Raw genomic sequence first — 144,179 nt, 5'->3', positions numbered from 1 at the left:
TTCATTGATTATTTCCTCTATTATTCTTTCTGCCACTTTTCCCTTCTCTTCTCCTTCTGGGACACCTACAACACTTGTTTTATTGTGCTTCATGTTGTCATTCAGTTCCCTGAGGCCCTGCTCATATTTTTCCATTCTTTTTCCTGTTTCTTTGTGTGTAGGATTTCACATGTCCTGTCCTCCAGCTCACTGATCCTTTCTTATGCTGCTCCAAGTCTGCTCTTGTATGTCTCCACTGTGTTTTCCATCTCTTTTATTGTGCCTTTCATTCCCATGAGTTCTGCCATTTGTTTTTTCAAGCTTATGAATTCTTCCTTATGATCACCCAGTGTGTTCTTTATATTCTTCATCTCTTTTGTCACATTCTCTCTCAACTTGTTGATTTGGTTTAAAAGATTTGTTTGAATATCTATAATTAGTTGTTTTAACTTCTGAATCTCAGTTGAGGTGTTAGTTTCTTCCTTTGACTAGACCATATCTTCCTGTTTCCTGATGTGGCTCATGATTTTTTTCCTGTCCAGGTATCTGATTTTCTTGATTGATTTATTCTGGATGTTGTTTTCTCTCTTTTGTTTAAGGTTTTCTTGTTGGTTGACTTTGATCTCTATCTTTTCTTTGTTTCTCTCCATGGCCAGTTGTCAGATTGGCTCTGCCCCCCAGTTTTCCCCCCAAATCAGGCACCCACTGTGGCCTGCCACAGGGATTGGGAGGTAGGCACTGGGCACCCCAGCAAGTTCACCGTGTATGGTAATACAAATCTGCTGGCTTCCAGTGGTGCTCTATTTCCCACCTGCTAGCAAGACCTGTGTGCCAGTTTGAATGTATTGTGTCCCCCAAATGCCATTATCTTTGATGTAATCTTGTGTGGGCAGACATTATCAATTTTGATTAGATTTCTTTGAGTGTTTCTTTGGGGATGCACCCCACCCAGCTGTGGGTGATGACTCTGATGAGACGTTCCCATGGAGGCATGGCCCCACCCATTCAGGGTGGGCCTTGATCAGTGGAGCCATACAAATGAGCTGACAGGCAGAGGGAACTGAGTGCAGCTGTGAGTGATATTTTGAAGAGGAGCTACAGCTAAGAGGGACACTTTGAAGAAAGCACCGGAGCTGCAGATGAGAGACAGTTTGAAGATGGCCGTTGTAAGCAGACTCTTGCTCTGGAGAAGCTGAGAGAGGACAAATATCCCAAGTGCAACTAAGAGTGACATTTTTGAGGAACTGCAGCCTAGAGAGGAACGTCCTGGGAGAAAGCCATTTTGAAACCAGAACTTTGGAGCAGACACCAGCCACGTGCCTTCCCAGCTAACAGAGGTTTTCCGGACACCATTGGCCATCCTCCTAGTGAAGGTACCCGATTGCTGATGTTGTACCTTGGACTCTTTATGGCCTTAAGACTGTAACTCTGTAACCAAATAAACCCCCTTTTATAAAAGCCAATCCATTTCTGGTGTTTTGCATTCAAGCAGCATTAGCAGACTAGAACAACCTGGGTTTGGTTTGGAGCCCTGCTTTAACAGTTGGGTCTTCCCTATTTCTCAGCTAAAACAGGGCTGGGTTCCTGTGCTCCTAAGAAAGGGTCTGGAGCATCTTTTAAAAAGTATTTTACTTCCCTTGCACTTTCTGGATTTTCCAGCAGATGGCACTGTTCGGTAACTTAATTGTCCTCAGAGGCTGCTTTGCTTCCCAGCACAGGCTCTGTCTGACCCTGCAGGGCTAAAAACAGCATGATTCCCATGCCCTCACTTTGCCAGCCAAAATCTGGCTTGATGTGAGCCTCCACCTGTGGCAAAGTACTCCCTCAGCCAACCCAACACTCCAGCCATCCCCAAGGCAAGGAAACGGCTGCCAGCTGCCGGTTCCCCCAAGGGTGAGGGAAGGGCTTTCAGACCCAGGGCTGGAAACAGTCTCTGTCTGCGTTTTCTCAGTCTCTTTGACTTCACTGATGTGGGCCTTGAAATGTCCTTCCCTGTCCCCAAGTCTTCAAACAATGAGGGTATTTTTCACTGCTGTGAGATTTTAAAATCTGTGTCCTGGTGAGAAGGGTCCTGTCTGCTGGTTCTGTGCCTTTGAGACTGAGTGAGGGGGAGGGGAGAGGACTGGCTGGTTCGGGATGGAAGATTCCTACCTGATAGTCTCTTTCTTCAATTCGGCATTTGCAGGGTCTTTCTCCAGTCTGTATCCTCCTCCAGAGTTTCAAACAATTCAGAATTGTCCTTTTTTTCGTTGAATCTCTGGAGAGAAGTTTTCAGTAGCTATCTACATCGCCATGTTCACCACCAGAGGTTTTGAGTGACACCATCTGAGATGGGTTCCTACGTATTTACGGCCAGGGATCCATGGGCCCTCTCTACCCCTCCCAGCACCCCCAGGTCAGTGCATCATGAGACTTCTGGATGTAGGAAGTTCTTAGACAGAAGGAGTCAAAGTTCCAGCCAGCTTTAATGGTACACATTTGGTTAGTCAAAGCAAAGCCCACTCAAGGTAGAATGTCTGCTTCCATGGGAATAAGAATCCAAAAAGATGCCCATGAACAAGACATGTCAAAATGTGACTGCCTTGGATGTCCCTCATCCCTGAACATGTACATGACCCACATGTATGCACACAGACAGATATCAGAAACAGATGTGGGCGTGTGTGTAGAAAGCCAGTAAAAAGGAGAGGAGCACTGGATGCAGAAGGGCAAAAAGAAAATCTCTGTTCTTTCGGGAGCTAACAGCCTAGGAGCCGGTGGGGCCGAGGGTATTTTCTGGAGGGGCCTGAGTGCTGATTGATCAGCGGTGGTCTATCTCAGAAGGCAGAGGGTGGGGTGAAAATTCCTGGGCTTGCAGTTGTGTTGTGTAAAGTCCTTGCTCTAGCTGCTAGTGATGTGACCATGAGCAAGTCATTTAACCTCAGTGAATTTGTGAAGGCAGTGTACAGATATGTGAAACAGATCATCAGGAGAAAACTTCTGGGGACAGGGAGAGGGATAGAGCAGCAGCAGGTACAGCAGGAGCTTATCAGCTCAGAGTGACACCCCTCTGAAGGAGGAGAAAACTGGGAAGAGATTCATCAAGGGGCATAGCTGGAAGGGTCATTAGAAAGCATCTAGAAGGGGATTTTTCAAACCATGGGTCATGACCCATTAGGGTAGTGAGATCAATTAATGGGCTGTGACCAGCAATAAAAAAAAAACAAACAAAAGAAATAGAATAAAGTAGAAAACAGAGTGCATCACATACAGTAAGGACAAGCTTTATTTTGTGGAATATGTTTCTATATATATATAGAGAATATATATATATTTACACACATATGTGAACCAGGTTGCAAGAAAAAATATGTTTCTTACTGTGAGTCATGGTAAAATATGTTTGAAAACTACTGATCTGGTTGAACTTTGTGGTTTGGAAATCAAGGCACTGAGAGTTGTGCCAGGACAGGAATATACCACCCACTAAAAAGAAGATGCTGGCTAAGTCACGGACAAGAACCTCCCAGCTGCCCAGGGGAAGGAGCCCCGGGTGACGAAAGAGCACTGGGTGAATGGCTAACTCACTGAAAGTGGGGAAGAAGCAGTCAAGGGATTTCTAAATGACAGAGTCAGAGGAACCCGGACTGCTATGATAGCTTCATGGAGTATTCCTGCATGCTGGGGCACATTTTGGTTTACCTGCAGCTGTTTATGCAGCTAAGGGCTCCAGATAAAGAGCCCAGCCCCAGCCCTGGCCTCATAGGGGAAACCCATGGGTAGCCAGCTATGATTTTAGAGTCAGGAAGACCTGGATTTCAAATCCTTGCTCTGCCACTTGGAGAGTCAGATATGGCATGTTAAATTCATCTCAATTTCTCCATATGTAAGTGGAAATTCCTACCTCATGGAGGTTTTTTTTTTTTTAGGATTTAGTGAAATAACTGTAGGGGAAAGTACTTGGTACTTGAATGTATTCAATAAATGCTTGCTCTTGCCTCCTCCCCTGCACCCTCTCACTCAGAGCTGCTCGGTTCACAAAGTGCTTTCATATCCATTATCTCATTGACTATCTGTCTCAGCCGGCAAAGATAGTTCTTGCACAAATAGGTCAGTAAATACGTTTAGTATTTACATTTATGCAGGCAAAGCGGCCAGTGTCCCTCACCAAGACAGTGGTGACATTCGGAGATCCCAGCAGACAGATTTAGAAGCGATGCCTTCTTCCAGAAATTTCCAGTGTCCCTGGGCTTGTGAGCAGCAGATGCCCTTGGACCGCCCTCCAAAAGGCTTTGAGTGAGGCAGAAATGGAGGCCTGGTTTGGGGCGGCTGTTGTGCCCCTTCCCTCCCCTCATCCCCTTGTCATGGCTTGTATTAAAACCCCTGACCAGGCAGATCCACTTCCTGTCTTGTCCAGTGGACTGAAGATGGATCCAGTGAGGAGGCCCATTAATGAGAAACATGATCTAAACCTGGAAGGGCTTTAAAGCTCTGGGGGAAAATATTGTTTTTTCCACATTTCAAAAAAGTGCTTCTATTATCTCCCTCAAGATAAATTCCAGCTATTTACTCACAGTTTCCTTTATGAAAAAAGCATATGCATTTCCTCGGGGCGTCTTTCTTGCTTGATAACCTCATAACCAGATTGTAGATGCATATATAGCAAGAAGCTTGTTACTGCACCTTCTCGCTCTCAGGTGTGAAGATAGATGGATGAGGATGGGCTTCATGTATTTGGGATGCAGGCAGCTCAGGTCCTTGCTTTGAGGACAGGCTGATACCCTTAAGAGTTCTCTGCCTGTTTGGACGATGCCATTCATTATACAGCAACTGGCCTTAGAGCCAGCCCTTTTACTGCCAGGACAGCCACAAGCCCTGGAGTCTCCTCCCGGAAGCCAAGGAGGCAGACTGCAGACAGAAGGTTAATATGGCTGCTCCTGGAGTCTGGTCTCGTGTTCCCACTCTGCTCTGAACAGGTTTGCATGTGTCCTATTTTCTGGTTGGGAACCATGGATATTGCAACCATATCCACTCCTCTTGCTAAATTCACTCCCACTCTTCCCTGTTGTAGTAAACTCTCCCCCAAAGGACTCCTTTCTCCCTCCAGGCAGCTCTGACCAGTTTTCTCCAATGCTCCAGGCTACTGCAATAAAATCAGATTCTAAATTTAATCAATACAATGAGAGCCCCACCAGTTCTGTAGGAATGTGCGTTCTCAAAGAACAGGCTCCTGGTTGTTGGAGATCCACCCCTGCTATTAGGAAAGCGTCACCTGGCAGGTTTGACAACCCTACAAAGCAGAGTCCTGCTCCTTATCCTTCACCTTCTCCTTGGCTTTATTGGGGTATAATTCACATACCATAAAATTCACTCGTTTTGGGTATTCAATTCAGTGATTTTTAGTATATTTAGGGTTGTGCGGTCATCACCACAATCTAATTTTGGAACATTTTCATTACCCCATAAAGAGACCCCATACTCTTAGCCATCACTCCTCAGACCCTCCCCTCCCCTTAGCTCTAGGCAACCACTAATCTACTTCACCTTTCTATAGATTTGCCTGTTGTGGACATATCATTTAAATGGGATTGCACAATACACGATCCTTTGTAACTGGCTTCTTTCACTTAGCATAATTTATTATCTTGCAGTTCTGTATGTTAGAAGTCTGGCACAGGTGTCACGGGGCTAAAATCAAGAAGTTGGCAGGCTCTAGAGGAAAATCCATTCCCTTACCTTTTCTAGCTCCTAGGGACCTCTGGAACTCCTTGGCTTGTGGCTGTCTTCCTCTCATCTTCAGAACCAGCACCACTGCATCTCTCTGACCGTTCTTCCATTGTCACATCTTTTTCTAATCACAGCCAGGAAAGGTTCTCCACTGTTAAGGACCCGTGTGATTGGATTGGGCACACTTGAAAATACAGAATAATCTCCCCTTCTCAGGGTCCTTAAACTTAATTGCACCTGCAAAGTCCCTTTTGCCATGAAGGTGACATAATCATGGCTTTCAGGGATTAGGGCATGAACATCTTTGGGGAGCATTATTTTGCCTACTGCTTGTAGATGCAACTCCCTTTTGGATATGATTTATAAATATATGTACCTATTTTTTTCCCCATCTGAGGCTTGTCTTTTCACTTTTTTGATGTCTTTTAAAAAGCAAAAGTTTTAAATTTTGGTCAAGTCCAATTCATCAATTTTTTTCTTTTATCATTTGTGCTTTTAGTGTCATATCTAAGAAATCATTGACTGACCCAAGGTCACAAAGGTTTACTTCTGTGTTTTCTTCAAAGAATTTTATAGTTTGAGCTCTTACTTTTAAGTGTATGATTGCTTTTGAGTTGATTTTTATGGGTGGTGTGAGATAAGGGTCTAGATTCATCCTTTTACATATGGATATCAAATTGTCCATATGTAAAAGCATCATTTGTTGAAGAGTCTATTCTTTCTTTATTGAATTGTTTTGGCACCTTTGGGAAAATCAATTGACTGTAAATATAGGGGTTTGTTTCTGGACCCTATGCCTGTCTTATTGACTGTACCACACTGTCTTGATTACTGTAGCTTTATAGTTAAGTTTTGAAATCGGGAAGTATAAATCTCCAACTGAGTTCTCAGTTTTCAAGATTGGGTTGGCTATTCTTAGTTCTTTGGATTTCCATGTGAATTGGATACACTGTGTCCTTGGTTCCTTTGTCTGTCACCCATAGAGAAAAATTGTGATGTGTCTATTTTTTTTTTTTTTTGTACTTTACGAACATTTGCTTATTTATTCCTCACTGTCACCTTGCTTTTAATGCTTCATTTACCCATTTAACATGTCGGGTGAAAGGATATTCAGAAAGCTTTAGTAATATGACATATTTTCATAGCTAGAAAAGGTCATAGCTAGAATTTGAACCTAGCTCTCTGACTGCCTTCCAAACTCAAATTCGTAAACATGCTCATTGTGAGGGGTACATACCACACCTAGGTAGTGCCTGGATATTTTACCTCTCAGATCAATCATCAGAGCCCCCAGCCTTTATCCCAACCCCCTCTCCTTGCAACTTGTTGAAATTTTACTCCTTATGCCCAGGTTCTCCTATCTCACAGGAGCCCCTAGTGTACTGACTTTGTAAACATCAGTCCCCAGTTCTTCTCATTTTTACTACCCAGTTTAGACCCCACATTCCTTTCAACATACATTTTTCTAAGATTAAAATCACATCTTTGACCCTTTCACGTCATCTGGTGATCAAGTCCCCAATCCAGGGGCTCCATATACCTGCCTCTCTCTTGGCTTCATTTGACACAGCACATGTCTAGGATTTTGATCCTCGTCTAAATAGAGCCACAAATGATCTATCTTGACCATCACCCAGAACATTAATGGCCCCCAGGAGCAAGGAACCTGTTCTGGTCTTCAGTGTAAACATCTAAGGGAGACACTGAGGAGCCCCAGCAGAAGTGTTCATCACCTGGCCAAGAGGAGACCCAACTGAGAGATGAAGAGGCAGCTCATGTCTAAGGGGGTAAGGCTTAAATCCCTCATACCATTGCTAATGCTTTGGGCTGGACTTGTTCATTCATCATCTGTCAGATGCTTGCTCAGTACTGGGGATGCACATTTTTATTTTGGAAGATTCCCTTGAGCTCTCAGTATATCAGTGGAGTCTAGGTAAGCAGGCAGGATCCAGACAGGGAGAGAGGGGAGTAAGGAGCACATGCAAAGGGACAGGGGTGGGAAAGTGCGGATTGAGGCACTAGTAGCTCAAGTAGGCTGTATTAATAGGTTGGTGTCCGAGCATCCCAGATCTACAGGGACAGGTTAAGGGGTTTGGAGTTAATTTGGTAAACAAAGGGGAGCCCCTGACAGTCAGTTCATCTCAACGGGCACTCACTGAACCCATGTTATATGCAAAGCACTACACTGGGCACTTTGGGGAAAGTACAAAGACGAATGTAACATTGTTCCTACTTGTCTTATAATCCAGTAGGGGAGAAAAGATGCAAATGCCTAACGTGCAAAGTGAATGTGGGATGAAGCACACTGGTGTCACAGAGTGCCTGAAGTATATAGAAGGCATTTAACTAAGGAGAAAGTCTAAATCAACTTGACTTAAAAAGTAAAGCCATGGCCTATTTTACTGAGCAGTTGTGAAGTAGGTCAGGCTTCAGGCAAGGCTTGACCCAGATGTTCATTTTATCACCAGGATTTTATTTCTTTCCCTGCCTCCTATGGAATCATTTGTATCCTAAGGATGCATCTCTCATAATGCTGAGATGACTGGCAAGCAGATATTGGAGATCTTGCCTCCTTTTTTGTATCTGGAGGAAGAGAACAAGAGCAAGAGTGGGAGCAAGGTGGGGAGGGGGAGAGAAAGAGAGACTCTTTTTGCAGCTCCCTGAGAAGAAAGAGAGTACTTTTGCCCAAAGGGGAAGTAAAACTCTTCTGGAGTCTCACCAGCAGTAATTGCCCATTTCAGAACCAATCACTTGTAGTCACAGGATGTGGACTCTGGAGCTTGGGATTGGGGATGCTCCCACTCAAAATGCATGGGTGGGGAATTTGGGTCCTCTTAAGAAAGGAGAAGGAAGGAGTCTCATCTGTTTATACATAGCCTTATTTCCATACACATATTTTTACAAATGCCAAGCTTATGGGAAACATACTCATTCCTCTCTGCAAGGGAAACAACCCCAAGAGTCATCCAGTTCTTGTGTTCAGCTGTAAGATCAGGCTCATTCTTCTCCATCAGGGCCTAGTGGAGACCTAAGTGATGCATTATCCATCTTCAACATACTCATTTTACAGTGGTGGGGAGCTATTACGATAACTTCAGTACAAATCCCCTTGTGGAAAGGGGAGAATGTGATAAAGCGGGTCACTGGTCTTCAGCCCACACCCTAAAGTAGCTGGTCAGGAGTAGCGAGGACCCCCTGCCTAGGTACAGCATTCTTTGTTTCAGCTTAATTCCTTGTCCATTATTGTCCATGGCCCCTGGTTCTGTTCTCTGGGAGGGTTTTTCTTGTCAATTGCCCTTCCTACCTGTATCTGAACTTTCCCCTTCTGGGAACGCTAGTGCTTGTTCAGCGGCCTGAGAATTGTCTTTAGAAGCTGAGCAATCATAGGCTTTAGTTTAATGGATATGATGTTGTGGCAAAACAGTTCATTTAAAAATCTGAGGCATGGATAACTTTTCTGGTTTTCTAGCCAGTTTCCACCCTCACCTTCTTCCTTACTAATGGAACCCTAGTTTTGTCCAAGGTGGCAATGTGTATAGCTAAAGCACTTGATCTCCTAGCCTCCTTTCCAGTGGGGAGTGGCCCTTGTGATGCAGTCCTGGCCAATGAGACATAAGTGGAAGTTGCTAGATGGAAATTTCTGGAAAGCTCTTTTAAGGAAGACATATTTGATTGACTTATCCTGTCAGTCTTCCCCTGGTCTGGAATGTGCACGTGACACCTAGAGATGTAGTGGCCGTTTGGTAAGCATTAAGATGAAAGAAAACGACGTGTCAAGGACGGTGGAGGAGAAACATAGAACCAAGGTAGGTCTTTGATGGTCTCCCTGGTCTTTGTCTTACCTAGGAAATGCAAAATCCATTTTGCTGAAGCTACTGTAGTCAGCCCCCTGTAGAGTCAAACAAATTCAATTCTAATGGATACCGTAACCCATGGGCCTATTTGCTTCTGGCCATGGACTATTAAACAAACTAGAGAATTATTCATGTTTGAGGCTAGAACACAGTCTGGAAACTTCCGTCTCCAAGCAACAAGCCCTGGCCGCAGTGCTCTACTTTTCTTGTAGTCCTCAGTGGGCTATACCTGGAGAGATTCGAAACCCGGGTTGGGGTGGGGATATACTGCTAAGGCTTCTTGCCTGTGGCTATGTTTTAGCCAGGGAGGTAAGAAAAATCCTTTTCTTAGGCAGACAATACTTAACAGGTGTATTTGAAAGAGACCTGGGGGGACTGGACTTCTCCTGGGTCCTAACCTGTCTTCTGCTGAGTTTCTTACTTCCTGACTCTACTTGCAGGAAATTGAGCTTGATGGAGAGAATGTGACTTTCACAATCTGCAAGGCTAATTATTAATTGCCAGACCCCTGGGAAATTTATATTGCAGGCCATAAGCTAAAAATGGCCTCTCTTAGCAAATCCATATTTTCTTTTCTACCTCTTTTAAGGTGAGCCAGTTTGAAGCCTTACTGAAGGCTTACTGAAAAGGGAGTCCTCGCTCTGTAACATCTTGAATTTTCACTACCAAATTCTGGTACACTGAAGCCTTGACAAATATGTGCTCTGAGTCTTAAGATAAAACAGGCCCTAGTTTAATCAGCTGTTTTGCTACTCTAGAACAAGAATTACCAGTAACCTGGCCCAGTATGGTGGGGCCCTTGTCTTCCTTCCCTTTGCTTCTTCAGCTCAGTCAATTGCATATTTAAGGGCTAGTATTATTTTCAACACACCACTACTGGTATCACATTCTGTGTGTGGGCTGCAAGTAATAGAAAACTCAAGTCAAACCAGCTTAATCGGTAAAGACGATTTGTTGCCTCACAAAGCAGTAAAGTACAGAGGTGACAGAAGACTTCAGGCACAGCTCAATCCAGGAGAGCAACAGTATTTCTAAAACCTTTCCATTTTTCTGCTCTATCTGCCATGTTGCTGGATGCCCATAGGGTTATAAGATAGCTGGGGTTACCTTCAGATATGGTAAGCCTTGTGCCTGGAGAGCTTTAAAAGCTACCAGTGCCTGAATCCTTCCCAGAGATCCGGATTTAAGTGGTCTGGGGTGCAGACTGAAGATTAAGAGTTTTAAAAGCTCCTCAGATATTCATAATGTGCAGCCAAAATTGAGAATCAAGATGTGCTGGTTTGGATGTATTATGTCCCCCAAAATGCCATTATCTTTGATGCAGTCTTGTGTGGGCAGGAAACGTTTTGATGTTGAGTGGGTTGGAGACTTTTGATTGGATGTTTCTGTGGAGATGTGATCACTCAACTGTGGGTGAGATCTTTCATTGGATAATTTCCATGGAGGTGTGGCCCGGCCATTCAGCATGGGCCTTGATTAGTTTACTGGAGCACTATATAAACTCAGACAGAAGGAGCAAGTTTACCACAGCCAAGAGGGACACTTTGAAGAATGCACAGGAGCTGAGAGAGGAGCTGCAGATGAAAGACAATTTGAAGATGGCTGTTGAAAGCAGACTTTTGCTCTGGTGACGCTAAGAGAGGAAAAACACCCCAAGAGCAACTAAGAGTGACATTTTTGAGGAACTGTAGCCTAGAGAGGAACGTCCTGGGAGAAAGCCATTTTGAAACCGTACTTTGGAGCAGATGCCAGCCACGTGCCTTCCCGGCTAACAGAGGTTTTCTGGACTCCATTGGCCATCCTCCAGTGAAGGTACTCAATTGTTGATGACTTACCTTGGACACTTTATGGCCTTAAGACTGTAACTTTGTAACCAAATAAACCCCCTTTGTAAAAGCTGGTTCCATTTCTGGTGTTTTGCATTCTGGCAGCATTAGCAAACTGGAACACAAGATTAATCTGAGAAGTGAAAAAAACATAAGAAGTGTAACTCTAAAGCAACTGGGACTGAATGGTAAAATCAAAACATTTTGGGATTTATCATATTTCATTGAACTTAAGACACCATTGATTGAAAAACACCATTATTTTATGTACCACTAAGAAAGAAAAAAAACGCTGTCTTTTAAACTGTAACCTTCCACTAATTGTCATCTGCATCCTGCTTTCAGGGGTACAATGTGGAAAAAATGTGTGTCTCTGAATCTATGAAATAAAGTATGTATCTAAAGAAGAATGACCCTACAAAGAAGTTACCTTGGAGGGATTAATTTTGTACAGATTCTTTTGAAATTACATTATTCAAACACCTGTGGGATGTTTTTCCTTTGCTGCGAGAATCCATTTCCTATTTATACAAGAAAATCATAGTGTGTTGGAGCTGGAAGAGGCATTAGTCCATTCATACCCACCCCTGGATCGATTTAATCATAGTTGCACCTTGTTTGAGACTAAAAAATGTTGTTAAGGGTATTTCCCAGACTTAATCTCTCATTCTTTTCCCCATTCTTGGCTCTTGGAAAGCTTTGGGTTGTTTCCAACAATCAAATCCACCCTCCCAGAATGAAGATTTGCCTCCAGTGAGGCTATTTAAAGCAATGTGCAACAGGCTCTCCTGGCAGTTCCCAGAATGGGGACTGAGTAATGGGGTAAGTAATGGAACCACATTGGAATAAGCTGCTGTTCTCATTTTGATGTTTATGTTATATTATGTTAACATCTGTCACACCATCAAGCCTTGTTCCTTAGACTGAAGATGCTAGGAATGGAGACGTACTACACACATACTGCAAATGAGACATATAGGATGCTCGCCCCCTATTTATGATTCTTCCAATATTGAAACCCTGTAGTGACTGGATAGGAAAATCTCAAATAAAGGGCAATCTAATGTACATGAGATACCTTGCAACCTCATCCCAGGGAAACCAGCAAGAAGTACTTTTTCTGTTTCAGAGAGAAAAATTAACACTCAAAGAGAGTAGGTGCTGGACCAGGAGGGTCACAGTCCATTGGCGTTGAGCCCAAGGTGGCATCAGGGCTCTTGCCTTCCTGCCCAGATTACTCCCAATGGGCCTGCCTCCCTCCTGTCTTCTTAAGACCTCGTTGCATTGATGCAGCTCAGTGTTGGAGGAGGTAGGTGCTTTGGCTGGAAATAGGCAGCAGGCCAAGGAAGGGGTTTGGTCTTCCAAGCACATGGCACCAGGGCTCACCCAGCATGCTCAGCCTGCCAGCCTTTCCATGCACACTGGGGCTTCTAGAGCTCCAATGCAGAGCACAGATCCAGGATCAAAGGTGTATGAACTCCTGCCTGGGGTCTTCAAACACTCTTTCAAATCCACATATTCTTTTCCATTTGCAATATAGGTAAGATGATGCATGTGGCCACGATGGACTATGCAGTGGAATGGGGGTGGGGGCTGAGCCCGTGATTTACACAAATCTACCACCTGAGGAGAATTGGGATGGGGGGTTGGTGGAGTGTGTGCAAACTTTCCACAGCAGTGTGGAAGAGCAAGGAGAGAGAACAGACCTCAGAGAGGGGCACCAGGGCGTGGGTTTGACAGCCTCCTCCCCACTTCTCTCTCCATCATGCACTAATGCAGGGAGATCCAGTTTGGGTCTCCCTTCTCCACCCAAGTGCCCTTCCTTCACCTCACTCCAGCAACATTATCATCTTCCTCCTCCTCTTCGTCATATATGGACATACGGTTTTATGGTTTGTCATAAGGCACAGTAATTTGAATTTCCAATAGGCTTCCAGATGACATTATCACTACCACTCCAGGAACCATGCTATGAGTGGCATTGGTTTCGGGCAGTGGTTCTCAAAGTGTGATCACAGACCTTCAGCATCAGCATTACCTGGGAACTTTTTAGAAATGCAAATTCAGGCCCTTCCCCAGACCTCAATGAATCAGAAATTCTGGAGACAGTGCTCAGCAATCTGCTGTTTTTACAAGCCCTCCAGGTGGTTCTGATACAAGGTAAGTTGGTTCTCAAACCACCGAAGTAGTGTTTTTCAGTCCTGGCTAAACTTTAGAATCATCTGGCAAGTTTTAAAAAATGCTTGTGGCTTCTCCTACCTATCAACCAACTCGGGATCTCTGGGGATGGGGCTCAGGCCCAAGGAGAGGGGTTGATTTTCAGGGATCTAGTCTGACAGTGTACAGGTTAGGAAATGGCTTGTCAAGCCCACACAGCTGAGGCAGGCCCCCTGTGGAGACTCTGGTCCCCTGCCCCTGAAGTTGCCAGTGTTTCTGGGCACCTGTAGGGCTCAGTGTCTCCTGGATGCACACATACCTGTTTGTGCACTGGATGGGCCCTTGTTCCAAACTTAACTATTCCCTTCAGAGCAGGGAACAGCACCTGTGTGCTCTGTCAGGCGGCACCTACCCTTTGTTGTCAACACAGGACCTGTTTCTTTGTATATACGCTTTTCAGTCTGGCCTATGTGTGGGAAACTCCTGAGGGAGGGGCTGTTCCTGCTGGGATGTGACTCCTCTTCTCTGAGCCCATGGATGAGGGGCTGGGAGGTGGAGGCTTTCAGGGGAGAAGCACTGGCAATTCTTTCTTGAGTTTTCTGAAGCCAGCTAGGTCTTCCTTTCAGGGCCAGGCTAGGGTATCCTTCCCATTTTCCTGATGGAGGCTCTGAGGCAGGCTGAGGCCCTCTATGCTCGGCTCTGGGGCTGGCTCTCCCCTGTCCTCAGGATGCTCCCGAGTCTGTCCCGGTCATGGCTCCATTCTTGGCCAACATCAGTGTCAGGAGCCCTTCCACAGGACAGCAGAGGTGAGGGGGCCAGAATGGGGAGAGGGGCCTTAGGGGCTCCTGTAGAGGCAACCTGTAGTGCTCCTGCATTGTTTCTGTTCATATTTCAAATGAGTTACAGTGCTGTTGATTATATTATTTTCCCCCAAGCAATAACAGATTACTTCTTAACTATTTTGGATTTAGTCTAATATTCCAATGGGTTCCCCGAGCTTTCCCAGGGAGCAGGGCTGGTGGTCCTCAGTCACGGTAAATGACAGGGAGAAGCCAAGATGCGGCTTAACGTTTGCCAAGGGTCACGGCAGCAAGTAAGTTACCCGCTGCCCGCCCGCTCAGTTCTGGGTGTGAAGTGTGTGTGTGTGTGTGTGTTTGTGTGTGTGTGTGCGTGCGCGCGGCAGGCTAGAGCACCAGGGGGCGGTTTCTTGGTCTGTCCACCTGTCCCTCACTAATGTTTGGTGTCCGTGCCATGAAAGCAGCTGGTTTCCTGGCACCCGCAGCCCGGCAGATGGGCCTTGACCTTTGTGGCAACTAGCACAGTGTTAGATAAACAAGACCCCCTGCCCCTCTCACTCTCCTGCTCCTGCTGCTAGTTAATTCTATTTTTGACAGACTTAGGCCTGTGAGGCTGGGAGAGTCGATGGTGGGGGCAGAAAAGTGGGCACCTGCTGAACAGGGGGTGGGAGGCAGATGGCGGCTAGAAGCATGGCCTCGGAGCCCAGCCAGATTTGGTCTGTCTGCAGGAACCAAGCGGCACCCTCCCTACCCCCAGCTGAGCCGTTCTGAGGCTGCAGTGGGGCCAGTGGGAGAAAGGAGCAAGACAAAGCAGATCAGTTCCACAGCCGCATCCTCGATCGGTGAGGAGTAGGAGCCATTTGTCTCCTGTGGTAGGGCCAGCTGCTTGCCGGAGGCCAGGCCCCATCCCAGGACCCCTATTAACCTGACTGATGACTCCAGGGCTGCTGATGTGGTTAGGGGCAGACAGCAGCCTGGGGGCCCAGGAGCTCAGAGGCCGCCAATGCAGCCCCCGCTCTAATCACATTTGCCTGGACACAGAAGGGGCCCAGATTACCCACCCATGAGCCCAGAGGACGTTAGTTATAGTCATTTAGAAATAGTTTTTTTTTTTTTGTATCAAGCTTTTCTTGCCTTATTCTTATGATTATTATTTAAGAAAATCAGTTTACTGCCCAGGGCACACAGAGAAAGGAGCAGCTAAAGAACAAATCATGGAAGAATGGCCCAGGCCAGCTTACTCCCCAAAGCCCCAAGTCTCACAGCTCTGCAGGTTGGGGTACCCCAGGCTTCCCTGCTGTTAAATCACTGAGCCTCCTTCTTCCATTTCCCAGGTTTGAGCTGGCCACTCTTCTTTTAATAAGCTCTTTATTTTAGAATAGTTTGAGTTTTACAGAAAAATTGCAAGGGTAGTATGGAGAGTTCCCATATACTACATACTCAGTATTATTAACCTCTTACATTACTTTGGTACATCTGTCACAGTTAAGAATCAATATTCATACATTATTATTAACTAAACTCCATCCTTGGCTGAGATTTCCTTAGCAATCTTAGTTTTTACCTAACGTCCTTTTACTGTTGCAGGACCCCATTCAGGATGCCACCTTACATTCATTCGTTCCTCTGAATGAAGAGAAATGTTCATTACATTAGGTTCCTCTCGGCTGTGACACTTTGTCAATTATGATATTTTTCTTTTCTTAGGAAATGTCATATACCATAAAGCTCACCCTTTTAAAGTGTACAATTCAGTGGTTTTTAGTATGTTCACAAAGTTGTCCAGCCACCAACACTATTTCCAGAACATTTTCATCACCCCAAGGTGAAATCCCATATCCATTAGCAGTCATTTCCCACTCTTCCCTTTCCCTGGACCCTAAAAATTACTAATTTGCTGTCTGTCTCCATGGACTTGCCTTTTCTGGATATTTCATGTAAATATGTAGCTTTTTGTGTCTGGAGACAACTACTCTTGCAAAGCTTTACTAGCTTAAATTCTCAGACTGAAGACACGATTCCAGGGAAGACAAATTCAAGGCGCATAGACAAGATTAACTGTGGAATTCCGAGCCCAAATTCAGTTGTTTTGACCCCAGACCAGAGTATTTTCTTTTATCCCTCTCTCCAGTCATTCATTCATCAACATTTTTTCAGTGTCCTCTGGGTGCTAGGTGCGGGGGATACAGAGGAGATGAAACCCTATCCGGGGCCAAACCACCGACATCTGTTTCAGACTCTTGCACTCGCCTTCAAACGGAGTGATTTTTGCCTTATTCTCCTACAGTCTGTTCTCAACCTGCCAGCCAGAGTGACCAGGTCACCTCTCAACTCTGCTCAAAATCATTCCATAGCTTTCATCTTACTCAGTAAGAGCCAAAGTCCTTAAAATGGCTACGAGGCTCCCTCTTACCCCTCAGACTTCATCTCTTACCGTTCTCTCCCTTGTTCACTCTGAGTTGGGAACACTGGTCTCCATACCTTTTCCATATCCTTCCAGGCATATCCCTACCTCAGGGCCTTGCCACTTGCTGATTTCTTTGCCCAGACCCTTCTTCCACCAAATATCTGCCTGACTCACTCCATCACCAACCGCAGATTTTTGTGCAAATGTCATCTCAGAAATGCCTTCCTGACCACCCTATTTAAAGTAGCAACTTTCCCTTTGCATTCCTTATTCTCCTTCCTTGCTTATTTTTCTCCATTGCACTTATCACCATCTGATACATGAAAACTTGTACTTCTTTATTTGTTTATTACCTCTCTCTTCCCTTTAGAATATTCCATGAGGGAAAGGTTTTTTTTTGTAGGGGAGGATGTTATGCTTACTGCTGTATTCCCAATATGTATAAAAGTGTCTGGCATGTAATATAGGTTCAATAAGTATTTTTTTATATAAATTATAAACTGTTATTCTTGACCCTTTATCTCCTCTAATCAGAAATCTCCCAGGAGTCAGCGCTGTGCTACCATGAAATGTGCAGAGATGGTATGGGGAAGAGACTTGTTCTGTGGAACCCTCAAGAGATAGAATTAATATCATTTGGGAGGGAGAAGGTTCAGGAAGACAGATTCTGGCCTCCATTCCTTCATTTATTCATTATAAAATGAGTTAATCTTTATAAAGTAAGTGCTATATAAGAGATTGATAAATAAAATTAAAAGTAATTTATTCATCTATCTAGTCAACAGGTATTTATTCAATGCCTATTAATTTACTGGTATCATGGTAGGTGCTGAAGATACAGTGGAGAACAAAAAAGATGCAATCTCCACCCTTACGACGTTTACAGTCAGTGAGGGAGACAGATGAACAAACTATTACACAAGTAACTTTTAAATGGCAATCTATATATATGCTTTGAAGGAAAAGTAGTGAGTGCTGCTATGAGAGGCTCGTAACTAGGGAAACTGACCCAGTCTGAAGGTTAGAGAAGATAAGAACTTTGTTATAGTCAGAGCTTCCATAGATTGAAATAGGATGCTTTGGAGCTGAGTTTCCTTTGACTGGAAGGGTTAATCGGAGGTGAAAGACTCTTGATAGGGATGTTGTGTAGTGCATTAAGCACTGGATGGGGTTCGGTGGGAACTTTCTGTTCCCAAAATCTGGGAATTCAGTTGAATTTCCTGGTCAAATGTGAAAGAGACAGTCTCAAGCACCCTCATGGATGTAAACTAATTTTACTAATATTTTGTGGACCCAAATACCAATCCTTCACCCCAGGTGTCTCATTTCTATAGAGTCTATAGGACCCAGGGCTACAGACTACATGTGCACTGGGATGTGGGAGAGACTTATGAGCACCAGTCCCTAATAATAATATCCCCTTTATCTCTGTGCTGCTGGTTAATGTACTGTTGTACTCACCTACCCTTATCTCATTTAAAACTAACCATGACCTCTGTGAGCTAGATCAGCTAGAAATTGTTTTCCAAATGTTACAGAAGAGGAATTGAGGCTCGGAGAGGGTAAGATACTGAATTTCATAAACCATGAACTTCATCAAGCCATAAACCATGATCTACTGATTAAAAAAACAAATCAGTATGTTTTCTTTTATGTATTGGTTAGCTATTGCTAACAAATCATCCTCCAAACTCAGGGGCTTGAAAAGATAATCATTCTTGCTCATACATCTGCAGATCAGCTGAGATGCTACTCATTTCAAGTGGGCTTGGCTGCTCAGGTGGTTCTACTTCTTACTTCAGCTCTGTGGGTAGTTGGGGTCCTCAGCTTCAGGTTGTGGCAGTTCTAGTGGCTCTGTTTCACATGGCTCACATCCTTCTCCTGGGACCATGGGCTATCCAGAGCATATTCTCTTCATAATGAAATCAGAGGTGCCAGGCTCCTTATGGCAGTGCTTACGGCTGGTCCAGTGTTACTTCTGCCTCATTATATGGACGAAGAAACTTGCAATGTCCAAGCCCAAAGCCGAGGCAAGGGAAAGTATACTCCAACCCTTTAGTGGGAAGAATTGCAAAGATACATGGAAAGGGATATGAATATAGGGAGGGCTGAAAGTTTGGTGTCAAACATGCAACACACCACATTTTATGGGCTCTTTTGTTCACCTGTTCATTCATTTATTTCTTCTCTCAGGCCCTACGATGTGCCCAGCATTCTTCAAGTTGTTGAGGATGCAGAGGCGAATAATACAGTCTTCATGAACAGGCAGTTTCAGCAGAGCATGAGATTTGCTATGAGAGGCGAGCACAGAGGCTCTTGGGAGCACATCCTGCAAGAACCAAAAAAGGAGCATTGGGGTGGGTCTCATTCCCAAAACAGGAGCTCAGAGATGGATCAGTGAAGTAAAAAAATCAAAGTTAAAACCATTCTGGGGTAGTCCTGCAGGTCCACTAGTGAAACTAGGTATAGCCGGCATTTAAGCTTTTTAGAATAGATCGGCAACATCTCCCTGTTGTTTTGTTAACCCGTTTCTCTTTCATTGTTATAGGAAAAAAAAAAAAATCTTGGAAAAGCCTGCATTTGCTTTAAAGCCAAGTGTGGCGAGGACTATGCAGGTGGCATCACTTATTGAAATACTGTTTAGCAATGGGTTTTAGAGGAAAGAAAGTGGATGGGAATCCAGGAACTGCCAGGGAATGAGGAGAAGATGTGGGGCAGTTCCTGGGATCTGTAAAATAACAGCATAATAATAAATGCTACTATTAAGCTCTTTGCACCAGGTATGATACTAAGTGCTTTAGATGGGGTAAGTACTAATGATAATCCCATTTTAGAGATGAGTGGAGAGAGATTCAGAGCAAACAGAGCAGGGTGACCTGACTCCCTGGCTGAATGGTGGGTAAAGGAAAAGGATGGCCAGCAGTAGCTTCCCAGGTCAGCACAGACAGACGGACAGACGGCTAATCTGTGTACAAAGCCCTGGATGAAACTTCGCAGTGTGAAATTCCACAAGCAGAATTATCAGAGATGTTTCTGAGTTGGTTATTTATAGCTCACAGAGCCCTCCCACTGGGATGGGTTCTGATAACTAGGGGGCACTTTCTTTTGCTACGGGCTTGATAGTATGTGTGGATTGGAGAAGGAGGGAGGTCTGGGTAGATTGGGAGGTGAAAGTTTGAAGACAGGATCTGGGAAGGAGTCACATTCCTCTGCATAATAAAGAAGTGAGAGTTTAGAAGCTAAGTCAGAGAAGCGAGTGGGAAACAGAAGCACAGGAGCCAGAGTATGTGGGTAGTCAGAAGAGAGGCAAGGAAGAGGAGGATTTGGAGTAAAAGGAGAGAGAACTAGCGACATGTTACAAGAAGATTTCAATGAGGTGTGTAAAGTAAATCCTTTCCATCTTCCCTACCAAATGTCCAGTAAATTCCACGCTGTTGATTTTTACGCTAGTGGATTTATTTGGGAGCTTGTAGAGGAGGCTGAAAGGGACAGTGAAATCTGTGTTCTATATCTGAACACATGCAAATTAACAATAACTGGGTGGAAAATGTTTTCGACTGGGTGTGGTAGTGGAGAGTCTCTAAGTTCATCCTCCTGTGTCTCAGCTCGGCCTCCCTCGTCAGCTTTTAGTCCTTTGGAGGGTAGGGTTGTGCTTCCTTGGCCTCCCGATCTTTTTCATGGACTGGCACAGTGCTGGGCACAAACCACACACTCAGGAACTACTGAAAAATGGGTTTGTTGCCTCTGGCCGAGTTCCATTCAGAAAAGAATCGTGAGTTTTCCTCTGCCTACATAGTCGTTGTTCCGAGTTTCCAGGTCACTGAGAATTTCAAATATTCTTTTCCCTTGTTCCCCATAAGTGCACCTCAACTGGTCAGATCATGCATTTGGATTTGGGGCTCAGATAAAATGGTCACCTTGCTCCTAGGATCAATACTTGAATATATGAAAAGCAGAGCTGACCTGCTCGTCCCAGGTTTCAGGCGTATTCCCAACTGACCAACAATTTGACTGACCAAGGGCTACATGGGTTGGGCAGGCAAACAAAGGAGAGAGCACCAAGTATGGAGCAGGAGGCATTTTTATGGGCCAGACTGGGAGGTGGCACACATGCTTTCCACCTACGTTCCATTGTCATATGGCTGCTCCTAAGATAAGGAAGGCTGGGAAATGACTAATAACTGGGTGCCCAAGAAGAAAGAGTTACTGCTTTGGTAACCAAGAAGGTGTCTGCCACTCCTGCCTTATAGGGTTGTAATGAGGTGAGAATGTAGTGGAAAAAACAAATGCAAGGGAAATGCTTCCATTTTATCTAGCACATAGCAGGTCTCAATAAATGTTAGTTCTAGTAGTATTGTTTACACAGGAAAGCGAATTTTGGATTCAAACAAGAACTTATAAAGGATTTTCAAATCTCCATGCATTTGCAAGATGCAGGCTGCCTTGTCAGCTTTTTCTTGGCTCCCCAGGAATTCTGATGACCAGTCCAGGAGGGGTTAAATTACCCTGGCCTCCAGTGGTACTCGACAGCTGGGTGTCTTTCCATGGACCTTCAGCACTCTCTTTTACTGTAGTAAATACATCTGGCATTCCCTATTCTGGAAATACAAGCAACTAGTCAATTGAAAAAGGCGTCTGCTGATGGTAGCATGACAAGCAATATCCATAACTGCTTGTAATCTCCTTCAGACATCCGCTTGCTCCCATCCAGTCCCACCGAGCACAAAGGGGCTGTTATTATCTCAGCAGCATTCTGTCGCCAAAAATGCAGATGAACCCTGACCTGATATTCCACTCAACATGCCCTCTGAGCAAAGGGCCTTTTTCAAGTGTTTACCCTGCTGGAATAGCAGATGAGTGGGGCACGGGGAGCAGGCTTTCTGGAGGCAGCAGCTGCAGCACAGTGGAAGACATCACAGATTTTGCACTTGGGAATTAGAAGACTCATCTTGGCAACTCACTGGCTCCATGATCTTGGAAAAGTCACTTTGCCTCCTTCGCCTCAGTTTCCTCATTGGTATAATGAGGATAAGCACAATGCCTTCTTTATCTGTGCCAAGGAGGTGTTGGGCTCCAATGATGGATATGAATTGTGTCTCCAGCCAAAGCATATTCCTGATAAAAATTGTCTAACAGGGAGAGGCAGAATCATCTTCCCAGGCAGGTGGGTCTGGGAATTAGAGGTGAAGAAAACAATCTGCACACCTCAGGCTGAGAGGATCTAGTCTGTCCCCTGTCTCTAGGTAAGAGAAGACAGGAAGGATTCTGTCTCTCAATCTCTAGCCACAATAACTTTTCCTGGACCAATTCGGGGGAAGGTGAGGATGCTCAGGGTCGTAGCCTGGTAGGGGCAAGTGTTGCCTCTTCACCCAGAACAGGATCCATGAAGGGAAAAAGGGGAAGACAGAAGAACGTTCTCTTCCCAACGTCCTTTCCCACCCAGGATCAAGAGAACTCAGATCTCATAGGACCACTCTGATAAAGATGGTTCCTTACATTTGTACACGTTTTATCATTTACAAAGCCTTTTTCCCAGGCAATGTCACATGTACTCCTCACGACAACCCTTGAAACCAGACATTATGATCTCCATGAGGCTGAGGCTCAAAGATGTGGAGCAATTTGTTCAAGTCTATATAATAAAATCCCTCTGATTCCAAGGTTGTGTTTCCTCCCGCCAACACCACCGCTGTTCTGCCCCAGTGTTCCCAGGTACACCCAGGAGAAAAGTTTTATCTTCTAGACATGGACAGATGACTGCTCTCTAATTGGCTTTGGAATAGAACATAGGAACATTTCTCTGACTTTCTGTATCCCTAGTGGTGCCTGGTACACGGTAAAGTGCTCCCTAAATGGTTATAAGATGGAGCACAAATTGGCAGGAAAACCTTAGGTGTTGACCAGAGCTCAGAAATCGGTGGACAGCGAGTGCCAAAGGAGAGGCTATGAAAGGGAGAGGCAGGAAGATAGCCAGACTGGATGAAGCTCCATCACATTCTCCTTAACATGAAGAAAAATCCAGAGTCCAGGCATGGACCCTCCTCTTCCCAGGGGCAGAGGCCCTGAATGGGTCACAGAGCAACTTGGAAGGGCTCTGAGTAGAGTGGTCTCTCTGAGGGCCACAGGGTGAGATCTAAGCTCGGCTCAAACAGACCTGGGGCAGCTGGGCCTAGAAAAGAGACTGTGCTGAATCCTTTCCTTTCTGTCAGGGATGATCAGACTCTGGCCCCAGCCAGGGCAGGACGTGAGCCCACAGGTCTTCTGTTGCAATAAGTGAGAAACAGGTTAGAAACTCCCTAAGGCGTGTATGAAGTGTAAACTGAGCAGTATTTTGGGAAAGAAAGCCCAGCCCTCTTCTCCCTGCACAGGGAAAATACAAGGTAGGCGGCAGAGCTGGAGGAACCGAAGGGCAGTGGGGCATACAAGCAGCAGCTGCAGAGCCAGCTGCCACCCTGGAGGAATCACCGAGTCCCTGCGTGAAGGCCCAGCCTGTGCAGACCCTGCGCTGAGGGTCAAGGGGCAGGGAGTCTTTGGAGGATGAAGAAAGCAGAGGCTTTCACTGAGGGCATCTGGGTGGGGAGATCTGTTTGCAGGTAGGAAAGGTGTGTGAGTGTGTGGGTGAGATGGGGAGACTTTACCCCCTGGGCCCACTGCAGCAAGAATCCTGAATTGGTTCTTGTTCTGGTTCTTTCTGATGTAAGGAAAATGTTCAGAGATAGATTGTGGTGATGAACGCATAACTATGTTATCATACTGTGGACAGTGGATTGTATATCATGGATGATTGTATGGTGTGTGAATGTATTTCAATAAAACTGAATTTAAAAAAAAAAAAAAAAAAAAAGAATCCTGAATTGGGGCTTTGAGGGTACCCCCAAGCAAGGGCTGGGTGGGGAGTGGCCTCCTTGCCATGAAAATGGAGTGGTGGCCCCATGATTCTGCCAAGGGATATTCTAAGGACAAGACTTCCAGCAGATGTCTTCCTGCTTCACCTCTTCTCTTGGACTCCCTCCCGGCAGGGTGGGGTGGGGGGACGTCACAGGCAATAACCCCTGCTCGGCCACCTCGCCTGTGGGATCCGCAGTCCGAAGCCACCCTCACTGATGAGCGTGACCCACCGCTGAAACCCCATCAGCCGCCAAGGCAGGGGAGGGCAGGCCGCAGCTGCAGACGCTGGCCTTATCGGCTGCTCCTAGTGAGGGTATAAGCAGAGGATCGGATGGTATCATTCTAATTTACACGGGATTTTGTTTCTTTCCAGGTACTTAGCATGTGGATCTAGGTGATATCAAAGGCAGAGCATTATACAATAAGTAGGCTTAACCTCCATCTCACCCCATCTCATCCTTCTGTCTCTTCATTGAGGCCACCAGGAGCTGCAGCTGGGGTTGCCATAGTGACCAATTAGGATTACGGAGACGTTCTTGCAGAGAAAAAAGGGAGTATCGATTTAGCTTTGACAGTGGGGCCTCTGGGGACCCGGGGAGCCCAGGGGTGTTCAGCATTATTATGGGACAGAGTGTGTCACCCTCAAGGCCATCCTGGGTTTGTGTCACCTTGGGGCTGGGCCTCACTTGTGGAGGAGACCATTGGCAGGCCCCTGCCTGCTCGGAGTTTAGGGTCTCCACGTCAGTGAAGAGCAGGGCCTGAGGGTGTCTGGGGAAAGGTGGGGGTGATCCCGTTCCCAGGAGTGACCCCATGAGAAGGGGAACTCCTTGGTTCGGTTAGTGGGAGGCTTAGGTGTCCAGATGGTCTACCTCCAGCTGTGAGCTTCCTGTAGACAATCAACAAGCATTTCCAGGTGCTCTCATGCACGGTCTGAGCTGGAACTAGAAGAGTACCCAACCTGGACCTTGAACTTTAGGAGCTCCGAAGGGGGCAAAATACTTGGTATCCTTAAATGCACACCCAACCCCTCTGATAATTACAACATTAGGAATTCCCAAACTAAGAGGCTGCATGGGGGCTGCAGGTACCAGGGACGCTGTCGATGCCAGCACAATGCAGCTGTGTGGCTGTGGACAAGTCACATAATGTCATTGAACCTCAGTTTACCCCTCTGTAAGCAAAGGGTCATAGTAATCTACTGAACAGGAGGCTCCTAAAGGTTGTCACGTATGCTGGCAAAGCTCCTGGCACACTGTATGTGCAGGAGGCTGAATTGCCAGAGAACAATTCAGAGGTAGACATTCCAGAGACACAGTAGAGGAATCTCAGTGGCTTCAGGACAGACCAGGGAAAAGCACTGGGGACTGGAGAGCAAATGGCCATGGAGAGAGGAGAGAGGCAAAGGAAAAGGTATTGGAGGCCACGGAGCGGGGAGTGGGGAGCAGATGGGGCGGGAAGAAAGCTTGCAGCCTGGAAGGGCATGGCAGCCCCGGATTTCACTAGGAGATGTTTTTCCTTTTCCTCATCCCAAAATTCAGAAAAGGAGAATCTTCTAACGTTCCTCAGAGGTAAAAAGGGAGTGAGTGGAGGGATTCACCAGCAGCTGCCTGATGTCCAAAGAGAAAGTCACCCTTGCGGGGCTGAACAAGGAGACCGGAGCTGGTCCCCAGGCCTAGCAGGAACCTCCTGCCTTTCAGGGTCAGTTCCAGACCACACCCAAGGGGCCCCTGCCTGCTCCCCAGCTTCACCCCCCACAGGCCGGCCCCCAGGGCTCCTAATTAGAGCAATGCTGGGAAGAAGACCCAGGACAAACAGCTTCTTCCCCCTCCCGGCCCCATCCCCTGCCTCTGCAGGATTTAATAACTGCCCTCCTTAAAGATCAGGAGACATGATTAATTCTGACTCAAGGATTATTAAAATGCTTCCACCAAGCATCTGACATTAAAAGTTTTAAATCAATTAATCTGTTATTTGGGGGAGAGCATTCTCGTTAGCACAGCTGCAAGAGGCCATTGAAGTTGCTGTTGGGATATGACAGGCTGTCCAGGAGAGGGGGCTCAGCCTCCCCTGCAAGCTGAAGGGGCACCTCCCATACTCCATGCACCTCCCCTTGGCTCCTGAGTCCAGGAATCTCTCCCGAGTCACTGTGCCTCCCATTTCTAAGTGGTTCTCTCTTGCAGCCCCATAAAATACGACATGCCCAGTTACATATGAATTTCAGATAAACAAGGAATAATTCTTTTTAGTGTTAAGTATGTCTCATGCAATATTTGGGATATACTTATACTAAAAAATTATTTGTTGTTTATCTGAAATTCAAATTTAATGGGGCAATCTGTATTTTTAATGGCTAAATCTGGCAACCCTGCTCCCCTGCCCTGCTTTAGTAGTATGACATTATCACTGAACAGGACTCTGGGGTTTTAGCCTTGGGCCTGATATCTTCATGCCAAGTGTCCTAGGGAGTGTTGCTTTCCTTTCTAGGTCAAGCGAGAAATAAGCAACCTTTAACTCTGGGGCACTTAAGCATTTGTAAGACCCTCACGTAATGGCTTGAGAAATCTCCATTTGTCTGATACATCATTAATGAAATTTAATAATATGCTGATGTTCACATGGAAAAATTTTATTTTCAACAATGATCCTAAGAGCACATGCCTGGCACTCCATTTAGCAATAGGCTGCCCTGCCTGTCCTGGGGATGTCCATAGCACTTTCACTCTTACCCCTGCTGTGGTCATCTGGCCATGAGCTCCTTGGTGGTGGTGACTTGGTCTGCCCGGCACTCAGCCCAGGGCTGGCACATGACGGACCCTCTGCATAAGTTGATAAAATGAATTCCCGAGCGAGTGCACCTTCCCTGAGTTCTCACCACACCCCTGGGTGTCCAGAGTTGTTATTTATAAATTACAAAGGACTAAGTGTATGGAAATGGTCCATGGAGGAACTCTGGATCAGAACCCTCACAAGCCTGTTGTGGAAAAGGCATTGGACCAGAGTCTCATCTCATACGCTGGATGCAAGTTTTGGTTTTTGCCACTAAGATCTTGAATCTTTAGCTAACTCCCTGCCCCTCTCTGGGCTTTGGTTTCCTCATTTGTAAATGGAAGGAATTGTGCTGGGGGGGAGGATCTTACAGCCCAGGCCGACTGACAGCTCCATCACGGACAAGCTCCACAGCCCAGCTTTGAGTGGATCAAGTTGAAGTGGAGTCTTGGGGTCTAGCCTGAGTCCTGGCACCTGGAAATGCCTTGCACAGTGATGGCCAATCTCAGAAGTCAAGGGGAAGGCCCCATTTCCTGGGCCCAACTGGCCACCTCTTGCTGGTGTGTTTGGGGCTGCAGTTGCCCCTCTGTAAATAGGGCTCTCCCTTTGGGTCTCTCGTTCCCTAAGCAAGGAAGGAAGAAAGAGGGGACCCCACTCTTCCCGACACTGCATCCCATCCTCTGGCTCCTTTGACCCCTGGCCGCACCTCAGATATTTCTTTTCAGACTCGGCAGACAGCCTAGATTTATCCCGCTTCGTATTTCTCGTGTAAAATGCATCTCCCGACACTTTGCCAGGTTAAATGATTTAACAGCGGAGGCAGAGAGGAATTAGGGGTCCAGAAGCAGGAGGCAGTGCCTGCTTTTCAGATGAGATTGGAAAGGAGATGGAGAGCGGTGGTGATGATAATCTCTTATTTTAATAATATAAAATAACTGTCCCACTGAATCAGAGTGAGCGATGAATTCTGTGGCCTGGGGTTAGAGAGAGAGCCTGGCCAGGAGAAGGGAGTGGCGTGGGGGTGGGGGGCAGGGAGGCCTCTCTCCCTCTCTGCTCTGCTCCCTCTGTCTTGTTTTTCTTTTGAAAAAGGCTCATGCCAGCACCTTCCTGAGGCTCCCTTTGAATCTGGCATCACTGAGAATGTGGGGGGCAGGGAGACTGAGGGAGAGCAGTGGAATTGGGGAATGTATACAGTGAAGGAGAAGAGAGAGGAAGAGAGAATGAATGAATGATTGAAAACAATCATTCATTCATTCTGGTTAGCAGCCGGCTCACTGCTAACCAATGTGAACAGAATCACGGAAGCCTCGGCCCCGGCTCCAGAGGGCCTGAGAGGAAGAACCTCGATAACTTCCGTCAGTCCCCCAATTGGCCAACCTTTACGAACACCTATCCTGTGCTGTGTGGACCGGGCTTTCTGAGCTAGGCTGGGCCAGACCAGGGAGGTTCCTGAAGGAGCCAGGTGGTGGGAACAGACTAGCACATGCTGGCTCAGCAGGGTTCCCTCTCTCAGCGGGCTGCTAATAGCTGAGGAGCTGCAGACCTGTCTTCTTCCCTGGGATTAACTCATTACTCCAGCCCTATGCTGATTCGTCAGGTTCAGACGTCAGAATGTAATATGCAGCTAATGAGTCAAATGCTCTCTCTATCTCTCACTTTTGGGCCTGTCTCTCTGGCTGGGGCTCACTCTTTTCCCCCTTCTCTCTCTGCAGACAATTACCTTTGTAGGTGTTCGGGGTTCTTGTGGGGCGGAGGCCAGGACAGTCTGAGCGGGTGAGGGGCCTTGCCTCCTGCCCTTAGTGAATGTGAAGCCTGCTTTCTACACTGTGCTTGTTTATTGTAGATCGAAGTGCTAGGAGGATGCAAGCCCACTTCCCTGGGGACCCTGGGGTCAAGGCTCATCAGGGAGCTTGGGGAAGTGGGAGAACTGGTCACAGTGAAAAGCTTGATTCCCTGCTCTCTGTTAGTCAATAACCAGGTATGATACCTCCTGATCGCTTGGTTCCAGGCAAGGCACTAAGGGTACAAAATTGAGCTTATTGGCTGATTCATTTTTAAAAAAAAACAAATGTTTAGTAGGAGGTGGGGTATAGTTAGGTTTGAAGTCTCTAGAGCCAGACTTCCCAGGTTTGAATCTACTGCCACTGGCTAGGCTAATTTAGACATTAGCCTCCTGTTTCTACTTACTCACATGCAAAATGGGGTATCAAAAATGCCACCTTCATGCAGTTCTTAGGAACATTATTTGGGTTGATACATGTAAAGCACTTAGCAAATGCTAAGTAAATGCAGTTATTATGGTGTCGTAAGAACTTAGCATACAGGGTCTGAATCTAAAATAGAAAGAGTCAACATTGACTGGCTGGTTATTTTATACCAGGCGATGTATATGCCTTAACTCATTTAATCCTCACAACTTTCTAAGGTGGGTCTTGGGAGGAAACTGAGCCTTGGACAGTTCTTGCCCAAGGTCACCCAGCTGGTAAATGGTGGAGCTGGAATTTGACCTCTGCTCTGTTTGAATCTGAGTCTGGGCTCTTGCCACGATTCTGTGTCTTGGGGAGACAGAATATACATAATTATAGAAATGGGCATCATTTGGTAACAAAAGTCCAAATTCAGTGCTGTGGGATCCACAGAGAAAGATGCAGCTGCTTCTGTCTAGGCAGAAAGGAAAGGTTTCCCACTGGAGGTAAGGCTCAAGCTGGAAGTTGAATAGGTATTCTCTAGGTGGATGGGGTGCATTAGGTAGGAGGAGGGACCAGCAAACTGCCAGGCACATTGGGAAACCCAAATTGCCCTGATTAGCTGCAGGGAAGGTGAGCGATGGGAAGTGCTCAAGGATGGGGCTGGGAAGGCAGGTGTCATGCAAGGCACCAGGGCTTTATCCTGAGGACAATGGGAGTCTCTAGGAGTCTGAAGTCAGTGGGATAGGTGTGCACAGATGAAAGCACTTTCTTCTACTGGGAAATGCAGACAAGGGTAGGGAAGGCTGGAAGCAGGGAGGAAGCGCAGGATCCCACTGCAATGGTCAACTTGTTGCTCTGAACAGGCAAACTTTGCTGCCCACCCAGGGAGACGGAGGGATAGGGTGAGAGGCGGAGTGGGACTTAGAGGCAGAAAGGGACATAGTGTTTGTTTCTGGTCCTTGGAAGGTGATAGCGTGATTCAGCCAGGGAAAGATGGTGTCTACTCTCAAGGCCTCCTGGAAGTTGGTGAGAACAAGGTGTGATGGAGAACAAGGGGTGCAGAAGCCAAGATTCACTGGCATAGAATAAGATTTAACTGGCAATTAGTGATCATAAAGCCAAGCATACATAGCAAAGGGTCAGGGATGGGGTGAGAAGACTATTCTAGGCCCAAGTCAAGAGGGTTTTGAATAGGAGTAAATGGAAATTGGATTAGTGCAGGGAGGGCTGGGCTGGGACAGGGCCAGAGGGCAGCATCGCAACCAAAATGTGCCAAGTTGACCAGAACTAGGCATCTCAGAATAGCAGCTGAGGCCCAGTGGGACACACCTCGGCCCCAACTCAGAGACAAGGCAGGTTTGGGACAAGGCGCTGAGGATCCCACAGGAGCTGGTAGCAGGGCCAGCTCTAACCTGCTTGGAGAGAAATCCAGGCATCTCTAAAGCAGTCAGTGAAGACAATGACAAGAGACCAGGGGCTAGGCCTCTGAGGCTGTGCCCTCCAAGTCAGTATTTGGCTAAATATTCAATATGCAATCAGAAACAAGCACTCTGCCTATACATTTCTTTTTATAGTCCTTGGTATTTTTATTTTGTTTTCCTAAAAAAGATTTTTCCCCTTCAATTCTATTGTGGATGTTTTTGCAGATCTGAGAGGAGGAGAGAGGGCCCAGTAGCTGGGTGGGGTAGCAGCCATGGCCTCACAGTCAAGAAGAGCCAATGCAGGAGATCCGGAACATGCAGAGATGAAAGCAGGAGTTATGGAGCAGGGTCAGGAAGGGATGTTGGCCACTTCCAGTGGCAGCTGTTGCTTCACAGATGAGAGGCATGAAGCTCATCATATTTGCCAAATAAATGGAGACCTCTGAAGGGTTCCCTGATATCTTTTTACAGCAGCCATAGCTGTCTAGCCAGAGCTGTTCTAAATAGCTCTTTGAATCATGCTTGACCTTGTGTCATAGTCATTCTAGTATATGGCTCCCCCTCTGCAGTGGATTGCAAGCTCCCCAAGGGCTGTGAGCTTGTTGTACCACTCTTACACTCTCCACAGCACTTAACACAGTACTTTGCCCATGGTGATAGGCTGAACACTCCAGTGAGTGAATCTGAAAGCCACTGTCATACCACAGTTGTCAACATGCTGAATTATAGCAGGGGTGCATAGGGTCCCAAGGACTCGGGTCCAATCCCCAGGAAGATGACATTTAAGGACTGTGTTGTAAGCCAGGCCATTGGAATGGGAATCTTGGAATGGGGTCCACTGCCTGGACACCTTTTCATAGACCTCATTCTGTTTTCCACATACCCACACCTATAACCACTTCCTGAGCCTGATTTAAATCTTACCTCTCCCAGGAAGACTTTTTTTGGCTTCCCTGGCCCCGTTCCTTTTCTAACATCTGTTGGGTGTGTACCATGTGCCAAGACCTCTCTGCATGTTATCTTGTTTCTTCCTTCAAATAGCTCTGTGATGTTGGCTCTGCCATTAATTCCAAAGGTGTAGTACCTTGCTCAGAGTTGCATAGCTGCTAAGTATTGGAGCCTGCATTGACCCCTGGTATTTTTAAACCCAAAGTTATCTTTCTTAATCCTATCCTACACAAAATTATTTGTTGGTCCTTTTACTTGTTCTGAAAATAATAAATAGCTTCCTCTCCCTTCTTGATGCAAGGGCCACAGATATCATGTGAAAAATTGGGGATTGAGATTTTTAATTTGGAAACAGCATGACATTTTATAAGGTTACTGAACTAGGACTCGGCTTTGCTGTCTCTTGGCTTTGCTGTTGGGTGAGTCCCTTGACCTTTCCGAGACTGTTTTTTCTCTTTGTCAAAAATAAAGGATAACTCCCATGACTTGGGCCTCAGTGAGGGTCAAAGTAAATAAAATTTAATTTATTATTCTACCACTCTGTAAACAGCAAAAGTAGGGTGGGATTATTATTGATGTAATTGTTTTTATTGTTGATTTCCAAAGATGAATTTTGTCTTAATAGAATAATAGACAGTGGACACAAAGGGTGGTGTAAAGGACACAAGATGAAAGTACACAAGCTGACATCTGGAAAATTCCATAGTCTATTGGGGTTGGTTAGATTTAGCCAACACCAGCAATCAGATCGCAATGCCCTACTGGGAAGTCATCCAGACAGGGTCAGGCTTCAAGGATTTGTGAAGCTTCGAAGATTGGACAATTGTCGGGAGAAGACCTATTGGGTTCATTAGTGTCTCGTGGGGTCCATGGTCCCAGAAGGGTTAGGAAGGTTTAGCAATCAGTGGCCATGGGATCTGCCACAAGGTAGTAGCTGGAAAGAGGTCTCTTGGACCAGTAAATGGAGGTCAGGGGTGGGGAGGTATTGGGGGTTACCAGGAGTGGAGCCCTCCAGTCTAGTCAATTTGGAGCCCACCTGGCAGAGTTCTGGAAAGTTCTGCTCCAGCCAGAGAGGGGTCTTTAAGGGAGGCAGCCTTACCTGTAGAAGCATATATGAGGTCAGAACTGTCAGAGACCAAATGGGCTGTCCCTGGGGGCAGCGAGATCCCCATCATGAGAGGTATACTCAACTTAGCATAGTTTTGTGGAAGGAATTCTAGCATTAGGTGGGAGGTTGGACTAAATGTTTCCTACATTTCCTTACACCTTCAGATTGTTTTTTCCAGTTTATGTGTTCAGCATTACTTGCTTAGCTGAGCACCTGTAATGCATCTACCTTGGACCCCAAATTTTCTCAGCCCTGTTGTGAATGCAATTGGGTATTTCTTAGCTGGCTGCATATGTGATCCATTCAACATGGAAGAGGGGGTTTGGCAGGGGTCTCCAAGGTCCTGGTTAAGGAAGAGAGAGCAGCTGTCATGTCCCTGTCGGTGCCCAGAGAAGGCTGTGTTCCACAGAACAGCGAAAGACCCGAATATTAGGTGTTTTGACAAAATGTATGTGGGAAATTTGGATGAAACAGTTAAACAATTTTTTGAATGTTTTATTTCTTTGATTGCGACTTCTCAAGAAGGGAGTATGATATGCAGCATTTCCTTAATTTTTTTTTTTTTTTGATATTTCAAAGAATTCACTAACATTGCCCAAGACAACTTTGCCAGATGCCCTCTGTCTTTCCCATCTCCAGCCCATCTCCCCTTTCAATTTTACTAACCCTTCTCTGCAGCCAGGATTCTGTAGGGAGATACCTGGATCCTCCAGAAGACCCTTCCTCAGCCCAGTAGGATTTCTGCAAGTGGTATAGGTTTAGGCATGTAATGAATTTAGATTTAATTTGCAAGTGAAAAAGCTTGCTTTCTTTTGTAGCTTACACCAAAGCTCAAACGTCTAAGCTTCCAGGGTTTAAGTCTAATTAACTGTATTTCACAGCTTATTTAAAGAAAAGAATGGAGGCATTAAAATTGTAAAATCTAATTTTTGAGTAAATCTTTCAGTGCAAAATTAATGTCGCAGTATTAGGGCCGCCTTGGCAATATATCTCTTGTCTTCAAATTTCAAAATGAGCTTTTGCAAACATGAAATTATTCATTAGACTGTCTGGTAAAGAGATAAATAAGTGTCTCTTCAAATCCTCCATCTCCTCTTCTCCATTTAGCCAAAGACGGAGTTATTTGGTTTTGAGGGGCAAGGGTGTTGATCAGATTTGTGAATTTAGACAGTTCAGGAGGACAGCAAAGGAAGCAGGACCTGTGCCTGTCAAGGGAGTTGGGGTAGTTCCCCTTTCTGTCTCCCTGGCCTGCTCCTGGGGAATTGGCTCTGGGGGTGGGGTGGCAATAAAATATCTCAGCAGCCAGGGCTGGGGCTGGGGAGCAGGGATCCCCCAAGCAGTTGTTCCAGCAGAAATATGCAGATTCTCTAGCACCTGTGGGTGGGTATTTCTTTCATTCACTCATAACCAGTGGCCATCATCTTGTCTGGCCCACTACTCAAATGCCTTTGGCTTCTGTCCCCTTCTCTTTGTCCTCATTGCCCCTTCCCTAATTTGGGTGCTCACCCACCCACCTTTCTAGACTCATCTGCCACTTCCTTCCCTTCCGGGTCCCAGATTATGTGCCTGACACGTTCACTACCCTGAGCCTTTGCATGTGCTCTTACAAAAGCCTGCCCCCGCCCCCCTCAGTCACTCCCTCTCCCCACTAGACTATGAGTTACTCTGGGACAGAGTATGGCTCCCTTTCTCCTTCTCATCCCTATTGTCCAGCACAGTACTTGGCATACAGTAGATGCTCACTAAATGTTTGTTGGTTATATCAGTGAAGGATGACGGAATATCAGAACAAGATATGCCAAAACTTCAAGTTCACATTTTCAGATTTTTCATTTCACTTGGTACCTGTTCCCTTTTACCTGCAGTACAAAGTTGGGGGGGTTGTTGTTGAGTGTTGGAGGAGCTGGGAATTGGGGCACTTCAACCTGGGGGGTCATTCTAAGAGTCTGAGATGTGGAAAGAATGTACCTGGGTGGGAATTTAGCTCTGCTTCCTATACCTCAGGTGAATGTGAACAAGCCACTTAACTTCTCTATTTCCTAACTTGCAAAATGGGGAGAATAATACCTGAATGCAGTTTTGTGAGGCTGAGAGATGTTGTAGAGATGATGTATATAAAGTGTCTAACACTGTTGCCTGGTACATCAGAGGACCTCAAAAGTTGGTAAGCACTTTTTTTGAACATCATGCAATGGAGGGATGAAGGCTTAGCAAGCTCAAATTTACATACCAGTATTTGTTTATTTGTTTATTAGGTCTTCTGCACATTTCTTCATTCATTCAACAGATGTTCATTATGTTTGTTTTCAGTATGAGACAGCATCCTAGGTGCTAGGGACATGGTGCTAAATTAGACACTAACTCTGTCCTCCACTCTTACTTACCGTAGACCCAAGCATGATTTCCCATTTCCCTTGACAATAACCTGCCCAAGCCACCAGGATCTCTTGCCTGATCTATTCCAATGACCTCCCAGCCTCCCTACCTCTGCTTTGCCTCACTACAATCATTTCCCACAGAACAGCCAGAGGAAAATTCCAAAAATGCAAACTGACCATATCACTGCCCTATGTAGACCCTCAATTGCTCCCAGTTGCTCAGGGGACAGGCTCCATAAGCTGTCACCCAGCTCACAAGGCCTGGTGTGGTCCCTGTCCACCCCTCCAGCTCCATCTCTCCTTCTGTCTGTGTTGCAGGCTGACATTCCTGCCACTTCAAAGCACTTCTCGATGCTGGCATCTGCCCGCCAAGCCTTCCCACTCCCTGGACTACTACTCACCCTTCTCTCATTGCCTTTCTACTTGTGCTGGCCTAACATGTCCTCATCCAAGTTTTAGCATACAGGCTCCCTGCCAGGGGCCTTTCCTGGCTCCACTCCAGGACAGGTGCTCCTCTCAGGAGCCCCCAACGCCCCTGACTCTGAGCTTCCCTATCATGGCGATTGCCATGTTTGATTGACAGTCTCCCCCTCCCATCCCATGGGGTTACATTCAAAAGAAGCTGAAGACTGATGTCCAAAAAGCACTGAAAAACAATTTAAAGCTTTTATGAAACCACTTGAAAAATGCCAAAGGGGTGTTTATCCATAACAAACAGCAAAACTTAAAGAAAAACCTTTTCTTCATATTTCCCTGTTTCCTTCAATATCCCACACAGCATGGCTCACCTCTACACTCTTTTTCCTTCCCCTGAACTTCCCCAAAGCCACCTGCAGCACAGCCCTCACTGGTTTTTATCTTTCACCCCTTTATTCATCTTTCCTTTTAGATTCTCTCTCACAGGTAACTCCCTCCACTTTCATCATTGCTTTAAGTTTAAAAATATTCAAACATCCATACAAATGTAGAACATTATGCACCCACCACAGATTAAGGGAGAGGTTAGCATTTTGTCACACTGGTTTCAGCTCTCTGCCCTTTCTAATCAGCCAGTCTTGTGTAGGAGTTTACAAACTCAGAGGCTAAGCAAAGATCATATATGAGACAAGGGCTGGATTATAATAGGGAATGACGGAGACTATGGCAAACTAAAGCAAACTGTAGCCCCTAGAAGAGCTGCTTCTCAAGAGCAGTGACCTTGATTGCCTTGTTCACCTCAGTATTCCCAGTACTTATAATGGGAATGACCCTTGGTTGAATGAATCAATGAGAGAAAGTGGGCCCAGTGTTACCAAATCCTCTGAGTTTACTGAAAGAAGCCAGGAATCCTGAGTTTTAACCAGGGGACACTATTTCCAAAGAATTATTTTAATTCACTGTAAGCCAGACACCCACATCGATAATTCATGACCTCTGAGCTGAGCTTGCTGGGCTACTTGAATTCTCTCTCGACCCTTTACCTGATTTCAACACTAGAGAAGAGCAGACCCAGAGGCTGCCCAAGCATTCAAGGCTCCTTCCTCTCACAAGGCAGGGGAGGGAGGGAGGAGGGCTATGATTACCCGTGAGCAAATATATTTTGTCACTCCCTCCCACAACTGAAAGCATCATGAGGGCAGGACAGTCTTCTGTTTACCTTTAAGCCCTGTTTTAGTTTCCTGGCTGCAAAAACAAATACCATACAACGGATTGGCTTAAACAACTGGAATTTAGTGGCTCATAGGTTTGAGGCTGGGAGAAACCCAAAATTGAGGTTTCAGCAAGGCAATGCTTTCTCCCCAAGGACTGTGGCATTTTGAGGCTGGCTGCTGTTGATCCTTGGTCTTTGGCTTTTCTGTCACATGGCAATGCACAAGGCAGCATCGTCTCCTTTCTCTTTCGGGTTCCATTGATTTCCAGCTTCTGGCGGCTCCTGGGTGGGAGCCGTGGCTTCTTTCTGTATGATTTTCACTCTGTTTATAAAGGACTCCAGTCATCGGGATTAAAGTCCAACCTGATTCAGTGGGGCCACACTGTAGCTGAAGTAACACCTTGAAGAGATATTATTTCCAGTGGGTCCACAGCCGCCAGAATGCAGACCAAGACCAAGAACACGTCCAAACTGGGGTGCACATTCAATCCACCACAAACCCCCAGGACTAGCACAGGGCTAGGTGTTCATCAGTGTGTGCTGAAGGAATAATGTGTTAACTGTGGAAATGAGAGTCTCAGGGAGCTTTCCAGTCCTCTCCCTCATGCCCATGATCTCTCTCTCCAGAGCACGGCTCCTCCTGCTCTTACTCTTGGGCTCTGCACTCTGCTTGGTTCAGGAGGGGCTGGGCTGCTGGAGAGAGAGCAAGCATGGAGCAGCTCAAGACACTGGGGGCATCATCGAGTCTGGTGGTGTCTTCATCTGCCAGGGCTGCTATGACAAATACCACCCAACAGGTTGGCTTACACAAAGGTATTTATTGTCTCATGGCTTTGGAGGCTACAGGCCCACCATCAAGGTATCTGCAGGTCATGCTTCCTCCTGGAGCCTGTAGCATTCTGGCAATGTCACATGGTGATCTCTCTCCCTTGTCTGCTCCTCTGATTTCTGCTGACTTCTGGCTTCTACCGACCGACTGTTCTTATAAGGACTACCAGTCATATGGACAAAAGCCCACCCTGATTCAATATAGCCTCATCTAAATAGGATCTTTCGAGATGAGTCCACTCCTTAACTAGTAACTTCTTCAAAGATGCTATTTACAAATGGGTTCGCACCCCTAGGAGGGGGCAGGGAGCAGCCAGCTCTTGAACATGCCTTTGTCAGTGACATGAGTCAGTCTCCAATAGGTGGGTTCTGCTAATACCTGGCTGTGTGACCTTGAGAGGACATTCTGACCCTACTTGTGTGTGTGTTGGGGGACAAGGTGGTGGTGGGGTGGCCTCATACTGCTCAGAGCCTTCCAGAGGGAGCAGGACAAGAGCAGAAGGAGCTGGGCGGGAGCTGAGTGAAGACCTAGCATGGGGCGCTGCTCCAGCTGCCACACGTCTGCCTCATGGGTGCCCCTACACGCAGCAGAAAACCCATCTCTGGGGACCTCCTGGCTCTTCTGGAAGGGGAAGAGGCAGTGCGCTGGCTGTTTGTTTTTTTGTGAGAAATCTTGGTCTAATGGGAACCTCTTTGAAGTAATCACTTCTCAGAGCCAATTAGTGTCTGGCCGCACTTGGTGGAATGATCCAGAGGGGAGGCGCGTGGGTTGACAGTTTTGCTGCAGCAAAGGCAGACAAGGTCAAAGGGCGAGTGGGTGGGGAGGGAGAGCGCCGGGGTGCTGGGACTGGCACAGGTATGCGCAGATTTAAGGAGGCCATTCCAGGGGCGCCGCACCCGCGTCAGGCCCACTCTCTCCAACCTCGGTCCCAGCCCTTGCCATCTCCTCAGCTCCTGTGTGAGCCCAGGGGAAGCTTTACAGAAGACAGCCTTTATGAAGAAAAGCAGGAAGTTGCACCAGAAGACCAGGCAATCGGCCCAGCTGGCCCAAGCTCCAGCTCAGCTCCTTTTTGGGTGTGATTTTGGCAAGCCTCTTCATCTTTCTCAGCCTCCATTTCCGTTCTGCTTAAATGGGACAGCCTGGCAGCCTACCTGAGGGGCCTGTTGTGAGGATAAATGGGTGCCAGAGCCCTTTGTGAAGGCAATGGGAGGGCAAACTACTTAATCTTTTCAAGCTTCCCTTTTCTCTCATTTGTAGAAAGGGTTGTATTAAGCAGAAGAGTGCATATGAAGTGCTTGACACGTGGTAAGGACTCTAGAAGTATTCACCGCCTTTAGGATTACTGTTGAATAAGGATAGAGTGAGCAGGTGTGTAGACAGTGGCACCTGATAGGCAAGTTTGAAGTTTCCACAATGAGGAGAAATACCTCCAGGTACCCCAGGAGGTTTCCAGCAGGATGGTTGTGTCTTTGGGGGGTGGTGGCTGCTGACAGCTGAGAGGGAGCAAGGCCCTTGCAGAATGGGGATTGGGTGGCCTGGGCTTGGGGCCAGCTGGGGAAGACAGCAGTCAGGGAGGAGCCCGAGAAGCTTTGTTGGAACATCTGCTTAGAGACGACAGAGTGAAGGGGCGTCCGGCCCAAAGGTGCCTCTGAGATGACTGTTTTTGAAGATAAGGCTCCAAGAGGGAAGAGACTTGACATGGGGGCAAATTCTTGGCAGATCTAGGGCCCAAACCCTGGGCTCTAAGCTCCTGGTTCAGGACTGAGAATTTCTTTCCTGGAGATCAGACCTGCTCCTGCCTCTCCAAACTCCTTGGACCCAGAGGGCCTCCAGTTGGCTGCATCTCATAGCCTCCTGTACCTTGTGATTTTCCCTTTGCCTGGAGCTCCCCCACATCCTCTGTGCCAGCACTAAAGGTGAGCTCAAACCCAGACCCTTCCCCCTCTCCCAGGCCTGCATCATGCCCCAGTAGATGTCCTCCAGGGAGCCAGGATGGCTGTGCCTCTTCTTTCTAGATGTGGGATTTGGTCCTGGGCAGACAAGTGCTCTCCGGCCTGGAGTAGCTTGGTCTAGGTTTGGAGAAACTTTTGGGCCATTAGAAACTATCAAGCTCATTGGCTCTGGCTTCCGATAAGCTGGACAAACAAAGCTGGGCCCAAGAGGAAACTCATTCTTCTTTCTTTCCTCTGCCTTTCAAACTCATCAAAGTCAAGTTCTCAAAGCTCTACTGTCTCACAAGAGCCTTCAAATGGGTCTCATTGTTTTATTTATTGCTCTTATCACAAGTGTAGGCAGCCTGGAGATTTCCAGGCCAGTGGAGGCCTCTTTCACAGAGTGTTGGCATTTCTGGGGGATCGGAGTGGTCCTTGGTGTCTTTCTTTCTTTGGGCTGCTTGAGTCAGAGAGTGGGTTGCTAATAGGGGTTGCTCAAGTGGATAGTTCCTGCAGGGGCCTCCCCAGCACAGCAAACCAGGGCACTTGTCTCCATCCATTCTCCACTGCCCTCCTCCAGGTGTCGTCTTGCCCTGGCTCATGTCCAGCTGCCTGGCTGTCCTGCCTTGGTGTGGCCCTGTCCTGCAATGCAAGGCTCAGTGGCAGCCCTGATGAGAGGCATTGTGAGCTCTGATGAAACAACCCGATACGTATGAGCCAAGTGTCTACTGTGTCTGTATGTGGGGTGTGGAGTTGGGGATGTGTGTGTGTGTGGGGGGGGGGTACAGAAATGAAGGATAGCTGGCCTGGGGATCCCTGTGGTCCATGGTCCACATGATGGACTGAAGAAAATGACATCAGAAGGTCAGCAGGCAAGGTGGAAGGGACTGAAAGAGCAAAGGTACAGAAAGGTAGGGCATGCAGGTGAGTTAGGGGATGAATGGGGAGCATCCTGGTGCTGCAGAAGCAAAGATGGACAGGAAGGGCTACTAGGAGATCAGGTTGGGCCAGATCATGTAAGGCTGATCTGTAGGTGACAGAGATCCTCTGCCAGATTTTGAAGGGCATCTCTGGGATAGCTTTGTCCCTGGTGAGTGCACTGCTTGACTCTGTGTTAGGGTCATGTTCTCAGCAGCTCCTGGAAGGTTTGCTGACAGGTAGAGAGGGTTGAGGCTCCAAATGAAATGAAATTTAGGATCTGGGCTTGGAGCAAAAGCCCCCTGGCCATGGGCTTTACTGGATAAACAAACCTGGAACCTCCCATCTTCCTGGAGAACCAGCAGGAACTGCACACTGCCAAGAGATTAATCTTCAGGGTGTATACCTGTTTCCTTTTGAAAGGGCTCAAATTGGGGTCACAGGTGCCCTTCCAGGCATTGAGGTACGGAAGCAGATAGAGCCAAGGCACTGTGAGCTTGGCTATCTCCCAACTCCTCTGAATCTGGTTATCATCTTTGCAATGTGGTCAATATTACCTTCTTGCCAACATGAGATAATGTATATATAAGTGCTTTGAATGCTATAAAGAGTTATACAGATGCGAAGTATGGTCCTTTCGTTCCTTCCTTTCATCTTCTTTTCATTTATTTGCAACCTGTCCTATAACCGAGCCAGACCAAAGACCTATCTCCTGCCATATCCTGATAGCTGTCTGTTGTGGAGGGCAGATTGGGTCACCTCAAAGTTTTAGAAATAACAGGAAGTTAGAAGCTGGAGGAGAAAAGAGGCCTGTGCATGGCCTGGTAATAATTAGTAGATTGGCTGAGTCTGAGCCCAGGAGAAGATGCTAGAAGAAGAGGAAATTTTTATTGCTGTTGTCATTGATGTCACCATAATCACCTATATCATCATCTTCATCATAATTCCCTGGACTCCAAATGCCCTTGTGCCCACCTGCCCCATTTTGAATTCTTTTATTTCTTAAGTCTTAATGGTCCACTTCAAATGCTCTGTCTTCCAAGAAGCATTTCCTGATTTTCCTAGGGGAAGTAGCAGCTCATCTCCTACAGCACTTGGCATCTTTCTCTTGGCCTTTGTTTCGCTGTGCTCTGAAATACAGTCATTTGTGGCTTCTCCTTTCCTTCCTGTTGGGCTTAAGCTCCTCGATGGAAGGTACCATGTCCTGTGGACCTCTGTGTTCCCCTGGTCAACTCTCCTTGTACATTAGAAGCCTCCATGAATACTTGAGGAATTAAGAACTCACCTATCTTCAGCGAGCATCATTCAGACCAGAGTGGTGGGCAGGATGCCGTCTAAGACAGCTCCACACCTGCTCAGTTCTGCAGAACGAGTGTCCTGCTGAATTGGGGGACAGAGGATGGGCATTTCCAGGTCTTCCCTGACAGCCATTCTGTACCCCTGCTCTGAGTTTTGGGCTGGATCTGGTTCCTTTGTGCCTGATCCATTCCACAACACTTTACATATTAGGTTTGCTGGAATAAAAGCCATGTTGTTGGGGAGTGAGGCCTGGACACTCAGGGGCAAGGGAGAGAAAGAAGGCAAGAGAGAACGGAAGGTAGATGTTGGGTGATGGAGGGGACTGAGACCCTGACAGCATGGAGGGCTCTGCTCTGCTCTGAGGGGCCTGGACTCCCACCACGTCCAGAGAGGTGAAGGAGCAATCCCTCCCTCCTCATTGTTTCTGACCGTCCTAACTCCCCAAGCTCCTTCTTTGTCCTGGTGAAATACTGGCTTGTCAGGGAGACACGATTATTACTAATTACTAGATTGCTTTGTGCCTGTTTTTCTCAGACAGGCAAGGCGGGGCCTGTCTCTGGAGGGGCCTCTGGGGTGACCTCCTCCTGGAGAGGAAGAAGCCAGCACAAGGAGAGTGAACGAGCAAATGAGGAGCTGTCATCTACTTGTCCTTTCTGGGGAACATCTGGTGGCCCTTTCAGGATGATGGGTGGGGGTTCTGGGTCTGGGGCTGTGATTCACATGCACACACAAAGACAGCATATACCTACAAATACAGGCACACATGGAATCATTCACACCCACATAAAAATACTGGTATGTGCAGACGTTAGATGCTCAGTGATTCACACCTAGAAATGCAGGTTCTCAGCGATCAGTGTACACAGTCGGCAACCCACAGATGGGCAGACAGCACAGGTTGGGCTATATTTGTCGAATATACACAGATACTCCACGCACAGGTATGTGCAAATGTCTTGAGATTTGAGGGTGATAATTAATAGAATCCCTTTTCTCAATTTCTGAACAAAGTAAAAAATAGGCACCAGAGGCAGATAGTAAGCAAAATATTCCTGCATTTTGTTTCTTTTTAAGACACACATTTTCACATTTCTGAAATTGGGGTGTGTTTTACAGTCGACACCATATTAGATTTGCTGGCATATGAGCCACATTGCTTAGTAAAGTTGATTTCAAGACCTGAGGCCCAAATGGGCTTCCCACCCTTTCCTCCTGCCTGAGATTGCCAAGAGTCACAATGCAAGAACCCAGACACCTTCAGGCTCCCTGCTCTGGGGCAGAGCCGGCCTCGCCAGCTACCCTGGGGAGGTGGGAGAACCCACCTGGGCCACACAGGTGTCCTGACCTTTTTCCAGTCTCACCAGTTAAGTAAGGAGAGAAGCAGGAAAGGGAGGAGAGGCAGATGAAAGGCAGGGGGAGGGGAGGAGATTTACCCCCATTATTTCCTGGAGGGCAGAACTTCCCGTTTTATAGGTCTGGACAAGGAACACAGGAAATGGTTTTCCCTGCAGGATGGATCCATCCAAGTACCTGTGAATGCATGAAAACATTTCCACACAGATGATGTGCAAGTATCAATTGCACCAGCAGGCTCAGGTGGGTGAGGATGCACTTGTGAACAGACATGCCTGTGTGGTGTAGACATGGCATCAGCACTCTTATAGAGACATAATAAGCAAACACAGATAGCCCCTGAATTGTATACCTGAAAGAGCTTGAACGGGAAATTTTATGTTGTAGGTATGTTATCAGAATAAATAATAACTTAAAAAACCACATAGTACTGTACAACACAGAATGAATCTTAATGCAAACTATGGACTATAGTTAATAATATAATTATAATAACGTTTCATCATCTGTGACAAAGATACCCCGCTAATGCAAAATGTTAATGATGGGGAAATCTGTGTGTGGGAGGGGGCGGGGATACATGGGAACTCTGTACTTTCTGCATGATTTTTCTCTAGAGCTACAACTGCTTTCATAAAAAAAAGTGAAAAAAAAAGCACAAAACCTATGCAGCCTCACCTACTCATATGGACACACATACGCACATTTGTCTCCAGGTGCTGATACATGTGCACACACTCAGTCCCTGGATCTCCGTCCTTCTTGTCCTGCAGGGAGCCAGGAGCTATTTGACAGCAGAAGACAGAGTGCACAGATCTACTCAGAGGCCACTTTATGGCGTTCCTTAAGCCAGAGAGCTGCTGCAGGGTGAGTGCTGCCAGGGTGACTGGCATGTAGCCTGCTTCTGGGGTGGTGTCTCCCAGCTCACACACCATTTGGGGCCTCTCAATGCAGGCCCAGCTTTCCAGACCACCCCTGTTCCTGCTGGTCCTGAGGTCTGGGAGAGAGCCTTCCCCCGGCCCTCAACCACCCTGTCCTTACTGAATCCCCCTAAGAGCTGCCCTCTGAGGCTGGAAGGGATGGCAGCCGTGTGGTTCACCACTTTCTTGTCCAGTTGAGGAAGCCAAGCCTTAAACGAAGGTCTGATGCCTCCTTTATTTAATCCCCTCAAAACTTAGCTCTCCATCTAGACACCATCTTTAGTCACTCATGGATGGGTGGCTGTGTGTGAGCCTCACTGTCATTTCTAGGCATGAGCAGGCTCACTTCTCATGAGACTAGAAGAGCCCCATGGGTAGGGGCCAGGTCTTCTAATAAATGTTTATCAGCAAGCTTACTGTTGGCATTTAGAGATCTCTCATACCAGCCTCCGTATTTTACTGGTGAGGATACTGAAGCCCAAAGAGAGGAGATGAATTGCCAATTGTCACCGCACACCTAATCAGGGATTAAGACTAGCTCCCAGGCCTCCTGTCGGTGTACCTATGTGAAAGGGTGTGGTTAGCTGTGACATGTCCACCTGTGTGTACTCTGTATATGTGGCTATAAACCCATGATATTGGTCATATGCGGATAGCTGCCTTTGTGTGCTCCTGTGTGTGTGTATGTGTGTGTGTGTGTTCTGCATGCATTTCTATCTGTGGGAAACTGTGTGGGGATCCACATGAATGCCGTGTATGTATCAATGTGAATTCTTTGTGTAAATGAGCTTGCGTATCCTTCAACATACACTCAATTGTGTATCTACCATGCATCCTGGTGTAACATCTAGATGTATCTCTGTGTTTAAGTGTGTATACCCATTCATGGATAACTACAACTATGTGTACAAGTCCATTCTTGTCTACCCTGGGCAGGTTTGGACCTGCTGTGTGTATCCATTTATGCACATTCTGCGAATTGTGTGCACAGCCATCTGTGTGCCTTTTTTGTATGTACCTGACTGCAGGTAACCATCCTTGTAAATGCCACATGTGTTTGTGGGTGACAGATAGATTGTGTGCATCTCTTTCTAGAGCTCCAGCACTTTCTGCCTGCATGCTACATGCTCCCCTTTGCAAATTTTGGCAGCGTGAGCCCTTCAGCCCAATCCTTGTGATCCCTGGGGACAGCCAGCTTCTGGCACGGCTTGACTCATTGGTCACTTGACTGGCAGCCAATGTCTTTCCACTCAAGGAAAGGTCACTTGGACCCCCATGCAGGCTAAAATCTGTAACCTTTAACGTTTTCTCTCCCGTGGGGATCGTTCAATTTCCAGTCTCTCTGGGGTCCCATTTGTGTGATGTCAAGTTGAGAATGAGACTGTGCACTGGTATGATCTTTCCCAACCAGTGTGACTCCATGCCCAGGAGGGCAGCTCGCTGGGTGGAATGTTCTAAGGGCCCAGGTAAGTACCCCTTCCCCACAGTACAGCCTCAACCCCAGCCTTGCAGCAAAGAGTGCTGGAGATCAGCAAGTCTGATCCTCCCAGTTGAGGGATGAAGACACGGAGGCCAAGAGAGAAAAGGAGTCTTATTCTAGATCACACATTCTGATATGAGAGCGCCTGGAGGAGGCCCAGCCCTCTTTGACTCCCAGTCCAGTGCTTTTCCCCTACTTACACCAGACCTCCGGTAGCACATGGCCAGCTGTCCACAAAAGAGTCACCTTTCCCTTCCAAGGTGTAGAGTTGCCCCCTTGCATCTAGATGGGCCACAAGTTTTGGACTTGGAATGTGGGTGGAAGTGAAAGATGCCAGTTCTGGCCTGGTTCACAATACCTTCCCAGGCAATCCTCCATATCCCCTCAGTCTCCGCTATTTACTGGCTGGGAGTCAGCCCCCAGGGGTGAGCCTGTGTTGATGGTGGCAAAGTCTCCATCAATCTGGGTCCCCAATTGACTCCTTGAAGCAGAGCACCCACCCCCACGAGAGGGGGAAATAACACTTCCACTGGATTAAACCACTGAGATCTTCAGTTTGTTTGTTGCAGCAGCTAGCACTACCTGAATGAATACACTGTCTCTTCTTTTTCATGAAATGACCCTCAGGAAAAGCCTCCTAAATCCCTTCTTCCACGCACTGTGTCCAAATCACAGATGCCGTAGATTGGGGTCCCACTTGAACACCTGGAGCGGCCCGACCCGGATGGAAAGCCTGTGTCGCCATGGTGACTATTCCTGCGGTGTATAATAAAATTAATGAATGCACTCATTACAGCAATTCTGGCTGTCCTTTTAGCAAATTTCACTCTTCAGAAGAATCACTGGCTTTTGCTCATGATACCTGAGAATCATCATTTATGATTCTGGGTAGAATCGGCTTTCCCCTCCCACTCCATCTGCTGGGGCCAATGGCTTTGCCCCATGGAGGACTGATCAGTGAGATATGTGGCAACCAGGAGCTCCCTGTTGATTTCCTCCCCTCAAACCCTCTCCTAGCCTGGGGGTCTTTCCTCTTTCCAAATGGTCCTGATGAGGGTCCTTCCCCACCCCAGACCCAGGAGCCGTAGGGAGTAGGCTCTCTTCCTTTATTCTGGGTCAGTGCTAGTGATCTCATGAATGCTTCCAAGGGTTTTCCCCAAGCAAATTCCTCTTAGCTTGAAATCTCAAGGATGGGGTCTGTGCCATCCCCGGGATTTCAACTCTTCCAGAGGCCCAGGTGGGGCAGAGCCTCTGAAGCAGTGTGGTAGTGTGAGACGTCCCGGGGCCAGAGCGCACCAGGAGTCTGCTCATTTCAGCAGAAGTCCTTAACCAATGGGTATACTGCATGCCTGCACAGAAAGGACGCCGCACTCTTGTTCAAACACCTCCCATGGCTCCCTATTGCTTAGGCAGAAGTACTAACTCTGTTTCCCAGCATGCAGGATTTTCACAACCCAGGTTCTGTTTTTATCCCTGGCCACTTCTCAAGTGCATCCCCTCTTGGGACCACTGCAGCTCTTCAATATGCTTTGACCTTTGGACCTGGGTCTCTTTGTCTATGCCATTGCGTCTCCTGGAATACCTTTCCCCTCTACTTGGTGTGTTAATTTCCTTCTTATCCTCCTAGACCTAGCTCATTGTCACTTCTTCTGTGAAGCTTTCCCTGACCCCACCTCCACCCCCAATCTCCAGTAGAGTTAGAAACTCCCTCTCTTGGCTTCTCCCATTTGAATCACACCCTGTCACAGAGTACTTGTACATGCGTAAGAGGTGACAGCTGTCTAGACTGACACAGGACATTTCAGGTCAGGGAGCAAACCTTAGATATCATTGTAGCCCAGCATTTAGCTCAGTGCCTGACATTTAGTATGTCTGTGTCAATAAATGCTGCTTGAACGGGTATGAGTCCCGTCAGCTCATCTTGGTGGGGCAAGGGCTGCTGCAGTGGGGGGCTGTCTGAACATCTGTCTGGTTGCCTTAGCCTGCTCTGGTTCCATGGTTTTCTCAGGACCAGACTGAGGGGTTTGAGAGCAAGAATGCTTGCCTTCCTCTCTTTCTAGGGAGTCAGGAAGGGCAGAGTGACACTGAAACCAGAGGCCCGTGGTGGCTTAGCCCTGGAGAAGCAGCTGAGGGACATGAAATCGAGGAAGGGGATAGGAGTGGAGTCAGAGGTGAAGTGCCTGTAGTTCATCAGTCTGACATTGGTTTACATTTTAGCTGAAATTGGAATGCATTATAATGGCATATCATAGCTTATTTGACAGAATGTTTTTCTCTCTTGGTAATACATAAAATAATGGTGCATTTTAAAATTGATGACATTATAGATTTGATGAAATATGTATGTTGCCTGTTAGCCGAGGTCAGGGCTGAAGACATGCATTGCTGAATGCAGTCAACACTGGTGTCGGATTTGCACTTTAGGAAGAGGCAGAGGCAGGGCCAGGACTGGGTCCAGTGAGGAGTCTAAAAGAGAAAACAGGCAGCTGGGGCTAAGTTTGGGGTCTTACTGCAGCTGTGCTTCTTTTGGAAGGAAGAGGAATGTCCCTGTCCCTCTCTGAATCCCCAGGAAGTGAAACTCAGGGTGGGGATTAGTATCTCCCAGCTCTCTTCAGTCTCCCAAATTCTTGGGCTCTTTGTCCTCCTTTCACATCTCTTTCAAAGGTGAAGGAGGACCCACTTAGAATGGGGGAGGTGAGGGAAGAGCATGGGAAGGAAGGTTGGCAGAGAAGGAGAGTCTACTCTTGGCCCAATGGCATAGATAGGTGATGCTCCTGTGAAAATGTAAAAGTCACCCACAAGTCATTGGTTCTAATCTCTGATGGCAAATTTCTCTGATGGCAAATTTGCATCGCCTGGAAGCTTTAAAAAATACTTTTCTTGAGACTCAGCTCAGCTCAGTTAAATCACTGCCCTGCATCTAGGGTTGAGACTCACTGGCCAAAAGTTTTGCCTAAATCATTACTGCTAACCACAGAGGATTGCCTTCAAAATGCAGGAAATCCCTGAATTGTAGAAATAATACAATTTACATTTGAGTAGCTCTCTCAGTGTGCAAAGCATTGCACCTTGTTGTTACATTTGATCCTTTGCAGTAGATAGCCAATTGTTACTGTTGCATTCGGTTTACTGCTGAGCAACTGCACCAGCTGGTCCAGAACCCTTCTAAAGGGAGATGATGTCCAAGCCGAGTGATGGAGAAGGTCCTGCGCTTGGTGAGTTGTCCAGGGATTCAAGAAGCAGAGCTGAGAAAAGGTGGTGATCAGTGTTTGGTTAAAAGGAGAGAGGAAACAGGTGATCAGGTGAAGAATCCGTGAGAACAGGAAGGGAGGTAGGAGGGTGGAAGGTGGCAGAGCTGAGATGCAGGGGTGGATCAGAGCCTGCTGGGATGAATAGCTCAGTAAATAAAATAGAAAGTATTCAAGTGCTTTCAGTGGATGGAAAGCTAGGAGCCCAGCTGAGGGACTGGGAAAGTTAAGATATCCCTTCAGAAGCCTCTTATTGGTAAGAAGTGAAGTTAGGACCAGAAGCCAAAAGATCCCAATCAGAAAGGCCCTGTCTTTTTTAGCAATCTAAAGGAATGAGAAGGTGGCAGTAGAATGAGAGTCTAAAGGGGGCGGGGGTGGAAGGCTTGAGACCAAAAGTTGCCTGTGTGCGGTGAGAGCAGGGTTTGGAAGAGACTTTGCAAAGTTCTCCAAGAAATGGGAAGCCAGACCAGGGGCTCTCAGCTAGGCATCCCTGCTAAACTGAAGCCCCCTCTCCCATTCTTTACCTGGACAATAGAGGGGTGCCCAGGGCAATGTGGTCATCCCTAAATGGAAGGCAGCAGCAGAGAGGCAACTGTCCCATCGAGCCCAAGAGATGGGGTCCTGTCCCATTGGTCTAAGCCCCTTGGGCAGAATACACAGACTACAGGCCCTGGGGCAGCCACAGCAAACACTAGCTCCTCCCTAAGGTAATGGGCACGGTCCCCTTGATGGGCAGCTCCCAGGCTGGGCCTGGGTTTCCGAGCACACACAGCTGCAGCAGCTTATCCTTCCTCCATTGCCTCCCCGTCTTATGCTCTTTTTAACAAATTCTGAATCATAATGAACATTTTCGTTCGATGTACTGTATGCCTGGCAATCAAATCACTACTAAATCAATTCTTTGCAATCAATGCTTTTTTCTAATGAATTTTGCATTTCTAATGGCAGGACCTGACACTATCTGTTTATTTTCTCTCTTGCCCTTGTCTCTCTCCCCTGCCTCCTTGTTTTAAGCGAACTACAGGAAAGGCTGCAGGAGCCAAATGGCAGGTCTACAGCAGTTTTCTTTTCTCGGCCCCGCCTCAATTTCTCCTCTCCTTTTTCCTTACCATCCCTGATTGGGAAACTTAATGGGGTGATTCTGGAATAATTAGAATGATTTAAATAGCCCTGCTAACAAAGTTTGTCAGGAAAAAACCCACTGCCCACCGAGGCTAGCCCCATACATATGTTGCATTTGGCTAAGGATGGAGAGAAGCTAGGGAAATGGAGGGGACAGTACCCCCCTTTCCCCTCCCCCTCCTGCACCCCTCCTGCTCCCCCAGAGCACAGAAGTGGTATTGGATTAGACGCAAAATCATTTTTCATTTTGACTTTCTTCGGGATTTCTGGCAAAATAACATATCCACTAATAAAAATAATAGAGAATGACTCCCAGACCAGGGCTGGCTCCTATAGCTCGGACTCGTGAATGAACGAATGAAGACACTAAGGGCCTATAGGCTAGTGTTCCAGAGATGTGGCTTGGGCAGTCCGTGAGCTAGAAACTTAAACCCATTGGGGTAGGCAGACCAGTGCTCGCCTCCCAAGATGTTAATTTCCTCAACCTGGAACTTGTGATATGATGAAGAGAAATGAAAGTTGCAAGTGGAATTAAGGTGCTAATCAGCTGACCTTAAAATAGGGAAATTATCCTGAACTAGCCAAGTGGCCCACTGTAATCACAAAGTCCTTAAAAGTGGAAAGAGGAGGCAGAAGAGGAGGTCAAAGTGATTAGAAGCCAGAAGGACTCAAATCGCAACTGATGACTGTGAAGATGGAAGAAGGGAGCCGCGAGGTAAGGAGTGCAAGTGGCCTCTAGAAACCAGACAAGGTAAGCAAACAGGTTCTTTCCCTAGAGCCTCCAGAAGGGAACACAGCCCTGCCAACACTGATTTTAGTCCAGGAGACCTGTGTTGGATGTCTAACCTAGAGAACTGTAAGATAATAAATTTGTGTTGTTTAAGTCACTAAGTTTGTGGTACTTTGTTACAGCAGCCATGGGAAATGAATACACCATGTTTCTCAGATGTCCTCAATCTGGCTAGTGTAGTGGAGGGGAGCCCGAGGTGCATTGTCATAGAGTCTAATAGACCATGGGGAATGTAATCTTTAATAAAGATACCTGTAAAACAAAGTAAGAGTCCAGAGAAGGGGCCTGGCAGGAGTGGGAGCATCTGAGGAACTCATTCATTCATTCATTTATGGGTTTTGGAGGCAGCCGAGCCAGCCCTCTCCTGCCTGCTCGTCACTGCCTTGAGGTAGGGGAAGTATCCTTCTCCCTTCCCCAGACCATCCACAGACTCACCTTCCACTCCCAACCCTGCTTAAGAGCAAAGCCTTTGCAGCCAGTCTGGCCGAGGTGACTAAGGGCAGTTTGCTTCATCACTCTGAACCTCTTTTCTCCATCTTTAAAGGGGACGTAATAACTAACCCCTGAAGTTGATTGTGAAGGTGATGCATATCAAGAGCATAGTACATGGCAGGAAGCAGAATCCCCAGAAACATCACATGGCCCCATATCAAGTCATTGTGATGGCACCCCCTAAGGTTCCTCTTACAACTCCTCCCTATCCTCACTGATGACCTTGCTTCCAACCTCACTGAGCACTGAAGCAATCTGAAGAGGACTTCCACAAACTTCTAAACCTACCTGCCAGCATCTGCCCACTCACACCCTGCCCTTCCCCCAGCTTAGCATGGATGAACTGTCTGTGCTCCCATCTAAAACCTTCTCTTCCCCTCACACCTACCCAAGGACATTGCTCTACCAATTCTTTCTTCTCTCCTCCTTCATCAAATTTTAGCTCTACATTGGATCATTTCCATCAGCATATAAACATGCTATTATTACCCTCCCATCTTAAGAAAATGCTTCCCTCCATCCTACTTCTTGTTCAAGCTACTACCCATATCTTTACTCCCATTACAGCAAAACTCCTCAAAACAGTTTTACTCAGTGTGTCGGTTTGAATGTATTATGTCCCCTAAAACGCTATTATCTTTGATGTAATCTTGTGTAGGCAGACCTATCAGTGTTAATTAGATTGTAATTCTTTGAGTGTTTCCATGGAGATGTGCCCCACCCAACTGTGGGTGATGACTCTGATTGGATAATTTCCATGGAGGTGTTACCCCATCCATTTAGGGTGGGTCTAAATTAAATCACTGGAGCCATATAAATCAGCTGACAAGCAGAAGGAACTCAGTGCAGCTGAGACTGACATTTTGAAGAGGTGCTACAGCCAAGAGGGACACTTTGAAGAACGCATTGGAACTGAGAGAGGAGCTTCAGCTTACAGAGACATTTTGGAGACTGCCTTTGAAAGCAGACTTTTGCTCTGGAGAAGCTAAGAGAGGACAAATGCCCCAAGAGCAACTAGGAGTGACATTTTTGAGGAACTGCAGCCTAGAGAGGAACATCCTGGGAGAAAACCATTTTGAAACCAGAACTTTGGAGCAGATGCCAGCCACGTGCCTTCCCAGCTAACAGAGGTTTTCCGGACACCATTGGCCATCCTTCCGTGAAGGTACCCAATTATTGACCCAAATATTAGACACTTTATGGCCTTAAGAGTGTAACTTTGTAAACAAATCAACCGCCTTTATAAAAGCCGATCCATTTCTGGTGTTTTGCATTCCGGCCGCATTAGCAAACTAGAACACCCAGTAAGGTCCTTCCTCACTTCACCACTGCACTGAAATTGTTCTCCTCAAGGTGAACAATGACTTCCTTATTGCAAAATTAACTTGGCCAGTTGTATCATTGATCATCAGTGATGCTGTGATTCAGGTGGGAACACCCAACTTCTTGGCTCCCTGGATAAAACAGCCTCGTGGTTTTTCTCCTATCTCACTGACTTCCTTTCTCATCTCCTCTGTATTCTCTTCTCTTCTTCTAGACCTCCAAATGTTGGCTGAATGCGAGCCCCAGGGCTTGGTCCTTGGTCCTCTTCTCTGTCTACTCTTACTCCCTTGATGATCTCATCCAGGCTTGTGAGCTGAAATATCAGCCATATGCTGATGACTTTTATACCTTCTGGCCCAGCCCTCTCTCATGGACGCTAGACTTGAGTATCCAGTGGCCTTCTCAGTGAGATTACTCTCAATAAGCCTGCTCTCACCACTTAAAATTGCAAAACCTCCCTGAATTAACTTGGATTCTGATAGACTTTCTTAGACTCAAAGTGCCAAAATCGGAATTCCCGACTTCCCACCACCCCATTCTAGATCTGCTCTACCTGCAGCCTTCTCTATCTCAGTTGATACAACTCCAACCTTTCAGTTGCTTAGGCCAAAAACTTAGCATCATCTCTGTGTCCTCTTGTTCTCTCACATACCTCATCCAATCTGTCAGGAGACACTGTCAGCTCTACTTGTAAAATATCTATGTAATCTGACCAATTGTCACACCTCCATGGCCCTCACCCTGGTGGGAGCCATTTTCATCTCGTCTGGGTCACTTCAGTAGCCTCCTAGCAGGTCTGTCTGCCTTCCGATTCCCAAAACAGCAGGCAGTGCGACTCTTTTAAACTCTAAGAAAAAAGAATGTCACTTCTCTGCTCAAAACCCTGCAATGGCTCCCCAATTCCCCCACAGTTAAAGCCGAAGTCCTAACAGTGACACTCCCTGACTCTCTTAGTTTATATCCTACTACTTCCTAGCAGCTGACTCTGTTCCAAACACAGTGACCTCCTTACTACTCATGACCAGGCCCTGCCCTGGGGTCTTTGCTGTAGCCATTCCGTGGCCTGAAAAACTTTTTCCAGGTATCTGCTGGGCTAACTCTCTCCCTTCCTTCTTGTCTTTGTTCAAATTTCTCCTTCTCAATGAAACCCCACTGACCACTTATTTTTTTTAATTAAATTCAGTTTTATTGAGATATATTCACATACCATACAATCATCCATGGTGTACAATCAGCTGTTCACAGACCATCATACAGTTGTGCATTCATCACCCCCAATCTATTTTTGAACATTTTTCTTGCACCAGAAAGAATCAGAATAAGAATAAAACATAAAAGTAAAAAAGAATACCCAAATCACCCTGATTTTTATTTAGTTTTTGTCCCATTTTTCTACTCATCCATCCATACACTGGATAAAGGGAGTGTGATCCACAAGGTTTTAACAACCACACTGTTACCCCTTGTAATCTACATTGTTATACAACCATCTTGAAGAGCCAAGGCTACTGGGTTGGAGTTTGGTAGTTTCAGGTATTTACTTCTGGCTATTCCAATACATTAAAACCTAAAAAGCGTTATCTATATAGTGCATAAGAATGTCCACCAGAATGACCTCTTGGCTCCATTTGAAATCTCTCAGTCACTGAAGCTTTATCTTGTTTCATTTTGCATCCCCCTTTTGGTCAAGAAGATGTTCTCACTCCCATGCCGCCGGGTCCAGACTCATCTCCGGGTGTCATATCCTGCTTTGCCAGGGAGATTTACACCCCTGGAAGTCAGGTCCCATGTAGGGGTAGGGCAGTGAATTTACCTGCCGAGGTGGCTTAGCTAGAGAGAGAGGGCCACATCTGAGCAACAAAGAGGTACTCAGGGGAGACTCTTAGGCACAATTATAAGCAGGTTTAGCCTCTCCTCTGTAGTAACAAGCTTCATAGGGGCAAGCCCCAAGACAGAGGGCTCAGCATATCAAGCCGTCAGTCCTCAATGTTTGTGAGAATATCAGCAACAATCCAGGTGAGGAAGTCCAACACTTCTGCATTTCCCCCCAGCTCCTCAGGGGGGCCCTGCATATATACTTTTATTCTCTGCCCAAATTACTTTGGGGTGACTGGCCACTTATTTTTTGTCAGAGGTCGGGGGTGGTAGGGGAGAGTAATTGCCCTCTCTCCCATCCCATGCTGATCTCAATGTAGTTGTCCTTCCTGACGACTCTCCTCTCCTACTGACAGATACACCTGTGTCAGGTGAGGTCTCCCATTCAGGGTGTGTTCTTCTTCCAATTGGGTGGTCATGGCCTTGAAATAAGGGGTAGCCTTGGTTCTAGAACTGCTTGATAATCTCATCCCTGATGTCTACCCAATGAAAGAGTCATTTTCTCTCCTTTGATGCTGACACAAATAGGCCTGTGGAATTCCTGTCCAACCCTGGGTCCCTGATAGAAAGCTTATTGTCACCACTTCTTTGCACCCATAACAGGCTGAGAACTCCTCAAGGGCAAGGATGCTGTCTTGTTTCCCCAGCACCTGGTACAGTGATGGTACATAAGAAATGCTTGTTACTGGGTGAATGCGTGATTGACTGACCATCAATGAACCTGACCACTGACCTTCTGGTTGTTAGCAGATTTAGTTCTGTGCAGTTGTTGTTCTGAGGTCCCCCTCAGCTCCTAGACAGGTGGCCCCCTCCATAGGCAGCTTAAAACATGGCTATTTGCTTTTGCCCCCGAGGCCAGCAGGAGGATATTTCTAGAGCTTGCCACCTGATTATGTCAGGCCCACCCAAGATAATCTCCCTTTTGAGGAACTCAAAGTCAACTGATTAGTAACCTTATCATAGGTGGAATATCCCACTCTCAAGGAGAGGGGATTGTACAGGGCATGCATATTAGAATGGAAATCTTGGAAGTCATCTTAGGATGCTGTCCACCGTACTCAGGCTCAGAGAAGTTCAGTGACTTGCCCAAGACCAGAAAGCCAATGAGTAACAGAGACAGAACTGAAACTCAGCTCATAAGAGGCTAAGGTAGCTGTGCTTCTGTAGGGAGAGTGAAGTAGAAAGGTTAACTGTAGAAAGTTCAACTGTAGAGATTGAGGGGTGTGGGCCTTGAACTCTTTTCCCAATCATCCCATAGACAGTACATGATGGAGCATAGAGATATATCCCCGGGACTGGACATATCTTTGATATTGCAGATGTTTAGATTATCAGTTAGCTCAGGGTTTCTCAAGCCATGTTCCATGGAATCCTAGTGCCAAGATGGTAATAGTTATTCTAGGGAGAAAGGGATTTATGGTCAAATCATTGAGTTAAACACAGTAAAAGATGGTGCTTCACTGCAGGACTTTTCAGAGCCTTTCACATATTAATATGCATCAGGAATCTGTAAGAAGAGGGAAGTATATACAGTGTTCTCATACTTATTAGACCCCAGAACCCTTCCTTGTTGTGTACAAATGGAAACTAATGTTCCATGGATCAATATTTGGGAAAGGATGCTCTGGTCTAGCTAGTTACAGGGGAGGCAGTTGGATTGGATGCTCTCTCTAGGAGCTGGGGTTTGGGATGGCAGTGGGCTTCTTACAGGGGCTGATGTCAGGTTGTTTCCTATCAAGGCAAAGCAGGTGGCCAGGTCCTGGGGGCCTCAGCCTAAGAAGCCATGAATGGCTTCCCTTTTTAAACATGCTTGGAGGAGGGCTTGCAGTCTTTGGGGAGAACCCGGGTTGATGGAGGGGAGGAAGAAGCTTGTCATGGCTTTGTTCATGAGTAAAGGAAAGGGAGCTGGGGCCTGTTTCTCTGTTGGTTTACTGGGAAGACACCTGCTCAGAGATTACCAGGAGATCAGCTGCTCTGTGGAATGTTAGAAGCAGAAGCCCCTGGTGACCAGGGCAATGTGAAATGGCTCAGGGACTGCCTTTTCCTTTGTTTGTTTTGTTTGCTTTTATTTGTTTTGTCTTGTTCCTCCTAATCACTGACTTCTAGGTTTCAGGGGAGTAGAAGGATTGGGAGGTGTCTGAGGCTCCGGACTCCGCCTGGGGCTTTGCTGGGGACTTGCACAGAGGCTTGCAGGGGGACGGGAGACTGAGCCATTGTATGCGGCCGAGGGGGGGGGGGGGGGGAGGCTGGGGAGCAGTTTCCCACCTCTGAGGGGCTGTGTTTGTCTATTCCTTCCCAGAAAAGCTCTGGGAATGGGAAAAGAGAATCAATCTGAATATTCAGGCTCATAAACAGTGCCATAAAAGTTACATCCATTTGCAGAGGAAGGCTCAGCACTAATGTGCCAAAACAATGTTGGGAGTTGACAGCATCAAACCTAGATCAATCTTCTTGCGGGGCCCAGGAAGCTACCTCCCCTCCGCTGGAGGATCAGTTCCCAGCTTCTGTCTAAAGAATGAGGGAGGAGCTGGCCTTGACCCTTAGCAGTCTCTGTCCCCCTTTCTGCCCCTCAACCAGCTGACCAGTTGTGACCATAATCCCCTCCCCAGGACTTGGGGTAGGCCTGAGGATAGGGTGCCGGGATGTGGTGTGAGGAAGAGGCAGCTGCGAGAAATGAGAAAAATGCACCGCTCTTGTGGCCCAACTTGTGGGCTTCTGTCTCATTTCTTCTCCTTCCTTCAGGTAAGTCACATTCCCCTCTTAGGGCCTCCTCCTCTGTCAGTGTAGAATTGGCTGCCTACCTCAGTGGTTTGTGGAGTTAAATATCACAAGGAGGTGAGGTTTCTTGGCCAATTGTTTGAAGATGAAGGAGCCATTGAGGTCAACCAGCACCACCCCTCCGCCCCTTGTTTTGCAAATAGGGAAACCGAGGCTCAAAGAGATGAAACAAATCTGCTCGAGGTCACCCTGGGAGAGCGGGTAAAGTCATTATTATTGATTCCAAGGCAAGGCACAAAGCAAAGTGAGATTTGAGGCAGCCAGGCTGCACTTCCCTAGCAGGAAACCGCAACAGTAGCCAGCAGGACATCTGGCCACTCCCACCTGTTCCTCCTTTTCTGGGTCAGTAATTCAACCAATGCCTTCTCCTGGTGCATCCTCACTGCGGCCCAGGCCAGCACAAGGCCACTTCTCTGCTGAGATAGCACTGGCAGCCGTCTGCAGGGTAGAGACATGAGTAGAAAGCAAGCCCTTTTCCCTGGACCTCTGGAAATGTCACCCTTGGATCTGGCTGCGAAGCTCTGTTCCCACGGGAGCTTGGTGGCTGTAGTAATGCTATCTCATTTGGGACCCCTTTCTTAATTCTCCCAGTATCTGGCCTTCTCTGGTGCTCTCTCATCACTGGGGAGCCAGGAACTAAGCCTGCTTTGCTCTGCTCACTGGGAGGACACCCCCTCCTTCCTTGGGGAGCACTCAGAGTACCAGGGCCACTGATGCAGACCCTCACTGCAGGCTCTGCTGGGCTCCGGAATTGTAAGTCTCTGTTCCAATGGGGGTAGGGGTAGGGTCTCTGCAGCTGGGCCCAGGAGTGTCTTGGGGCCTCTCTCAGCAGACCATGGAATCCTCTCAATGCTCCACTTCTTGAATTCCCCATATAAAAAGAATCAAGAGACTGGGTCCACAAAAGAGTAAGGAAGGGGGAGAGATTTCGTGGAGACTGCAAGAAACTCAGAGTTGAAAGACACCTTAAATAGAAGCATGTCCAACCCTTAACTCCGCCTGTATGACACCTCTAATGACTAGGAACTCCCCACTTGACGGCCTCCTGTCCCACATGGGAGGCAGGTCTGGTTGTTGGGCAGTTCTTGCACTGCTGAAATCTTTTTTCCAGCAACATCTACCCTTCTGCCTAGTTCTTCTCACTCCTTGTGGAGTCACAGCATAATAATAGCCATCACTCACTGAGTGTTTCCTCTGTGCCTCACCTTGTTCAAAGAGCTTTGCAGGTGTTACATGTGCTAACTCATTTAACCCTAGGAGGCAAGAATCATTACTTCTTCATAGATGGTAAAATTGGGGAGCAGAGGAGTTGAGAAACTTGCCCAAGATCACCCTCTAGTAAATGGCGGAGCTGGATTTGTATTCAGGCAGGTCTGGGTCCTGAGCCTGCCCTTTTAGCCTCTAAGATGTACTGCCAGGTGGACCCCAGCTTCTCTCTTCTCCAAGAGGCGGTGTGTCTCATGCTTGAGACTAGCTATCAGAGCCATTGCCACTGTTTCTAGACTATTTGGTATCCTGGTCACTTACCTCTGCTCCTCTTAAAAAGTGGCCTAGTAAGAGCATAGCCCCATGGTCCTGGTGGAGCCCTACCAGGGTGGGCTACAGAGGGGCAATTATCTCTTCCTTTAATTGTGCTTTAAAGATTCTGTTATCTTCTTAGCAGCTGCTCCACATTGTGCAAACCCCAAGATCTTCTTTCTCGTGGATCTCTGCCAAGCCAGAGCTCCTTTATCTTATACTTGTCCAATTGATTCTTTGGACCTAAATGCAGGACTTTACACTTAGCAGTCCTAGATTTCATTTTTGTGGTTTTGGCTTGTGTTCTAATTTGCTGGGATATTCAGATTCTGGGTCTGCCATGCAATTAATTTCCCCAAACTTTGTCATATACAGATTAGCTAATCGTCCTTTCTCACGCTACTTCCATGCCATTGAAAAAAACATTGAATGAGACAGAGGGTGGGTCTCATGCCCCTTCTCTAGAGAATGATCTCCCATTAGGTGACAAGGACTCATTCTCTTGAAATTCACATATATAATTTTTGACTTTATAATTCTATATAATCCTACATTGAATGCCTACTATATTTCAGGCAAAGAACTAGGCACCAAGGAAACACAGATGTTCAAGTCAAAATCTTTTGAAGCTCATTGTCAAGGGAGGGAGACACCTGCATAGCCAAATAAGAACAGTGAGTGATCTGTCTAGGTGGCAGGTGCCCCTGGGTGGAAGGCCAGCCAAGGACACCTCATCAGCCTGGTGAGTGGGGATTTAGAGAATGTGTTAGTGGAGGTAGGGGAAGGGGAAACGAGTTAATGCCTGATGGGTACAGTTTCCATCTGGAGTGATGGAAAAATTTTGGTAATTGATGGTGGTGATAGTAAGCACACTACTGTGAATGCAATTAATATCACTGAGTTGTATATTTGAAAGTGGCTAAAACTGAAAATGTTATGTTGTATATATGTTACCACAGTGAAAATTAAAAAAATCCAAACCAGAAAAAAACCCGTAGAACTGTACAACACAAAGAGTGAACCCTAATGTAAACCGTGGACTTTAGTTAATAATGTAACCCTAATAATTGATTCATCAATAGTAACAAATGTACCATACCGATCAAAATGTTAATAACAGGGAAAACTCTGTTTGGGGGGTGGGGCGAGGGGTGGGAAAGGGGTGAGGGTTGGGAGGAGGTGGTATATGAGAACTCTGTACTTTCTGCACAATTTCTCTAAAAAGTGAAGTCTATTCAAAAATAAGTTGGATTTATGAGGATTGGTGTAAGCTGGTATGCTTAGAGGGGGTGGGGATGGGGCCCGCAGCGGGGCGTTCTTGATCCCCACACCTAGCTGTTTTAATGTCATCTTTTCAGCTCAGTCACCTTTTCTGCTTTGTGACTCATGCTCCAACTCCATTCCCTGTAAATGCAGACTGGTAGCCCCACACTCAGCAGTATCCGGGGGATGCGTGTGTGAGCGTAGGTGTGGAGGGCGGTGGAGACTCTAAACGGAGGGGAAGAGGAGAGCAGGGAGGAAGGTTGGTGTTTCCTCTTTTGAATCAGGAGGAGGGTGAGTCAGAGACAGCACGTATTTGTGAGAGGATGGCTGGGCCTGCAGTCTGGAGAAGGTGGCTGGGTGACACTGCTCGTTGGTTTCCCAAAGAACCAAAAACTTTGTGGCTTAAAACAAGAGACATTTTGGAGAGACCATTTTGGAGTCCAGGCATCTGGAATCGAGCTGTCGGCATGGCCATGCTCTCTCTGAAGGTTCCAGGGGAGGGATCCCGCTTTGCTGCCTCCTAGCTCTTTGGGGGTGGCTGGGAGTCCTTGGTCTTCCATGGCTTGTGGCAGCCTAATGCCAGCCTCTGCCCCCTTTCACATAACTGCCTTCTTCTCCCTGTGTCTGTATTTCCGTCTCTTCTCTTCTTAGGAGGACCCCAGTCATGTTGGATTAGGGGCCACCCTAATTCAGTATGGCCTCATCTTAGCTTGATTGCATCTACCAAGACCCTATTTTCAAATAAGGACAATTTCAGGTATAGGGGTTTGGACTTCAACATATATTTTTTGGGATACAAGTCAACCCATAACATCCCCCAGAAGAGGAGAGACAGGGAAACTGAGCTGGGGAGAGGGGAACGTGGGGGATTCTTGGTATTTTCTTGCTCAGCCCAAGTGAGATTTTACACATGGCCTCGTACCTCAATTTGAGTGCTGTGAAGGCCCAGGTCATCCGACACACTCTTATTTCTAAATACACAGCAAGACACTCCAAAGGCAATCCAAAATGATTTCTGGATGTTCTGGGCCAGAGCTCCATTTCACCTCTGTTGGCACTTGCACCTCCATTTTGTATTAGGGTGACCAGGCCACCACAGACCACATCTGGACTGAGAAGGAAACTTGATGGGATTGCTTTGCTGCAGTTTCTGCCCCCGAGCTCTGAGAGCTCAGCTGGGTGTTAGAGCTCTGTAATTCATGCCAAAGGTTGCTCCTTGCAATTTCTCTTTGCCTCCCCCCCCTCCTGGTTCCCTCCCCCAGTGGGAGAGGAAAAGCAGCTATGCTTATAGAAAGATTGATTAGTTAAGCAAGTCAATTATATCTCTTGCCGAGAGCAACTGTATATTAAGTAATGCAGCAAAAATGATTGTCTGCACAGATCCATTTTGTCGAACAGCTGTTCCAGAGGCCCGGAAACAGAAGACGAAGGTTAAAATCCCGTAATAGTCTTCCCTCTCCATCTCACCCCACCCCATCATGCCTGGCCCTCCGGGGGCTCCATTTATTATGAGATGGAATAAGGTTGGGTAATGAGCATGCTGGCGGCCTGCTCCATTTTGCGGGAAAACTCCCCCGCCATGCCGTGGGCTCCCGGGCCTCCATCAGCACTGGCCCCGCTGCCCTCCTGCCACGGGGGACTTCACTAATGCCTGCTCATAAGCTGGCGGCCTGCCTCAGTCCTCCCATCCCAACCCAGGAGCTTCGATACCGTAGAAAGAGTTCTGGATGTAGACGCTGGAGAACTGGGTTCAAGTCCAGTTACTGAATACCTGATCTTGGCCAAGTCTTTTAAGCATTCGGAGCCTCAATTTTCTTGTTAGTAAAATGTGACAAAATGTGAAGGAGATGATGGATATAGGTGGAATTTGTGGTCTATAATTATGTTATAAAATAATTAATTAATGCTGGATATTATTATACTAGGCAAGAAAGAGGTGGAGGGGAGAAGGCAGTGTTCTATTTACTGGATACTGGTGGCTGGGCAGGGCCACCGTGTGGTTCAGCCAAAAGCAATGAAAAAAGATGGGCTTGTGTGCTCCTGTAATATCCCATGTTCTTTTTTCTTAACCACTGAAGCAAACGGGTAGGTTTGGCTTCCCCCTAGTTAGGCTGCCCTCTTTCCTTGGGTTGCATGTGCTATTTTTCATGCATCCTGTAAGGCTGTCCTTCATGTTTATTTTAATCTAGTATTGGTTGTATACAAATGGGATTTGCAAGACACCCCCTTCCTGGCCTCCCATCCGTCACTCATCCACCCAAAGGCCAAGGAGTTGGCTGGAAGCAGTTGGCTGATGCTGGATGAGCAGCAGGAAGGCATCTGGGGACACCTGAACTTGCTTTGTCCACTCCTGGAGTTGTCCACAAGAGGGTTAGAGACTGGGCTTATGACCATCCTTGTCTTCCTGCTTTTTTGGGGGAGAGACTCAGCAAAATAGTGAAGTTCAGGTTTCTACCTTAGGTCAGACCTTCCACTCTTATCAGAGGACATCTTTTACCTCTTATCTCAGCCTCAACCCAACCACCCAACAACATCAACAACCCAAATGGCTTATTCTCCACCTGAAGTTCCATCACAGTGTCTCGATACCAACTGACTAGGAGAGGAAATGCTTCAGCCTATTGTTACATGCACCCCATTGTGAATGAGTCTACCAGATCCTCTCTTAGGGGTTGGAAGTGACTTTGAGGCATATAGGCTGGCCCTTTTATGGGGAAACTGAGCCCAGGGAGGGGGAAAACCTAGGCGATGAGGTTGCAGAGCTGGTAGAGCCTCATCTCCTGAGTCCTGGCTGTGTTTCTTCTATTGGGCATCCTGTTTCCTTTCAGAGACTTGTTTTGACAAGGGAGTGCAGAGGCAGGCTGGCTATGTGCTGCTGGGATGGTGCTAAGGGGGTCAAATGCTTTCCCCACTCCTGGGCACAGCAGTGTTCTAAGTGGAGTCACCGTGGCTGCTGGTTTCCAGGGCTGGCAGCCCCTCTTACAGTTTGATGGACCCTCAGTGTTCAGGGCCAGGGCTTGAATCCAGGTCAGACCCAGGTGGGCTGGACTCTTCTCAGCCTGCAGGGCTCAGGGGCTCCAGGCCCCTTGATTGCTGAGTGGTTTCACAGTGTTATTCTCCAACTCTGAGGTCACAAGTGGGCAGTTAGCATAGAAATGGCTGTTTCCCAGCTCACTCGCCTTTCCTGTGTCTATAAATAGGAACCTGTGAGTGTGTGTGCACAGAGGGTTGGGTGGTGGGGATGGGGGTGATGCCAACGGTGACCCACATGGGCATCCAGGCTTGGAAACTGAGCCCTGAGCAGGGACAGGCTAGGTAAGTGTCACAGCTATGCCAGGGACCCTGATGGTCCAGCCTGGAGAAATGACCACCAGTTCAACACTTCTCATAGAATGCTGAAACTGGAGGGGCCCTTCGAGGTTGGCTTGTCCAGCCCCGTCTGAAGCTCGAATCCCTTTGGTAACTCTTCTGCCATCTCCCATCTTCAACTGAAACTATTTGGTACAGCTCAGTATGGAGAGGAAGGGAAGCAGGATCATGGCTTCTCTTTGTCCGTGTAACTTGCCCTGGACTGGATCCAGGGATGGATGCTAATTGGGTTAGGGTATCAGGTTTAACTTCTGATATTTCCTTTCCCCTCTCTTCTCATCCTAGACCAGGAGAAGGATACCCAATTCATCTACTGGAGATTCCCTTCCTACTACCTAGTTTTTCAGCCTTCTGGGTCATCCCCTGAGTGCCTGCAATGAATGGGCCAGAAGAAACAGCAGGCCTTTAAGCACATGTCTTGGGTCTCCTTTTCTTGATGAGGGTGGGAATGCAGTTCACTGGGGAGAGGAGGTGTGAGGAAGATGAAGACAACTTTTCCCACCAAGAAAAGGCAGGTGCCAGCTGCAGCCAAGGGAACCAGAATGCCGGAGTGCGAGTGGCTTGAGGAGTCATCTGGTTCAAGCCCCTTAACTTACAGATGAGAAAACAAGGAGGCCACGGAGGGGTCCCAGGGCCACACAGTGGACCCGTGGTTCCACTGGGATGGGACTGGCTGGGGATTTCTACGGTTGAGTGTGGACACTTGCCTCTAAATCATCTTGGGAATGGGGAAAAGGGAATGTAGCTGTTTCCCTTTGCTGTTATTCAGTGAGATTTCCAGCTCCTGGAGTTCCAAAGGCAGTGACAGCCTCATGGGAATACAAAGAGGCAGCCACCCATAGTGGCACTGCAGTTTCTTGGAAGCATCTTCCCTCTACTCCCTAGAGCCAGAAATACTTCCTGTCCCCAAGCCTTGATGCCCAAGATGCTACAATTTGAATATCATTCCTTTGGTTTAATGCGTGTGTTCTTTAAAAGGGCAACTCACGGTGTGAGTGAGCTTATCAGATCATTGCCTGAGTGCTTTCAGATGGGGGATGGGCTTGAGGTCCCAGGTAAGAGGGAAACCTGGGACCACAGAAAGAAAGATGCTGTGCAGGTTTGAAGCTGTTATGTACCCCTGAAAACGCCATGTTTTTTAGTTTATCCCTGTGGGGGCAGATCTGTTGTGGGTGGGAACTTGTTTTTTAAAATTCAGTTTTATCGAGATATATTCACATACCATACAATCAAACATGGTGTACAATCAACTGTTCACAGTACCATCATATAGTTGTGCATTCAGCACCCCAATGTATTTTTGAACATTTTCCTTACACCAGAAAGAATCAGAATAAGAGATAAAAGTAAAAAAGAATACCCAAATCATGCCCCCCATCCCACCCTATTTTTCATTTAGTTTTTGTCCCCATTTTTCTACTCATCCATCCATACACCAGATAAAGGGAGTGTGATCCACAAGGTTTTCAACATCACACTGTCACTCTTTGTAAGCTACATTGTTACACAGTCATCTTCAAGAGTCAAGGCTACTGGGTTGGAGTTTGGTAGTTTCAGGTATTTACTTCTAGCTATTCCAGTACATTAAAACCTAAAAAGGGTTATCTATATAGTGCATAAGAATGTCCACCAGAGTGACCTCTCGACTCCCTTTGAAATCTCCCAGCCACTGAAACTTTATTTCATTTAATTTCACATCCCCTTTTTGGTCAAGAAGTTCTCAATCAGGTGGGAACTTTTGATTAGGCTGTTTCAGTTGAGATGTATCCCAGCCCATTCAAGGTGGGTCCTTTACTTGAGTCCTTTATGAGAGGAGAAAAGGCAGAAGCACCAAGAGAGAGCTTAGAGAGAGAGAAACACCCCAGAGAAGCAAGAAATGGCCCACAGAAACTGAAAGAACCAGAACCTGAAAGCAAAGAAACTCAGGAGAGAAGGATCCACAGACACTGGCCATGTGCCTTCCCACGTGACAGGTGAACCCCAGATGGGCACGTGGATCTGAGGGTACCATCCGGGGGAGTGTTTGGCATTACAGCCCTAGCAGGGCCAACATCATTGGAATTATTAGAGCAAGTGCATTGGCTTCAGTGATTGATTAGACCCACCACTTGTCCTTAAAGACTCTGCTTTCTCTACAGAATTCCTCCTTCAGCTTTCACTCTCTGATTAACTCCCTGGACAGCCTATTCCCCACTCTCTGCTGCTTGTAGTGGGATTGAACTTTCCATCACCAGTTTGTGAGGTGCTTGTGAGGTCTCTTGGGACAGGACTGTGTCTTAAATAGCATATAAAGCAAATAAAGCAGGCAGTCGTCCCAGGCCTCTCATGTCCATTGAGATGTCCCTGTTGTCCCTCTGAATGCTTCTTCGGCAAAATTAGCCAGAACTCGGGTGAGGTCATAGCCAGGCTACAGTGGGGAGTGAAGTTTGACTCTGTCCTTCCCCAGCTCTAATGCAGTTATACAGGGTAAGCGTGTGACCGTGGGCAGCAGGGGTGTCCACCTACCTGTGGATTCAGGCTGCCTCTTGACTCTGAGCAAAGGGCAGCTCCCTGAGTGACTTCAGGTGACCTTGCCATGAGCCTTAGCATCCTGGGGATTTTGCCATCATCAGGCCAAGTCTCTGCTGCATAACTTAATCTCCTCCATTCCTAGTGTCCCAAGAAAGAAAAGGGTTCTTGGGGTAGGGTGAAAATAAAGGGTCTGCTCTCAGCTCTATGACATGGAAGTTCTGCTTTGCCTTCTGGACTGTTCTGCAGTATTTGGATGAAGGCAGGACAGTTGGATTGAATATGTAGGTTGCCACACAGCAGTACTCAAAATGTTCTGAAGGTTTTCTGAGTCCATGCCAAGTCCTGACAATTTAATGTGTGTCTGTTGGTATGGGCCTCATCTCCCATAGTGATGGCTGGTAGCACTAGGGTGGGTCCTTGAGGGAGAGACCCATCTCTGCCCCAGTTAGAGGTACTGGATGCAAATTGGCTGCCAGAGCCTCATGGGAATGCTTGGGACTGAGGCCCCAGGACCTAATCTCGCTTTTCCTCTGTGATGAACCCTGGGAGAAGGAGAAACAGAGACAGGGAGGAGAGAATCAGAGCAAATTAAGGCCCCTGTCCTGGGTTGAATTCTGTCTCCCAGATTCCTGTCCACTTGGAGCCTGTGAGCATGAACTGGTTTGGAAATAGGGTCTTTGCAGAGGCAATCAAGTTAAGGTGAGGTTGTGCTGGATTACAGTGTGCCCCAAATCCAAAATGACTGGTGTCCCCATAAGAAGAGGGGAATTTGGACACAGACACTGAGAGAGAATGCCATGTGATGGTGGAGGAGAGACTGGAGTTAAACTGCCACAAACCAAGGAATGCTGGCAACCACCAGAAGCTAGGAAGGGGCACAAGGCAGATTCTCCCTCTGAATGAATTTCTGTTGTTTAAGCCTCCCAGCTCATGGTGATTGATTCCAGCAGTCCTAGAAAACCAATGCAGCCTCCTTATTCAGCACACTATGAGACTGACTTGGAGAAGCTGGAGCACATTCGGTAGAGAGTGAAAAGCGAAGCGGGGTCTTGTGAAGAATGGTTGAAGGAGGTTACCAGTCTGGTCTCTAGGCCAAAAGACTTGCAAGTGCATCATAACTGTCTTCTAGTATCTAAGGGCTGTCACGAGCAAGAGAGGACACACTTGTTCTCTATACCCTGAAGGGTAGAAATAGGATGTTTGTAGAAGCCTCAGGAAGACGGCATTGGGCTTAATGCAGGAAGAGTTTTCTCCAGCTGTTGCTAACCAAGGGTGACAAAGGTTCTCTAGGAAGGCAGTGAGTTCCCTGTCACTGGAGGTCGGCAGTCAGGAAGAGGCAGGGAAACTTCATAAGGGGGGGACGGAGAAGAGAGGTAGTTGGAGTCTGTGCCAGTTTGAATGTATTATGTCCCCTCAAATGCCATTATCTTTGATGTAATCTTGTGTGGGCAGATGTATCAGTGTTGATTAGATTGTAATTCTTTGATTGAATGTTTCCTTGGAGGTGCAACCCACCCAACTGTAGGTGATAACTCTGATTGGATAATTTCCGTGGAGGTGTGGCCCCACCCATTCAGCGTGGGTCTTGATTAGTTTACTGGAGCACTAAATAAGCTCACAGAAGTGAACTTGCTACAGCCAAGAGGGACACTTTGAAGAATGCACAGGAGCTGAGAGAGGAGCTTCAGCTTACAGAGACATTTTGGAAATGGCCTTTGAAAGCAGACTTTTGCACTGGAGAAGCTAAGAGAGGACAAATGCCCTAAAAGCAACTAAGAGTGACGTTTTTGAGGAGCTGAAGCCTAGGGAGGAACGTCCTGGGAGAAAGCCATTGTGAAACCAGAACTCCAGAGCAGACGCCAGCCACGTGCCTTCCCAGCTAACAGAGGTTTTCCAGATGCCATTGGCCACCCTCCAGTGAAGGTACCCAATTGTAGATGTGTTACCTTGGACACTTTATGGCCTTAAGGCTGTAACTGTGTAACCAAATATACCCCTTTTTATAAAAGCCAATCCATTTCTGATGTTTTGCATTCTGGCAGCATTAGCAAACTGGAACAGATTTCATTGGAGATCACTCCATCTTTAGCTGGGAGTTGGATAAGATAGTCTCGAGGGCCCCTGCCAACTGTAAGCTTCTCAGACTCCACAGGAGTTAAATAATAGAGGGTTTAGTGTCCAGGCCAGGCTGGAGAAACAGCCAGCTGCTCCAGCTCTATTGCAAAGTATGACAGAGGTGGCAGACTTCCAAAAGCTCCTGGACAGGTGCAGGGTGCGATCCTCATGGGGGCTGAATATTCCTTGTGTTTGAGACCAACTACCAGAGGGCAGAATCACAATGGTTGAAGGATTTAGCTGAGTGTGGTTTCCCACAGGGAACAGGGAAATTCCACCAGCACTGCCCCTCCCACCACCTATTCTACTGACTTAATCAGGTACTTTCATTTGCCCAGGTCTGGGAAGCAGGTAAGTTGGGGGCTATTTGTAGTGAAAAAAATTGGTGAAGTCACAGAGACCTGAGTTTCAATATTGGCTCTGCCAAATCCTGGAGGGATGAACTTGGACAAACGACTTTCATTCTATGAGTTGCTTCCATTTTCTCATATGTAAAATGGAGGTGATCATTTCCAGCTCATGGAGCTAGGCTGAAACTCAGTTGGGCAAGGCATGTAAGGCACAGTGTTTAGACATGGTAGGACTCAAAGGTAGTTCCACCTCCCCTAGGATCTGGGCTTTCTCATCCTGCCCCTCATTGTCTCTTTGCTGTCTGCCTCTACGTCTCATTCACAATAACATATTCCTAATGCTTAGTGGGGGTCCTGGGATGTACTAACTCTTTGTTGGTGGTCTGACTGGCAGGTACCCACCTTGTATGAGATGCAGGGCCCTTGCTGCTGTCACTGACCTATGACTTGTTGGGAGATGGGCAGGACTGGAGAAAAAAAAGCTCAAGGTCATGGCCTTCTCTCTGCAGATATTGCTACAGAGGAGTGCGGGGTGTTCAGTGGAGGGGAACCCCAGATGCTGGGAGAGGGAATGAGATGGGAACAGGTGGTGGCCATTGCTGAGATTGCATGTGGGCTGGAACAAGAGCAAGCACGTAAAACTGTGCACATGAACAACTGCCATCACTAGTCAGTGCATAAGTTCCCCTGGTACTAATAGGCACTTACCCACAGTTAAGCAGCAGCCTCCTCTATGTTAGATCTGTTGAGATCAGATCCAGCTGCAGCTCTCCAGAGATTCCTGGCTCATCAGGTCTACTGTGGTCCCCTGATCAGCCTCAGAGAGCTTGGAAAGAGGTGGGCACTCCAAAGCTGTAGACTGGAGAGATTCAGAAATTCACAAGGAAGATTTTTGGTAGCTGTCTCCCTGGAGCCATCGTTTCACCTATAATTTTGGACTTCCCTGGATCCTGCACATTTGGATAATCAGGACACATGCCCACATCTGCTCTCTAGGCCCCCAAGAAACTTTCCCAGCCTCTCCTTGAGGCCAATGTCTGTTAAAAGCCAGGAAAATGGTCAACTGCTTGGATGAGGATACACTTCTGAGGCTAATGAGTTGCTCTAGGAGATCTCACATGTGAGTGGGAGACAAGCAGCAAATTCAAAGTCTTGAGCCCCAGAATTGAGAGAAGGTCAGCTCTCTGAGTGGTACTTGCTGCCCCACATTCACTAACACCTCTATATATGCTTTGATTTTTTTCTGTGTCTGCCTCATAGTAGCATTTTTTTTTTTTTTTTTGCATCTAGTCTGGATAAGGCACTTGTTCTATGTTTTAGCTCATTTAATCCTTATAACAACTTGAGAAGCAGATATGACTCCATTTTACAGATGTCAGAATTGAGACTTGAGACATGTCAGGGTCAAACAGTGGGCTCCAAAGCCCATGCTTCTTCGTCAACCCCTCTGTCCTTTGCTCCTTACTATGTGCCTATAATTTGCATCGTGTTATATATTTTTTCCAGATGTACCTGTTAATATTTCTCTTCACTCTTTGCATTTTCAAGGATTAGAGCCACAAGTTTCATGTGTGTGGATGTGATTACATTTTCTTCTGAGTTCTTTGCTCACAGTTAGACTATCCCACCATCAGATGGTCATGTGGTTGGAGCTGTCAGGCTTCCAGTGACCTTTAAGAGATATTAGCACACTGTTACACTTCATCTCACATAAAATAGATAAATTGCTTAATTTTATTGGAATAGTCAAGGTTCAACATTTGAGATGAATAAAAAGGAGGCTGGGAACAGTTTGATACCATTTTTACCGATTTTGTAACTGTCGGTTATTGCTCCCTGTAGCTCCAATCTCATCGCAGGGCTTTACTAGAACAAGCTTACCAATGGTCTCTCCAGGCCTGGGGCATGGTGGTGCTTTGGGGGTGTTAGAGAAGCTTGTGGTTGCAAGCCCAGCCCCTTCCTGCAATATTCTTCAGCTGTCACAAGAGGTTGCATTCCCTGCTTGCCTTCTGGAGCAGTGTTTATCCACGTGTAGCTTTTGAAGACTGGAAATGTGACTAATCTGAACTGCAATATGCCCTAAGTATAAAATATGCACTGCATTTCAAAGAAATAGTACAAAAAAACGTAAAATATCTTAATATTTTTTATGCTTATTACATGTTGAAATTTTGGATATATCAGGTTAAATAAGACATATTAATCATTTCATCTGCTTCTTTTTACTTTTTTAGATTGGCTATTAGAAAATTTAAAATTACCTGTGGCTCATATCTGTAGATTTCCTTATATTTCTGTTGGACAGTGTTGCTCCGGGGAATGCCTTAGTTGTTGTCGTTGGTCAATCTTCAAGTTTCAGGTAACCTTCGATTAAAAACCAAAGTGAAAAATAAGTTTTAGATAGCAGCGTAATCCCTCTGATTTTTGTGAAGCAGCACGACTGTCTTTTCCTCATTTGGAAGGCTTCTCAGTTGCCTTACTGGCCTCTCTTTAACTACCTAACACCCCTCTCCAAAAGAAATTAAGGATATGTACTTGAAATTTATTGAAAGTTCAACTAATGATAATTTTATCCATTAACCAAATAAGATTATATAAAAAGTTTGTAGCTTCATAGATGTCAAGGCAGGATTTGGTCTAAAAGAGAAACCAAGGATGGTCATACCCAGGCCTAGGTGCTGAGCAGGTCAAAGTCAGGCCACAGTCAACCAAGACAAAGCCCGAGCCAGGGTCTGAGGACTTCCGGGGACGGCAGCTAAGGGCCTCTAGTTCTGGCCAGAACTCACAGCTACTGCCTTTCCATCTAGTTCAATTTAAGGCTCCTCTCCCTACCACCTCCCCACCAATTCCTGTCCCTGATACCATGCTGCTGGGCCTGAAAGGGCAAGACGTTTTAAAGGTGGGTCCTGATTCCCCATGGAAAGGGTTGCTTCCTTGCCCACCTTGGCTATGGGTCAGATATTGGTGCTCCATCTTTTGAGTTGAATGTGTGCTCAATTGGGGCTTGGTGGGATGTTGGGGACCCAAGCGTACTCTCCTGGCTTTGGAGCAGAGGTGCTTTGAGCTGGACTCTTGCCCAAGGCTTGGATCCTTGAGAACATGTAAGATGAAATGAATGCAGTCCTATGTCTGTTTGCTTTTGGGGGCCTCCACCTGACTATTGAGAAAGTCTTCCTTAAAAATTCTAATAAATCACATTTTTTCTGACTGTGTATAGATTATGCATAGCTTTTGCTGTGGATAAGAGCCACCATGCATAGGTTCTATGTTTATGAAAGAATGTTTGTTTGTTCTCAACATTTTATTTTTCAATCACACAAAGGTAGAGAGAAGAGCATAATGAACCCCCATGAACCATCATTCAGGCTTAACAAGTACCGACATATGGCCAATTTTTTTTTTCATCAGTACATCCCACTCCTCCCTACCCCCTGCTAGACATATTATTTCATCTGTAAGTGCTTCAATTATGTACTTCTAAGAGATAAGGACTCTTTTTTTCTCAAACATAAGCATATCATTTTAACATCTAAATGTTAGAACTTTATTTAAAGCTTCATTATTTTTAGTTTTTATGAAAGCAATACATTCTCATTGTAAAATATTCAGACAATGCAAAAAGGTACATAGAAGAAAGTTAAAATTACTCTATAATCCAAATACCCAGTGATAATCACCATTAACATTTTGGTATAATACTTATAAATAGTATATTTAGCACATATTCTTTATGTAAGTGTGCATATATAAAATCATGTTACAGATGATATTTTAATCAGTTTATCTTTTGGGCAAACATTTAAAAAACTAAAGTATAAAATACATGTGAAAAATGCACAAATCATAAGTGTACAGCTGAATTTTCACTGTCATATAACCAACCACGACCCAGTTAAGAAACAGACTATTATCTGCACCCCAAAACCTCCCTCATATGTCAGTCACTACCTTCACCAAACATAACTGCTACCCTGATTTCTATCCCTACATATTAGTTTTGCCTGATTTTGAATTTTATATAAACAGAATCATATAGTATATGCTCTTCAGTGAGTGGCTTCTTTTTTTCCACATATTTGTAAGGTACTTCCATGTTGTTGTATGTAGCAGTAGTTAATTCATTTTCTTTGTTGTATAGTATTCACTACATGAATAAAGCACTATCCATTTGTTTTAATTTCCTAGGCTGCTCAAACAAATACCATGAAATGGGTTGAGTTAGATAATGAGAGTTTATTCGCTCACAGTTTGAGGCTGGGAAAAGTCCAAATCAAGACGTCATCAAAGCGATGCTTTCTTCCTGAAGGCTGTGGCGTTCTGGGGCTGCCTTTCCATCTAGGTCCTTATCTTGCCACCTGGCAGTGTCTCCTGGTCTATCCTTTCTCCTCTGGGATCTGTTGATGCTCAGCTTCTTGCTTCCTGTAGCTTTCTTTCTCTTTCCATTTGTAAAGGACTCCAGTATAGGATTACATCCACCCTGACTGAGGTGGGCCATACCATAACAGAAGTAACCTCATCAAATTTCTATTTACAATGGGTTTGCACCCACAGGATTAAAGTTAAGACCATGTTTTTCTGGGGCACATATAGCTTCAAACCATTCTAATGTTGATGGATATTCCTTGCTGAGTGTGTTGATAGTAGGTACATGGATGTGCACATTTCTGTTTAGGTATATACTTAGGAATAGACTTGTGGTTGCACCAATTTATACTTGCGCCAGCAATCTGTGAGAATTCCTGGTCACGATGTGTTATCCTTTTTATATATTGTTCTATTAGACTTGCTAAAGTTTTGTTAATTTTTGCATCTAGTTCATGAGGGATATTCTGGAAGAGTTTATGTAGAATTAGTATTATTTATCCTTAAATGTTTAGTAGAATTTACCAGCAATGCTATCTGGGCCTGCAGTTTTCTTTCAGGGAAGATTTTAAACTACAAATTCAATTCATGAGTAGATACAGGTCTATTCAGGTTATACATTTCTTCTTGAGTGATTATTGGTAGTTTATGTCTTTCAAGGAATTGGTCCATTTTATCCAAATTGTTGACTCTATTGGCATAAAGTTGATCATAATATTCCTATTATTCTTTTAATATATATAGATTCTGTAGTGCTGTCTCCTTTCTCATTTCTGATATTGACAATTTGTGTCATTTCTTTTGTGTTTTCTTATTAGACTGGTATGCTGGTTTGGATATATTATGCCCCCCCAAATGCCATTATTTTTGATGCAGTCTTGTGTGGGCAGGAAACATATTGGTGTTGATTGGGTTGGAGACTTTTGATTGGATGTTTCCATGGAGATTTGATCACTCAACTGTGGGCAAGATCTTTCACTGGATAATTTCCATGGAGGTGTGGTCCTGCCCATTCAGCGTGGGCCTTGATTAGTTTACTAGAGCACTATATAAGCTCAGACAGAAGGAGCAAGCTTGTTAGAGCCAAGAGGGACACTTTGAAGAACACACAAGAGCTGAGAGAGGAGCTGCAGATGAGAGACAGTTTGAAGACAGCCATTGAAAGCAGACTTTTGCTCTGGAGAAGCTAAGAGAGGAAAAATGCCCCCAAAGCAACTAAGAGTGCCTTTTTTCAGGAACTGCGGCTTAGAGAGGAACATCCTGGGAGAAAGCCATTTTGAAACCAGAACTCTGGAGCAGACGCCAACCATGTCCCTTCCCAGCTAACAGAGGTTTTCCAGACACCATTGGCCATTCTCCAGTGAAGGTAACTTATCTTGAACACTTTATGGCCGTAAGACTGTAACTGTGTAACCAAATAGACCCCCTTTATAAAAGTTGATCCACTTATGGTGTTTTGCATTCCGGCAGCATTAGCAAACTGGAACAACTGGTTAGAAGTTTATCCCGTTTTTTTATCTTCTCAAAAAGCCAAGTTTTGGTTCATTGATTTTATCTATTAATTTTCTATTTTATTAATTTCCCCCTCTGATATTTATTATTTCTTTTCTTCTGTTTACTTTGTATTTAACTTGCTTTTCATTTTTTTATTTTCTTAAGATGGAGCTGAGGTTATTGATTTGAGGTCTTTCTTCTTTCCTAATATAGAAGATTGATGTATACTCTTTTATCTGCATCCCACAAAATTTGATGTTTTGTATTCATTTTAGTTTCCTTTTTGTTTTCTTCTTTAATCCATGAATTATTTAGTACTGTGTTATTTAATTTCAAAATATTTGGGGATTTTCTAGATATTTTTCTGTTGTGGATTTTTAATTTAATTCCACCATGGTCAGAGAACATACTTTGTATGCCTTGAGTCCTTTAAAAATTTTTGAAACTTGTTTTTTGGACCAGATTATGGTCTATCTTGGTAAATTTTTTTGTGTACATTTGAAAGGAATTTGTATACTGCTATTATTAGGTGGAATGTTCTACAAATGTTGTCAGGTTTTTGATAGTATTGGTAAGATCTTGTACATCCTTAACTTTTTTTTGTCTGTTTTTAAAATGCTATCAGTTAAGGAGAGAGTGGTGTTGAAATTTGTCTATAATTGTGGACTTATTGATTTCTCCTTACTATTTTATTTTTGTTGGTTGATGAATTTTAAAACTTGTTATTACATACCTAAACATATAGAATTGTTAAGTCATCTTAAGGAACTGACCCCATTGTCATTAACAAATTACCATCTTTATCTTGGTAATATTATTTGCTCTGAGATATATTTTTATGATATTAATAAAGCCACTCTGGCATTCTTTAATTAATGTAAGCATGGAATATCTTTTTCCATATTTTAACTTCTAACCTATTCATATCTTTATATTTTTTTGTGGGTTTCCCTGTGGGCAGAACACAAATGGTGTTGCTTTATTATCTAATTTGACAATCTCTGCCTTTTAACTGGGTATTTAGACACTTCATATTTAATGTGATTATCAGTTTGGTTGGGTTAAATCTACCACCTGTGTTCTAGTTTGCTAATGCTGCCAGAATGCAAAACACCAGAGACGTACTGGCTTTTATAAAAGGGGATTTATTTGTTTACAAAGTTACAGTCTGAAGGCCATAAAGTATCCAAAGTAACACATCAGCAATTGGGTACCTTCACTGGAGGATGGCTAATGATGTCCGGAAAACCTCTGTTAACTGGGAAGGCACATGGCTGGCGTCTGCTCCAAGTTCTGGTTTCAAAATGGCTTTCTCCGAAGATGTTCCTCTCTAGGCTGCAGTTCCTCAAAAATGTCATTCTTAGTTGCACTTGCAGTATTTGTCCTCTCTTAGCTTCTCTGGAGCAAGAGTCTGCTTTCGATGGCTGTCTTCAAAATGTCTCTCATCTGTAGCTTCTGTGCTTTTTTCAAAGTGCCCCTCTTGGCTGTAGCTCCTCTTCAAAATGTCACTCACAGCTGCACTTAGTTCCCTCTGCCCCTCGGCTCATTTATATAGCTCCACTGATCAAGGCCCACCCTGAATGGGTGGGGCCATGCCTCCATGGAAATATCTCACCAGAGTTATCACCTACAGTTGGGTGGGGTGCATTTCCATGCAAACAACCTAATTCAGACATTCAAACTTAATCCCCACTAATATGTCTGCCCCACAAGATTGCATCAAAGAATATGGCTTTCTTTGGGGGACATAATACATTCAAACCAGCCCAACCTGCCTATTTGTTTTCTATTTGTCTCATCTGCTCTTTCCTAATTTTTTGCTCTTTTTCTGCCTTCTTTTGTATGAATTGAGTATTTTTTATGATTCAGTTTTATCACTTCAGTTGACTTATTACCTATAACTCTGTTTTGCCATTTTAGTGGTTTCTTCAGAGTTTATGGCATACATCTTTAACTTATTACAGTCTACTTTATATAGAGGAAGGAGTTGCATGGGAGAGAGAGAGAACTCCAGAGTTCTACAGAGGAGTGCCCCTTGAGTATTCAGCTGCATATTGCTAAGAGCATCCACATGAGGAAGCTACCTGAGACCAAGAAAAGAGCCACCTGAGAGTATTAGATGGAATAATCTCTGGTACTCAAACAGGACTGAGAATGGTGCCAATCCCCACTATCTAGAATGCAAACCATTGTAATTTACAGGCATCAGAAAACCCAGAAGGGTTCTGCTTCAGTAGTAGAGAAAATTAACCCTAGACTTAATGCTGCTCTGATCTGACCTAACAAAGCTTAAAGGAAAGTCTCAAAAGGGTCAATCTATTCTATGTAACTTAACTGCATTCCAGAATATCTCAGGAATATTTATAGAAATTAAAAAAACCCAGCACCCAACAGGGTAAATCCCACAATGCCTGGCATCCAATGAAAAATTAACAGGGATGTAGAGAAGCATAATGAGGAGAAAAATCAATCAAAACTGATCCAAATGATAGAATTAGTAGACAAAGGAATCAAAGTAGCCATAACTGTATTCTCTATGTTCAAAAATCTATGCATAAATAGAGCATGAAAGATATTTTAAAAAGACCCAATTTGAATTTCTAGAGATGAAGACGTCAGTGTCTGAGATGAAATTACATTTGATTGGATTATTGGTAGCTTAGACATTGAACAAAGAAAGATTAGTGAACTTGAAGACAATAGAAACTATTCAAAATAAAACACAAAGATAAAACAAGGCTTACAAAAACCAAGAGAGAATCAGTGAGCTGTGGTAAAAATGAACTCTAGTTGCCTTGGCCTCCACGGACTCCTGGCTCCACTGACCTGCACCTGGATTTCCCCTCCTGGCACCACAGCCTGGCGGTGAATGTAGGCTCACTTGCCTCCTTCATCTCCCATCTCTCTGGGATCACTACCCTTTGTTGCCTATAGTGGGTTGAATTATGTCTTCCCAAAAGCTGTGTTCAAGCCCTAACACCTGGCACCTGTGAATGTGACCTTCTTTGGAAATAGGGTCTTTGCAGAAGTAATCAAGTTAAGATGAGGCCATTCTGGATTAAGGTGGGCCATAAAAATCCAATGATTGGTATCTGCATGAGAGAAAGAGATGGAGATTTGGATAGAGAAGCACAGGCACATGCAGAGGGAAGATGGCCATGTGAAGAAGGAGGTAGAAATGGGAGAGTCATCCAATTTCTTGGAGACATCCAAGAAACACCAAGGATGGCTGGCAACTGCCGGAAGCTAGGAAGAGGCAAGGAAGAATTCTTCCTAAAGTCTTCAGAGGGATCATGGCCCTGCTGACGCCTTGATTTCAGACTTCCAGACTCCAAAACCATGAGAGAGTACATTTCTGTTGTTTCAAGCCTCCAAGTGTGTGGTGCATCCTAGGAAACTCATACATTGCCTGGTGCTCACTGTTGAGAAGCATTGTTTCATACTTCTGTTCAATTTGTTAGTTGTTTTGGTGACAGGATATATCTGGTACTTGTTATTCTACCTTGGCTCCAACTGAGTATTGAGTATAGTGTTTTTATATGTTTTTAATATGGTCAAGTTTATTAAGTGTAAGTTTCAAATCTTCCGCATCCTTTATATTTTTGTGTATTTGTTCTAGCAGTTACTGAGAAAAATGTGTGGAATTCTTTATTTCTCCTTTTTCTAATTTTTGCTTTTCACATTTGAGGCCATGTTAGGCGGTGTATACAAATTTGGAAATTTTTGTTTCTTCCAGTGGACTGACCTTCTTGTCATTAGCACATGTCTTTCTTTATTTCTGATAATTCTTCTTGTCTTAAAGTCTACTTTGTCTGATATTAGTATAGCTGCTCTGGATATCTTTTGGTTAGGGTTTGCAGAATATATCTTTTTCTATTCTTTTACTTTCACCCTTTCCGTGGTCTTATACTTGAGGTGTTCCACTTGTAAGCAGCATGTTTCATCATAGTTGTTGGGAAGCAATATGAATATTTTCATATTTGTGCATGGTTAGGAATTTCTGAGCAAAGAAAATTGATACGCTATAGAGGTGGAAAATGTCTTTTCTCCCCAGACACATTTGCTCCTCACATTCCAGGGATGTTAGACCTGGAGTGACTTTGCAGCTTTATAATGCATCCATCTGCTCCCATTCAAAGGGTAAGAATACTTATTCCCCCAGAGCCAAATACTTGCCTTCCAGTGCAGGGACTTCCCCCTTTGTTTCCTCTGAGAGAAATCATTTGTGTTAGAAAGATAGCGTTTCTCTTCCTCTCTCAGGAGGGGACGGATGCAGCTATACAGCTGTTCCTATGTAAGCTCCCAGATTCATAACTTTGGGATTCCTATCCTGCAGTCCCACAAACCCCTCTTCTGCACACACAGGCCTAACCTTTTGGCTCTCATTGTGTCACCCTGAAGGAGGAGATTTGGGCAGGGGGAATGGATGCGGTTATTGCTGTAAGTAATGATACTCGACCCTGACCCAGAAACCTCATGTTTGCTTCCAAGATCATATAAAGAAATACAAGTATTAATAACATAAAAAATTAATGTCACTGAATTATACACTTAGGATTAAAATGGGAAATTGTGTGTTATATATGTTACTGCACTAAAAATTTTAAAAATAAACTTAAGAGCCTGACAATTTTTGTTTTCATTTGAAGAATTTATCTTTTCTGTAATTACCAATATATTTGGTCTGTATCACGACATGTTTTCTATTTGTATCTCTTACTATATGCTCCTATTTTCCTCCTTTTTTCTTCTTTTGAGTTAATCAAGTATGTTTTATTACTTCTAATATTGTGCTAATTGTAACTTCTTTTGCTATTCTGTTAGTGACTACCTTACACATTACAACATGCAACTTTTGATTTACTGCAAAATTATTACTTTTACCACTTTTATCTTTCTATTGAAAAGTTATGTGTGTTTTATTGTTACTCGTTTGAAAAGTAGGTTTTCCCCCTCTCTCTGCTTTAGATATTTCTCTTGGTTTTGGGTTTTCAGCAGTTTTGCTATGATATGCCTGTGTATTTATCCTGTTTGTGGTTCTCTGAAAATCTGTGGTTTTATGTCTCTTTTCAGTTTCAGAAAATTCTCAGCCGTCATTCTTCAAATATTGTGTCTGCCACACTGCCCCCCTCTCTTTTGCTTCTGAAACTCCAATTACACATATGCTAGATCTTTTCACAGTATCATATATGTCTCTTAGGCTCTTTTCTATATTTCCATCTTTTCAAATTTTCTCTCTTCTTATCAATTTGGTGCTTGTCTTCCAAGCTATCATTTCCAGTCTCTTTCTTCCTCTGTCAGTGTCTAATCTCTTATTAAACCCAAATTATTAATTTTAGTTATTATATATTTTTAATTCTAGAATTCTATTTGAGTTCTTTTTATAGATTCCAGGGTGCATTTATTTTGCTGAAAGTTCCCATTTTGATCCATTTCCTTGAAAATATTCCCCATAGTTCTTTTGTGGTTCCACATTGAATCTGTTTCTATGGTATGTTCTTTACTTTGATTCTTAGTTGTTTCATTCTGTGTCCTAGAATGCCTAGTCACTTTTAAACAACTGCCAGACATTACATTTGAAAAACTGTAATCTGGACAATGTTATCTTCTTCCAGTTAAGATTTCCTTGGCCAGTTAAAGTAGGGGCAGATCCCTGTTTTAATCTGAGATTGAGATGATTTGAAGCTAGGTTCCAGTTTCTGTGATCATTGATATATTCCTTACTCACTTTTACTGTTTGGGTTTAGCACTTCATGGGTCCCAAGTGAAAGCCTGGAATGTTCACCAGACTTCTCCTCCTTGGTGGCCCATGAGCTTCAATTTTTATCTCCTAAGCACTGAAAGATGGCTAAAAGCTCTGTTTCATTCCCCAGCCTCATAGCCACTGTCTGGTCAGGCTTCTCATCCTCTGGGCTGTGCACATACTTCACAAATGCCTTGAGGGAAATTGGCAACAGATGTTGGGCTCACTTCACTGACCTTATCTACTCTCCAGGATCTCAGTCCTTTATGTCCTGGCTACCTTCGTAGCTCTGAACTCCAATTTATGTCTCTACAGCCTCATGAGACTACCAAAAGCTCTGTTCAGCCTCACAGTCTCTTAGCTACTACCTTATGCCTGCCTTCTTAGCCTTTGAGCTGCTGCATAGGAACCAGCAAATTTCCCTCATGGGGAAAAGTGTCACAAATGCAGGACTCTTCTCAATTCATCTCTCTTCTTTTTGAGATTTTGGATCATCGAGTCCTGGCTTCCTTGATAGCTCTCACATGATTTTTTAAAAGTTTTTTCTTTTTTTAAGTTTTATTTGCAGAAGAAATTTTCTGATACAACTCAGTCTATCACAGACATGAATGGAAATCTTATAACCTGCTTTTATGAAGTTTTGTGACTACTACTTTGTGTCAGACCTGGAGATTAAGTAGAAAGAGAATCAAACAAATGTGAGTGAGGTGAGTTAGGAAAGGATTAAGTTACTTGGCATTGGAAAGGCTTAGCATTGCCACAGTCCTTCCTTGTTCTTTAGAGTATTAATCAAGTTTGGTCATGCTGCTGAATCGGAGGGAACCTGGAAGTTTTTGCACACGTATGAAGGACTCTACTCTGGTCTTGGGTGGGGAGGGGGTGGAGGCAGGGGAACGGGTCAAGGGTATGAATAGAAGCTGAAGTGAACAGATTTTGTCTTGCTAAAGAAGGAGTTGTTCTAACAAAGATTGGTTGGAATGAAGATCAATGGGAAATAATGCATTTCCTATCCAGGAAAGCATTCAAGCATTGACTACAAAATTTGGGACAAGGTGCTGTAGAGGAGATTAAAATATTGAATGTTGGATGGATAGATGGCTTAGTATGTACCTGATCATGGTAGGTTAGGAGTTCAATAAATGTTGAATATACAAATGATCTGCAAAGTCCCATTGAATGCTGAGTTTCCATGATTTTAGAAGCGAGGGGGTCAGAATGGTGTGGTATAAATAACACAGAACTAAAATGCAGAGTAGTTTAGGGGGAGAATAAGGAGAATGCCTTCTTTTGCATTCACTCCTCTCACAACCCCAAGCTGTCACTAGCCCTATAAATCCTTATTAAACTTAATGTGATAATCTGAGCTTCAATGCAGAACATCAGGACCCAGAAGAGGCGTAGATGAATGGAGACAATGGGAGCTTTCTCCATGATGGTGGGCAAACGCTACTTCCTGACCTCTAAGGGGCTACAAGGGCAGGTTCTGCAGAGCCTGGCATCCTGCCCTCCTAAAAGGCAGTCTGAGCCTGACCTGGGAATGGGGTCAGCCAGGAGGTCACGTCCTGACTGACCCTTGCCTCCCTCTTCTCTGTGGCATTTTCTCAGCCTGGGCTGGTGCTGCTGCTCTCTCCCTCGCTGCAGGCTGGAAAAGGCTAATCAGTGCCCCTGGTCTGGGGAGCTCAAGGCTGGCACCCTCCTCCCACCCCCTTCCCCAGGTGGTGCGGAGATGCTACTCCAACCAGCCGAATCCTGCAAATGGTGCTACTAAATATTTCATTCGGACTTAACAACTCAATCAGCCTGCCATTATCTGGAGCGCCCCCCTTCCCCCAGCCCCTTTCTGATTAACAAAGTAGCTGGCCAGGAAGATCTGCCAACGCTGTCATTGAAGGCTGTGTTAGCTCTGCTCAGGGTGGGCTTGGGCCGAGGCGCATTAAGCAGGAAGCATCGATTGCAGCATTAGCTGGCTTTTTACATTCCCAGGCAGACAATGCAAGTAACTTCAATTATCTTCAAAGCAACTGAAGGGAAGGAAATTGGTCTTAGATGTGGTAAATAGACTCCACAAAGTCCGCTGAAACATGCAAGGTTGTGCACACCGGGGAACGGGGAGGCCAGGCCGCCAAGCCAACTCCATGGCTGTTTAGAATGCAGGTGACCATTGTGGGGGCCCATTCCTTTGCCTTTGTGGGAGAATGTGAGAGGGCTCAAGGCTGGGCTCTCAAAGGCCAAGGTAGCTGTGGGGACATGGAGAGCCAAAAGAGCACAGAGCTTAGATTTCAGTTTTGACTCCAATGATCACTAGATGTGTGACCTGGAGCAAGTTGCCAAACCTCTCTGCACCTCATTTTCCTTATAAGTGAAACAGGGCTGGTAATACCTGCATTATGAGGGAGTGATCCTGATTTCAGGGCTCTGTCCTCTGCAGGTTGGACCCTCCTCTATGTCCTCAAAGACCTTGTGCTCACCTCTTTCCCACTGTGCATCACACTGGGTGGTAGATTGAATCATGTTCACATGTTCATACCCTAACCCACTCCTGTGGATGTGGAATCATTTGTAAATAGGATCTTCAAAGATCCACTATTAAGATGAGGCCAAAACGAAGCGGATGGGCCTTAATCTGATACGACTGGAGTCCTTATCAGCAAAGAAACTTTGGACATGGAAGTAGAAGTCACAGGAAGAGACAGAAAGAGACAGGTCCTCATGTGACACAGGCACAGACTGACAGCTAGTAAGCCACCATCAGAATGCTACGGACTCTGGAGAAGGCATGGCCTGCCAGTACTTTGGTTTTGGATGTCTGGTCTCCAAACTGTGAGCCAATAATTTCCTGTTGTTTAGGCCAACCAGTTTGTGGTATTTTGTTATAGCAGCCCTTGCAAACTAAGGCACACTGTGTTGCGAGTCTTGATTTCATATCTCTCCCTTCCATTAGGTAAGCAATTGTTGGCTTTTTTTTTTTAGGGAGGGGTCATGATTCCATTAAGAAGCTGATGAAAGCCATGGACCCTCTTCCCATAAAAATGTACATGTACATGTAGACATGAGAACATATAATTTGCCTACAATTTCAAGGGACTCATAGGAACCAGGCTAGAACCCTTATGTCAGTGCTCACGTAGTGCATGGCACAAGGGCCATGATCAGTATATTCTTGTTGAATGCTTGAGTGATTTCAAAGATGCTCTCCAGCCTTAGAATTCTGGAGTTCAATTCTATCCAAACAGTACATGGTGACCACTTAGTGTATTGAAGGCTCTGGGCTGGGCCTGTGGAGACTGTAAGGACATGTGTCCTGCCCACAACATGGGGAATTAGACCAGAATGCACATGTCAGTGATTCAGGGTGGGTAAGATCAGGGCCATTTGCAAGCTCCCTTTGCTCTTCCCTCCCAGCCCAACACTAGTGTCCCTGCTGGCTGGCACTGATGGTGGGAGAAGAGGCCAGTGTGGGTGTGATGGGGGCCGGTTGGCAGGAGGGGAAGGCCATGTCATGAGAACCCTTAGCCACCGGTCGAGAAGCACGGCCACCACTCTGCGTGCCCACCAGCCAGCACCTGCTTGCTCCTGTCCTGTCCTCCTTCTGGGTTAATCGATTCAGTGAGGACATCATTATATAAGGCAATTTGCATAACTCTGCTAAGCCTCTGATTGCGGGGGGTTTAAGTGCCTTTTGGGGGCAAGCTGTCAAGACAGCATCCCTTTGTCCTTTTCAGGCCACAGAGGGGGTGGGGTCTGCAAGGCTGGGCCTGGTTCCTGTAGAGCTGGCCCTCCCCGGTTGAGTCCAGGAAAGTGAATTGGGGCTCCCCACAGGCTTGTTGCGGGGGAGTAAGCCCATTCCCAACCCCACATCCTGTTGCATCTTCTCTGCTTTTAACGACTTAATTTTAAAAGGATAAAACCTCTTGTGGATGTTTTTAAGGAATTAAATAAGTAGCAGCGATGGCTCCTGTTGGGGCTGTTTGGATTTGAAAAGAAAATACTGAGACGTAAAGATACCAATATTTAATTGTCACTTGAAGCCTGGGTTTTCAAGGCAGCAGCAGGGAGCCAAGAGTGGTTGTGTGCAGGTGCACGCATGCATATGCACACATATACACACGTGTGCATGAGTGTACATGAGGGTCTCGTGTGTGGGTATGTGTGTGCTTTACAGAGGAGAATTCTTCAGGAACTTTGTGCATATGCACAGCTCTATTCCTATTTAAATCTGTTCTCCACTACCTCAGAAGATAATAAAGGACAGAGGATGAACTCTTTTAATTCAGTTTAATTCAATAAGCTAGTATAGAACACTAGTTTGGACACTCCCTGCCCTTAAGGCATTTACAATCCAGTGGTGGGATGGGGGTAGGGGTGGGGGTTGATCCTTTACACAAATTGCCATGCCACCCTTCAGACAGACTGGAATAGATTCCACAGAGCTAGGTGAACTTTGAGGAACAGATTTACAGGGTGGCTGCTTCGCTCTCCGAAGCTGGGCCATGGACGGGCTCACCCAGCCAGAGCCCGTCTCCCCCATTGCCTTGCACATTTTCTGGAACATGACAGATGCTCAATAAATCTGTGTTGAATGGTTCTCAGACTCCTTAAGCCTTCCTTCTGGCTCTGTGGTCATTTCTGCCCACTCTGTCTCCCCCAAATTCTTGGCAGTTTCCCAGAAAATGATACATCTTAGAGGAAGAAAAGAGACGCAAGTCATTAATGGGGGTCTGAGAACAGAAAAAAGCTGGAGGTGGAAGGGGCTCAATGGGCCTGAGTCTGGAGAGGTGGTTGCTTACCCTCCACTCGACCACTAATGGACTTGGATTAGATGCTTGGAGAAGCTCTGGGTCTCCTGATGAGGGGAGTTTATGTGACGTGTCCACCATGGGACCCTTTTAGGGAGAGAGAGATGGGGTTCTCAGAGGCAGGGACAAAGCCAAGACGACTGCTGCATTTCCTTCTAATGCGGGGTCATCCTCTATGTCCCCATCTTGTAAGGGCCCTGGAAAACACATGATTGGGATCACCAGGATTTGCATGTGGCATCAGTGGGGAATAAGTTGACGTGCAAAATAAAAACAAATAAAAAACCCAATTGGCCAACTATGACTTCACTGAACTTGGGGCTCTGATTACCTTTTTTCCCTGGAGGGCTCCAAAAACCCCAGGGAGATTTCAGGGAGATATTGGGTTAGAAGAAGGGAGTGTGGTTTGTTCTGTACGTAAGTCTGGATTCTGAATATGAGATGATACACATAAAATGCAACCTAGATGCTTTCTTCTCTGACATCACAAGAGTCACGTCTTGATTCCTCCTGATATCAGGGAGGACTCAGGAGTCACAGGATTCCAGGATTGGAGATGATTCCAGATCATTAAACCCAAGTGGAGGGAGATATATCTTCTGCCTCCATACCTTCTGCATCTCAGTGACAAATATGGCTATGCTCCTAAATGGCCTTTTAAGCTTTCTTTGAATATTAACAGGAGTTCTCTCGGCCTGAATTTCTTAAATCTTTGGCTTAGCAGATAGTGATGACATTAAAACAACTTTCTATTTCATTCCCTTCCGTAGATTTCCAAGGGAACTTTTACAATATCATTTGCTCAATTCAATTCTAATGAATATGGATTAATTTTCTGCATTATAGCTATTGATCTTTGGCCATTGATCTGAAAAAGAGCGTGTTACTGCTCATAATTCCCACCATTCTGATTGAGGGTTCCCTGGGGACAGAGATGGGGAGGGATATGTAGCAAGAGACGGAAAAACTAGAGGGCTGGGTTGGCTCTGGAAGGATGAGGCTGGGAAAACGATTGTAAGGGATGGAGACGGAGGGTTGGAGACTATATTAGTCATCTTTTGCTCCAACCAAATAATCCTATTTTCTATTCTCCACCCATGCGTCAAGGTTTTCCATTTCTGGGCCCTTTGTTTAGGCCAGGCTTCCCGTCTGTATTGCCCTTCCTCCTTCCTCCCCTACAATTTCACAAAAACTTTCTCTAATTTTCTCCCCACCTACTACTATTTGAAATCTCTCACTCTTGTATTCCCATGCTGTCTTAATTGTTAAGTTCTTTTTGTTACGTATGCATCTTAATTTTTGGCCTGTAAACTGCATAAGGGTAGGTATACTACCTGTCTCATTTAATACTGTGAGCTCAGCCTCTACCACACTGCAGACTCATTTAAATTCTTGTTGAATGGATGAGAAGTTTGGAATCATAGAGGTTAGGCAGAGGGCATAGGTATACGTCCCACCTTCTGTGGCCCTTATAAAAGGCCCTTATGTTCTCCCCATAATTAGCCTTTCTTCAGTTTCACCATTCACTGTTTTATAATGGAATTGAGTAGATTAAGGGCAAGGCTGTCGTAAGAGACTCCTCATTCCCATTAGACATTAGACTCACAGCACCAAGTTTCTATCAGGTTGTCCTAAAATAAAGGGAAGGGTTCGGGCATATATTTGGCTCTGTCATTATTGAATGGATTCTTTATGTTCACTTATTAATGAGAACACTTTTTTCTCACAGAGGTTCATCTCTCCTTTCTCCTCTTATCAACTTCCCTCTTTTCTACTAATTTCTCTTTTCCAGCCTCCTTTCCCATCAGTCTCTACCTCTCCTTTCTCCATCTTCCTTGTCCTTGGCCAGCCTTCCTCCATCTTCTTCTGTTCCTCTACAAAATTTGCAGTGGCAACGATGGTAGCAATGATGACAGTAAAAGGTTCTACCTCTGTACGGCTGGAAGGTGCAAGCTCTGCTTTCAGAGGAGTGCTGGCAGGCAAGGAGAGGGAGGAACATCTCAAAAGATCTAAGGATACCTTTTTCATAACAGTAAAGTTAGGATGGGGAAAGGAAATTTGGGTTGCTCTTGAGCATCCTGAATTTCAGATGTAGCTCTTGAAATATTGCTGTTTCCATGTCACTCCTTAGCTGAAAGTCTTTCCAGGTCTATCTTCTCTACAACATAAAGTCAAACATTTTGTGTCCATTCAAGGCCTGGCTGAACCTACCTTTTCAGTACCTTTCTTCATTACTCACTTTTGATCCAAAGAAGTGGTCGTGTCATGATTTCTGAAATATGCAGATAACACCGAAGCAGAAATCACATGGTATATGGGAATCTACAGGCAGTTCTGATGCTGCCGGGGCATCCTGTGTGCCGTGGAGTGCTCTGTGCTCAGACTTGTGTGAGGTCTTGTGGAGAAGACGTACCGGAGGCCAGATTCAAATCTGGGCCTTCCACCTATGTCGTTGGCCTTGAGAGGAGTGCCATTCAGGGTCTAATCAGGAGACAAAAGTCTTGCCTATTATTTTAAACAGAATTGACACAAAGACCTGTTAAATAGCTAAAAAAGAATTGTTTGCTAACTGAAAAGGCAAAAAGGGAACACTAGGGTTTTGTGGAAGCAGCAACGGCAGGAACCAAGGGAAGAGTTTGGAGTTATTAAAACCTAATCTTGGAGGAGAGTGCCCACAGAACTGGAAGCCAAAGCTCTGAGAGCTTGGCTTGGGCTGGTATCTCTGAGATTGGAGAAGGGACCCTGTGGATTTGGGTCCCTTCTAGGGGATGGGGGTTGGGGGCAGATTGCCAGCTGGCTGGAACTGGTGTTTCTGAGGGAGCACAGAGAGGCTGTATCAAAAATCTTCAAACTATATTCAATTGCTGCTATAAAACAAATTGCCACTGTTGGGGCAAATCAGCAGAGTTGACAGAGACAGGATGCACACAGGAAGTCAACAAGATGGGCAAGTTCCTTTTTCCCTCCTCCTGCCTTGCAGTCTTCCTCTAGTAACTCAGATGGACAGAGCCTAACAGGAGCCAGTGGAAAAGCAGAACCCCAATATCACAAAGTGGAGTGTAGAAGGATGGGTTTGAATCTGGGAGATAATTGCTTAAGGACTGTCCCAGGTTCTACCTTCTCAGCATCCATTTACTCCTTTCTACACAAATCTAAACTTCCTAGAACCATAAAAGAACTGTTTTCACTTAACAAGATGTAACCTTCTTTCATGTAAAGAAAGACATTCTCATCCTCTTCCTAAAGTGAGAAGATGCAAAGTCTCAACAATCACTATGTCCTCTTTAAGAGATAGTGTATTCTCCATTACTAGACCATGTTAACTGTTCTTCAAATGTAGCCACAGTTCCATCATCTGAATATTTTTTACTTAAAGATTATTTTGTAAAGTTAGCCCCTTGCAACTTGTATAATATAATAAGGGGAAGAAGGACAAAAAAGAAAATAATACACACACACATACACATGCATGCATGCACACACAGAAGAAAATATGCGTAAGTGCTATAAACCTTGTTTCTGTAACTGGTCATAAATAGTATGTTCTTCTACTATCTGTCTCGTTTCCATCACCCTCAGCCAGGACGCCAGCTGGTCAGTGTCTTCTTTACCTGATGGGGTGACCCAAACCTTCGTTCCTGAAAGATCTGAATCTGCAGGGATCCTGCTTATTTTTGGTTGCTGTGATTTTCCATCAGCTTTTATCGTCGAATGTGGAAGTGGGGAAGGAGGCCCCAAAGATTCTCTGGGCTTCAGTCATATTCATCCTGCACCAATTTTTCTCTTGTGATCAATTAACTCCAACCAGCAGAGCAATCCCCAGCCCCATTTTTTTTTTTTTTTTTTTTTTGCCTGTTGGACAGTGGCACAAGGAACTCAAAGTGGCAAAGGGCATTCTCAACTTCCAACTTTAAGGAACCTTGTTGCTTGTAGTGGAAGTCTTTTTCCCTTGGGAACCAAGACCTCCAAGCCAGCTCAAAGTTGCAGTGACAGCTAGCAAAAATTCTGTGAGTGAATTATTAGATATAATAGTGAGAGGAGCTGCACCCTCTTCTCTTCCTTGATTCTGAGATCTATCTATTCTAGCTATGCGATAGATAGCAGTATATATTGGTCTCTAACTCAAAGCATATACGATATTCTGTAAGACAGAACCTGTTATTTCAGAGGGTTTTCTCCCAACTGCAATCATAACTAAGTCTTCAGTAGCTCATTCCACCATCCTTTTAGTTTAGTTGTTTCTGGGTGATGAGGTATAAAATAAAAGTGAATTCCATGGGCCTGAGCCCATTGCCATGCTTCTTTTGCTACAAAATGAATTCCTTGATTGGAAGTAATGTTGTTAGGAATACTGTGATGCTGCATAAGGAAATTTATAAGACCATGGCTGGTGGTGCTAGCAGAAGCATTATAAGCAAGAATGGCAAATCCATTATCCAGAATACAATAAGTATAATCTCAGTAAGGACAGCTCTTGGTTCTCTCCATCATGGAAGGAGCCCATTGTAAAGCACCTGTCAGCAGGTGGCCAACTAGTCCCCCTTGGATATGGTGCCATATAGGAAGCTCAGTGTTGGTCTCTGGTTTTGGCAGGTTAGTCACTCAATAGTAGTGATAGGAAAGTTGGCTTTGGTGAAGGGTTTATCTTGTTAACTCCATGAATAGCTTCCATCCAAGCCACCATGACTTCTGTGTATATAGCCAGGATATATGTCCCATTGACATAGGGGACATTCCCATGGCTCTCCTGGGTATCAGTCACCCTTCTCCTTACTTTCATTGTGCAGAAGCAATTCTAACTCCTGTGGTAATCAGGGTGTGTTTCCCCCGCCATGAAATAGATGCCTTTCTCTTAGTGGTAGGTGGTATGAGGTTCAACAATTTGTCTTTTTTCTTGGAGAGGATGTTTCAGCTTTCCCCAGACCACTGGAATCCTAGAAACTTCACCTATGTGGCAGGGCCCTGAGTCTTCATGGAATTTTTCTCTTATTTATTGCACTCATTTGTCTTACTAGGACATTTAGAGTAGTGCCACTCAAAGTGTGGCTTGTGGACTGGTGCAGGCCTGTGAACCATTTGTTACTGCTCTGTGATGAGATAAATGCAGAAATTGAGAGGCAAGCCTGTAGAAACTTTTCTAGCAGTTTGACAATGCTGTGACATCTAAATTCATGATGAGTGTATTTGTTTCGTTTAATCAGGTTAGACCAGTTTGGGTGGTGGTGTTCTCATGTAACGATTCGCATATAGTATGAGCATATGTTATGCCACATGATATTTTCATGTTAGTTTGTCCATTTTAATTCCTGTGTGTAAAACAATGGATCTGTTTCTTTTGTTAAGAAATAATCTAGGGATGTTCGTAACAATAAAAAAAGTTTTATAAAGATGTAAGTATAATTTCACAGAATAAAGTATTGGATTGCCTCATTAAGAACCAAAAAATGATTTTGAAAATGTAGCACCACTTGTTTCATTTGGATAAAAAGTAAAACGAATACCCTGAGCTTGTTTGAAATAGTTTTAAAATCCCTTCTTCTGTTCCTGACCACATACTTCTGTAAGATTGGTTTCTCTACTGTGAGTGTTATGTAATTAAAATTAATCATAGAAATGGTTTAGCTATACATTATTCCTTGTAAGCAGGATTATCATCAATACAAACTAGTTTAGATAATTTTACAAACAAGAAGAAAGTGTGTTTAAAGGTGTTTAATATGGGAGAATCAATATTTCACTCATAACTTTTTGCTAAGTTGTAAATAAATAATGACAAAAGTTATGAGTGTATGGAAGTGATTTTTATGTTAACGACCTAATGTACACCTTTAACAAACAATGTGTACAGTTTTTACAATCCTTTTTTCCTGTTACATTTGTTCTAATTATATTTATTGAAATGTAATTTTACCTGTTGAATCTAGTAATTAAAAATATTTTGCATGTTTTTGTTTCTTTTTTCATTTTTAGAATAATTCATTTTTTATTGAATTTTACAAAAGTATCAGCTTGTGATGGACTGAAAAAAAAAAAAAAAAAAAAGCTGGTCCTTTACAGATTGTTTGAAAATCATTCAGCTAGGGTGCTTGCCATTTCAACTCACCCAGTCCAGTTAGCATGAAACCATCAATATAGTGGACCAAGATGGACAAGGTCCTTTGGGACTTTATTATGACACCAAGTTAACATAGCCCTTGGGAAGGGTAGTGCCTGTGTACTGTTGTCCTCACTATGTAAATGCAAACTTAAAAAAAAAAAACTTTCGTGCTGATGGGGATCAAGAATACCTTTGCAAGATCAGTAGCTGTATTCCTGTATAGATACCACATCTGCCTCATCAGTTACAGCTGGGTCTACCACCTGACGAAGTTTGCAATAGTATACCATCATCAGCTACAATCAATCAGGTGTTTGCAGGGCCCAGATAGGTCAACTGAAAGGAGAATGATATGGTTTATCACCCCTGCTCCTTATAAATCCTTGATGTTGGTAAGGAAATTTCCACAAATGCAGCATCGTTTCTGATATGCTACCATGCCCAGAACTGAGGCTGCGAGGTTTCAGGGGCTTCTAGTCAACCAGTTTGCCTACCTTTATTCTACAGGTCATGGAATCAACCTAAGGATTCTGCTGGATGCCAAAAATAACCACAGGTTGGCTCGACATTCTCAGTGGACTCACCGTGGAGGGGCTTGGGCCCAAACTCCGTTTATCACCTGGCCTCCACAAAAGCCTGCTCTGTCTAGAGGATCATGATGGCATTTTGAGTTCCCAGGTATCAGAGTCAACTCAGATCCTGCATCTAATAGTCCTTGAAAAGTCAGGATATTCTTTTGTCCAGTGCACAATTATTGTGGCAAATGTCTTCAGGTCCCTTTGGTGATAGATCTGGGTAGCATATCCCTGCAATGTCATTGTAGGGTCTTTCCACATGGTTGCCTTGTTTCCACTTTACCCATGGGTTTTGGGTCTGCTTTAGATATGAAAACTGGGTTAGGGCATGTAAATTTCCATTGTGGCAGATAATGGCAGCTTTCTGCTTATTAACTCCTGATTTAAAAAAAAAAACAACATAAGTTACACAACACTATACTTAGTTTTCTATTTCTCTGTGAACAATTAGCCATACCTCAGATCCCTGAAGGTCAAGCCCCCTGATTGCCACTCAGACCTTGAAAACTATTATGGTAATTACAACCCATTTTGCATCTGATGGCTAAGTGCTACCACCTGGCCTTTGCCATTTAAAATCTCATGATCCCAAATTATATCAGTCAGTGTTCAACCAGAGAAGAAGAACCAGTAGGAGATATGTACTAAAAGATTTACTGCAAGGAACTGGCTTATCTGATTGTGGGGCTGGCAAGGTAAACCCAAAATCCATGGGGGTCCATCATGAAGGGCAGGCTGGAACTCTCAGGCATGGACTAAAGCACTGTCCACAGGCAGAATTTCTTTTTCTCTTAAGGAAGCCTCAATCCTGCTTTTAAGGCCTTTCAAATGATTGAATCAGGGTTACCCAGATTATCTAGGATAATCTCCCTTGCTTAAGGTTTTACTGTTTATGGACTTTAATCACCTCTACAAAATACCTTCACAGTGATACCTCAATTAGTATATGATTGAATAACTGGGGACTGTAGCCTGGCCAAGTCAACACAACAAAAATAACATCCGGTCCACCCTTTGTCAACATGGCACCCTATACATCTCCTGAAACCATTCTTAACCTCCAAATAAAGACAATAACAAAGTCATACTTTTTCCTAACATGATACAACTATCCTGAGTAAAATCAAAAATACTTCATCCCTATCCTCAGAAAAGGATGTAAAGTTGTTGAATGATATTCATTCTTCTCCTTTGGTATTCTGTAACTTAAATACTGAGATATAAATGTCTAATATTAATATATCTTATGTTAGATGATAAGAGAGTAAGAGAGTGGAAGAACAAAAATAATTGAAATATGTGAAATGTATTAAAATGTTCATAACAAAATAAGGAAGAAATACTCATAACTATTAGTTTTTCACTTCTACCATTTGTCATGTGGTCATAGCTGTTATTTATAACCATCTTCTTATACTACCTGTTACATGCTCTCTTTGCCCTCAGCAAGCACCTCAGCTGGTTGTGATTTTTTTTGTTTTGTGGGGTGACACAAACCTTCATTCCTGAAGTGTAGGGGCCCTTAGAAGTCCTGCCTGAATTGGTTATTATAGTTTCCCATTTACTTTAATTGTAGGACGTGGGAGTACTTAGAGCCACACTAAGGAATTTCCTGTATCCTAGGCATACTTTTCCTTATTTCCATTGTGTAGTAGCACTCTAATTCCTCCTTGGTAATCAGGATCAACCACCCCAGCCAGGACAGTAAACCCGTCTTTGCTTGTTGATTCAGAGTCATGAGGAAACCAAAGTGGCTGGGTGGAAGTCTTACCTTGCAATTCCATGGGATGATTGTTGTCTCCTGGTGAAAGCATTCCTCCTTTTGTGACTAAGACCTCCAGACCAGCAGAGATCAGGTTAAAGGGACACAAAGCCAGCATTTACTAGTGGTAATAGTGGAGCCAACCCCATTTCTATCCTTTGATTTCTGGACCCGTGAATCCTGGTTATGGAAGAAACAGAACCATATATTGCATGCTAGTTTAGATCATATACCATATCCTGCAGACATTGTCCCACCTCTTCAATTTATTGCCACCTGGCTGGCACCAAAACCGAGTCTTCAAAAGGCATTTCCACTGTTCTATCAAGCCAGTTTCAGGATGATAGGGAACATAGTGGGACCAGTTAATTCTATAAGCGTGGTCAATTTCTGTACTTCTTTGATGTGAAATAAGTTCATTGATCTGAAGCAATGCTGTGTGGAATACCATGATGGTTGATAAGGCATTGCAAATCAACAGACGGCATTTTTAGCAGAAGCATGTTGGGCATGGAAGGCAAATTCATTTCAGAGTAAGTGTCTATTTCACTAAGAACAAAGTGCTGCCTCTTCCATGATGGAAATGATCCTATGTAATCAACTTGTCACCAGGTAGCTGGCTGATCACCCAGATGGATGGTGTCATATTGGGGAATCAGTGTCAGTCTCTGCTACTGGTGGATTGGGCATTCACAGAGGCTGTACCTGGGTTGGCCTCAGTGAGTGGGAGTCCAAGTTGCTGAGCCCATGCATGGCTTCCCTTCCTGTCCCCATGGCCACTTCTGCTCATGAGCCCTTTGTGCAATGACAGGGGTGGCTAGGGAAAGAAGCTGACTGGTATTTATAGAACAGAGTATCCTATCCAGTTGATTATTAAAATCCTCCTCTGCTGAAATCTCCCTTTGGTGAGCATTTACATAGAACACAAATATCCTCATATTTCTTGCCCATTCGGAGAGGTCTCGAAGCAAAGAGGGTTGACTGGAGTAGGTCAGGAGGAGAATCAGTAGTGCCTTGTATGGCACCTACCTCAGGGAAGGCAATTACAGGTTCTTCCAGCAAAGGAAGACTAACCTCCTCACATACGGGTAGAAGAATTGCTTCTACTGGCAAAGAAACCTGGCAGAGTTCAGGGGTCCTCAGCTTCATTGGGATTTGCTCATATGTTTCCATTCTAACTTTCAGGATACCACTCCTTCCCAATCAATGCCCTAATTATAACAGAAGACATGCTATGAGGTTGGGAAATCAATTTGTGTTGTGATTCACCACTCACAGGAATCTCAGCCCTATAAGTTACAAGGGATAAGGGTTTCTTTCAGGGAAGATATAGAAGTTTTCAGGATTTTTTTCTAAGCTCAATGGGGACTTTGGAGAGTTTTAGGCAGGGTGGTGGCAAGCACCAATTCACAACTAAAGAATACATATATTTTTAGCTCCTATTTTAGCAATGACTTTTAGGGGAAAATTAAGATATTGTTGTTGTTCCCACATGAGATGATGGTGGCTGAGACCAGTGTGGTAGAAGTAGAAATGAAAAGCAATGGATTGATGTGGAATGTGCTTTGAATGAAAAGTCTACAGGAATTGCTTATAGATAGGCTATATTGGGGGTAACAGAAATAGAGAAATCAAGGATGTCTTCTAGGTGTTTAGCCTGAGCAACTGGGTAGTTGGTGGTGACATTGATTCACATGGGAACTGTCATGATATTTACAGGTTTGTGGGTAGGAAGAATATAGAATTAGGTATGAGATCCTGTCATTCACTCATCTACCCACTCCAGACAAGCATCTGCTCTTATCTAATCCATATTCTAATTTCACCAAATTATCCTCAAAATCTCCTTTGCAGTTGTTTTTTTTTTTCCTAATACAGGATCCAATCCCATATCACACATTATGTTCAGTTGTCATATTTCTTTAATATCCTTTAATCTGAAACAGCTCTTCAGCTTTTCTTTCCTTCATGTCACTGATAGTTTTGAAGGGTCCAGGCCAGTTGTTATGTAGAATGTCTCTCAGTCTGGATGTGTGTAATGGTTTCCTTATGATCAGTTTCAGATTAAGTATCTTTAGCAGGATTACTACATAAATCCTTTTCCATGCATTACATGAAGGAGCACATGGTTTTGATTTGTCCCGCTCCTGTTCTTGTTTGCTTTGATCACTTGGTTAACTGTTGTCCTCCAAGTTTCTCCACTGTGAGTTTGCCATTATCCCCTTTGTAATTAATAATTAAGTAATAAGTATGATTACTTAAATAATAAGTACTCTATGGGGAGATACTTTGAGATTGTAAATAACCTAGTCCACATCAAGTTTTCCTCCCGTGTTTTTGGCCTCCACTGAAAATCCTCGCCTAAATCAATTATTATTTTGATATTTGCAAAATGATGATTTTCTAACTTCTACATTTATTTGTTGCCGTTGAACTTAAGGAATAGCCACCATGCAATATTGAAATGATATAAATCATCTTTCTCCTTAGACTATGAACTCCCTGAGTGTAGAGGCTGTGCTTTAACACCAAGGCTGTGTGCAAAGTAGATGTTCGATTAATACCTATTGAAACGAACTTACTAAATTCATCCTTCAAATGGGGAGGTTATTAAAAATATCTGCCTTCAAAGGTTTCTGTGAGACCTAAATGAGATCCTGTACATGAGGGAGCTTTGTAACCTGTAACAGGCTTTACAGATGTGAGCTGTGATCCTTGTTAGGGGCTCAAAAACCACATCAAAGCACACTGTAACAGAGCCGTGACTCCCTAGTCCGGCAGGAGGAGGGAAGCCAGTGGAAATGGCTGTGAAAAGCATCGCGTAAGAAAATGGAGACAGCTGCAGGATCTCCCTGAAGCCTTTCTCTGCTCTCTTTTTGACTTCTTTAAGGAAAAACTGGGTGGGTGCTCAAGCTTTGTCGATTCCCTCTTCTCCCTCCCCTTCCTCCCCCTTCTGCCGCACTCTGCCTGCCTCTCCCACTCTCTCTCCCCTAAAAAAGCAGAAACTTTCCTGCAGCTGTCAGGCTTCTTTCCCTGAAGAATATCTCTAATCGCCCCGCCTGATTGGGTCTCGTTAGCAGGCTGGTGGCATTGATTGTCCTCAATCAGCATCCTCCTGCCCAGCTGGGAAAATGTCCCATTTGCTCCCCCATTTTATCTACTCTACCATCTACAACTATTTTACACTTTTTCTAGGATTTTAAAAAGAAAGCCCAAACCCAAATCATAAAGACAAGAATTTTCTAGAGCCCTGGTTGTGGGACCTTTTTTTTGATTTTACTTGGCACAAAGCTTTCCTGCTCTTTCTATCCCAGGGCATTTCTGGCCACTCCTGGTGGGGTGCCTGGGAACATTCATACACCCTCTCCCCCCAAAATAACAAAAATGACAAGGGCAAGCATTCGTCTACCCTTACAGTTGACAAAATGCATTTGCATGCATGAACTCATTTGTGCCTCTCAAGAATCCTATAGGCAGATGTTATTATTATCATTGTCATCCCTATTTTGTGGATGAGAAAACTGAGGCCCAGGAAAGATAAAGGACTTGCCTAGATTACTCATCTAGGAGATGGCAGAGGTGGAACTCAAACCACATAAAGTGCAAAACTATTCCAGTACTTCAAGCCCCTCCCTTAGTCCTCGCGGTGACAGACTCACCCCATGGCAGGTGGCTCTGATTCTGGTGGAGCCAGGGTGGTGTGATGTCTCCCTGGCATGGTCAGCAGACATTGCCTGCCTAGAGGTGGAGTAGGCAGCCCCTTGGGACCCACTACCCCAAATGTCTCCCTTGCTGATCTGACACAATGGGGAAGGAGCTTATCCATCTCACTTCCCTGGGTTAAGGGGGTTGGAGAAACACACTCCATCCTGGCGGCAGAGAGGAAAGGAAAAAATTTAGATCCTGAGGGGACATTCTTCCAGGCAGGTCACACCCGGGAGTGGCACAGGAGAACCCAGGAGCCCTTTTGGATTGACAGGGCACCGGACCTGACGTTGCAGGACCTGGGTTCACCTTCCAGGTCTTCTACCTGTGGTTCTGTTGCAGTCTTTGCCTCAAATAAAAGTCGTATGATGATTGAGGGGTTGGGAGCCAAACACTACCCTAATGTCCCAAAGAAAGATAAATACATAAATGTGAGAAATGCAAAGGACACGAGATTCAGTATGTGCTCTCTGCACCATACGTCAGAGTTCTAATTACTGCATGGTAATGCAAAAAGCTGCAAAATTTCCATCAAGATTGAAAAGAAAAACTATGAGCACTTTGGTATGATTCAACTGCTCATGTTTCAATCTAGGCATTTCTACCCAGATGGCAAACTTGTTTCATCCATGTTTGTACTTCTAGAACTTTGTACCACTCCCACTCCTTTCCCCTTTTCCCAATTGTCTGATATTTTGGTTATAGATGGTTTTGGCTTCTTTATTGGTCACTATAATTATTTGAAAATCGTGTCAACACGTATCTCTTTTCTTTTTCTCCTATTTATGTAAATTCTTTATGTGCCAAACAGCTATAACATCACAGAAAGTAAGACCTATTCTACCACCCACCGACTTCAAGAATTTTAATAATGCTGTGAATACTCTACCTCAGTTTCCTCTTAAGTAAAATAAGAATGATAATATATTTTATGGGGAGACACTGGGAGTAAAGGTGTATTTTAAGAATAAAAGCAGAGGTTTAAGGGGTTATTTGTGCACTTTTCCATATTCTGTGTTTAATAATTGTTTTATCCCTCTCATTTGACTGTAAGCAACTGAAGGGTAGGGGCCCCGCCTTATTAATATCGATGTTCTCTTGTATTGGATATTATCTGGAATAGAGCTGGTGCTTAATAAATATTGCCTGGATAGATGGATGGATGGATGGATGGATGGATGGATGGATGGAGGAATAAAGGGTGCTTGAGGATTAGAAGAGAAGATAGTTGAGCTATAAACAACTGCAGTTATAATTTATTTCATCTAACCCTCACTACTAACTGGGAAATAGGTATTATTATCCCCATTTTACAAATAAGAAATCTGCACTTTGGAAAAGCTCACAGCTACTAAGTAAGAGAGCTGGGATTTGAGTTGGGTCTGTTTCCAAAGCCCAAGCTCTTTCCACCATACCTGTATCATGCCACATGTTCTAGTTTGCTAATGCTGCTGGAATGCAAAACATCAGAAATGGATTGACTTTTATAAAGCGGGTTTATTTGGTTACACAGTTACAGTCTTAAGGCCATAAGTGTCCAAAGTAATGCATCAACAATAGAGTACCTTCACTGGAGGATGGCCAGTGGTGTCCGGAAAACCTCTGTTAGCTGGGAAGGCATGTGGCTGCTGTCTGCTGTAGAGTTCTGGTTTCCAAATGGCTTTCTCCCAGGATATTCCCCTCTAGGCTTGAGCTTCTCTCCAAACTGTCACTCTCAGTTGCTCTTGGAGCGTTTGTCCTATCTTGGCTTCTATGGAGCAAAAGTCTGCTTTCAAAGGCCATCTCCAAAATGTCTTTGTAAACTGCAGCTCCTCTCTCAGCTCCTGTGCGTTCTTCAAAGTGTCCCTCTTGGCTGTAGCAAGCTTGCTCCTTCTGTCTGAGCTTATATAGTGCTCCTTGAATTTAATTTAGACCCACCCTGGATGGGGCAACACCTCCATGGAAATTATCCAACCAAAGGTCTTGTCCACAGTTGATTGAATTACATCTCTGTGGAAATACCCAAAGGATTCCAAAATCTAATCAACACGAATATGTCTGCCCACACAAGATTGCATCAAAGATAATGGCAGTTTGGGGGACATAATACATCAAACTGGCTCACCACACATTCTCTCCTGAAGAATTTTGCTCCTGTTCAACCTCAATGCTACATCACTAGGTGGCTGCCATGAGTTGATGATGTCCAGAATTGAACTTATCTTAGGGTACAAATTGTGCTCAGGGGGATGTGGGAAGAAAACCATATGCAGGGACTTGGGGTACCTTGCCTTGCTGGGCGTCAGTGCCAACAATCCCAGTGGCAGCAGCTTCCCTTAGCTCTTCCGGAATGGATCCAGTGTTCTAAACCACCCTGCAGTCAGATGGGTTCTTAAAGGGCCAGACCCATTATCCCCTCCCCATCACAGCATCAAAACCTTTTCAATTGTTGGACTGCATGGGCAGCTGAGCGCTAGAGCCCTACAATTCTTTTAAGTCTATCTTTCTCTCCACTGGATGTGGAGATCCCTATGGGCCATGCCTCATTCATTTCTATATTCCCAATGGCAATCAGAAAAGGTCCTGCCACCTAGATGGTGCTCAATAAATGTGTGGTTTTTTAAAATAATTACTATATACAACTCTTTTATACTGGGGATTTGTCTTGAATTCTCCTGGTCCTTATTAAGTACCTCATATGTGCCTAGACCTGCACTATGCGATTTCACAGAGGGATCACGTTATCTCAATTTTACCTCTCATAGCTTTCTGAGAACAGGCAGCAGATTTCACGATCTCCCACCATAATCTCCTTTCTCTTTCTTTGGAAAGTACAGACAGCCCCCTCCAGCCACTCAACAAACCGGTAGTCAGAATATGATGAACACACTTTGAATCTTTGTTTTAAAACCCTGTTAAATTCTCTTTTTAAAAATGTTTTGTTCATATAGTGAGAGGAGGGCTTTTAGAAATCAGTTCAGAGGCGCAGGCTTCCCAAGGCAGCCTGTATTCAAAGCAGTTTGGAAAGAGAGCTGGTTGCTAGGGGCAACCCTAACTTCTAAGGGGGGATTCTCTGCAAGTGGATAGAAAACAAATGCCCTGGGGACCCTGTAGGAGTGGGGTCCTCTCACTTAAGTCTTAAATAGATGGATCATGGTGGAGAACCCTCCGACATGCCGGTTGCCCTCTTTTCATAGCCAGCAGGCTGCTGGGTCACTCGCTTGGGGCACGAGGCCCTGACCCCTCATGTTCCCTCAGACGCAGCTGCTGGGGAGACACAAGGCCTCACGTGGACGTCACCTTCCCTCGGGGCCATACTCCACGGAGCAGTGTGGTCAGATCGGGGCTGGGGGCGCTGCATCTCTGGTTACTCGTTATTGCAGAGTTTATTTACTTATTTTATTTTTAAAATTATCATCCCCTAATAACGACTCCTCTTGTGTACATTTTATGAATTTTAACACATGTAGATTTGTGTGATCACTGCCACGATCAGGATATAGAACCCTTTCATCACCCCCCAAGATTCCATTGTGCTGCCCCTTTATCACAGTCACATCTCTCTACTCCTATCCCCCGGTAACCGGGGATCTGCTCTCCATCACTATAGTTTTGTCTCTTCAAGAATCTCGTATAAATGGAATTGTGCGGTACTTAACTTTTTGAGACTGGTTCCTTCAATTCAGTGCAATGACTTTGAGATTCCTCCAGGTTGTTGTGTGTATCAACAGTTCATTCCTTTTGACTGCTGAGTTGTGCTCCATTGTGTGGATGTAATCATAGGAGTCATTCACCTGGGCTCTAGGCAGTTACAGGTGATCTCAAGCAGCAGTCCCTGATCTCACAGGGCTTACCAGGAGGTGTAGATGTCTCCTTCAGAGCTGTGTAACTAAGGGAGAGTTTATCTATCTTCTTAGTTTTTGGAAAGAGAGACACTGAGGTTCCAAGGGGCCCGAGTACTGGAGAAACTGTTTTGTGCTGACCAAGGGGAAGAGTTAGCTTATTTTTCAGAAGGAGGGCAGAGGCATGAAGGGTGAGAGCCAGTGAGAGCACAGAAGACTCTCTTCCACCATGAACCCTCTCCCAGATGCTGCACATGTCTAGGAACGTTTCTTAGACTCAGGCAGTGCTTGGTGCACATGTACCTTTTGTGGACTCTCCATGGTGGGCTTAAGCTCTGTTCCCTGGGGGGACGCAGAGCAGAATGCAGAGAGCAGATATGGCTCCGGAGCAGAGGCAGTGGGCACTAGGAGATGACTAATTGTGGGGAATGCATGGACATTGGAGAAGGCTCTGGATTCTCTCAGGCTGCAAATGGGCAGTTTTTTGGTCATTTACCTGCATTTATTGGTGGGGGGCCTTAGCCGACATCTGGGCTGTACATAAAACAGTGGCCAAGAGCTGGATGGCCTCTCTCATCAACCGCTAGATTGTGCAGGACACTTCGAGGGTTTCTGAGTCAGGTGAGGATCAGGGTGGCCTGGGAGCCCTTCGCCTTCATCCAGGCCCCAGCTCCAAAATAATGGTGATGAAAATAAATACCTAACATATAAAAATCACTTTTCAGTTTATAGGGATATTTTGCATACCTTATTTGCCAGTTTGTATATTTATGTCTCCCAGAAAAAGCCATATTGTTTAATGCATTCTTGTGGGGGCAGACGTATTAGTGTGGATTGGGTTGGAACCTATTGGTTCAGGGTCCATGGAGATGTGACCCACCCAACTGTGGGTGATAACTCTGATTGGATAGTTTCCATGGAGGTGTGGCCCGCCCATTCAGCATGGGCCTTGTTTAGTCTACTGGAGCACTATATAAGCTCAGACAGAAGGAGCTCAGAGCAAGTTGGAGCTGAGACAGACATTTTGAAGATGGCCGTGGGAAGCTGATGCAGACATTTTGGAGAACGCCATTTTGAAACGCAACCTGGGATCAAGCAGACGCCAGCCGTGTACTTTCCCAGCTAACAGAGGTTTTCTGGATGCCATTGGCCATCCTCCAGTGAAGGTAACCTTTGTTGATGGACACTTTATGGCCTTAAGACTGTAACTGTGTAACCAAATAAACCCTCTTTTATAAAAGCCAGTCCATTTCTGGTGTTTTGCATTCCAGCAGCATTAGCAAACTGGAACACCTTATTTCAATGATTCTTTGCCTTTTCTTTCCAAGACAGATAACTTAACTTACACAGATTGTAGGCAAAGATAAGCTTGGTTGTGGGTTCTGGGCAACTCCTGTGCTGCTAACCCTTTCTCACCCAAGAGGGCACCAGAGAAATACAAGTATTGAAAAGGGATACTCTTGAATCCAATCTAGTTTACACATTTAGTTTAAGAATATACAGTTGTGGATTCCATATTTGTGAATTCTACATGCTAAAACTTACTTGTAATCCCAAAATCAATACTTGTGGGGTTTTTGGGGTCATTTGTGGACACGCATAAAATGGTGAAAAATTTGAATTGCCCAAAGCACATTGTTCCCAGCTGATGTCAAAGAGGGCGCTGCTCTGCCTGGCATATGGTAAACAAGTTTCTTTTGTGTGGTATATTGCGTGCCACATTTTTTTCTCACATTTCAGTGCTTTTTCTTGGTGATTGCACTGTTTAAAATGGCCCTGAAGTATAGTGCTGAAGTGCTATCCTCTTCTCCTGAGCTCAAGAAGGCTGGGTTGTGCCTTATGGGGAAAAATACATGTGCTACATAAGCTTTGGTCAGGCATGAGTTATAGTATTGACTCTGAGTTCAATGTTAATGAGCCAGCCACATGTATTAAATAAGTTATCTTTAAACAGAAACACATTAAACAAGGTTATGCATTGATGGGTCGACAAAAATGTGCCCAGAGCCTTGCAGGAGTCAAACCCTAGAGCGATGGTCTGGCATTTGTTAATTTGGTGTTCATGGCGACATTATAGAATGGAACTATCATGAATAATGAGAATCACCTGTCTATATACATCCTTAAACTTTATACTTTTGCTACTAACAAATCTGTGATGGGTGGGCGGTGTGGTGATACCAAAGGTAAGAACTCTGCATTATCTCCTATGCTTTTCATAATTACCCCCTCTAAATTAGAGGGATCTGATGAGCAGACCCCAAGCGCTCTCATTATCTGCAGAAGCAACGGTGGCCCTGTCCCCTGACTGAGAACTCTGGAGGTGAGCTGGACTCGAGGTGAGGGTGTAGGCCCGTGAGGAGGGGGTGGAGCAGACAGTGCTATAGCCTGGAACCCCTCTGTTGGAGGGATGATTTCTTTCACATTCATCCTCATGTTTCCTCCTATGTGGAGGGAACGCAGATAGTGTATCTCTTGGTTTCTGTCTGTCCCTTTACCCACCCTGCTCCAGGAAAGGGGAGCAGACTTGTCGGATTGGTGATTTGGGGAGCGTACACTGGGTATGCTTAGCTTGGTCCTCCAAGTTCCTTTTCTCAGTGAAAGATCAGACTGACAGCAGAGAGCCTGTGTTGCCTTCTGCCTGTGGGGGACACCAGTCATGCCAGGGCTGCCCTCCACCACCACCACCACCTTGTGCACAGGCCTCTCTGTGCTGCCCGTGACTAAGCAGCTGGGGCAGCCCAACTGAGGGTCCTGTGGACCGTTCGCTCTCACTCTCAGCCAGGCCCACCAACTCAGCCTCTGTTAATGGTAAAGGTGGTGTTTCTAGCTCCCTCCATCACAGCTGGAGGGAAAGGAGGGACATGTATTGGGCACTCCCTTGAGACCCCAACACTTCCCTCAGAGAGAAAGAGCAAAGGACTCTTTCCCACTTTTCCACCAACCAGGCCTGTCCCTTCTTTCCAAACCTGCCTCTACACACACCCAGTCTGGGTGGTCTCTCTGGACTTGTTGCAAAAGTCTCTAGCTGCAGCTTCACAGAACAGTGAGAGTTAGTGCTGAAAGGGACCTTGAGATTATTTGGTCCAATCCTGCACCAGAAAGCTGGCCACTCTGGTGGGGCAGATTAGTTAGAAGACCTGTTGTATGATTCTGGGAAGTGTCCTAACCTCTCTGAACATCCGTTTCCTCGCTGGTAAAATGGAGTTATAACGTCTGCCTTCCGGAGTTGTGGTGAGGATTGAATGGGATGAGGTGGGATGATGCTTTGTCCATGTTAAAGCCCCAGGCAAATAGAATGGACTGTTACTAGTGGCAGGGGAGAGAATTTGGGTTTTCCTGGAATAGGGGAACCCAGGAGGGCCTGGCTCTGGGGCGACTGGGGACCTTTCCAGGACCCAGAGGCATGAAGTTAGATAGCACAAAGTCCTATAGAGATTACTGGGGACCTGGGTCTCTGACACCCACGCTGGGGTGTGTGGGCTGAGCTCTCTGGAGGCCACTGTTGGAGGCTTTCCTGGAGGGGACAGGTCGGGGAGGTGCCGAACCCTCCAGGGTAAGGAAGTCTGAGGCCTGGAGAAGGAGGCCAGGGAAGACTGGGGCCCCTGAGCCAGAGGACCCCAGGACCCCTTCCTGAGACCTCACCTGCAGGCTTGAGATCACAACATCCCACTTAATCTCTCTCTGCACAGGCTCACTCCCACCACATCCCCGAATCTGCTGGAACTGATGAGAAACCCAGTGTTCTCCAAGATCAATCCTTTTCCCCACCAGTCATCCCTCCATCTTTCCTACTTCTCCACTGTCTTCTTGTGACCCTGGAGTGCCTGAAGTTCTCATCAAAGCCAGAAATGACCTTCTCTGTAGACATGGATGACAGCAGCAAAACCATCATTCTTTCTGGGACTCAGTTTCCCCTTTTTCTAAATGGAAGCAACGCTCTTATTTAACCCTTGTGACTTCAGTTCAGTAGTATCTCTTTCAGAAAGGTTTTATTAAGACTGATTTTGCTTGGCTCTAGACCAGGCGTGGCTTCCACTCCTGCAGGAGTGTGTGTGTATGTGTGTGTGTACACGCAGGTTTTGCTCACATCAAACAAACTTGTTATCTGAAAACCTGAGCTTACACTAATGATAAATTAGAGGATGATTATTCACTTTATAGAAGGATTCATGTTAGGATTCCCCTAGTGCGTTTATAATGTGATTCAATTTACACCATATCAGCAACCATCCATTGTGGGAAGGGAGGGCCTCTGCATAAACAAGAGCGTGTGTAGGCAGTATTTTGAGCATTAGGGAAGGAGAGAATTAGAGATACTGAAGAGGTTTTCATTGCTGATAACAGTGAGTAATGCTGGTGCTGGGAACAAAGGTGACGGTGGATCACAATCTCTTCAGCCTCAGGAGTGCCCTGCGATGCCACTGTGACCGGGAAGGAGTCCAGCTCTCTGCTCACAGGTCTGACGTTCGTCCCAGGGATGTATGTGGGACTGGGGGAGCCAGGAGGCCTGGAAACCAGGAGCTCTGGCTTTGGTGTTGGAGGTAACAAAGGAGAGATGAAGAGGATGTGTCTCCTGGATTTATCTTCCTTGAGGTCACTTGGCTTAGGGAACCTGAGGGCAGTGGGGGAGAGTCTTAAGGAGGATGGGGTTGTCAAGGTAGCTTGGGGTGCTGGCAAATTCCTGGCACTTTACAGACATCTTTTATCCAAACGCCCCCTTCCCCCAGTCCTTTTCCCAAGGTCACAGGCTAGGACCAGATTCTGAATTTCTCTTTTCAATTTCTTTGTCTCTTGCAGAATTTCATGGACCCCTGAGCAGATGACAATCTCCTGTTTTGAAATGTTCCCCAGAAGGTGAGCCATCCCTTCTCCCTCAAATATCTCTTCCAGTCTCACAGTTTTCATTGTCACTAGAGGAAGACAATGAATTCCAGGTTAGGGAGCCAGATTTTCCTAGGCAGGCAATGGAAGGGCATTACAAATTTGAAATTGGAGGAGTGACATGATTAGAGCTGGGTTTTATAAAGGTCATTCCAGTGTAGGGGGGAAGTGGGGTGGCCTATGTATGTGTGGGAGAGGCAGAGTGGTTGGAGGACTGCTGCAGTGGGCAGAGGTGTTGGGGAAGAGAAGATGGTGAAGGGCATGGCACATCTGCGCAGATCCACCTTGTGCAGACACATCTGGGCAGGTAACTGGAGCGAGGGACAGGGAGGGGCCTTCAGATACCTAAAGACTATCCCTGACCCTTCATGTTGCCAAGAAAAGCTTCTCCCTTCCCTTTGCTTGGCTCCATAGGTAACCAACACCTTTCTTCAGGCTTGGGCCTGCCTTTGGCTCCTGGTCTTCAACATTGTCCTCCAGCAAGGTTTGATTTGCCGCTGTGAGATTACAACTCCCACTGAAAGGCCACGAGCTGGAGTAGAAAATGCCCAAGTCCCCCCTGGAGTTTTCTGGGGCCACTGCTTTTTCTGTCCTTGTCATGACTTCTGCCTAGCATCAAGGGTACTGAGAAGGGTGGGACAGCTGACTCAGACCCAGGAACACCCACCACCAAGCTCCCCCATTGGGCATCTTCAAAGGAATCTTTGGTGTCGCCTACCAAGTCAGCAGGGGCTGGGAGGGAGCCTGGAGCTTTATTAACTAATCTCTGGTACTTGAGTAATTTATTATGTTTAAGCTGGTGCCATCAAGTCTCTCAGCAGTGCCCGTGTGCGCTGGGAAATGAATTAAAGGCTGTCCAGAGATACTTGGATCATCTGTGTGATTGCTGGGCTGGTGAGATGGAGGTTTAAGCCTCTCTCTTCTTGCAAATTGGAAATTAGGAATTAATCAGATAGCGGGCCAAGGAGCTGCCGTGGTGGTGGTGTCTTAGCTGCAGGGCCGGCCTGGGGCTTGGGGGGGAAGGCCACTGCCCGGGAGGAAGGGGGAAGAGAGGATCCCAGCCAGGGCTTCCATTGTGCTGGACAACCCGGGGGCCTTATGGGGCTGGGTGAGGGGCTCTTCCTGTGGCATAGGAGACTCGGCAGGGATTTTTCTGTCTGTGGAAAAAGGTCAGATGGGCCAGCAGAAAGAGCGCTAGCCTTGGAGTCAGAAGATGCTATGTGAGGTTGGGCAGGTCTCTTCCTCTTTCTGGGCCCCAGGTTCCTCATCTGCAACATGAGAAGGCTGGGCTCTGGGTCCACTTATCCATGCGGCATGGTCGGTACACACAATGTTTTAATAAAATGAACGTGTAGGTTGAAGAAAATGTTTTAATATATTATACTAATATATTCCTCTTTATACCAAAGCAGTCATAATATCTATATTTTAATATACATTATTTTGCATGTGGAAGAAGAAGCCCATGAAAGCAAATCTGCACGGGGGCCCCTGAAACACATAATGCAGCCCCTGCTGGGCTTGATGACCTCGAAGTCCCTTCCTGCCCTAATGCATTTGATTTTGGAACCGCCTGTCAGCTCTCATTTGGGGTTCATCTCGTTCCAGCCCATAGTTCCTCATGAGCAGGGCCCGCGTGTTGCCTTGTCTGTCTGTCCCTGCTCACAGCAGCAGAGGCTCTGCTTCTGCTGATGGAAGGAACCATCATTGGTCTCAGGGGTGGGTAGTGGTGGGGACCGATGGAAAAAAGTGGAATTCCGGCTTCCTGCCTTTCCTCTGCCCCATACTGCTGCTTCCTCCTCCACAGAAACCTGAAATGTCTTCTCTCAGAAGCACCCCCCCTCAGTCTTTCCCCGTGGGTCCTCTGCATTAACCTATTGAATCTTATCCCACCTCTGCCTTCTGCTTTTCTGCCCCACCATCTCTTTCAAAGGGGCCCAGAAGGGCTTTGGGCTGGGCTCCATGCAGCCTCCATACGGCCGGGCTGCCTTCTAGGGCCAGCACAGGGGGCGGCTGGCCCCAGGCTTTGGGGTCCACAGCGCTGCACAGAACCAACAGCCCCGGCCTGTAGTTGGGTGGCCTCACCACCAGGTGGCAGGCGTGCTCTACACAGATGCCTTGGCCAGAGCACTTACCTGGCAATGGCTAGAGGGGTCCTGGAAGCCAAATCGGCCCTCTCTTGATGTTGAGGCCAGTGTGTGCAGCTTCAGAAGTGGGGCTGAAGCCTCTCGCCTTGACACCTGGCTGCTGCTGGGATTCTGGCCCCAAGGGCACCTTGGTCTCCTGGAAGTGTCTCCAGCTGATGACAGGTGTCAGGGCAGACAGCGCCCCCTGGAGTAAGGAGGGCTGAGTTGCCTCTCTGGGGCCTTCAGTGTGTGTGAGTGTGAGGTGTGTGTGTGCGTGTGTGCGTGTGTGTGTGTGTGTGTGTTGGCCAGGTTGGATGGAGGGCAGGGGGCGCAGAAATGGACATTCCACGGGCCCTGGTTCTGAGGAGAAAGGTCACCCCCGCCTGCTGGCCCTGGTGCCCGGCGTGGTGGGTGCTCACTTGTAGAGCTGCCTCTCCCACCCCTCCCATCACCAACTGCCCTGTTCTGGGTGGGGCATGCCGGGAGGCCCATGGACAGCAGGCAGCCTGGGGAGTGCCCACCTCTGCCCACCCCTCTGACCAGCACCGGCCCACACACTGGGAGCTTCAGGAGTCAGGGGTCAGGCCACATCTGAGTGCACCTGGAGGAGAGCAGGGAAAGACCCAGGCCCTGGTCAATCTGGGTGCCAAGGAGAGAAGATGAGAGTGAGAGACGAAAGGAAGTGGTGGCATTGGCAGCAGAAGAAGGCAAAGCTGGCAAAGCCCCTGCGTGGGCTTAGAGGAGAAGAGAGGGAGTCAGATCCTCTGGAAGAGATGGTTGGGAGTGGGTGGGGGAGCACCTCTTCTGGATACCTCCTTGTCTCAGGTGGGCTCTCTCCAGAGCCTGGAGTCCTTCCGGGATTTCTGAGTGGCAGCCAGGATGCCCCATTCTGTCACCAGCCAGACTTGTGCCTGACTCAGATCTGTGACTCACACAATGCTTTCCATGGCATCTTCATGCCCTTCTTTAAAGTCAAAAGGCCCAGAAATAAACCCCCAAATTCTCCCCATCTACTGCATCTTGCCCAATCCCTCCTTGTTTGGGCTGGTTCCCACATCCATCTCCAGTCGGGCCCCTCTCTCCTGGTCTCTGCTCCCTGCCCTGACTTTGCTCTCAGCTCCTGTTGCAGAAACACTGATGCCTTAAGTGCACAGTAGATGCTGTCCCCCCATCCCACTGGCCTCAGACCTCGAGAGCTCGTCCTTGCCCTCCACAGCAGCACTCACCCTCACCCTGCCCCTGGGGCCTGGTGCACAGCACCGAGCCAGAGGCTGTTAACGGCCATGGATGGAGACAGAGGCTGGCGGGGGTGGGGGTGAGGGCTGGGGTTTCCTGCCCTTGTAATTCCACAGGGACAAATCTGAAGCAGCATCGGAGGGACACCCAGAGTAAGGAAAACAGAGGGGCAAAGAAAGGAGGTGATGGAGGGAAGACTATGCCAAAGAAAAAGAAATGGGGGTGGGGGTGAGTAGGGAAAGTGAGAAAGACAGAAGCAGAAGAGTAGAGAAAGAGACTGAGAAAGAAAAGAGAAAGGAAAAAGAGACAATAGAACAGAAAAAAAAAAAGAAGAAAAGATGGAAATGAGATAAATTGAAGACCTAGGGAGTAGGAAAACAAAAGGAAAAAAAGGAAACACCCAAAAGCTAGCAAAGGATAAACACACGCACACACAAACATGGGTGTGCACAGGCGTGCACGCACACAAAGGCACACACAGAGGCTTCTGGCCACTCTCAGGGCCCTTTGCTGCCCTCTCTGTCCCTGCCTCTCTGTATGACCCATTACCGGCCCCTGAGGAGGGCGTGGCCTCTGGCTAATGACTCTTCCGTGGCCCACCCCTGTGCACCCCCAAAGACCCCACCTATCCAGGATGCAGAGACGGGGTCAAAATATTTATGCCCTATGCCTGTCACCCCAAATTGGATCTAACCGCCTCCCTCACAGCCTCCTTCCCTCCTAGTTTCCCTAGTAACTGAGAGTCCCCCAGAGAATGCCAGACCCCGGGTGACAGACTGCTGTCACTCTTACAGGGCTCTCACTCTCTCTCCTGACTGCCCCCTCCCGCCCCCAACCCACACAGACTCACAGACTGGGGTGGGGGGTGGGAGGACGCCTGGATAGGCGCAGGGATAATTAAAACATGTACCATTTATTCCATAACAGGGAGCAGAACTTTAATTATTCACTCGGAGGGTGAGGGCGTGAGTGAGGAAGTGGCTACGGGGTGATTGGGTGATTGGGGGGGGGGGGCTGGGAACGTGTCTGCTTTCCTCCTTTCCTTTCCATTTGCCCAACTTGCGTTGGAGAGGTGGGAGGTGGGTCTGGGGAAGCGAGGGGGTGCTCGGTGTGTGGGTGTGTGGGTGCGGGGGGGTTGGTGAGAAAGCAGAGGGTGAAACCTGATTGTGTTCATTAAGGCAACACAAAACTGGGAGCCGTAATAATAATTAAATTAATTATAAAAGCAATTTGCTTTTGAAAATTTGATTTGACAGCTTACTAGTGGCTGCACTGATCTAGCAGCTCTGGCTTAAAATAGTCAGAACAAAAACCAACTAGAAGAACCATCAGCTAATTTTAATTAGATGCCAGGACTGGTAAACAAAATTCTGCACCACCCTTTCATTATGGCTGACTTCGATTTAAGGAGATGTCGGGATTGATTTTGGGAAAGGCAGGGGAAGGGAAGGTAGGTGCCTTCTGGAGAGGGGATGGAGGCTCTGGCAGTCCGAGCAAAGGCAGCTCCCCAAGGGGGCTGGTGTCCCCCTCCCCACCTGTCTTGGGAGGATCTGCTCAAAGAGCTTTAGCTGTTCCTCGCTGACTCTGGGGAGCAGCTTGCTGTGTGACCTTGGCAAAAATAGCTTTACTTTTCTGTGCTTGCTGCACTCAATCTGTGTGACTGTGACCAAGTGCGTGTGTGTGTGTGTCTTCGAAAGGGGGTCATCCCACTGACAGCATTCACTGAACCAGGAGAACGCCTCCAAGAAGGAAAAATGTTGGCGATACCCTTTTTTCTCCTGCCTGGGCATGGAAGGCCTAAAGATTTAGGAAGCAGACAAGTCTGGAAATTTTGATTGAAACTGAAAGAAAGTTGGATGCTAGGGAGAGGCTACTGTCCCCTCTGGTCTTAAAGCCCAGGTACCACTCTGATCCCCTGAGCTCCCAAGACCTGTCCTGACATCTTTAGTCCCCTGTCTTGTCTCACCAGAAGCACATGCACCCCTTATCTCACAGGCTCTTTGTCAGCCTCCCCTGTGGTCTTGGAAAGCCCTCCCCACTCCTTATCTTGGATGGGGACTTTGCTCAGCCAAAAGGATAACAGGCCTCCAGGAAATGTTTGTTGAATGAAACAAAACACCAGTCTTGACCTTTCTTCTTACCTCTTCTAGCTAAGATCTGATTATCCATCCCGCCCCCCTCAAATCCAATATTGCCACTTTCCATCCATTCCCTCCAGCCCCCTGCACACTGGGATCCTCCTCACTGCTCCTCTGAAGTTGCTCTCAGAGGTCACCCATCATTTCCTCATTATCCCTCGAGGATCCTCCTCCAAGCCCATTCCCTTTGTTCTCTGCAGCTGCCTGCTGGGCATCCCAGCCTCGCCGCCAAGTCCTTAGTCCTTAGCTCCTTAGGGAGCACCTTGGAGAATCCAACCCACCCGGGGATGCAGCAGTGTCTATATGGATAACTCAGAATGACGTCACCTGCATTTGCCCAGCACCGCTTCAGGGACCCGGGGGGAGCAGAGGGGGCCCCTGCCTTCCTGCAGCTTGGAGGGCAGGGCGCATCAAGAGCTTTTGTATCCCCTGCTCTGCAATGCTTACTCTAACCCCACCACAGACTTTTCTACTTGAATATCCCTCTCTGATTTCAAAACCAGTGTTTGAAACAAGATTTTTCACGCCCCTCTTGCCCCCATTGCACAAACACACACTTATGCTCATAGACTTTTCTCTCAACAACCCCATTTTTATGAGTGTCACTGCCACCTTCTCCATCTGCCAAGTTTTCCTGCAAACCTCGGTGTCATCTTCGACTGCTCCCTCTTCTGGCCTTCCAGGTTATAATCAATCAGCAAGTCCTGTGCCTTTTTCCCTTTCAAACGGGACCCCCTCCTCTCCTTTTCCTTACTCCCACCCTGCCCCTCTCCTCTCTGCCCCGCAGCACACCTGCCTCCCTTCCCTGGCCATATCCTTGCCCTCCGGGGCCTCTCCTCCTTTCCCAGCCACCAGGATCCTTTTCTTCTCTGAACTTTGCCAACATTTCTAAGTCCCTTGTGGTTGAGCTTTCACTTGATACTTTGTTTCTCTGTGATTGTTTCATAGGCTGCTCGTTGTGTGAGCTTCTAGGAGGTCTGTGGACTAGCCCCTTAGCCCCTTATTCAGCTACTGGTCCCTGTGGTGGAGAAGAGGCAGAGGAAGGAGGGGGCACTTCCTGGCAATAGGGGAGATAAGGGAGGCTGGACATGTCAGCACGGGGGTGGATGGTGGGTGGGGAGCCGAGGAAAAGCAATTGGAAAGGAATTAAAATCCCAGGTGCAGGGAGAACCACAGGAGACCACCGAGTGTGCTGGAAAGAGTGGAGTCCCAAGGAAAGGACATTCTGGCTGGCGAGGAGTGAAAGAGCAAGAATCTGGAGTAGTTGAGGGTAGATTTGAGGTCAAAAGCAAGAAGGGAATGAATGAGATGATATGGAATGGGGCCATTCTTTCTGGGCCAAAAATTGGGACCTGTGATCTGATAAGAAGCTTTGTGACTGGGAAGATGCTGGAAAGTTAGGGCTGCATTGGCCTCAGAGGTGGGAGAAGGGGAGCCCGGCTCATCCTGGAGACTAAAGAGGTCTGGGAGGACTTAGTGCTCTCTGCCACCTTTCATCGCCTGGAGTGGCTGGACTTTGGGGCAGAATACGGGGTGTGTGTATGTGTGCACGCATGTGTGTATATGGTGGGTGGGGGTTGGGTTGGAAAGTGAGAGAGAAGCCAGACAGTTCTAACATCACTGATTACAAGCTGTATGACCTCAGACAATTTTTTAGCCTCTCTGAGCCTCAGTTACATCATTTATAAAATGAAGGTAATTATGGTATCAAAGATTATGAGGATCAAAAGAAAGAATATGTGTGAAGCTGCTAGCCAGGTTCCTAGAATGCAGTAAGTGTTTAAGGAATGTTATGTATCAGGACTGTTCCTCAAGACCATCTCTTCTCGGCTCTAAAGTTTTTATTCCTAATATTCCCTTCTTCCTAAAACTGCAGAGCTCGGCAGGGCAGAACTGGAGGGGACCTTTGTGGTTTTCTGGCCCCACATCCTCACAACGTCAACAGGTGCCTTGTAGTTGGTTCAGAGCTGAGGGTGGAGCCCAGACCTCTGGACTCCCAATCCAGTGCTCTCTCTCTAGAACGTCTCGGAAGTTTGCATTCTGGTGAATGTTTGGTAGAGGCTGCAGTGGGGACCTCAAATTCCAGCCCAGCTTGTGGGGCAGAAGCCCTGGCATCTCTTCCTCCGCCCAGCCCCCCACATCCGGCATTGTCAGGGTGGCTCTGCCTGGAGCCGGGCGATGTTCATCAAGGAGCACTGTCAGGCACTTGCACAATCTTCTTGCTGAAAATCCTCCACACATCTCTGCCGATGCCTGTGAGAAAGAAAGGAGAGTGCAAAGTTGCCTCGCCCCCAGAAATCCCACCATATGCTCCAACATGACAGGAAAGAAAATACCATCCATCCTGCCCTGCCCGGGCTCTGCTAGGAGAGATGGGCAGGAGTGGGCCTCGCTCTGCAATGCATGAGCTCACGATCCAGGGCCTGGGTCCCACTAGGGGGCGAGTCCCAGCTTGGCCTTATTGTGTGACCTTGGACAAGTTATTTCACCTCTCTGATCCTATGTCCCTCATCTATAAAATGGGAAGATGACATAGAAAACCTTTAGCCTTCTACAAATCTGAGCCTTTGGAGAACGCTAACTTCCCTTTCTAAAGGGCTTCTTGCAATGCTGGCCTTTTGATAGATGTTCGTTGCTTTTAGGCGAGGGTACAGATAACTCCCAGTGTCCCGAGGTCTGGCTATGAGGCCAGGTGAAGAGAAGCTGGGGCCAGGAGACTTGGAGTTCTGGCTTTAGGTCTGCCCTGAGCCTTGTGTGACTGTGGCATTTCATGCTTTTGACCTCTGGTTCTCATCTATAAAGTAAGAACTTTGTATCTACCTGACCTAACCCACCATGAGAGATAATGAAGATAAAGCAAGTGTTTGGGAAACGTTGAAAATAATTTAAGTGCTTTTATTCATAATGAGTGAAAGATACTCTTCCTTTGATTACAGGGTGGAAAGGGGGAGAGCAGGCAAAAGTGAGGGGCTGGCCATTTTCCCTGCTTGGGGAGGAACTGCAGGGGATCCCACCCTGGGCCTGAGCCAGCAGCTGCGGCTTCTCACCCAAGCAAAGCCACCAGGGGCCGGGGCGGAAGCTGCCGGGATCTGTCCAACACGAAGCCTCCTGAGAACTTCCTCCTCACCACCCGCCAGGCACATTCTGGCGGATGGCCGGAGGCTCTCTTTTATCCATTCCTATGCTGACTGAGGGCTCAAGGTGCTCAACGGTTGGATATCATGGTCTCGGCCTCCTGATTCTCTCACCAGGGATTGGAGTCGGGTGGGACGAGGGCCCGGAAGATCGGGGGATCCCTTCCTAGCAGCAGGGAGACCCCCTTTCAGGGGGAAGAAAGTTGGGGTGGGGCTAGATTCTTGCAACTCTTCCACCTTCCCATCCCCATCTCCGTCTCTTCCCGGCTCTCAGTCCCTCTCCAGGTGGGTCATTCATGGACAGGGACAACTGCCCACGTGATCCCTTTCCCTCAGAACCACACAATCCTCTCCATCATCCTTGGGCAAAACGATACCCAGGCCCGAGGGCAGCAGCCCAAAAGCTCTGCTTTCATTGCTCTGCAGAGGGCTTGGTTTATGAGTGAGGGTGTATGAGTCAGGAAGAAATTGAGAGCCAGAGTCGAAAGGAAGGGCAAGGAAGGGAGAAAAGAAAAGAGTCAGAACAGAGGCAGAAAAACAGGAGTCCAATGAGGGTCCTTTAACCAAAGAATGTGCAGGCTGATGACAGTGGCCCGAGGCTGGGTGAGGAGAGTACTGTCCTCCCTAAGGGCCCAGCCTCTGGAGTGGTGCAGAGGGGGCCAGCAAGGGCAGGGCCCCGTGAAGCTCTGCAGCACGGCGAGAGAATCTGGTCTTTGTGAAGGAGGACAGAAGCCAAGGCCTGGGTTCAGGAGGGACTCAGAGACAACACAGCAAAAACTTTCTACAACAAAAGGATGGAGAGCCAAGGAAAGCTGCTGCTCTTACAGCATTTGAGAAAATGAAGCTAAATGTCCTCATCCCCACTCTTATGTTTTGAAAGCTGCAAAAAATGATGTATGTCTGATGCAAACAATTCAGACAATAAGCACAGTATCGTGACTTGTGGGCATCCACCATCAGAACCAGCCCACCCTCCTCCCACAGGTGACCACTGTTGACACCTGGTGTGTATCTCCCCTCAGGCGCCCACCTTTAGAAAACATGTTTAGAAATAGAAGTGAAATTTACTTAGAATTTGCCATATGCCAGACACTGTGCTAAATCTTTACATATCTTATTTGAAATTGTCTGGTCATTCCCCCACCCCCCACCCCCCACTCCCACATTGAGGTTCGGTTTGTTTTTTATATAAGACTATACCAAGTATATTGTTTTGTGACTGACTTCTTTTCTGAATGTGTCCTGGAGATCTTGTTTGTCAGTAGCTATTGGTCTACTTCATTCGTTTGATCATCCATGTATTATTCCACAGTGTGGAGGCACCACAGTGCAAATACGTGGTTCCCTCATTCATAGGGATTTGTGAAATACCCATTTTTCACTTTTATAAACAACGCTGAATTGAACATCCTTGTGCATATGTCTCTGAGCAGATGTGTGAGACTTTCATATGATAATTCCTTAAATGAAATCTCTCAAAGCTCACGTACTCCTTTAGTTTGCGAGATCATTGCACATTTGCCCTGAGCTTGGAGGGTGGTGCATTCTTTGTTTGGAGGTTTCCTCCTGCCTGAATTGGGAGGGGTAGAGATTAGCCAAGCTCTGGCCTTTCAGTTCTGGCCTTGCACTCAATGACCCATAGATGTGAAGCAAAGGGTGAAGGCAGTCAATAAAGCCAAGGGCAACCTGTCACAGGACCTGGGGGAGCCACCAGGCCCTCTCATGCCCAAGAGCCCCAGTGACCCAGGACAAGGGAGCTGTGGATGCTCCTTTCATGGAGGAGCTGCCGATAAATGCATTCGGAGGGCAGGGGTATCTAAAGCCAAAGGATAATCAACACTTAATTTCTTCTTTGTTTGGAATTCATGAAATGATTAGATTTCAAAAGAGATTGACCTACCCTTAGATGCTTGAATTTGACTGAGATTAAAAGGATTTATTTGCAACCCCTGAGTCCATTCTTAAGTATTCTTATGCCATGCTGGGGGAACAAGGGGTAAGGTGTGGAAACACCCCGTATCGCTGACCTCTGTAGGTTCCATGAGGGCAGAGAGGCATTTACTTGTTTGAGCTTATTGAGCTTATTGCTATATCTCCAGTGTGCCTGGAACTGAGTCTGGCACTCGCAGTGGGTGCTCATTACATATTTGTTGAATGAATGCAAAGGATTTAGAGGCAATATGAAGTAACTGAGAGCCTGGACTCTTCACTTGGACACTGACCCCATGGATGAGCTGGGTGATTCTGAGCTACTTACCCTCCTCAAGCCTCAGTTTCCTCATCTGTAAAATGGGAATAGTAACAGTACCACCAAACAATACCACCCTCATATGACCATTGTGAGGGCTATATGATAAATACTATTAATACCATTAATTGTTTTCATGGCAATAAGTCCTTAGCCCAACGTCTCAGGATTGTCTTCTCCTCAAGTTCCTTCTAATGTGTATCCCACTCCATCTAATTTCCCTTGAACAATGTGATGATCCTAGAAGGTCCCACAAGTTACACTTTTCTTTGTTTGTCAGAAAGTTCACAGCATTTTGCTATTTAGGCCAGTAGAGGTACAGAGCCACAGGGCAGGGGTGGTGGGATGGGGGTGGCAAGGCCACCCTCTGCCCTCTGTGGGAGTTCCCTTGAACTTCCTGCTTACCCCCTGCCCTGCTGCTTCACGAGCATCCCGTGGCTCTGACTGGAGACTGCCCCAGAACACCCCCTCCTCAGGCTTGGCATCTCCAGCTGCTGAGCTGGCTCCCCACTCGGCTAGGCCCTGACCCTGCTTATGTTCTAATACTTGCACATTGGAGACCCCGATTGGCACTGATGGGTTTCTGTGAGCAGGACGGTTGACCCCTCCCAACTCATGCTAGGGAAAAGAGGGGAGACAGTGACCATTATTGAGCACCTACTATGTGCAGGTAATGAACTCAGCTGTTTGTGTGTGAGTGTTCCCTGACTCACCCTCTGAGGTTGAAGATGACGAGAAAGGGGACTCTCTGAAAGCCTAGATTCCTGACTAGCAAGGTTACAGAATGAGTCACCTCCAGGTTACAGGAGGTGTCTGTCTGGGACTTGAACTGGGGTCAGGGGTGACTCATTCAGGGAGGCAGAGCTTTGCTCCCTGGGCAATGTACCCCCTCTTTAAGCCATGCACCTCCTCTTTCATCCCTAGCCGCCTCTCTTTGGCAGCCCTATCTTCCAGGCTCTGCGTGGCCCAGGAAGAAGAAGGGCTGAAATCTTACATAATTACCCAAATCATGGCTCCTAAATGGCCTCTGATTACAGTACTAAAGCCCCTTTCTGCAGTGCAGCCCCGGCTCTCCTGATAGAGCTACGGCCACTTTGTGCAGGATTTTTTTTACTTTTAAAGCGAAGGAGATGGCTTATCTGCATGCAAAGTAGGTCAGAACCTTAGCAAAGATCTTTTCAAACACTTGGCTTTTTTGAAGTCCTGCTACGAAACTCCTTTTGTTTCTCCTGCCTTTGCCTCTTCCCTCCCGCCCTCCCCCTTTTTCCAAAGGCTCAACGACATCAAATGGCTGTAACCGACAGCAACAGGGAATGCTGCTCATGAGAAGCTCAATTACAAATAATGCCCGGCCAGCCCACCTGGGACAAGGCTACCTGCGCCCTGACCCTCCCGGCACCAAGCCACCTTTACAGCCACATGGGCACCTGCCGGTCTGCATGAAAAATGCCCTTGCCCTTGGCTTTGGCTTGGCTGTGGTCTTACCAGCCCAGCTGAAGGGTGGGTGGACCGGATTTGCACCCATGCCTTGCAGGCACTGGTCTGAGTTTGTGGTGCTTATTTTTAATTCAAACTTGCAAAAGCCATTTACTCCAGAGGGAAATCAATCCGGCTGAAACTGTTTGGTGCTTTGCCTAATGGCCTGCTATCTTGGGCACTCTTTCTCTCCCTTTTGCTCTTATTTCTCTATCCCCCAGCCCAGTCCCATCCTCACCAACTGTAGGCAGAAATCAGCAAGATGTGTGTAGGAGTGAAGGAGGCTTGTCAGTCAGATGATAGTCACACAGGCCAGGTGTTCACACCCAATTCCTGGTAAGATCCACACAAATCATGAGAAGCACGATGAGCAGGCACTTCTGTGCCCATTTTATAGATGAGGAAACCAGGCCTCGGGAACCATGGGAGATAACTGCCGGTACTGAGGGCCGCAGGGTCCAAGGGCAGTGGCTCAGGGATTAGAACCCAGGTTTGTTGACTGCAGGGCTCCTCCCCTCAGTGACTGGGGGAGAAAACTGAGGGGCATGTGTGAGTGTGTGTGTGTATGTGTGCATGCACGCGTTAGTGTTCTCACCAAAGGAGAAATTAGTGATCAAGATGGAGTTGCTCTTGCATGTGGTGAAGGTGCCATCCAGGAGTTTGGTGGGACTCCCACCCTGAAGTATCACCCCTCACCCCCATTCTGCTCTCTTGAGATGTAGCAGAAGAAAATCCCCATTCTGTTATCCCCTGTGATCTTTCACCTGGCAGGTCTCACTTTGGCCCAAAGACCAAGTGATCTCCCAGGAAGGATGGTGTCTTGAGAAGCCTCTGGAAGGCGCACTGCCATGGAACATTCAGAGGAAGTGAGGGGAGCAGGCGTAGGGTTGTTTCTTTCATTCAATGAATAGTTATCGAGCTCCCATCGTCTGCCAAGGTTCTTCAGGTGCTGAGGATATAGCCATGCACAAACCAGTTAAAAACCAATTCCTTCATGGAATTCATGCTCCAGTGAGGGAAACAAGCAATAACTTAGATAAATAAGTAAATGGAGATGCTAATAAAAAAACCAAAACACGGAAGAGAGGTAGGAAGCGTTAGGGGTGATTGCAGTTTTAGATAGGGTGATTAAGAAGGTAATGTTGAAATACAGGCCCATGGGAGGGAGGTATGAAGACATTTGGGACATGTATTCCAGGGAGAGGAGGCAGCATGTGCAAAGGCCCTGAGGCCCTGGTGTGTCTGATATTTTTGGGTAGGAAGATGGAGGCACTGAGGCTGGAATGAACAGGTGAGCAATTCCCACCCTGTACCAGAAGAGATCTGAAAGGTAATGGGCTGGAGGGGGAAGGTGTGGTGCAGCTTCTATAGGGCCTTAATGGAAGGACCTTGGCTTTTACCATGAGTGAGGTGGGAGCTGTTGTAAGGCTCTAAACGGAGGATGAGAAGAATCCGATGCACACATTTTGTAGAAAGTATTCCTCCTGCCACACCCGTTGCTTGGTGTGTCCCCTTCCCCCAGCCTCCCAGTTCACTGCTTTTGACTCTTGAGCTGGATGGGGCCAGGCCAGCCTGGGGTAAAAGCCTGCAGAGGGGAAGTTGGGCCCCGTTTGCCATCTTGCTCCAGGAGAAGACAAAGAAAGAGAAACAGGGTTCAGACATGCCTGTTGAGTACTCTTGGGGCTTTTGGTGTAACAGCAGTGCTCGTCTATTTGCTGCTCCATGGATTTTGGAATTTTGGGATTGGATAGCACCAGGCTGGGGACCATCTCACCCAAGATGTACAGACACCCGTATATCTGTGCGTATCTGTACACATCCCTTCTCCTCATTTTCCCATTCTTCGGGGTGTCTGGCTTCCATCCTTCCTGCGGGTTCTCTCTAATGACTGTGAGATGAGGTATTGCACACAGCAGAGAAGCCAGCAGTGTTGGGCAGGTCTGAAGACGCTGGATTTCTCACCTCGTCCGCTTGCTCCCTCTCTTGGCGCCACCTCCCCCACCCCCCCTCTTCTCACCCCTTTGCAGAAGAGAACGACAATGCATGTGTGAAGATTGCTTGCTGGCTGGAGATGCTCCCAGCCTCTTCTCTCCCAAACTCAAAAGCAACAGTCTTGTTTTCATATCCCGTTTCCAGCCCTCTCTTTCTCTGGTGTCCTGGAGCCTCCATCCCTTCCCTCCTCTTTCCCCTCTGCCCTTCTGAGGTAGGCTCTTTGCTTCCAGAAGGCCTTCCTTGTCTTTTCATACCTGGGATTCCCTGAGCTGCTGAATGGGGACCAACTGCCTTGGGAAGCTTAATGCATGATAGAACTGTCGAGTGAGGATGGGGTGAAGGTATTCTGGCAAACCAATTTGGGTTATTCATCCCAATATAAAGGATTCAGGCTTGGGGGCAATTATAGAGGTTGTATATATTTCAGAACTCCGGAGTGAGTGGTACTGAAGATCCCAACTTCACATTAAGTGCACACGCCTCTGAGCTTGTCCCTCCGCAGGGGTAGGAGCAAAAGGAAATAATCCCGGGCTTCCCCTCAGTCCCACCACCCCTCTTTTCTTCCCTAGGAACCTTCCATTGTAGATCTGCAGACACAGGGAAGGGGGCCATTCCCATGGAAGGGTGGGCTTATCAGTCTCCTTCCAGGGGCAGGGTGGGGTTTGTTTGCCTGTGTCAATTGCCTCTTCTTTTTGAGAGAGAACAAGGAGAAGAGAGAAAATGAAACATTTTCGCCACCTCCCTGCTAGCTCCGAGTCCCAGGTGAGCTGGGGAGCTCGCAGCTCCTTTTGTGTGACTGGCGGCCTGTGCTGTCTCCATGGTGATGCCTCCGGGCTTCTCGGAGCTGGGGACTGCCTCCCTCTGCAGCATTCCCAGAGCCGCCAGCATCAGGGATGGGTGGGCAAGAGGGACCCTGCTGGAGCAGGGAGGTCCGGAGGGGGCCGGCCTGGGCATGGGCCGTGTTTCTTGCCCCTGTACCTGGGGCAACAGCAACAGCTTTGGCTCCTGGGATCTAATCAAACAACACATCTGCAGTGTGACATTCCAGGTCTTCTAGAACCCGGTTTCCTGCTCTCTGTCCAGGTTGTCTCCTCTGACTTCCCTACACAAATCCGCTTCTTGAGCCCAGCCTCCTCACTCCTCCCCTAAAACCGCATTTATCCTCCTCTGTGCATTTGTTCCAGCTGTGCCTCTCACTTCCTCTTTCCCCATCCTGAGTTCTCCTCAGACTCGGCGCTGGAGCCGCCTTCTCCGAGAAGCCTCCCCTGATACAGACCTGGGCCCTCCGGTGCTTCCTCTTTTCTAAATCCAGAGAGCACCCACTCTCTCCCTGGGCTCTGACCCACTCTTGGGAACACATAATGGCTCCTGCTGCCAACTCACTTTGCATATAGGAGGCAGGGGTCCTCGTGGGACGGGCGCAGGCCCAGGGTCAGGGGCTTGGGATTAAATCAGGGCATTGCCACCTGCTCGGCTGCTCACATAGGGCGAGTGCCACTCCCTTAGCTGTCTCACGGAGGTGTTAAGCAACGTGTGAGTCTCAGTTTCTTCACCTGGTAAAATGGGGATGCTACTAACCCCTTAACAACTTGAAAGGATTAAATAAATGATTGTAAGTGTGGGCAAAGGCGCCTGGTAGGGCCTGGCGTGCAGCCTGTGCCTCCCTCCGCCACCACCGTTTGCTCCCCCAGCACCCCACATTCCCCCTTGCAGCCCTTTGCACACGCACACACAAACAATTAATAATTGATTTATTGTACTGATTTACTTAATGTTTCTCTTGGGAGTGGGAGAAGAAGGGAATCGACTTTGTCTTGTATGTTTATCACTGTCTCACAGTGCCCAGTGCAGAAAGTGGTCAGGTAGGCACACAAGAAATATTTGTTTAAAAAACAGAGAGAAATAAATATTTGTTGACTGGCCATCTTAATATGTATGGATCAGGGCCCCTCCACCACCCGACAACACGCTCCTAAAACGGAGGACTGTGGTTTGCCTTTTTGAGCCTCCAAGAAGACTTGCACACAGTAGGTGCTCTATGGAGGGCTTGTTAGAGAACAGTCTGTGCTTGAACATCACGCCATCCAGGAGTGCGGGGCTGTGGAAGGACTTCCCACCGTGATCTCGGGAACAGCAGGGGGTGCCTCTCCTGTTGAACGGCTTAGGGGGCATCTAGAGGGATGTACAAAATAAATCGCCCAGTGTCCCTTCTAAGCCTGGGGTTTATGAACCACAGCAGCAGGAAGTGCTTTGTTCCAGAATGAATTGGTCAGCCCCAGTAGGACCAAACCCTTGGGCCAGATGGAGGGGATCAGGCCTGGTCTTCCAGGAGAGGGAGGAAACCTGGAGCTGGGCTAGTGCACTGTCGGCTAGAGTTAATTCCCAGGAGCATCATCGAAGTTGGGACAAACTCAATTTTAAGTTAAGTGGAAATGTTTTGATTTGAGTTAATGTACATTGGATCTGGTAAACACACAGAGTATATTACTACGCACTCTGGAAATGTACAGTCCGATCAGCAAACAGATTAGTTTTAAGTGAAAAGACACTGTCAGACACTTAAATTCATTGACTGGTTGAAAACGTCTAGATTTGGATACAAATGCACTGGAACGCTAGATCAGTTTGGTGTCTCAGCCCATCCGCACGGAGAAGCTATTGATTTTAGTTGATATGCATTGATTCCCAGAAAACAGGACGGCTTTTGAAAATGAACTTCCAGTAATTTCAGGGAGAAGCCGGCGCATTTGTCTCCACGCGAGGCTGGCTTGTTTTGTTAAACGTGTCTCTGCGCCTCGAAGGAGCGGAGCAGCAGACAAATATCTCCGCATGAATTAAAATGCATTGATTCTTGGAGGGAAATGATGGCTTCTGTTAAAAGCTTTTTGGAGATGTTGGCACGTAAAAGTTTGAATAGATCCTTTGTTCAGTGCCCCATCCTTGCTGCCTGCTGCTCTCCTGCAAAGGGTGGCCATTTGAGCTGGTCTGAAGTTGGAGGTGGTGGTGGTGGTGGGTGGGGTGGGGGAGGAGGGGGGACGGGTGGTGTTGCCAATTCCCTGCAGTGAGAGTGAGCATGAGAACACTCTTCTCTAGGGAGAAGGCCATCAAAAGGGTTCAGTTGGTTCAATTGGGTTCAAAAGGCAGAGACATAGAATCAGGCATCTGGGTAGCAGTCGAGAGAAGGAGAAACAACGGTTCCATTGATAAAGAAAATGAGAATGAAAAGGAGGCAGCGAGGGTTCAGATGTGGGATGCAGAAATGGGGGGTTGGAGGGCAGTGCAGTTTTGGTCCCTCGGTCGGTGGCCTCTCTGTGCTGCCTTCGAGAGGAAACGACTCGATGATAATAATCGGAAAGGTGCAGAAGTGAGTTATCTCACTTTCTTGCCATCTGAATGAGTTGGACATGAACCAGAGGTGTAATTTAGGCATTTCTCACCCTCGTTAATGAATGGCTCCCATGGGGTATGCAGACAGCAGGGCTGGAAAAATGATTCCAGGAGCCAGGAAGGAACTTATTTTTCATGTGTTGAGAGTCCCTGGTTCTTTCTGGGCTTAGGAGAACTTTGAGTTTTGATCATGGAGTTAACTCCTCTTTAGCCACTCCTGGCTCCTCCTCAGCCCCCAAATATACCCTGAGTGGCTGATTACATCCATCTAGGGAGTGTTTGTTGGCTGGGATGGAGCAGAAACGTGCTGATCAGTTGCCTGGGGAACACTGCCCATGGAGGCTAAACCCCCTACAGGGCAACAGAAGGGAAGGTTGATGAAATAGAACTTAGAGGGAGGGTCAGTTGCAAAGCAACTTGTTTTTTCCTTTGGCTGTAGCTGTTATAAATCAAGGGTCACAGGTCCACATAGACTTACCCCAGACATTTGTTTTCTCCCTGTCCACTCCCCTCTTCTCACCTCTTCTCCCTTCCACTTGCCTTCTCTCGGCTTTGCCCAGTCTTGGAAGCATGGGATCAAAGCACTGGATGGGGTATTATGAGTTCTTCAGTCCAATAGTCATCAGATGCTTCAAACTCTACAATAACCTATGCCAAATATACTGTCTGCTTGAATATCTCGGGTGATAGCTTGCACATCACCTCCAAGGTGTCCTTTTCAAATAGTTCTAGTCAACACAAAGTGTCCCACCCCCAACCTCAACACTATCATCAAACCTAAATGAGCCTCAATCCAAGGGTTCTGGTTCTATCCTCTGGAGAAGCATAGAACAGTCTCTTTCCTCTCACATGGCTGGCTGTAGGCATGTGAAGATAGAATTTCTCCACTGTCTGCCCTTCTCCAAGGAAAAACTCCTAGATCCTTTAGCAGTTTCTCACAGGACAGGATATAGATCCCCCCACCACATGCAGGACCAGCTACATTATTTGTGGGACCCCTGGTGCAAAATGAAAATGCGGGGTCCATTGTTCAAAAATCATTAGGCGTTTCAAGTTGCAACAGCAAAACATTAAACCAAGCTCAGGTCACACACCCATGAAGCCAGTTCTGACCTAGGGGAGCTCCTCTTCCTGATTTCAGCCAACAGTGTCCTTCCAAGCTGATGCTCCAGGGTTGGTTTGTCCAGGGCAGAGCAAGGTAGCTGTCACTTTTTTTCCCTGGCTCCATCCTTTAGTGTTATTTAAGCAATTGACAAACACGTGAGCTTCGCTGGCAGTCAGGGCACACAGATGAGTCACACTCAGTGTAATGTCCACTCAGACCTCAAGGTTTGATTCACTCCTGTAGCAGCTAAGCCTTTCTCTCCCATTCCTGTGCAGTTACAAGAATCCACCAGGAAGAACTTTGCTTTGCCCACAGAATCCATTCCAGTGCCTAAACACGTGCATTGTCCTTTAGGAAATTCATTCATCCATTCATTCAACTCACGGACAAACATTTACTGAATACCTTATCACACAGTGATAAGAGTCAGGATACCGTATTGAATAAAACTTGACCCCTGGCCTTAACAAGCTCGTAGTTTACTAAAGAAAAGCTATTTAAAAAATAATTACATGAAACTGTACTAATTCCTATAACAAACATGTGGGAAAGATGAGAAACTGCTCTGCCTGGGGAAATCAGGGAATGCCTCAAAGAAGCGGTAGCCTTAGAGATGGATTTTGAAGGATGAATAGAAGTTTGACTCAGGGGAAAGAAGAAGAAACAGCCCAATTTCAGATAGTCTGATTTCTTCCTGATGAATTCCCAACTCTTTTCTTTCAGCTGTTCTTCTGGGACAGCCCCAAGGAGCTTGGCCCTTGCCTTTCCCCACGGATTTCCACTGCCTATTCCATCTCTGGGGCCTTTTGGACAGACCTGACTGCCTTGATGAGAAGACACTGCTGAAGTTTTTGCTGCAGTTTTAATTTCTTGACATCATCTGGGTGCGTTGGGAAAAAATGAGATCTAATAATGAATGATTACAACTCTCAAGTTAAGTCTAGTTGGTTGACTAATCAATTTGGTTAAGTGAAAATCCATAGCAAATGAGTCGACCGCAGTATGACATTTCTCCATCCAATTTAAATTAAAATCACCAACCATAATAATTTCACAATTACTCAGGGAGGGCACACTGGAGACTTGACCCCCAGAGCAGAGAAATTGCAAATGCCGCAAAGAATGGGTTGGGAGTGGGGTGATGAGAGAGTCGCTGGAGATGAACTCTCCCTGAACTGCTCAGCCCCTCAGCAACCCCGGGGAGGTGGGTCCACCCAGGATGCTGAACTGTAGCTTCATTCTTGGGGGCAGCCCTGCTTCTCTCCCTTGGGGAGGCAGGGGTTCATCCTCTCCCAGCTAGAAAGGTGGCAGAAGCCTCTGCCCCCAGGAAAGATGGGTCTCTCATCTCCTGATTAGAGGCTGGGGAAAGGGGTGAGGGTTACTTTTCCCATTTCAAATTCCCCCCAAAGTTAGACTATAATCTCCTGGAGAGTAGATGTCATATGTGTTTATTTTAAGTTATGAGTGCTAAGCACATGTAACAGCGAATTAATAGGCTTTTGGTAATAAGAGGGATGATGACAGAGCCAAGGAATGGATTGTATTTTATCTAATATGACAACCATTTATGTATTGACCATCTTCTCTATGCCAGGAATGATATTAGGCACCTGGGAGGGAGGAATTAAACAATATGGCCCTGCCTTTGAGGAGCTCATAGTCTTTTGAGGTAGAATGATAGGTAAAGACTTAATACAAGGCACAATGTCATTAATGTGTATTAAGTAACTTGAAGGATAAGAATGATTTTGACTAGGGAGTTTAATGCAGAAATTGTGTGGTCCAGTTTCCTCATCTGTAAAAGGCATTTAATAACAGTACTACCTCATTGAGTTGTTGTGAGATGAATGATGCGGCTTATACTGCCAGTTGTCTTTCAGTCACTTTTCATTCTTTATTCTGCGGTAATAGGACCCTATGGCTGCCTGGAGTAAAGACTACATTTCCCAGCCTTCCTTGCTAATGTGGGCACATGATTACATTCAGGCCAATGGAATGCAAGCAGAAGCAGTATGTGCAGCATTTCTAGAGAGGGAGCATGCTCTTCTCCTGCATTACTTCCATCCTGCTGGAAGGAATTCAGACATAGTGGCTGGAATGGGAACACTTGATTGGAACATAAAGCTTCTTTGGAAGTGGAGGTCATGCAACAGAGCGACAAGATGGAAGGAACCTGGGTTCATCCTCTCCTGGCTAGAAAGGTGGCAGAAGCCTCTGCCACCAGGAGAGACAGGTCTCTCTTCTCCAGATTAGAGGCTGGGGAAAGGGATAGGGTTTACTTCTCCCATTTCAAATTCCTCCCTCCCAGGTGCCTAATATCATTCCTGGCATAGAGAAGATGGTCAGTAAATAAATGGTTGTCGTATCCGATAAAATAACAAACCATTCCTTGGCTCTATCATCATCCCTCTTATTATCAAAAGCCTATTAATTCACTGTTACATGTGCTTGGCACTCATAACTTAAACTGTGATGTACATACCAGCCCTGGACTGCCTACCTCTGGAACAAAAATAAACATCTTTCTCACTTAAACCACTGCTTTTAGGAGTTTTCTGTCACTTCAAACTGAGCCTATTCTAATCAATTCAAATGAGTTGTTGCATATAAAGTTTTTAGCACCTAATAAAGGCTCAAGAAATGGTGGCTAATACTAGTATTTCTTGTCCTTGCCCTAAAGCTAGACAGCAACAAGCACCCTGCCCACTGAGCAAGGTGCCTGCCTTACTTCTCCGTGGGAACTTCTGGCTCCATAGCCCAGTGTTTTGCAATGTGGTCAAGGCCAGCCCTTCAGCCTCCTCCTCCTCTTCTGACGCTCTCTCTTACCACCCGCAACACCCCACCCCTTGCACACCTAAATCCTGCTGTCAGCAGCTTAGCCATTACTTACCGAGAGAAGAAGCAAGGGCAGCCCGGGAGAAGCATGGGCTGGGAGTCGGGTCCTGTGGATCAATTTGTAATTTTTCTTCTGGCAGCAAGAGGAGCATGAGCGATACGTGCACTAAATCCCCAGCAGTGGCAGCAGCATGGCAGCGTGGCTTGGCTTGAATTATTTATCTTTGAATCCCTTGGCCAAGGTGGGACTGGGGCCCTGGGAGGAGGGGCAACAGCAGATGTGCTCCCTCGCCTGGGCCACCATGGGAGTTGGGAACAGTGGCGGGGAAGACGAGTTTGCTCGTTGGTCTTCTCAACCACCAAACCCCTTGCTAGAGGAGAGGGCAGGGGAGCTCTGTCCTTCTAGGCAGACAGAGGAACTTTCCATGTCTGGGCAGATGAGAATCAGAGAAAATACCAAACTCACTACTTTTTATTGTTGGGAGGCTTATTAGAAAAGTGCTGAAACTATTGACTCAGAATTAATGGGTGGCTCTTTGTCTGTTGTTGGGTGAGTAGGTTGAGGATGTTTAAGTACATTTTCTGTTTCCTGGTGGTCGTAAAGGGAGAGGAACCCAGGTACTCTCGTGGCTGGAGAGGGCTCACTGTTATTAGAGGGAGTGTCTTTTACTGAAGGTGTGGTTCTGATAGTGTGTGAGCTCACCAACATTTCCAGTTCTATTCACACAAAAGAGTTAGTCAGAATTATGTGGTTAGTTCTGGCCAATGGAGAGTAATCAGAAGTGTCTGAGCATCTAAGAGTTCATCTGCATCCCTCCATGTTTTTGTTTTCTTCTTTTCTGGGGGGAATCTTGAAGCCTTGTGTTGAGACGGTGTCATGATCTGGTGGAGCCAACATCAGCCTGGGTCCCTGAATCACTCTGTGGAGTACAGCCCCCATGCCCAGCTGCACTGGAAATGTAGCTTAGGGAGAAATAAATGTTTATTGTGTTAAGTCACTGAGATTTGGAATTGCTCGCAATGGCAGCACAACCTAACTTATCCTGATGAGCAATGCAAAAATCAAAGAGGCATGCAGATCCTTTGGATTCGTCAGGGAGCCAAGGTTAGCAAACTACAAATTGTAATCTGAGTGGGTCATTCAACCTTTGTGTATTGTGTCTGGGTGGGAAAAAAACCAATAACAAACGCTTGTGTGTAGAGCCAGGGGATGCATAAGCCAAGGAGTGACACCAAGAGTAGCAGTTGATGAGATCTGGGAATGTATCTGGGCAGATTCTGCTGTCGCTCTGACATTCTGCTGTGACGTGGATCTTGTTTAAGATCCAGAGACCAGGGGGCAAATTTTAGAAACCCTCCTTAGACCCTGATCTAAGCCTTGGTTTCTAATGCTCTCTTCTGAGCCAGGCTGGGTGAGTCCAGTGTAGACCTCTGTATGGAGTCAGAGCTTATGAGGTGGAGAGGAAAAAGAAGAGACAAGAATAATGAAGACATTAACACCTTCTTGCACTTTCAGACAGAATGTTTTTTTCTACATTATCACACTGGATTCCAATTACAGCCCTCTAAGACAGGGATAATTATCCTAAGTTTATAGATTTATTTATTTGCTCAGCAACATTTTTTGAGCCTCTATTATGTGTTAGGGCATTATGCTAAGTGTTGGTGTGCAGAATTGAATAAGCTACAGTCCTGCTCTCAGTGGCTAAGTTGAAGCCCTACAAGGATGGGTTGCTTGCTCCTTCTCATGTAGGCAGTGGAGGTTTGACCCTGGCCATTTGTGCAAAGAAAGAACAAAGTAGAGACTAAGGCTGCGACAAATGCTGACTGACCCTTGCATTCCAATCAGAGCTGTCTTCTCCTCATTGTCCTTGGGAAGCTGAGGGTCAGCTTCACTCCTAGACAGCATGCCCAGCTACTGGTTGTCCATATCCCAGCCCATCCCTGACTTCTCCTTTGCTGATGGTATCTTTTCTTTGTCCAGCTTTCTTGCATCAGGCACCACAGAGAAAACTGCTTTCTCCCAGGCCCAGAGTGTGGAACATGTAGGGAGTCAGCCAATCACACTCTGTCTAGTCTACTTGCAGTTCTTACCAATGAGACACAGCAGAACCTGCGAGGGAGTCCTGGAAGAGTTCTCACTCTAAAATGGGTACAAAAGAGGGACCTCCTGCTTTTTGAGGGACATTATTGTGTGAAGACATGATGCTTAGAGCTGCTGCAGCCACCCTGTGACCATGAGGGGACAAGCCCTAAGGACAAATGTCAACACACTGAGGAAGGCAGAGCAGATGGAGGAGAAGAACGTGGGTCCTTGGTGTTGATCCACTGAACTAGCTGGGCTTCTGGTTATATTGGATAATAAACTATTTCACTGCTTAGAATATTTTGTTACTTGCAGCCAGAAGCTTCCTAACTGATATAGGCAGAAACAATCAGCCAGCAGGTGTGTACTGAGTTCCCACCACCTCTGCCACTAACTCAGTGTGTGATCAGTGTGTGACCCTGGGCAAGTCACATTACCTTTCTGGGCCTGTCCTCCCCTCTGTAAAATGAGGGTGAGATCACGAGTCCCCTCCAGATCTAACTCTTTGCAGTTTTATTCTGGACCTAGAACTGTGATAGGTAACCTGAGGAGTGCAAAGAATGGTAACAAGTGTTTGTTAGAACCAGGGAGAGAGCCGTCTGTGCGATGATCATCTGCTGGTGGGAAGAAGAGGAGGAAGAGGTCTCCCTTCTCATGTCTGAAGGAAGGAAAGCATGTGAGAGCAGGAGCCATCTGAGAAGGGAAGTGAGCGGTGCCTGCTAAGAAAAGGGCTTGGGTCTCGAGCCATCCCCAGAAGCTGTTTTGGGGTCCCTCACCTAACTTTTCCCTGACTAGGTCAGCCTGTGTGAGGTTTGCTCACAGCCCTTTGGGCCTCAGTTCCTTTCCATTGACTGGACTCTTCCTGGAGGGTTGGGGGTGGAGAAGAAGTTGCTGGAGTTTGTTAAAGCTGGAGAGGAGAGATGGGAGTCCAGGATAGTCCCACGATTTCCTGCCCAGTCTCAGGGCCACCCTGAGCCTAAGAAATTGGATGTGCCAAGCACTTCATGTGCCATAGCTTTATCTTGTCATTCCTACAACAATGCTATAAGGAAGGGACTTGTAACCATGCTTTACAGCGGAGAAAGCCCAGGCCCAGGAGGTTGAACAGCTTGGTGTCAGCCACACAGCTGACATGCCATGGATCTGGGGAGGAGCTCCTTTCCAGTTACCTGCCCAGCTTGTGAGTGAGGCCTTGGATCATTGGGGCTTGTTTCCTGACCCCCAAATCTATGCTTAAGTAGCCCTAGATCCCCCAAACTCCCAGGGCTCCCCCTGCTTCTGAAGGGACTCTTTCCTCAGGCAGGGAGTTTCTTTTCCTTTCTAGCCTCTTTCTGTGAAATTTTACTTTTACTCTCCTCCAGGGCCAGGTCAACAGCGACCTTGGTTTTTAGGCCTCCCATGACGTGTGCCATCAGCTGTTTCCCCCAAAGCAAACCAAACTCTTTTCACTGTACTTACAGGTCTTTGTGCTCATTTATTTATCCACTCAATATTCATCAAATATAATCAAGCTCTTAATGTATGCAGATATCATCAAGTGCTAGAACTCCAAGAGTGAACCTAAATAGATATGGCCCTGGCCCACACAGAAGTTAGGTCAAGTGCACTTTTCACATTAAACCCCACCTCTCGCTGTTTACATACATCGATCAGTGCTGTGCTACTGGTGGTATGAAATCATGTCTTAGAGTGCCCAGACAATGTTTACCACATAGTAGGTTTCACGTAGAATGAATAAATTAATGAAACGGGATGAAGGGACGGGAAGGTACAAGAGGTGCATTTCAAGGAGGTCAGACAGCCTGCCTTCCGTTGCTGCATGCTCGGAAGAGGCTAAATTGTCTAATAAATGGTTTTCCAGCCCGGGGCCCTGGAAAAGGCAGCTGACATGCCCCAGGCCTGAGGCCAGCACCCAGCCCAAGCCCATGTCAGGAGGATGCATTATGAATGCAAGGTGTAGGAAATCGAAATTATTAAATTCGCAGATAGGGATAGAAACGCCTTTGTGTGGCTGCAGAGTTGGGAAATTATGCTGAAGCAATGCATTGCAAATCAGCCTGTGCTAGGCAGAGAGGGTCTTTTATTCTCCAGGTCCCGAAGTTCCTTCAGCAGCTTTTGTGTGCAGCCACGGAGGCCCTTCGGGGAAGGGAGAGAAGCCGGTTAATTTCGTGGCTGATTGGCAGACTGTCCAGAGCCAATAAAGATATTTGTTTTCTTGCTGAAGTGCTTGCAAACCTAAATCTCGGCTCCTCAATTTGTCTTTCTCTCTCTTCTTGTGATTCTCCCCCTTTTTCATTATGGAGAGAAATGAAACCTGGGTTATCTTTCTCCGTTAACATGGCATAGAGTGAGCCCACATGGGAATAGTGGTCTCCATCCTGGGGACCCATGAGGACAGAGGACATTTGCCCAGGCTACCTGGCCTTTCTTTGGCATTTGATTTGCTTTGGCACAATCTATATAGATTAACTGGGCAGCTTAGTTGCTCTGGTGGGCTGGAAATTTGTGCTTCTATGAATCCACCCCATAGCCCTGAGAGGTTTGGTATTTTTGCCCCATTTGTGGATAAGGATTGGTGACTTGCATAAGGTCTCAGGGTTAGTAACGTGTGGCATTGGGATTGCAAGTTGGGTTTATCTGATTCCAAAATTTGTGGTCTGCGATTTCTTGAACATTCTGCTAGTATTCATGACATCCTGGCTGATGAAAAATACCCTCATGGTGACTCTAGAGCCGAGTGGTCCAACTGGTCAATTCTAAGCTACAGGGACCTCTTGAACTTTTTGTAACAAAAGTATATAGTTTAGAAATTGAAGGGACCTTGAAGAGGATGTAATTCATTCCCTTCTCTGTCTGGACTCATTTTACAGATGATGAAACTCAGGCCCAGAGGATTTAGAGAATGGCCCAAGGTCACGGCTCATGCTCTCATGGCAGACACAGGACAAGTACCTGCATTTCCAGTGTCCTGTCCATTTCCTCTGCAGTGTCAATTAGGGTTAGATTTGGCTGTAAGTGACAGACTCCCCCAAACAGTGACTTAACAGTACAGAAGACTACTCTGTCATGTAAAATAAATCAGGAGACCAGCAGTTGAGGCTGGTATGGCAGCTCCAATGTGTCAACACCAAGGCTCTTTCTCTCTTATCACTGCCATATTTGGCTTCCATCCCAAGGACTTTCCCCCTCATGGTCCAACATGGCTGCCAGAGCCCCGACCATTTCATTCAGCATCTGGAGAGAGGAAGCAGGAGGGCTGGGCCTCTCTCTTTAAGAAAACAACTTTGTCTTATTGGCCAGAATTGAGTCTGCAGCCACACTAGTTAAAAGGGAGGATGGAAAATAATACCTTTTAACTGGATGCCCAGTTAAAAGTTAGGATTCTGGTTTTGTTACTGAGAAAAAAGGAGAAAGCAGCCATTGGGAAGCAATCAGCAGCCTTTACCACAGCTAGTTAGTCTCTAACTGGCTGCCAACACCATGCCACCTGTTCTGCAGCTCTAGGAATTCCCAGCCAAGAGGGAAGTGGAACCAGTGGCTCTTGACTGACAGGAAAAAAAAAAGTTTTCTTCTTTTTAATCCTTCAGATAAAGGCAGGGGACTTTAGCTCTGGAAGAATTTGCACTATCGGCCTTTTTTAATAGATTGCCCTTTAGCATAGTTTTTGTCCACTTCAAAGGCATCATTGGTAGAGCTTTGGTGCCTTCTTGGATTTTGTAAAATACGAGGGTGGAGATTTAGGAAATAGATGGGGGGGAAGGGTGCTGTTATGAGTGAGTGAATGTGTGTATACATATTTTAGAAGGGAGGGGAAACCTCCACTCCTGTGCATCCTGGTCCTTTTCTAGGTGTTTCCCAGGCTGAAAAAGCTCAAAACACTGCTGTAGATCATGCACTGATTCTTCAAGTCACGTTAAGCCAGGGCTGTTTCTCTGAATTCCTAGAGGCAATTAGGGGCTTGGAGCGACAGAAACAGAATGTGAGAACTAGAGAAGCCGCCTGAGATGGTCCAGTCTAACCACCTGCTTTTATAAATGAAAACACGGAGGCCCAGGGCTATTACGGGTTTGCCCGAAATTTACAGAGCTGGGACCAGGAGCCCAGCTTTCTGACTCCTGGTCTGAGGGTATTTTGCCTATACCTCATGCCTTTCTGAAACACGTATATATATGATTATAAATATAAGATATGTAATATATTATTGTATTGGTTCTAGCCATTGCATGCATGTTACCTTTATTTCCCCAAGGAAAGACTCTGAACTCCTATTATGTTCAAAGTTCTATGCACAGTTTTGGTGTGAGGAGGATAAAAAGATGAATACGACACAGTTCCTCCCTTAAAGAATTTACAGTTTAGAGAGGAATGCAGATCTGTCAACAACCAACTCTAAGGTGAGAGAGAGGAATTAAGGGCTATGTGGACATATAAGCGAGGAGGGCTTTGGAAAGATGTATTAGTGTGGCTGGGGTGGGAGGATCACAGGGATGTCGTGGGCACCGCTGCTGTAATTCGGGAAGGAGAGCCTGGGGAGGTCCCTACTGCCTCCAGGGAGGAGCGCCAGACCAATGAATTGTTGGTCTGTGCTGTTTGGAGTAAAAATTGCCTGAAATAAACAAAGCTTGTGCCCCAGACCTTATCAAGACCAGAAGTCCTGGGGGCAGCCCTCTGGCATCTGTCTACTGAAAGTTCCCAGGGTGATTCTGCTGCCAATGAGGGCACTTGCAAGCTAAGGAAGGAGGGGAGTGAAGCCCCCATAGAGGTGATGGAACAGGGTGTTGGGGAGCTACCAGAGTGGGAGACCAGGGAGGAGAACCACATCCAAGATCTTACTTTGCAGACCTGGCTTAACTGCAGAGACCCCTGGGGCGTGCAGAGGTTGACCAGCGCCTCCCCCCCCACAGCTGGTTCCAGCAGCAGGCCACCTCCCTCCACCAGTTGCTCCATCCTCCTTGAAGCCTTTAAACAGAGAGAAAGCAGACAAAGACTCTTTGTGGCAGTGGCACCTCCCTTCGTTTGTGTGCAGGGGTGGTCCTGCTGTTTCCAAGAGTGTTAATTAGGAGGTTGCCTGGTTCTCATTTTTGCTGGTCTTTCTTGTTGCTTTGGGGGAGGGCGTGCAGGGCTTGGGCCTTCAGAGGCAGGGAAATGGCTCTTTAGGGGGGTGAGGGGTGGAGGCTGTTACTCTGCCACCTGTGCTTGAGGGTGGGGGTGGGGACAAGACGGACAATGCTCAACCATTAACGTGGCAGGAGCTGGCCAGTCGGATGGAGGAGGATGCTAGTTGCTAATTGAATGTGGCACAGGATGACCCCAGGGTAAAGGGATGTCATCTGCCCCCAACCAGCAGTTGGTTTCTCAGTTGTAGTGAATGGTGTGGTTTGCTTAGCAGCCTTATCTTGGGGGTTGGTGGAGTCCAGACTTGCTGTATTTCTCTTCTCATTCAATCTCATGAGACTCCATATCTCGTCTTGCAAATCTCTTGGTCAGTATTCAATTACCTGCGAACCTGAACCTGCGTTCAATGCCCTCTTTCCTGGCCAGTGGGGCCTTGCCGCCCCAGGTCTGCATCATCATTCCCCTCTCAGGGCCTGGCAAGCAGCAGGCACTTAGTAAACGCGTGTGGGTGGTGCGACGGCTGAGCGACAGGAAGAATCATCGATGGGGCATCTGGGAGTTGGGCTGTGGTCGAATTCTGCTCCCGAGGCTCTGTGGGATCCTGAGCAAGGTGCCATCTCTCTCTGCCTTGTGTCTCCCCAATGACAGCAGCAAACAAAAGCAAAACTGCAAAGCACCTCGGGCAATCTGTTTCTCAGTACCTGAAGTTGATCAGATGGGACAATTTCCTGTGTTTTGGGGGTCTGCTGCTTGCTAGGACAGGGAGGCACGTACCTCCCTCCCACCTTCCCACCTCGAGGGCTGCTGTGTGGGATCAGCCCATGGAAAGTGTTTTGAGGAGCCTCAATTGCCATACACTTGGATGGTTTTATTTATTACAAGACAGCACCGACCCCACCCCCCATTTTTTTTGACTAAGGGCAAATTAAAAAGCCTATTTGAGAGAGATACAAGACATCAGGCAGAACTTACCAAAAGTTGGTGCAGAGAACATCAGAAGGCAAGAAAAGGAACAACTGTAACGCAGCGGCGCGCCTCTCTTGTTGGTGGGCTGCATCAGAGCTGGTCTCGTCTGGATGGAGGGACTGGAGTAGAGGCCTCGGGAGGATTTTGTCTATCATCAGGGTCAGTGGGTGAACGAGGTGGAGACAGAAACTTCTGCTCCTTTTCTAATTTCCCTGAAGCTCCTGGTAATGGTGGTTGCATGGCTGTGGATTTCAAACAGACACCTGCTGGAAGGCTTTGCCTTGGGAAGGCGCTCCAGCAAGATCCGGGAGCTTTGGGGGAAAGCCTGCCAGGCGGGCAGCTTGCCTTGTTCTGTCCTGCGGGACCCACAGGGCCTCCCTCTCCTCCTGGGGCACCGAAGTCCCAGGGCTCTCTCCAGACCCCTCCGGCCTGCCAGGCCCCCTCTCCCCTCCAATTTGGGGCTTATCCCTCTTGGCTCTTGCGTGGCTCGGGAGGGACACAGTCCCAATCATCTCGGCGCCAAGAGAGAAAAGGAAGAACATCTGTTAACACAAATGCTTTTCTAATTTCTTTTTAAATCTCACTCAGCATCTGCGTTAAACAAGGCTGATCAGCTTGTACAATATTTAATTTTGGAACCATTTCAAAAGGCGCTTGTAAGAGGGTAGCAATGGGGAGAGCAGCAGCCTCCTAAATCTTTAATAGTGTGCCGGTTAGGAGCTTCCGCTGGCCTCCATCCTCATCACACAAAGGAGAATAAGCAGAGACAGAATTTCTTAATAACAAATACCTTTCCAGCACCTCATTAAATCACTGCATTTCAGAGACACAGCAGGACACTTGGGTGAATAAATAGTGCAATCTCCTAGTCTGAAGGATTTTTACATCTGAGTTATTTCTCCTGCATATGATCAGTTCCTTTTCTCTCTCTCTTTCTCTCTCTTCCTTTTTTAAAAAAATTCCACAAGTGATTTTAGCTGATGAGTTCAATTAACGAAGACATTAGAGGCAAAGTTGAAAAGGCACCTCTCTGCTCTCTCCCTTCTCCGTCCCCTCTCCACCCCGTACTCTCTCACCATACAGCCCTATTTTGTGTGTTGTTGCGGTTTGACAGATAGCCCCACCAAATGAGAGATGAGAGGAGGAGAGGGGGTGGGGAGGCGATGCTGGTTGATGTGAAAACACAGCATCTCCTGGCTGGGTGATTTGGAGAAAGGTGATAACGGGAACCTGGGAGGGCGGGACGGGCAGAGGCAGAGAGGAGGCAGGGCGGCTCAGCAGCTGTGTGCATGGACCCCGTGCTCCCCGGGGCCTCAGCCGATCTCCAGTGGGACCTGCAATGGGACGAGCGAACCGAGGAAAGCTGCACTTGAATGTTTAAAGAGCACCTCCTGTGTGCCAGGCCCGGGACTAGATGCTGGGAGTTAAGGTTTTCTTCAAAAATCTAATCCGGCCACAGTGAATGTAATTATTATCACTGAACCATGTGCATGAAATAGTTAAAATGTGAAATGTTGTGTTTTATATGTTACCACAATAAAACAAAAAAAATCTCAAAAACTTAAACCAAAGAAGTTCTTCCCACATTCTTCCTTATTGCAGTTGAATCAATCAATCCACTAAGTCATACATCAAGAGTTTAATGAAGAGATCTATGGACCATGTCCAGCTCAATGACATTTTTTTTGGTTTGTCCCAAATACCATTGGTTGCTTTTATGTTTTTTCTTTTTAAAATAGAATCAGTTGCTCTAGTGCAGTGTTTTTAGAACTGTGGGTTACACTCCATTAATGGATCTCAAAATCAGTTTTGAAGGGACTCCAAGTTGCTCACTCTTAAATTTTGATTTTGAGAAAAATCTGTGTCTAAGTTCTCAAGTGGTATATTTTATGAAACTTTCAATAAATAGGGGACGCTTTCTCTTACTTTCATAAATGAACATCACTTTAAGGGAAAAATGTAATGGAATAAGTAAGATATGATGGGATGGAATAGGATAGGACAGAAGAAAAGAGGAGATAAATAAAATAAGATAAGATAAGATAAGATAAAATAAGATAAAATAAAAAAATAAAAATAAAATTTAAAAGGCTGCCAGCATGGATCACACAGTAAGGAAAGTATTGTTTCATATTTATATGTGGCACGTTTATACACTGGTCTGTCATGTAAAATGCTTTCCTGACCACAGGCCTCAAACAGCAAACCTGAAAGTCTCTGCACATATCTAGATGTCCAGTACTCGAACATTTATCTTATTTCGGAGTGTCCCTAGACAACACCATCGTGTTGGTGAAGAGCACAGGCTCTGGCCCAACAGCCTGGGTTTGAAGCCCACCAGGCCACATGTGTTCACGTGACACAGCTGGCAGCAGCCAGTGACATAGCTGTGACGTGGCCCGTGGTGTCGGGTCCTAAGCAGAGGCCCTGCGGTCTGGTTAATGGCAAGCCCATCTCACTCCAACCCTGTTTGTTTTCCTAGTCTTATTCTTTCACCTTTTCCTCAATTCTGTGAGCTCCTTAAGATCCTTCTAATAAAGTATTTTCTGCCCCGGTTAGCCAGAGTTGGTTCTGTGCTTGCAACCAAGAACCCAGACTGCCATACTTAGGAGATTTCACATAAACTTCTGAATTTCCAGTTTCTTTGGTAAAAAACAGCACCTGGAAGTTCTAGTGTTAGGCCTGTGTTTCTCCATGGCAGGCCTGTAGGTAATGTATTAGTTTCCTGTGGCTGCTGCAATGAATTACCACCAATTGGGTGTCTTGAAACCATGGAAATTTATTGTCTCCCAGTTTTATATTAGATGTCCGAAATCCAGCAGGGCCATACTCCTTCCAGGGAACCTAGGGAGAAGGCTCGTTGTCCCTCTGGTTCCTGGTAGCTGCCGGCACTCCTGGGCTTGTGGTGGCACCATTCCACTCTCTGCCGCCACCTGTACATGCCTATTCTCTGGGTGGGCCTGTCTTCTCCTCTGTGGGTCCCTTATAAGGACACGTCACTGGATTTAGGGCCTACCAGGATGACCTATCCATCTCAAGATCCTTTACTTAATTTCATCTGTGAAGACCCTCTTTTCCAAGCAGATTGCAGTCACAGGTTCTGGGGAGGAAAGTGTGGACATATATTTAGGGTGTGGACTTCCACTGTTGCATCCACCTTGCTGCATTCACTTACTTACCCTCCTGGGCCTGCTGAGGGGTGAGTTTTGACTGCCCACTTTAACAAATGCCTGCTCCACACCCAGGCTCACTGGGAGATGCCGAAAGACATAGCATGGTTCCCAGCCTCAAGCGGCCCTTCTGCTCAAACATGGTCATTCATAGAAGGCTGGCATAGTAGTGAGGGCTTCATGGAGCTGTGGGCCTTGTACAGGCATGAAGGATTTAAGTAAGTACTAGGGGATGGTGGTGGTGGCTAATATTCTTCTGGTGTGAACCGCGTGTTGGGCACTACTGAAGTGCAGTCAACAAAATAATCAAGTCTGTGCTATTATGGAACTTAAATTCTAGTGGGGTGAAAAAGGTAATAAACCAAATCAGTTAAATGTCAGTGAGTGTAAGTGCAATTGAGAAAGATCGAGTAGGGAATGGGGGATATGAGTATGGGAATGAGTGCATCTTGCTACTTGAAAGGGGGAGAGAGGGAACAGCAATCCAAGCAGAGGGAGTGGCATGTGCAAAGGTCCTGAGGCAGCTTTATGCCTGGCATGTCTAGGGAACAATGAGGAGGCTGGTGTAGCTGAAGAAGAGTGATCCAATGGGTGAGCCATAGGAGATGAGGGACAGGGAAGAGGCCACGGTGATGGTAAGGACTTTGTAAAACTTCAGGATAAAGTACACATCCTTAACGGGTCTTTAAAGCAGGAAGGAGATCATGGACATGGAGGAGGAGAAAAGTCTTCATTTTCACTAACCTCTAACTGAAGTGCAGTATTTCCTTTAATTATGAATGTAGGCAATACACACAGCATTCAATCCACAGCAATTCTGGCAGTTCCTGTGACTTTGTCACCAATAGAAACCTCAGACAGTTTTATATCACATTGCAGTTATTACATTTATCTTGAAATATTGTTTTCTCTCAACATGACTTCAAAATTATGTGGTTATTAGATCTGCCACTACATCTTGTTATTTAATGCATTAATAAAAAGCATATATGTATTACTATATCACAAATTGGTTTTTAAAAAATATTTTCGTAACTGCTTTTCAATATAATTTATTTCCTGTGTAATCCTATGTATTTTATTTTATACATTTAAAAACACTGTTCTGGGAAGAGGTCCAAAGGCTTCACCAGACTACCCAAGGGGGTCCATGGTGCTTCTAAAGGTTAAGGAGCCCTGCCTTAAAGCTGTTGATATGTAGACCCTGCTTTGCCCTGTGGCCTATCTCTGGCCACCCCCAGCCCCCTGTTCCCAGTGACTCTTTTTTTTTTTTTTTTTTTTTTTTATCTTCATTTTATTGAGATATATTCACATACCATGCAGTCATACAAAACAAATCGTACTTTTGATTGTTTACAGTACCATTACATAGTTGTACATTCATCACCTAAATCCAGAGTTTCTTAAATATAACTTTCTATATTTTGAAGTAATACTTTTAAAATATTAAAAAATAGACAGCTGTTTTCAAATAGATATCTCTTTAGGGAAAACCCTTACCTTACCTGCTACCTTTGTCTCAACTCCATATTTTCTTACATTTAATAAGGGCATCGTGAATATTTACTGAATTAAAAACACTTAGTAACAATGCCTTTAATACATACCCCACCTCCCCTTTGTTTTTTTTTTTTTTTTTTTTTTTTTTCTTTTTTTTTAATCATCATTTTATTGAGATATATTCACATACCACGCAGTCATACAAAACAAATTGTACTTTCGATTGTTTACAGTACCATTACATAGTTGTACATTCATCACCTAAATCAATCCCTGACACCTTCATTAGCACACACACAAAAATAACAAGAATAATAATTAGAGTGAAAAAGAGCAATTGAAGTAAAAAAGAACACTAGGTACCTTTGTCTGTTTGTTTGCTTCCCCTACTTTTCTACACATCGATCCATAAACTAGACAAAGTGGAGTTTGGTCCTTATGGCATTCCCAATCCCACTGTCACCCCTCATAAGCTACATTTTTATACAACTGTCTTCGAGATTCATGGGTTCTGGGTTGTAGTTTAATAGTTTCAGGTATCCACCACCAGCTACCCCAATTCTTTAGAACCTAAAAAAGGTTGTCTAAAGTGTGCGTAAGAGTGCCCACCAGAGTGATCTCTCGGCTCGTTTTGGAATCTCTCTGCCACTGAAGCTTATTTCATTTCCTTTCACATCCCCCTTTTGGTCAAGAAGATGTTCTCCATCCCACGATGCCGGGTCTACATTCCTCCCAGGGAGTCATATTCCACGTTGCCAGGGAGATTCACTTCCCTGGGTGTCTGATCCCACGTAGGGGGGAGGGCAGTGATTTCACCTTTCAAGTTGGCTTAGCCAGAGAGAGAGGGCCACATCTGAGCAACAAAGAGGCATTCAGGAGGAGACTCTTAGGCACAAATACAGGGAGGCCTAGCCTCTCCTTTGCAGCAACCGTCTTCCCAAGGGTAAAACTTATGGTAGAGGGCTCAACCCATCAAACCACCAGTCCCCTATGTCTGTGGTCATGTTAGCAACCATGGAGGTGGGGTAGGCGAATACCCCTGCATTCTCCACAGGCTCCTCAAGGGGGCACTACATCGTTTTTTTTTTTTTTGTTTTTTTTTTTCCTTGTTTGTCTTTCTTCTTTTTTTTTTTTTTTAACTTTCCCTTCTTTTTTCAAATCAACTGTATGAAAAAAAAAGTTAAAAAGAAAACAAAAAAAAACAAACATACAATAAAAGAACATTTCAAAGAGACCATAGCATGGGGAGTAAGAAAAAGACAACTAACCTAAGATAACTGCTTAACTTCCAACATGTTCCTACTTTACCCCAAGAAAGTTACATACTATAGCAACATTTCAGTGAACTTGTTCCTACTACATCCATCAGAAATTAACAGACCATAGTCATTTCTGGGCATCCCCAGAACGTTAAATAGCTTATCTGTTCTTCTTGGATTATTGTTCCCCCTTCCTTAATTGCTCTCTACTGCTAGTTCCCCTACATTCTACATTATAAACCATTTGTTTTACATTTTTCAAAGTTCACATTAGTGGTAGCATATAATATTTCTCTTTTTGTGCCTGGCTTATTTCGCTCAGCATTATGTCTTCAAGGTTCATCCATGTTGTCATATGTTTCACCAGATCGTTCCTTCTTACTGCCGCGTAGTATTCCATCGTGTGTATATACCACATTTTATTTATCCACTCATCTGTTGATGGACATTTGGGTTGTTTCCATCTCTTGGCAATTGTGAATAATGCTGCTATGAACATTGGCGTGCAGATATCTGTTCGTGTCACTGCTTTCCGATCTTCCGGGTATATCCCGAGAAGTGCAATCGCTGGATCGAATGGTAGCTCTATCTCTAGTTTTCTAAGGAACTGCCAGACTGACTTCCAGAGTGGCTGAACCATTATACAGTCCCACCAACAATGAATAAGAGTTCCAATTTCTCCACATCCCCTCCAGCATTTGTAGTTTCCTGTTTGTTTAATGGCAGCCATTCTAACCGGTGTTAGATGGTATCTCATTGTGGTCTTAATTTGCATCTCTCTAATAGCTAGTGAAGCTGAACATTTTTTCATGTGTTTCTTGGCCATTTGTATTTCCTCTTCAGAGAACTGTCTTTTCATATCTTTTGCCCATTTTATAATTGGGCCGACTGTACTATTGTCATTGAGTTGTAGGATTTCTTTGTATATGCAAGATATCAGTCTTTTGTCAGATACATGGTTTCCAAAAATTTTTTCCCATTGAGTTGGCTGCCTCTTTACCTTTTTGAGAAATTCCTTTGAGGTGCAGAAACTTCTAAGCTTGAGGAGTTCCCATTTATCTATTTTCTCTTTTGTTGCTTGTGCTTTGGGTGTAAAGTCTAGGAAGTGGCCGCCTAATACAAGGTCTTGAAGATGTTTTCCTACATTATCTTCTAGGAGTTTAATGGTACTTTCTTTTATATTGAGATCTTTGGTCCATTTTGAGTTAATTTTTGTGTAGGGGGTGAGGTAGGGGTCCTCTTTCATTCTTTTGGATATGGATATCCAACTCTCCCAGCCCCATTTGTTGAAAAGACCATTATGGCTCAGTTCGGTGACTTTGGGGGCCTTATCAAAGATCAGTCGGCCATAGATCTGAGGGTCTATCTCTGAATTCTCAATTTGATTCCATTGATCTATATGTCTATCTTTGTGCCAGTACCATGCTGTTTTGGCAACTGTGGCTTTATAATAAGCTTCAAAGTCAGGGAGTGTAAGTCCTCCCACTTCGTTTTTCTTTTTTAAAGTGTCTTTAGCAATTCGAGGCATCTTCCCTTTCCAAATAAATTTGATAACTAGCTTTTCCAAGTCTGCAAAGTAGGTTGTTGGAATTTTGATTGGGATTGCATTGAATCTGTAGATGAGTTTGGGTAGAATTGACATCTTAATGACATTTAGCCTTCCTATCCATGAACATGGAATATTTTTCCATCTTTTAAGGTCCCCTTCTATTTCTTTTAGTAGAGTTATGTAGTTTTCTTTGTATAGGTCTTTTACATCTTTGGTTAAGTTTATTCCTAGGTACTTGATTTTTTAGTTGCTATTGAAAATGGTATCTTTTTCTTGAGTGTCTCTTCAGTTTGTTCATTTCTAGCATATAGAAACATTACTGACTTATGTGCATTAATCTTGTATCCCGCTACTTTGCTAAATTTGTTTATTAGCTCTAGTAGGTGTATCGTTGATTTCTCAGGGTTTTCTAGATATAAGATCATATCATCTGCAAACAATGACAGTTTTACTTCTTCTTTTCCAATTTGGATGCCTTTTATTTCTTTGTCTTGCCGGATTGCCCTGGCTAGCACTTCCAGCACAATGTTGAATAACAGTGGTGACAGCGGGCATCCTTGTCTTGTTCCTGATCTTAGAGGGAAGGCTTTCAGTCTCTCACCATTGAGTACTATGCTGGCTGTGGGTTTTTCATATATGCTCTTTATCATGTTGAGGAAGTTTCCTTCAATTCCTACCTTTTGAAGTGTTTTTATCAAAAACGGATGTTGGATTTTGTCAAATGCTTTTCAGCATCTATTGAGATGATCAATTGATTTTTCCCTTTCGAGTTTTTAATGTGTTGTAATACATTGATTGTTTTTCTTATGTTGAACCATCCTTGCATGCCTGGAATGAACCCCACTTGGTCATGGTGAATGATTTTTTTAATGTGTCTTTGGATTCGATTTGCAAGTATTTTGTTGAGGATTTTTGCATCTATATTCATTAGGGAGATTGGCCGGTAGTTTTCCTTTTTTGTAGCATCTTTGCCTGGTTTTGGTATTAGATTGATGTTAGCTTCATAAAATGAATTAGGTAGTGTTCCATTTTTTTCAATGTTTTGAAAGAGTTTGAGTAAGATTGGTGTCAGTTCTTTCTGGAAAGTTTGGTAGAATTCCCCTGTGAAGCCATCTGGCCCTGGGCATTTATTTGTGGGAAGATTTTTGATGACTGATTGGATCTCTTTGCTTGTGATGGGTTGGTTGAGGTCTTCTATTTCTTCTCTGGTCAGTCTAGGTTGTTCATATGTTTCCAGGAAATTGTCCATTTCTTCTACATTATCCAGTTTGTTGCCATACAGTTGTTCATAATATCCTCTTATAATTTTTTTAATTTCTTCAGGATCTGCAGTTATGTCACCTTTTTCATTCATTATTTTGTTTATATGGGTCTTCTCTCTTTTTGATTTTGTCAGTCTAGCTAGGGGCTTGTCAATCTTGTTGATCTTCTCAAAGAACCAACTTTTGGTGATATTTATCCTCTGTATTGTTTTTTGTTCTGTATGTCATTTATTTCTGCTTTAATCCTTGTTATTTCTTTTCTTCTACTTGGTTTAGGATTGGTTTGCTGTTCATTTTCTAGCTTCTTCAGTTGATCCATTAGTTCTTTGATTTTGGCTCTTTCTTCCTTTTTAATATATGCGTTTAGTGCTATAAATTTCCCCCTTAGCACTGCTTTTGCTGCATCCCATAGGTTTTGGTATGTTGTGTTCTCATTTTCATTCGTCTCTATATATTTAGCAATTTCTCTTGCTATTTCTTCTTTAACCCACTGATTGTTTAGGAGTGTGTTGTTTAACCTCCAGGTATTTGTGAATTTTCTAAGTCTCTGATGGTTATTGACTTCTAATTGTATTCCATTGTGGTCAGAGAATGTGCTTTGAGTAATTTCAATCTTTTTAAATTTATTGAGGCTTGTTTTATGTCCCAGCATATGATCTATTCTGGAGAAAGTTCCGTGAGCACTAGAAAAGTATGTGTATCCTGTTGATTTGGGATGTAATGTCCTGTAGATGTCTGTTAAATCTAATTCATTTATCAGATTGTTTAGGTTTTCAATTTCCTTATTGGTCTTCTGTCTGGTTGATCTATCTATAGGA

The sequence above is a fragment of the Choloepus didactylus genome, chromosome 6 (genome assembly GCF_015220235.1).
Source record: "Choloepus didactylus isolate mChoDid1 chromosome 6, mChoDid1.pri, whole genome shotgun sequence".
Classification (NCBI taxonomy): Eukaryota; Metazoa; Chordata; class Mammalia; order Pilosa; family Megalonychidae; genus Choloepus; species Choloepus didactylus.
This window is presented reverse-complemented; position numbering follows the sequence as displayed.